General features: G+C 41.4%; 4 protein-coding genes across 4 annotated transcripts; 2 read left to right on the forward strand and 2 right to left on the reverse strand.

The window, feature by feature from the left end:
* Positions 1-890: 890 nt before the first annotated feature.
* casp8ap2 (caspase 8 associated protein 2) lies at positions 891-20,613 on the reverse strand. Its single transcript, XM_014409319.4, has 10 exons — positions 20,322-20,613; positions 19,262-19,333; positions 15,275-15,349; positions 15,078-15,178; positions 9,236-9,310; positions 8,549-8,664; positions 6,099-8,395; positions 3,016-5,665; positions 1,877-1,976; positions 891-1,789 (listed from the first exon to the last, which is right to left on the reverse strand). Exons 2-10 carry the CDS (start codon positions 19,293-19,295, stop codon positions 1,736-1,738), a joined length of 5,502 nt encoding a protein of 1,833 aa, XP_014264805.2. The 5' UTR covers positions 19,296-19,333; positions 20,322-20,613; the 3' UTR covers positions 891-1,735.
* A 34-nt stretch (positions 20,614-20,647) lies between these two features.
* mdn1 (midasin AAA ATPase 1) lies at positions 20,648-81,192 on the forward strand. The gene is made up of 102 exons (XM_014409316.4): positions 20,648-20,979; positions 21,176-21,402; positions 21,569-21,793; positions 22,628-22,735; positions 23,033-23,225; positions 23,298-23,507; positions 23,897-24,028; positions 24,419-24,522; positions 24,739-24,853; positions 25,516-25,694; positions 26,679-26,760; positions 27,505-27,600; positions 27,744-27,856; positions 29,288-29,436; positions 29,595-29,655; positions 32,855-33,066; positions 33,158-33,261; positions 33,344-33,488; positions 33,585-33,681; positions 33,924-34,037; positions 34,457-34,604; positions 34,765-34,872; positions 35,399-35,550; positions 36,222-36,400; positions 37,306-37,514; positions 37,706-37,852; positions 37,937-38,078; positions 38,153-38,287; positions 39,145-39,283; positions 40,257-40,389; positions 40,780-40,910; positions 42,658-42,796; positions 43,232-43,346; positions 43,807-44,067; positions 44,153-44,350; positions 45,561-45,769; positions 45,847-45,969; positions 46,100-46,297; positions 46,767-46,874; positions 49,216-49,404; positions 49,986-50,075; positions 50,170-50,433; positions 50,522-50,786; positions 50,924-51,083; positions 51,236-51,352; positions 51,604-51,812; positions 51,898-52,046; positions 52,928-53,127; positions 53,205-53,428; positions 53,613-53,726; positions 53,932-54,061; positions 54,199-54,305; positions 54,383-54,516; positions 54,634-54,800; positions 54,914-55,034; positions 55,164-55,377; positions 55,849-56,089; positions 56,187-56,310; positions 56,528-56,692; positions 56,783-56,997; positions 57,079-57,466; positions 57,790-57,902; positions 58,337-59,009; positions 59,148-59,309; positions 59,524-59,809; positions 59,891-60,129; positions 60,299-60,394; positions 64,924-65,018; positions 65,140-65,264; positions 65,564-65,716; positions 65,904-66,013; positions 66,130-66,203; positions 66,661-66,844; positions 66,931-67,078; positions 68,488-68,634; positions 68,732-68,858; positions 69,260-69,365; positions 69,491-69,606; positions 69,814-70,218; positions 70,306-70,532; positions 70,617-70,754; positions 71,261-71,451; positions 71,637-71,798; positions 71,880-72,014; positions 72,100-72,235; positions 72,339-72,517; positions 72,672-72,803; positions 72,982-73,135; positions 73,350-73,648; positions 73,744-73,899; positions 75,111-75,212; positions 75,295-75,493; positions 75,600-75,770; positions 75,876-76,033; positions 76,334-76,429; positions 76,859-76,974; positions 77,102-77,276; positions 77,475-77,548; positions 77,705-77,819; positions 79,037-79,103; positions 79,957-80,099; positions 80,182-81,192. The coding sequence occupies exons 1-102, from the start codon at positions 20,884-20,886 to the stop codon at positions 80,365-80,367; spliced, it is 16,593 nt and encodes a 5,530-aa protein (XP_014264802.3). The 5' UTR covers positions 20,648-20,883; the 3' UTR covers positions 80,368-81,192.
* LOC112430891 (ATP-dependent RNA helicase DDX54-like) lies at positions 77,702-99,244 on the reverse strand. Its single transcript, XM_076874297.1, has 6 exons — positions 99,088-99,244; positions 98,411-98,559; positions 98,207-98,320; positions 97,629-98,117; positions 96,728-96,868; positions 77,702-77,841 (listed from the first exon to the last, which is right to left on the reverse strand). The coding sequence occupies exons 1-4, from the start codon at positions 99,136-99,138 to the stop codon at positions 97,823-97,825; spliced, it is 609 nt and encodes a 202-aa protein (XP_076730412.1). The 5' UTR covers positions 99,139-99,244; the 3' UTR covers positions 77,702-77,841; positions 96,728-96,868; positions 97,629-97,822.
* On the forward strand, positions 82,642-85,222 carry lyrm2 (LYR motif containing 2). Its single transcript, XM_004564712.4, has 3 exons — positions 82,642-82,761; positions 84,630-84,770; positions 84,951-85,222. The coding sequence occupies exons 1-3, from the start codon at positions 82,717-82,719 to the stop codon at positions 85,029-85,031; spliced, it is 267 nt and encodes an 88-aa protein (XP_004564769.1). The 5' UTR covers positions 82,642-82,716; the 3' UTR covers positions 85,032-85,222.
* Positions 99,245-115,550: the final 16,306 nt, after the last annotated feature.

The following is a 115,550-nucleotide window of genomic DNA, read 5'->3' on the forward strand; positions in this document are numbered from 1 at the left end:
CGCACTCTTGTTACAGTTGATGATGAAATCTAAACTAAATAGGCTGCATATCAGAACATGGATATTTTTTTCCACTTTCTTTCTGCTAGAAGCACATGCAATCAAATCAGCTGAACATGTGAACACTCTATTATAAAGGGGGTCAGGGGACCCTGTGTCCTTGAAATGATTGATCGGTCTTAGACCAATGTGGTGGAAGTGGAGCTTCAATGATTGAGTGCACCAGAAGGCACCCCCATAGTGAGGTCTGAAAGAGAACCAGGGCTTAAAGTGAGATTTGGCAGGTTGGTGAACAATAAATGCTGGTGTAGCAGAGAAGCAAAGTAAATGACTCAATAAGAAAGATGCTGTACTGTGATTTCTACACAAAATATCCAGCTAGTTCTTTATGGTTTGTCCACACATGATGTTTTGAAATACATGTATCACCATTTTCTCTTTTATAAAACAATTGAAAATGTGCAAAATATGGGGTGACATTGTTTTCTCTGCAGTATCACCTGGAAGCAGAACAGAGGATCATTTGGATAAACCTTTGGAGACATCACTGCAAAACATATTAATCATTCAAGAAAACAAATGAGATGATTACTGCATAGCTTTGACCCATCGTAACCCCTGCACGTAATGACAAAATCCATATTGTTGATTTTATATGCCTTCAAAAATTAGCAAGTTTAATGTGGCTTGTTGTGGTTCAGGAGTTTTAATGAAATGAGGAATGAACCCTCCTTCATTTTCAGTCTGTAACTGAAGATGCTGAACCCACAGTTGGATCATTGCACCCATCAGATTTAAAAAGCACATAGTAATTGGAAAAACAAACAAACACTTGAACGACTGTATTTGATGAATCCAGCTTGTATGTAGAAAAGTGTGGCACCAGTCCATTAAATAAATAAAACTTTTATTTTCAGTAAAGAATTTTTTACAATATGTCATTACATAGTTCTCGTTAGTAACAAGCAAACTTGTCACTGCAGCTCACAGATACGAGGGTTCATTCAGTCATTCTCTCACACACACGCACTCACAAATTAAGAAATGAATGTAATGATGTAATGTCTTTTACTTTGAGTGAGCATGTAAACAAATGTATGAAGCACTCCCTTCCCACACACAAACACATCTATTAAAACAAGATCCAACATTTAACACAAAATTTAACACTGACTCCAAGTCAAAAGACTAAAACTATGAGCCCTGTAGATCAAGGTTTAATGGCAGGTCATGTGTTAACCTCTAAACTAAGAATCTGACTCAATATGTAAAATATAGTGAGCATACTTGTTTTGGAACCTGAAATCTTCTCATTATGAGGGTAGTTTCCCCCAAATGCTTGGAGAAAAACTAATTTACGGACGTGGGAACTGATATTATGACTCATTAACTGTTTTGAGATCTGCAATGTCTGCAAAAGTCGAGATAGGAAGGTAAAAAAGGTGGAATCCTGTGGCCCACATCACGTCCTTCTGTGATGATCCTGTGTGGCTTGCTAAAAATCTCAAACGTTTTGAATTCCTTTCTCAACAGCAAGAGCAGGTACAGTTCTGCATCTGTAACACAATATCCTTAGAGACAGTTATGAATTCCCAGCCTTTGACTCAAACCAAGCTCCAGATTTTGACAGATACAGCACTCTGTGTGGTGATCAAGTCATCATATCACCTTAATTATTGGCACATGTATGAATATGCTCCAAAATAAGAACCATATACACAAATATTCAGAGGCATCAGGTGTCCATCTTCTTAAAAAGCTTCATGAGCTGATAAAATCTGTGAGCAATCTGGGGAAAACAAACAGTTAACAGTTACTGGATGCTTACACTAAACAAAAGTAAAGAAAAAGAAAGAAAGAAACAAGATTTATCTACCTGGCCTGAAGGCTTGTTAAGTTTCTCTGACAAAGCAGAGAAAGTCTCGCGTGAAGCGCCTTTTGTCTTCATGTCCATGAGAATAGCTCGATCTTCATCTCTGAAGGAGATGAAAGATACTGAGTAGTCTATTTAATTAGCTAAACTTCTTACACAGTAACAATACAAATAATCATTAGTGGCAGCCCTATAATGTAGAATGAAACATTAAAAATACATTCAGTGAGACTATTCTGATTAGATGAGCATAAACTACCAGATCAAAATCTCTTCTTTGATAACAAGGCTGAATTTTGGCAACACTTATACAAGGTACACAGACACAATACATTCAGATAACTGCAAATTTGCCACCACAATGAGTTAAACAACCCAAAAATGTAATATTTATTAATGTCCACAGGTTCTAGCCCTCAGATAGTTATTGATCCCAAGGAGCCTTATCTGTGTATTAAAATTACTTTGATTATTATATTGTTAGTTTCATCAATTAATTTTTAACTTCTAAACATGGGGGACAGTGTGCAAAACTAGTTTCAACTCCCCCCAAAATACAGACATATTTAACAAAGCTCTTGTAGTGAATGGACCAGCACTCATACAGAGCCCTTTGAATCTTAGCACTCAAAGGACTTCCTATGTTTATACAGTGTACAGCAGTAAAAGCCAAACTGACAGCCACTTGAACAGCACATGTACTAGAGCTGTAACCTCAGCTGGTTCGTTGACGTGCTCATTCAAGGAGAGAGAAAATGTTTCATCAATAGGCTGCAAGTGTCAGAGCTAACTTATTTAATGTTTAGACGGAGTTGACTTCAAACCAGCTGACACCATTTCAGTGTGGCTTTATTTTGTCTAACATTTCCACAGCTTAACAACCAGCAAGCCATATTAATCTATATCAGCTTTGTTAGAAAGATGACGTTAGACCAGTATGGCCAGGGATTACAGATATGCAGTGTCTATAAGTTGCAATGTTGAGTCTGCGAGGAGGCCAACAGGTCCATCACAGGTCAACTTCTATTTGACATTTTCTGCTGAAATATTGTGAAACCAATACTGACTATATGCAACTAGTATTCATTCTTCTATTCAGACACTCCTTGGAAAGAGAGAACACGATGCACTTTACTACTGACCTAGTCCAGGCCATCACCACCTCGCCTTTCTTCCTGATGACATTCTTGGCAGACAGACTGCTGGGAGACAGACAGCCCATAGATGATTTGGAATCTTCATCTGCTTCCTTGGAAGGAAGCACGACTTCTGGACTCTTTTTTTCCTTCCTCAACCTCTTCGCTTTTGATTTGTCCTGGTGCTTCTTTCGTTTTCTGCCTTTGTCGGGTGAACTGCTCGTGTCCTCTGCTATCACGAGGCTTCTCTCTGACTCAGATATGTCCACATCATTGTTCTTCGAGTCTGACACGTGTGAAGACAATTTTCGGCTCCTCTGATTTGTATAAGAGCTTTCAGTAGTTTGACAGTTATTTGACACAGCACATTTAGAGGGAATGAGTTTATTCTGAGACTTGTTTGAGACAGTTTTTGAAGGGCTTATGTTAACATTAACAACTGTGTTTTCAGAAACATTGTTCAAACACTTATCTGAAGGAGAACCGTCAGACCGATTTTTCAGGGTCTCTTTGGAAAAAGTGTGTCGAGTTAGCATGTCATCTGGCTGATTGTTTAATAGTGTTAAGTCTTTACCTTCAGTGAGACAGACACTGGATTCAGTACCAGCTGGACACAAAACAGAGCTTTCAGCAACGTTAGAGAAACTGCCCGCCAAAGAGACAGCTTTCTCAAACTTTTCTGCAACACCAGCTTCACTATCCTGAGCTGCAGTGTTATCTTCTATGTGCTGCTCCTCTGTTAGTGTTTCACGTAAGCTCTCATTAGCAGTTAGAGTTCTATCTGCTTCTGGATTCGCCTGCCGAATCTTCACAATGAAATGATCGTTGGACTTTTCCATCACTAGCGCCTGCATCGCCATGTCGGGCTTAAACACAAAAGACGTGGCAGGTGTTTCTGAGGCCAAACTGCTGCCAGAGCCACAGCTGGAATTATCAGTGTCAAGAGCCAGGTGTATGTCATGCTCTGTGGCATCCTCCCCGTCCAGCAGAGCATCCTCGCATATGTGGGCGCTGATGACGTTCTCTGGCGTGGACGTGACATACATACTTGAGGCGGATGGCTGTAGGAAGCTGAGGTGACTGTCAGATTTCAGAGGTGATGGAATGGTGAGAGACACGGCCAAATCTTCAGCTAGAAGTGAATATGACTTCTGTGAGGCCAAGTTGGCCTGCAACAGTGCTCGATTTTGCGATGGAACTTCTAACAGACAATTTTCATCAAGTAAAGCCGGGTTCAGTGTGGTCTGATCTTTTGAGCAAGAGGAGGATATTTTGCGAGGTGAAATACTAGACCAGGTGGCAAAAAGTTTAGAAGGGGTATCAAATTTAGCTGGGGAAAGCAGCTTAGATCGATACTCAAATTTTGATGGTGTGATGATGCTTATGTTTCTTTCTCCATCTTTCCTTGGAGTACTGAGGGACCAGGCAGTGTTTTCTCCAGCGATACCACTGCTTTCTAACAAGTCAGAACCTTGCAGAAGACACTTGAAAATTTCACCCATTTGAGAGTCTCTGACCAGATTGAATGTTAAACTGGAAGCTTGTTGCTCAGTGAGTAGCTCAAAGTCAGTTCTGTCAAGCAAAGAGCCATTCTGAGTGACCACCAAAGAAGGTATATTATTTTTTTCAGGAGTTGCAGGTGGATTTTTAGGAAGAAGGAACTCTGCTTGTGTATTTGGGGAGTTCAGTGGATGCGACTCAGACCCGTGTGTGATTCTGATGTCCTTGCCTCTGCTTCCAAGGCCCTTTTTGTAAGACACCACAGCACAGGATTTGGCCTGATTCAGGCTGGTGGAAGCCGGCTGTGCTTGGTTCGACTCATATGATGCCTTTCTCATGGGAGGCTGTTGAGATACATTTTCACCGTCACTGTCCTCTGGCAGAGGTCTTGAGGCTTTGCAAAAGCTCTTCAACGTTGTGTGAATATCCACAAACAAGTAGTCAACTTGGACATTTACAAAGTCCCACAGCTTTTGCTTCAAATCCACTGCTTGTTGTTCAAATATTCGTTTCACAATGCCATTATTTGACACTTTGCCAAACACAGATTCAATGAGTTTCTTCAGTCTGGACTTGAGCTCCCCTGGTTGATCACATATCTTACCAAAATGAGCACCATCCACAAACTCTAAAAAGGACCTTTGGAAATTATCCATCATTCCATAGAAACTCTTCCTGGGAAAAGTTTTATGAAGCTTCATGTACTTTTTCCGGATCTCGGCACGGACTAACTTAAACGTCTCCATTATTTCTTCGATGGTACAAAAAGAAGCTTTACTTGCTGCGGGACAAACTGTTTTAAAACGACTTTTTGGACTTTGTGTCGTTACGCCTGAAATTTCACGACTTTCTTCAGAAGCAGCCCGTCTCTCTGCAAGCTTCTTCTTTAAAACAGAGTTAGGACTTGACTTATTTCTGACTGGCTGTGCTAGTTTTGCCCTCTTTGTTGTAGTAGTGGGTGAACTTGCCGCCGTCTCATCACTTTCACTTAAAATTTCTCCTTCCTCCAGATCTGTGTCTGAACGACTTGAATTCAAGTCAGACACTTTATCCACCGAATTTACCACGTCTCGCTTTGCAGGAGAACCTGGATATTTGTTCTCCTTATTTACATCCAACTTCTCCGAGTTGGCATCAACAGCTGTACTGGAAAAATCTGCACAGGAAAGAAATAGATAACAGTCAGATAGAAGAGTCAAACAAATGTATAAGATGGTACATTTTTGTATTTTTTGCCAGAGCTAATTTTAAACCCAACTCAGAACAGTAACAAAGATCCACTGGGGATGTCAAAAGCACTACTGTAACGTAACAGGTAATGCTAATTAAGGTAAAGTCCAAACATGTATTTTATAAAGGAGAAATGAGGTGTTCAATTTCTTAAAATACATTGTGCTGATGCAGCTGTGACAGAGGACAGGCACATAAAAGACACAGTGAGATGAGAAATGAGATGAAATTAGCAGTTAGTAAAGAGAAGGCTTATAGTAAAGCTTGTAAGCAGTATCCTTGGCAAGATGGAAAGCATTCAATGGAAAACTTGCCAGTTTTGAAATATAGATTACTAGACTTGAAAGGAGGATAACTACCTTTTTGAAGGCTCTTTACATGACCAGGCTTGCTATGCACATGGAGAAGACATCTCTTGATTACCCGTACTGGACTCCTCAAAGGACTGATGGCATCTGGGATTCTCTTCAGATTATTCAGTGTGCGCATCATAGAGTCCTCATCATGTAGTAATAGCACAGAGCTTGAAGGCTTCAAATGGTTTTCCTGTCCATTTCTAGGGCTGCAGCTCTTGCTGGGTGTGGTGGTCATGTCACTGTAAATTTTTAGTAGGGTCTTCTCCTCTGTTGTGCTGCTAACTTTGGACACTCCGATACAGTTAGTTGAAGAGCTCGGCTCAATTGCGCTAGCGCTACTGTCTCCAGTGTCTTCATTTGTCTGTGTTAAAACGTAAATAGCCTCTTTCAAACTCAATCCTTCTTGTGGAAGGGACTCCAGGCTGATTGTGCTGGACACTGTATCTGCATCTTTACGACAGTCTTGCTTTTCACAATTCCCTTTCAGATGAATTGGAGTAGAAGAAGCAGGAGAACCTTGCTGACAGACCTGAGACTTGATAGCCGGGGAAGTCTGACACACAGGATTAGTTTCGTCAGTCATATCTGTTTTCTTTGGCTGTGATGAATCGGCATCTTCTGCACGTGATTCCAAAGAGGCATTCTGCTGTACTGCAGCTTCAAGATGCTCCACAGTGGACTCCACAGTAATCTCAGCACATGAATCGGCAGTATTTTCGCAGTAAGCTTTTTGTAGGTCATAGCTTGGAATTTGTTTAGAAATCCTTCCTGGCTTGTCAACTGGATTTATGGGGTCTCTGGCCTCCGCCATTCTACATTCAGCTGCCTTACTGTCTGAGACTAGCTTCATATTTTCTTCATTATTTTTTGACACGTCTGGTGCTTTTGCATAACTATTCCCTGGTGATTTTGCTGCAAGGTGTGCACTCACTTGCTTTGCTGTAATATCCAAGGGTTGGCTGTTAGTTGAGGTAGTTTGGACTGAATTGTCAGCTACGGCAGTTTTATTACAGACTGTGTCTTTTTCCTGAATACCTTCCACATCTGATGCCTCAAGTGTCCTCTCACAACTCAAAACTTTGTGGTTCTTCAGAGACTGCTCTGTAATATCTCTCAACTCTCCTTCTAATTCAATGTTTTCTATGTCATCAATGACACACATGTCTTCCATGTTAGGCTGCAAATTATCTTCCTTTGAGCCCTTTTCAACATCCTTTCCCACTGGTACAGGATCTTTCAGGCTCCCACCAAAAGGTAATACTGGCTTCTTAATTGGTGAAAGGGTTAAATTCAATGTTTCCATAAAGCACAGTTTCCTGTTTGGACTAGTTTCCTCAGAGTTTTTCTTGCTTATATTGGTTTCTTCAGGTGATGTTTTAAAGACCGTGTTAGTCTTTGCGCATCTGTCCTTGTCACTTTTACTTGATTCTTTGGTTCTCAGCTTCTCACATTTTCTGCTTGTGTGGGACTGACTGTCATTGATATGATTTTTTCTTACTTCATCTTTATATTGCCTTTCCCCTTTCCATTGATGATCTCTCTGTCTAGCCCCTTCCCTCTCTTTGGAGGAATCTCTGTATCGTATAACATGTTGATCTACAGAAGACTTTTTCCAGTCCTTTGAGTTGTAACTTCTGGAAGAGCTGCAAGTAGTCTTGATTTTTTCAAGCTCTCGGCTGTAGCTCTCTTTTGAGCTGTGAGATGCACTGTGTTTAGGGTCCAATGCAGCCGTTTTAGCTTTATCGTGTCTCCTGCCATCTTTTTTGTCATCCGAAGCTGTAGTTTGCAAAATCGTGGGTGAGGATTTAACCTCATCTGATCTGCAGTGCCCATCGTGCGAGTAGCTTTTTCTTTGACATGACTTTGAATCACACCTTTGTACCAAGTCTTTGTCTGCTCTGTGAAATCTGTCATTGTTAGCATCTGAAACACTTCTATGTCTCCTATGTATTGATTCAGAATGTTGACTGGGATGTCTGTGCTCTCTGTGACTGGATTTGTGTTTATCTGACTCCGTCTGTTTGTCAGTTATTTCACCGTCTCGTTTTGAATGGCTATGACAAGATGCTTTTGATGCTCTGGGCAAACTATGACTTTCTTTCCTCATGGACTGACGTGCATCTCTTGGAGGCTGGTCTACGCTGGGAGGTGGAAAATTACTGGATGGCGGTAGTGGTGGAGAAGGAGGCGGACGGGATGGTGGAGAAACCAGCCTACTGGTGGAGCTGTGACTGGAGAGATTTGGATCCCGCACATTTTGTATGGAAGATGGATAATGATGATACTGCCCTCTCTCAGACCTGCAAAACCCAACAATTAAAACATTGCTGTTTCAGTATAGCCAATAATTGATGTCACACCTTGCTACGTGTCTTATGATATTGCCCTTATGCATAACGTTAACCAGTATTCAGTGTAACCTAACGGAGAAGGACGAAAAAGAACCAACGTACCTCTGACTCAGCCTCTGAATCTCTGCGTCTTTTCGTATCACCTCCTTTCTAGCCGTTTGTAAAAGTGTAGAGATGTTTTTTTTGAGAGAGTAGTTCTCCTTTCTCAAACCTGTATTCTATATTCAAACAGAAGGCACACAAAATGTTAGTGGTAAAATGAATTCGTATAACCAAACCATGCAGTTCAATAATGTAGACCCATTCCACCTACAGAAAACACAGTCTTTCTTAAAACAAAACTGTCTTAGTGAAGATAGTAGTGTTTATGGTAACTTTGTTCTAAGTTTCTTGAAGACAGACATTTCATCTCTCATCTGCAGAAAGTTCTCAGATGAAAGGTAAAGAAATTCAGTCCCTTTCTTTCCAAGCTCCTTAGATTACCATGACCTGGAGGACCTGTAGGACTGAGAACCTACACAGACCCTACTGGCTCCTCCAATAAAAAAAAAAAAAAAAAAAAAAATCATGGAACAGATGTTTTTTTTGGTTTGGGTGAAAACATACATACAACACACACATTTGCTTTGTTTTCTACAAAGGTGATTGAGGCTAATCCGATTCTTCAGAAGATTTTTTCCAAAACGATAAATGAAAGCTGGCCGAGTAAAATATATTCTCATGAAACAACCTACTCTCTATTTAACCCCCCCCCCCAAAAAAAATAAAAACAAAAATAAAAACCCACACCTGTAATTCCAACTGCTCCAGTCTCCTGCGCAACTCTTTAATATGGTTTTGGGCTGTCCTGAACCCAGACTTCAGCTGCAGAGACACAAAAACAAAAGGCCTATGAAACAGCTGGCATGATGACTTCTGGCAAACGTTCAACGTCCTGTGATATCCAAGTGCTATTCTCTGCTTACACAAAAATGGCAATCATGATCCCAAATATTGAGCAAGGGTCACCTTTGCTGAAATATGAAGCGTCTCAGCTTATCTGCTTGTAATCGACTCAATCATTAAGCAGTCCATCAGTTCACTTCATTGATTCTTTTTGGAATTTGCTTGATTTATACAGAAATAATCAGATCTAGAGTACTAATTTAATATTTATTGTAACTGACAAAGGACTTATTTTTAGCAGTGTGGTTCTAATTTCATAGACTAACCCATATTCACCTACCAATAACAAGGTTTCTACACTTTGTAGAACATCATGATAATATAAAGACTAGAGATGGACCGATCCGATATACAGTACCAGTATTGGTCCGATCCTGACCTAAATTACTGGTTCAGATATCGGGGAGAAATAAAAAAAAATGTAATTCGATCTATTAAATATCACAAAAGCACCTCAAAAAACTTGCGACATGGCATAATCCAGCTCATGACCTTAGCATGAGAGGGAAACACGAAGATGAAACCAGGAGATGTCATTACTGAATCATCTGAGCTGAACAGGTGATGGAGAAACAGATTTACCTTTTAGGTGACATGAATGAGTTGAAGGGAAGTTATGAACTGTTTCTGAGAGACAAATAACACCAGGATCCTTTTCTATTGAGCTAACAGCTGGTAACTGTGAAGGGGCGGGTCTAGCAAAGTTTTGCCAGGGGGCCAGGTAGGGCATTAACAGGGAAAGGGGGACACAAAGTAATACTTTTCTTTCTTATTCTCGTTTAAAATGTCTAGCTTTCAATAAATAATTATCTGAATCTTACAACCAAAGTGGTTATCTTATGTGCAATGTATAGAAATAATACATATATACCAACAAGACAGTGTACATCACTCTCACAACAGCGTTTGTTTTCATTCAAAGGCTTTATGGCTTTTTCTAGAATACCTGGTGGGCCGGTCTCTAGTCCCAGTCCAGCCCTGATCTTGATAAAAGATGAGTATCATGAAACCGTGTTTGCATTTATTTGCACTGCTTTCCACTCTGGATGTCCATTTAAGTTAAGCTTTAAGTATAAAATTGTCCATTATACAACTTGGAGGGTTTTCTTTTAAGTTGTTGAATATAAACATTATTTTGTGCTGATATTGCACTTCTTTTCTGCATGAACCTGCATTTTAAAATACTTTTTGAATATTACTTAAATATTTAGATTTAAAATTTGGCTAAAAGTTTAAATAAAAAGCTCAGTATTGCTGAACTGCAAAATATTTTGGGTGAAGTGTATTTTTTGCATACAAGTATAATAGAATAGCTTTAGTGTTTTGTTTTGTTTTTTTAAACTTGAGCATAAACTTATACAAAATGTGGCAAGACATTTAAAAAACAGTTTTATTGATTATAAAAAACTGTATCAGATTCATATCGGTATTGGCAAATATCCAAATTTATATCCGTATTGGACATTAAAAGGTGGTATTGTGCCATCTCTAATAAAGACTGAAACACAGCAGTAGGGCTGGGCCATATTATACCGCTCACGGTAATACCGGTATAATGTTAGGCAACGATAGGAAAATGAAATATCGCGATAGAATATGAGTAAAACGCGCATGCGCAGTGCCTTTGTTTTCATACGCACATGGCCGATTGTTGAGTGAAACAGATGAACCAGAATTGGTTTGTAAAAATAGTGCAACTTCAGTGATGTGGAACTGGTTTGGTGTTTGTCCGTCAAATACACGACAAAGCACATTTTTTTGCAGAACATGCAAGCGGCCGTCGTTATTGTCGTATTTGTCGGACTAAGATGCTCTTAAATCTGGGAGTAATCTGGGTCCTAAACCCCCCTCTTCAGGTCAAACGAACACTGCAGCATCACTGAGAGTTAAAAACTGTCTAAATTCTTTCATCTTTAATAAAACGATCAGCATTGCTGCTTTACCAGGTGTAACTATGAAGTTTAACTTCCAGGCATCCATGAAAACAAAATGTATTACATTTAACGGAGTTAGAAGTTAGCAGGGAGCTAGCGGAAGTTAGCTCGCTAGTTTCGCTAGTTACCTAAGCATGATATTGCATGTTCTGACTGAGAGATTTCTGGGAAAAAAAAAATCACTTCCTGCTATCACTTCCAACATAAATGAAGACAGGAAACTAAACAGCAGTGACGTTTGTAGGGTTACTGAAGTTGGGCTAGCTGGTATATAATGATGTGCTACGTGATCGCTAGCGACACAGCTATGTTAGCATAACATAAATAGTGAAGCTGGAGGACGAACACTAACACTTTTCCACTTATAAAAGTTAACGTGAAGGTTCCTCATGGTTAGAGACAAATGCAATCGCATGGCAGGATGCTGTAAACGGACCAAACTTCAGTCAGGAGAACAACTGAGATAATCCATCCACAATACGAGGTTAGTCATTAATATACTGCAACAACATGGGAATAGAGCAGCTGCCAGAGAATTTAACATTAATGAATCAATGGTACAGAAGTGGAGGAAGCAAGAAGAATGAGTTTAATAAAGTTTGATTTATCTGACTGCTTTGTTTCGCTTAATGTGCCTTATAATCCTGTGCACCTTATGGTCCGAAAAATACGTACTGCACACTGCAGTTTAATGTTGCAAAGCACCTCTTTTTAACTTCAGTGGATATTATACATGGTTATGCTCAGGATATGTCAGCCCATTTCTTTTTTTTTTTTTTTCTTTTTTTTTTTTTTTTTGGCCTGTCCCGTTTGGCTCTTTTGCCCTCAGAATTGTTGTCTAAAGGCAAAGAAAGATGCCCAACGGATTTACTTTACCAAACTGACCATCCCAGCCTTGCCGTAATGGTCCATTTGATTCACCTTTTATTGTTTATTTTATTTTCACTTACTGAATACGGGACAGACTTGACTGGGGGAAAGAAGGGGAGAAAGAAAGAGGGAAAGAGAAACAGCTGAGAAGAGGGACGGGGGAGAAGGGCAAAAGACAAAAACCAACAGAACGGGCAGAGAAAAAAAAAATGCATATATCAATCACCTGGATCACCTGCTGAGAAAGAAAAAAGAAAGCAAGCAGAAGAGAACAAGAGTAATAGAATAAACAACATCACAATGATATATGGGAATATGACAGTAAATACTAAATATTAAACATTATTGTGCAGCACATAAGATCAACAGAACACAGTGTGCTTTGAGGTAGGAGCCAAAAAGGGTGTAGTTTATGGGTGTGATCACCCGTGTATACACCTGTGAGCATGGACGCGCTTGTTTTTTGTTTTTTTAAAAGGTTCCTTCATGTAATAATCTGCTAGAGGGTGTGGGGGGGCCACAGCCCCGTCCTCCAGGGCTTGAAGCAGGTGTGGAGGAGATCAAAACTCCAGACATCCAGAGGCCCCCAGAACACAAGAGACCAAGGAAGACCAACAGAGGGGCAGCCACGCCACTGTCCCAGAAAGAGCTGAGGAGAGTCCCAGATGAGGGCTCACTCAGCAGCCGCGGAGCAGAAGCCAGGGGGAGTTGCAGTGACGCGCCCGTGAGCTCCGCCGGCAGCCAGCTGCGCCTGAGTGACCGAGCCCCAGGCCGAGAGGCCGGGGGCACCCCACCTCCGAAGTGGCCCGAGCGAGCCCCAGGCTCCAGGCCCCGATAAGCGGCCGCCAAGGAGTGAGCCGGTGTGTACCTGGACGCCCATCCCCGGACACAAAGAACCACCAACGCACCGATGTCTGAGGGGGTCCGCCACTGGCAGGGGAAGTGGTGGTAGGGGGAGATAGGCCTCCAAACCTTGGAGGGCCTGAGATGTCCCCAGAGAGGTGGCGCCTGACACCCAACCTGACATATAGACACAGACATACAGGCACACACAGATACAAACATCCATTCCCACCCTCATGCTCTCATATGCACTTACTCCACACTCAACCAACGTGGAGACAGACATAAAGAGACGTTGTACACACGATCACACTCCCCAAGCGTACTCTACAAACCGGGTCTAGGTGCCCCCGCCCCTGGAGGGGGGAACTGCACCCAGACCCAGGTGGTGTTTCCCTTTTCCCTGCGGTGGGGGGAGGCAGACCGCCCCGACTCCGCAGCAGCAGGAAGGCTCCACACTCCAGACCGCAGTCGGACGGCCAACTCCTCCTCCTAGCCCCCCTGCTCCAGCAGGTCGCAGAGAACGGGGGTGAGAGAAGACTCCAAACCTCCCTCCACCCGCTCATTGTAATGTTGATGCATGTGTGTTCTAAGGTGCATTTAAAAATGTCAGCCCATTTCTACTGGAAATGCCTTTTGGTTAAACTCTCAGCAAGGAATTTGCATTTGCACTGTTAAATTTTTATAAAGCTTTAATGTAAATAAAAACCAGCTTCTTGTTTAAGTGAAAATAAATGGAAGGTTGTCTTTTTGCGCTAGTAATGTTGTGGAGTTGTATTTTGTCTCGCATCAATTATATCGTCAGTTATATCGTTATCGCAAATTTTCAAATATATATCGTGATAAATATTTTTGGCCATATCGCCCTGCTCTACACAGCAGCAGAGTCAAGCTCACTCCCCCAAAAAAACAAAAACAGCTTATCAGTGCCTCACAGCTAATTATCAGTACAAAAAATTCCCATGTTAAAAAATAAATACCGTAATTGTCGGGCTATAAGCCGCTACTTTTTGCACAAGCTTTGAACCCTGCGGCTTTTAGTCAGGTGCGGCTTTTCTATGGATTGTCCATGATTTTTGTCATATCGTAAGGCTATTTGTTTTGTTTGTTCCGCTGTTGTACGGCACTACGTTGCCTGGCGGCAGGGCATGTGATCAGACACCAGTTTTGGGGTTCAAGAGTGGTATGTTGGTCACGTGTCCATCCGCCAGGCAACATAGTGCTGTACAAGTAGCGCGAAAAACAAACTTCAAAGTAGCGCTACGCGTTCAGCGGGAGGCGTGGATGACGAGCGGCGATAAACTTGCGAAAAGCAAGTTATGCTCAACTCCACCGGTGGAATCTGACAGCGTGGAAAAGTGTGAAAACATCCACGCTCACCAACGGATTTCGAAGGGCTGGACTGCTGCATGATGGAGAGGAGGACACCGCCACGGCCCTTCAGAGGGTGTTCGATTTCTTTGGTTTTGAAAGTGACAACGAATGAAAGAAGCTGAGAGTGGATGACGAAGCCACCCTGAGCCTGTTTGTATCCGACACTGGAGGAGAGGACTTTGGTGGTTTTAGTGCGCAGGAAGAAGAGAAAGATGGTGAATGACTGACTTTTCTTCTTGTTAAAGCCGTGTCACTGCACCTGAGCCTAAAAGGTAGTCTGAATCTATTTTTCTGGTGTGCTGTAGGTTATTGTTATGTACTACATTTGTTACTCATTTATGAAGCACAGTACATGTTTCGTACTTGTAATTACCGCTACTTGTACATATACCTAAAAAGTTATGCAAATATGTACCCATAACTTGTTTTTAAAAATATTAATAAAAGTGATGTCTCCAAACAGTCATCTCTTTCCTGACAATTCCCTTTGTGCATATTCTCTTACATATGATAAGTCAACATTGAAACACCTGCGGCTTTTGGTCAGGTGCGGCTAATGTATGTACAAAACAGGATTTTCCCCTGATTTTAGCTTGTGCGGCTAATATTCAGGTGCGCTTTGTAGTCCGGGAAATACGGTAATTCCCAAATGAGCAATTGCTTACCTCAGCGTATGATGACTCTCTGTTCTGCTGTTCCTCTGTCACAATTTCTTCATACAAATCCATTGACTCTTTCAACTGAGAACCAACAAAAGGTGGCTCCTCTGTAAAAAAAGAAAAAAAGTGCTCAGACTACGACAGCAAGAGTAGTGGTAATATGCATCCGATCAAAGTGAAACCATTTCAGAAAGGGCTTTTACCTGCACTTCTGTTAAAACCGATGTCCAGACCATCGTATATATCCACAGACTCCTCGCTTACTTCAGATACCAAGACTGTAGATATTATACATATATATCAGTATACATCAGTAGTTAGAGAGCTTCTACACATAAGTCTTAAGTCATGATTATGGTAGCGTCCGAAAATCTTACATTCATGTAAATTATGTTTTCTAAGGAATGTTTTTATGTACATACTAGGGGTGGGTTTTTATAATCGATTCATCGATTAAAATCGATTCTGGCTTGGATAACGTAAAATCGATTCATTAAAATCCTGAATCGATTTTTTAATATAAATTTATTTTGCCCAAAATGCCAGAATCTCTGGTGACATCTCACAAAATTTCAAGAACCACCAAACAGTTAAGACAGTAAATGAGAGCAGGTACACGGATTCTGCACATAGACTTAAACACACAGCGCGACCCGCGGATCAGAATCAGTTAGATGTCGCCTTTCTCACAGTCAGGGCTGAAAGCCGACAGCTTGCTGATTCTGATGTGTCGGCGGTCCGCGCTTTGTGTTCACGCCCTTTATGCGCCGATTCTAAAGCTGTTAGTTTTATCTCTCTCCAAACAATATTGACCGAACCAGCAGCAAAAGAAGATCCAAACGCTTCACATAAAATCGTCATGAATTCACTCTGACTTTTACTGTTTTGCTTCCACCGCGATGCACAGCTCTCTCTCTCTCTCTCTCTCTGTACTTCAAGAACAGTTTCCCTTTCTTCATTATTCGCTTGCTTGTTACGCACAAGTCTACTGTTGTTTACAGGCTGTCGGCCGCTGTTTTTTTCCCTTTTACATTCTTCCGAAAAGAAAACCTCATTTCTGCTGTTCAATACTGAACAAATTTAAACTTTTTAAAATTATTCAAAATGCAAAAACGCTTAACCGTGTCTCTAATAAAACCGCTGTAACTTCAGAGGTAATGTTCATATGCTGATTAATGGTTTTCTTTCGTTTTTGATGTACTGCAGAATATTTTTATAAATCCCAGGCCAGGAAAATCACCTTCATGTTTTTCTGTGTTTTATCTTCAGCTACTTTGACACAAAGGCATCTGCTGTGACGCTTACACCTGTGATAAAGTCTTGCATGTGTCAGCTTCCTTTTTATTGATACAAAAATATGTAAATGTACTGATCTGAATTATAATATTTCTGACTGTCAAAATTTCCCAGCTTTAATTCGATTTGATTCGATTTAAATCGAATCGTGGATCGAATCGATTCGGGACCTTGTGAATCGGAATTGAATCGATTCTAGAAATCAGTGACGATACCCAGCCCTAGTACATACATAAATAAAACAGTGGATAATAAGCAGACTGGTTTTATTCAAATTATAAACTTTCAAACTGAAACAGATTAAGAGCCGTGAGAAAGTAGTAGAATTACGTGTCCAACTAATGAGACAAATGAAGTACAAGAACTTAACTCAAATAATCATTTTGTTTTACTTTACATTTTAAAACCACCAAGAGCATCTGGTTTTTGTGTGACTGGCTGGTATGTAAAATTGTAGCAGTCTGGCAAGTAATGATGACGCTTGTCCATTTAAGACTTCCACAAACTTTGAAACAGTCTGAGTATTGTTGTCACATTTGGTGCTTCCACTTAAAAGGCAAGCTGCAGCATTGCAAGCATGCAATGGAAGTCATATTAAAGTGAACATGAAACACTTCATGTATAAAGGCTAATTTACATCACGGAGACCTCCTCTTAAAAACTGGCATAGATGTAGCTCTGTCTGTGAAGCTGGATTTAAGAAATAAGTGCTAAGAGTTCTACGTTTTTAGAAGATGTTTAGCGCCAGCTTGTGCCAGTACAGAATTTGACATCACCGGGTTGGTTGGTTGTGGTCAATAGACTCACATGGTTGGGTGGCTCTTTACAGCCAACCTTTTGAGAAAAAAACTGACATGTCACACTCCTTGTTGGTCTGGTGACTCAAGTAGGCTCTCCTCCACATAGCTCCTCATGTATAAAGTGCTTAACAAACCCTAAAATTACAGCTAACAGGTGGATTTTCCCGTTTCAGAGCAGCTAAAAAAACAACAACAAATAACCACTGAATGCTTAAGAGATAGACAGTGAAACATGACAGTAGAGCTGGGCGATATGAGATTTTTTCATATCACGATATGTTTTTTTCATTTCAGGCGATAACGATATCTATCACGATATAAGCCAAATAACTATATTTGTAAGATTTAAATGTGCCGTTGCTCACAAGTAAAATGTGAAATAATCAGCAGCTTGTTTTTATTTAAATATTTATTTCCCATAATAAGTTCAACAGGGTAGATGTACTTAAGGAACATGAGACTTTTTCAGATAAATAAAGGCAAATATTGCAAACTACACAAAAGGCAGCCGCTAAAGCGTTTAGGTTTCAAAATAGAACAAACGAAACAGACTACTAAATTGTCAATTCCACTTAGAAACAAAATATTAATTCTAAAAATAAATCTTAGTTTGTGTTACAGAAGAACAGACAAAACTGACTAACTTTTGTCAATATCAAATAAACTGAGAACTAAAAGGAAATTCTCAATCTCTTCTTGTTGTATAGCTTAGCTTTTCAAACAGTTTTAACAGTTACTTTAGTCTGACAAAAGCCAAATGACGAATTAGCGCTTCCAGTCAGAGACTGAGGCTACGTCCACACGTACACGGGTATTTTTGAAAACTGAGATTTTCCGTTTTCGTTTTAAAAAATAATCCCGTCCACACATAAAGGGAGAAATGAAGGAAAACGCTGCTATGAACATGCCAAAGCAGCAGGTGGCGCTCGATTCCTAACCGTGCAGAAATATTGGCCAATCAGAAGTCTAGAAGCCTTGGTGGGAAAAAGTAAACAAAGCTGGGGCATAGAAGCAGAACCGAGTCGTATGTGTGGAGGGACAGTAACTGTGTGTATATGTAAGCATTTAAACACTGCAGGGAGTAGAATTAACAGTATTGTAGAAATTCATTTCACCGAAACAATAACGTGGCGCACAGTGTGACGCATGCACCAGTTCATTGTATTTCCAGACTTGCTTTCGGCACAATTTACAGTGCACGCTACTCTGTTTTTTGTCAGACTTGAAATAGCCGAAATACCTTCACACTACGGAACTTCTATGGCTCTTCCGTTCGACAATCTCTCCGGCGTTGGAACCATTATCTGTTTTCTCTTCGGTCACGCTCGGTTGATTTTTCTAGTCGGCACACTCATTTCCTCCATTACCCGCTGGCTGCTTCCCAAACAAACACACGTGCGGCTTGGCACTTGTGCTGTACGTTACAAGTCACGCGACGTGACGCTGCGGCTGTGATTGGTTCGGCTCTGCGCTACTTAATTTGGATTGGCTGATCTTTTTTTTTTTTTTTTTTTTTTTTTTTTTTTAAGAGGACAAGAGCGGCGAGGTCTATCGCGATAGCTTAATTTCTCTATCGAGTAAAAGTTATATCGCGATACATATCGTTATCGTTCTATCGCCCAGCTCTACATGACAGTATATCCTTTGTTTTGACATAAACACACTGTTGCAGCCAGAAGCAGCACAAAAGTGACCGCCTTAAACTGAGTTTTAGTCTTAGTGTTGTTTTCTTCTGAGTTATTGGGTCTGGTATTAGTTAGCTAACATAAACTAATGTAAGTCTATTGACTGCAGCCAACCAAACACCAGTCCAAAGAAGAAAAAAAGCATGAAATTAATAACTAAAAGCATGCATGTTTACAACCTGAACTTTCAACTAATGTTTTTAATGCCGAGCACTGACAGTGTATGGAGGCCCAAACAATAATTTAAGGTTATGGAAGATAGGACATTCAGCTTCCAAGGTCTGTTAATGACCAACAAAAATCAGTCTTAATCAATTTTAATAGAGTATCTACAAATGTGGGATTGAATTCGTTTTCATTCAATTTTTGATGAGTAATTCCAAGTTCTTAAGTAGCAATGTATACTTACGACCAGATGCATGGCTGGTGTCAACGTTCTCCATCCTGTCAAAGATCCCTGTGGCAGTTTCTTAAGGACTACCTGATGTCAAAGCCAAAGGGAAATTGATGGTTGTTATTGTCCAAGCCAAAACAAAAGATTGATGCAAAAGTTGCTTTAAAAAAAAAATCTTAAAAGTCTGCTCTACAAGTTTCCATAAATTACTGTTACTTTGGGCAAAAAAGTCCAATAATAGTAATAGGCCCTTTTACTCAATCAATGTTTGCAGGAGAGCAATACTGTTTATTTTGGTAAGATGATTATTTTTAACAACACTTTTTCATTGTTCAAATATTTCTTATAAAACTACTTTTATGAATAATAACATATATGCAGATCCACATCAGAAATGGGTGAAGTGCTGGGCAAAAAACAAGTCGCCAATTAAAGATCGATAGACAACCAGATAAATAAATAGATACACAGCTGAATTTTCCCAGAGATCGACTGTGACATACACCTAATGGTATACACAATTCCAGAGATAATGTCGGTTGACAGACGGTTGATATATTGGACAAATGTGGACTAATGGCGGTAACATGTTGCGCTAGCTAGAGCCCGTCCTACTGCTCAAAGACACCAAAGAACAAAGCCAAGCAGAATGATAATCTCATAACCTTTCAGGTTAAAACAAACGATCAAACTGTGGGCCCGAGTTAATTTCGTTGAATAAATATAACACTGTCTTTTTGACTCTTTTGTTCCTAGCCTTGTTACCTTTGACCCGAATTAAACTAACACAAACACAAAAGACAAGGATGGCAAACAAACATCTCCTTTCACAACGTTTTTATCTTGTCAGACATTTCACGACACATTTTACCTCTTAAAGCCAAGTGATGGACTGCTTATTTATTTTGTTTTTTACATTTCTGGACATTACTTCAAACAAATAAAGCGACTCGGGACTGTCTGCTTAACTAACCCGGAGGAAACAAGAAAGTTGGTCAGCAAAAGAAGTGACTTAAAATTAGCCTGCAGAACATTAGAGTAACGTGGCTGTGATTTAGTCGTCTTACTAACTTACTTGCGTATTGTTGTGCCCTCCTGTTGTTTACAGCTGTAAAGCCGCGCCAAGACTTCTTTGCACAGGAAGTACCATTTTCCCGCGGTCTGTCACTGCAGCCTGCGCACTCCTCCTCTCCGCTAGCAAAAATATTCTTCAACACTTAGGTAGATTTGCGACACTGTCGCTCACTGCCTTCGCGAGCAACTAACATGCTCCTGCCGCCGAGTCAGAAAGAAAATGAAATCCGTTAAAGACAGAATTAACGCTCCACTCAAGCCCAAATTGTTGCTTCACTCCCGGAAAAATGGACAGCCAGGCCAGGGTCGTGTCATCACCACGCGACATAAGGACAGAAAACGGAAGCAGTGTGGGAGGGGGAGGTAACGAAGTTGACCCGGAAGGAGTCTGGCTTCACTCACATGTGGATGGCGTTTTAACGCCAGAGAACGTGTTTGTGTATTGAGATATACACGCGAGTGATGAACCTCTCAGTTTTCTTCAGTAGCAGGGAAACATTATCGCCAACACATCCCAGAGGCTGGTGTTTGCTGTAGCCCTCCACGAAAAGACATTTGAGAAGATGGAGAATTTAGTACTGAGTCTGTCATCACTAGGCACCATAGCGAGACATATTGACAAAAGTCACAGCCAGCTGAGCCAGTACCTAGCAAAGCAGGTAAGATTTGTTATTTCCTGAGCATATTATGATGGAAATAATGTGTTTATGTTCACATTGAGACTCTGCATCGTTAACCTTTCCTTTACGTGTTAGCGATCACGACCCTGTAGATTACGTTCAGGCTCGGTAACCCACAGGATTTAATTATTTTGGGTTGATAGTAAAACGTGTGGCCCACGTGATGTCTCCTCAGATATGGAGCCAGCAGGACAGGCAGTGTATTCTGGATTGTTTGGCTCAGCTGCTGCTAGAAAAGGATTATACTCTACTGATTGCACGGCACTTGCGTCCTCTGACACTGGACCTGTTGGAGCGCAATGCTGAGAGGGTGAAAGCTGGAGGCAGCATCAACCATGACCTCCATGAGCGCCTGTGTGTGGCCCTCAGCAAGCTTCTCAGCATCAGTCCTGACGCACAAACGTAAGTGTTCTGAGAAAACTACTGGTGCTGACGTTTGTCTTATTAAATCCTGTGCTCATTAACCCAGTGCAGACCTAGAGACTCTTGATCTTCATTTGTGCTGTGACACTCTTACACAGTAAAGTAAACAGTGTATCCTGACTAACTCTCAGCACCTCTCCTCAAGGTTTGGTGCAAGGTACTTCGACAATGCCCCTCCGGTGTTTCAGAGGCTCTTCTTCACCAGTGAAGAGTCATCAGCTGTGCAGTATGGCCCCAGAAGGATGAAGCTGCGTGACCTAATGGGTGCCACTTTGCGTTTCCTCCAGAGTGATTGTGCCAAGTTCCGAATGCTCTGGGACTGGAGCCCCTGCATGTCCCTTCTCCTCACCAGTGATGTCATGGTGCGATGGTATGTGCCTGCGTCATGTTTAGACCTAGATATCATTAGATATAGATATTGGATTTTCAATATGGGGAAAAGCGTCCTGGAAAAAAACAAAAACGGGAAGCTTTTTTTAAGGAAATAAAGGTGGAGCCTTCTCCTGTCAGGACTGACTCGGCTGCACGCTCAGGTTGGTGGAGAAGAGCACTCTTTAGCTGGCTACTCCATCTGGCTTAGTTGTTTCAAAAGCTTTTGCTACAACGTAAAGTCATTAATAAATCATAATAAACAAAATCAACTAGTTGCAATACTTGCACATATTTAGTCACAGCTAGTGTTAAGTTCAAAAAGTTGACTTCAGATGTATTAAATTGATTTGAGTGCATAATGCTAAAGCATGGAGCCTGTCTTGATATAAGATATAAGTCATTCCACTCTCAATCCAAAATCCTGAGCCAGTATTCCAAATGAAAGCATTACTGGATGGACAAAAGATGCAAAACGAGAGAAAGAATGTTACCTTCTACATGTTAGCGTTTACCAAAGATATTATATTTGGATAGAAGCCCTTTGTAATCATCACAAATTGGTTAGTATCTATAATTTAATTGCATATTTTGTCATAGCAATTAACGTAGGATTATATTTACTTGAAGATTTAATCACAAAATGCTGTTAGACAAAGCCAAAAGTATGCTATCAGCACATTAGTGTTGCTATTCGAATCACTTTCTGGTTTAACTGCTCAAAATATTAACCAGTAATTTATAGCCAATGCTATTATATTTAACAGTCAACATTTATTCTTTGTTTTGTACTTGACCTGCAAATTACAGTTAATGTCACTTGTCACTCTAACAGGTACACCGCCCACTGTTTAGCATTGGTCTCTCATATGACTGATAACCAGAAAACCATCTTCCTGAGGAAGGTGCTGACGAGTGATGAGATCCTACACATGAAAATGAAGTATGTACCGTGTGTTTGGTGTTGACACTTGACCCAGCCATTCGCATTTGCAGTCTAAATGTGTTATTGTAATGGGATGCTACTGTTACATACACACAAACACATATACTTGTATTATATAAATACATTTCACAATAAACAAAAATATAGGACACAGCCTTATAGTGTCATTGCTGTTATTTCTTTATTTTTTCCACATATTTATGCACATGTCTGAACTTATTTTATCAACAACAGTCATGAATTGTAAATCTGATATTGTGGCGCTACATGCCTTTACCATTGATGCTTCTTTAGGGGTTTGGAAGAAACTCAGCAGCTGGAGTTTGAGAAGGCCCTGGTTTTAGCCAATCAGGGCTATGTGACGTGGTGCCAAGAGAAGGCCAACAAGTTTACTAGAGGCCAGGTGGTATCAGAGGACTTGTCGCAGAATGTAGTGGCAGTCTGTGGTGTTGTGCTACCCAGGATAGTTCCTAGGCAGCCTGAACAGGTAGGTAATCTCTGCGATATATCTGTCTCTGCTTTTTTTTTTTTTTTTCCTAATATTGGTTTCTACTTGTAGATTAATCAAAAGGATCTGGTGTTGGTTGACTCAACCTGCCGCAATCTGAGACGACTGGCATTGGCCGTGGCCTCCCAGAAACCTGTACTGCTCGAGGGTCCTATTGGATGCGGTAAAACTGCTTTGGTAGAGTTTATGGCTGCTGTCACCGGACATGCCAAAACTACGGAGATCCTCAAGGTGCAGCTTGGGGATCAAACTGACAGCAAGGTGAGAGACATAAAAGGAAAAAACATGTTGTTTCTTATGGTTCTATAGGAAGTGATGAAGCATTATATTTGACATTTAATATATAAAACAAACATTTTACAAACTGTCAGAATTGTAGGATTTGCAGGTTTGCACCCATATGTACTCAAATCAGAACGTCCTGGCCACTGTTGATGTAATATTCACAATATTTTGTTGATGTTGTGTTTTGTTTTGGTTTTTTTTGATGATATTTTGTTGAAGCACCTTGTTGTTGTGATTTGGCACTGTATAAATAAAATTGAATTGAAGGTGTTTCTTCTAGTTTCACAAACTTTTTTTTGAGTTTTCTAATAACTCATTTAGTCTGAAGGCTGAACATTTCAAAATGTCCTTGTTTTATATCACAGGTGCTCCTGGGAATGTACCGTTGCACTGATATACCAGGGAAGTTTATATGGCAGCCTGGAACACTAACACAAGCCGTGTCTTCAGGCCAGTGGATCCTCTTGGAGGACATTGACCATGCTCCTCTGGATGTGGTGAGTAAATACCCTACCTTTTTAAATATGAATGAATTGAAAACTATGGACTGGTATTTATAAAGCATCCAAACAAAGTTCTCAAGATTACAAGTCCCATTTTACATTGGTAGTGTGTTTCATTCTGGCCCAGCATCCATGGGCAGTTGAGGATCACCTATTAACCTAACATGCATGTCTTTGGATTATGGGAGGAAGCTAGAGTACTCAGAGAAAAGCCACGCAGGAAAACATGCAAACTCTACATAGAAATTCTCTAGTCGGGGGTTTGAGCCATCAAGTTGTTGCTGTCAAGATGACACTGCTAACCGTTACACCACTGAGTTGTCACTGGCAAGGAAAAAACTAGCCCTAAAAAAGTTCTTTTTTTTTTTTTCCCCTCTCTCTCAGATATCTGCGCTCCTCCCTTTGATGGAGAATAAAAAGCTGATGATTCCGGGGCGAGAGGACTGCATTGATGTTGCGCCTGGATTCCAATTTTTTGCAACCAGAAGGTCAGACTACAGCGATTTGTTAAGGGATATGAAATTCTGATATGACTACTGAACCTGTCACATGTGCTTTGTGACGCTGGGATGTGTAATCCTATGTACGGTTAATCATTTCAAACTGTATGTACAATTGAGATGTACTAAAGAGTAATGCATGTTTCAATGAACACTGGCCTGTCAGATTTTAGTAGCAAGTAACTTGTGTTTTGTGGACTGTAGGATGTATTGTAGTGGTGGAAGCTGGCACAGACCCCAGAACTCCCATGCAGTGCTGTTGGACAAGTACTGGACGAAGCTGCAAATGGGCAACATGACACGAGAAGAGCTGAAGAAGGTGATTGGGAGGGTTTTCATGTTTAACTTCACTGTGGTTTCAACAGTAGATTCCCTTTTTTTTTGCAAAAATATGTGCCTGTATTCTAAAACAAGACATTAGCTTTAGTGTTACAATTAGTGTTTTATTTAACCAGTAAGGGAACTCCTCCTCTCCTTGTATAATGGTCCATCCCTTGGTATCTCCTTCACGCTCATGAAACCGTACTTGTTCTTAAAAGGACTTGCTGTGTCTAGAAGACGCACACAACTTTTTTTGATTGGATAGAGGGATGTCTTTAAAAATGTTTAATTAAAAACACCTAGCACCTTACCAAGGAGGAATTCAAGCAAGTTAAATCAGGCAGCAGCAAGCATCGTTTTTTTCCTTTTACTTATGAAGTTGCATGATATTCGGACACATGGAAGTCATAGGAGTCAAAGCCTGTATATTTTCATCGATTTGGATATTTAGAAACTTTGAGATGATCTTTTCTGCTGCAGTTAGGGACAAACTTAAGATTTCTGGTCAGCAAGTCAAAAATGATGTTTTTGCTACAGGGTTTTAATCCGTTTTTTTGCAGTATAAAAATCCTAAATCTTTTTTTTTTTTCTCCATCGTGCATTCCTGCTGTAAGTTCTGTTGTATCTGTTTCAAGCTGATCCTATCCCTCGTGTATGTAGGTGCTCATTAGTAGATATCCGAGGCTGTCTGTGGTGTCAGACCATCTCCTGGAAATCTTCTGCCAGCTGACTGGGGAGAGACACTCTGAGCTGGACACAAACAGCCCTCCAATGCCTGACAACAGCCAGCAGCACAACTCTGACGACAAAAGCACACAGCTGAGGGCGCTTTCACTGAGGTGAGCCCCAGCTTGCTGCTCTCTCTTCTCCTTTTTCCTTTGTCTAACATTTAAATTCTAATCAACACATCAAATTGACCTGTGGCACTAAAAACATCAAATTCCACTGAATTTTATCCGCTGGTGACTAAGGCTGCCAGTTTTAATAACATCTATTATTAATTAAAGTACGCCGGTTGTTTAACATACTTAAAGGTACACAAACCAACTCACCCCAACCCGACAGCTGAAACAAAAAACTAGATGTTTCAATGATTGCAGCGCATCAAAACTGATTCTGGAACAGACAAAGCAGGCTAACATTAAGGTTCTGCAGTGGACTTCCCAAAGCCCCCAGTGTCTGTTGAAGGTGACATTTAACCAAATGTTAGTGGGTTATACTTCTGACCCAGTATGTTATACTTTTGACCATGTGTAGATCAGAGAAAATCAAAAATAAATGTAAACCTGTGCCACCCAGTTGTTGTTGTTGTTGTTGTTGTTTTTTGTTTTAAATCATTAAAGATCAATCACTGCATATAGGATCATGGGGTTTTGATATACGTTGTTTCTTGAACATCTGGCCTATAATCCACAAAAGCTGTATTGTCATCGCAGCCATTTGGGGCATACGCAGAACCATGACCATGGAATTTATGGTCTTAAATCTATCACATTATCCCCTCCATCCAGTCTGCAGTTCAGTCTTCATGTGATGAACTGGTTTTCAATAAACTCTTTGCTGCGATCCATAGTTTACTGATTAAAATGTCCTTAGAGCAGGAAACTGGAATCACAGATTAATCAGGTCACATCAGTGCATTTAAGTAAAAGCGGACTCACTAAAGTGCTCATTGAAATTTCTGTGTTCTTTCCACGTTCTTTTAGTTTGGTAGATGGGTGAAAATTTGTGATCCCGTGTCTGTTGTGACAACCAAAATCAGGTTAGAAAGATAAGAAGTCTAAAAAATATGTTCTGGATACTTCTCCATTATCACTCTACAGGGACCTGCTGAAATGGTGTGAGCGAATCAGCGTCAACTTTGACTGCACCTCGTCAGCTACAGCACAACATGTCTTCCGAGAGGTCAGTGAATTCAATTTATGAAAATGATCACATATGGATGTTTCATTCATACACATGCCAGACGATATTACCATAGAAACCAATACACGGTTGTAACCTCCAAGACTCATCCACGTATTTCAGAGCCAGCCTTGAAACACCTTCTATTTATTTATTTATTTTTTATTTATTTTTTTTATGCAGTGACTATGAAAATGAGAATATATCATTTACTGTGTAGTAACTGAATCGTAGGATGTTGTTCGCAATAGACATTTTGGATAGTTTCGGCATGAAAGGGACACATGAGATGAACAAGAGTACTGGTGATCTTCCTACTCTGGCAGGACAAAATTGTCCCTGTTCCATAGCTATGTAGTTAGTTGTTTCTCTAACTGCTTGGCTAAAATCATAGGAACACAGTTAACTAGATCACTAACTACATGCGACATACGGTGGTGTGAAAACGTATTTGCCCCCTTCCTAATTTCCTCTTTCTTTTTTCTTTTTTTTTATATGTTTGTAACACTGAGATGTTTTAGATCACGAAACAAATTTTGATATTAGAAAAAGATAAGGCAAGTAAATGTCTAAATGAGGGTGTTTTATCATTAAGGGGAAAAAAAGAAGAAAGAAACCTGTGTGGCCCTGTGTGGAAAAGGATTGCACCACCTTGTTTAATAATGAATTGGCTGTGATTAACCACATTTTTTATAAAGCGCTACTCTGTGAATTGAGTCATTTTCTGGTCTTTGTCTCCCTCAGGCTCTCGACTGCTTCACAGCCATGCTGTCTCATCCCGAAAGTAGACTGCGAATGGCTGAGATCATTGGAAGCAAACTGAACATCTCCAGAGAGAAGGTATTTGAGTGAACAGTTTTATGGTAAATGAAAGCAGTTTGAAGCATATGTTTCGGATTTGGATAGAGGACCATTCTGATGCCACTGAAATCCAATTTAACTGTAATCTTGGTTTTTAATTTGTGGCATCTGCTTTTTTCCAGGCCCAGCACTTCTGTCAGATGTATCAGCCTGGCATCTTGCTAACTGAGCTGGAGGCCTCAGTGGGCAGAGTGACTCTGATTCGGAAACAGACTGAAGCAGTTCAGCTGAGTGTGTAAGTGGGACATCCTACTCTGGCAAATCCTTTCTATGTTTCCACGATATAAAGTGCTGTGACAAAGTATTTACCTTTTCTGATTTATTTTTGTCATGTTTCAGGTCATTAAACTGACTTTAATATTAGATGTAGATGACTTCTAAAAACAGCAAGATGCTGTATGTAAATGATGATTTTATTTATCAAAGGAAAAAAAATGCTTGTTATTCATTCGTTCCTACTCAGATTGGCTGGATGCGACTTTGACTTGTTTTCCATTACGATCGAGTACCACCTAATGTGTGTGGGGTGGTTATAGCAACATGGTCAAGTGTCCTGTGATGTAATTAGTCTGCGACTTGAACGCCATGACAAAGGTGGACTTCCAGGTGATGTTATACCTGCTCGGTCTGTGACTTTCTGTGAAACTTGGGGACCACGGCGATTTCCCTGTTGCCAGGTTTCAAAAGTGGCGGTTTTGATTTTCATGAAGGAGATGCTTTCATGACTCATCAAGTGACTAGCTAATCCACTGATGTGATCATCCGAGGTTGCTCGGGGCCCCATTGGGATACGTACTAAAAAAGCTACCACCTAAGGGAAAACCGTGGTGAGCGACCAGAGTAGGTACAAATGGAAAAGTGACTGTAATCTCTCCAGGGTGTCTTGAGACTGGTCCGGGGGGACATGTCTAGAACACCTCACCTAGAAGGCACCCAGGAGCCATCCTTGTCAGATGCCCGAACTACCTCACCTGGCTCCTTTCGATGTGGATCAGCAGCTGCTCTACTCTGAGCCCCTCCTGGATGGCTGAGCTTCTCACCCTCAAAACTCAAAATTCCCACCGCTTGTACCACGGTGTTTTGGTTGCTACCCAGAGCTTAAGATCATAGGTGAAGGCAGGAACATAGATCGACCGGTAAATTGAGAGCTTTTTGATTTAGATTTTTTTTTAAAATTCGCCTCTCTTTTCACCATAATGGACCGGTACAGGGTCCACATCACTGCAACCGCTGCATCAATCCATCTGTCAATCTCCCGCTCCCCTCACTCGTAAACAAGACCCAGAGATACTTAAACTCCACTGCATCAAGTGGAGGGGAGTTTAATTCATCCCTCATCCATAGTGGGTGATGCACCCTTTTCTGGCTGAGGACCATGGCCTCAGACTTGGAAGTGCTATTCACATTTCTGCCACTTCACACTCAAGCTGGAGGCCACCACCGTGAAGCCAGCACAACCACATCATCTGCGAAAAGTAGACACCCAAGTCGGCAATGCAAACCAGGCTCTTGCAACAGTTATATAAGGGCCGAATGCAAAAGTGTAATATTTTTGCATCCACGTGTTTATGTGGGTGAACATTAACTTCAATGTTGACACAAAAAGTGTTTTTGTTGTTTTTCTGCAATGTGCAAATATTAACTGTTAATGTGTTGTTTTAAACAGGGAGAACCACACATTTGCTGCTACACGACCATCTGCCGTGCTACTTGAACAACTGGCAGTGTGTGTGGCCAAGGGAGAGCCGGTTCTTCTGGTGGGGGAGACTGGAACTGGAAAGACCTCTACTGTACAACAACTAGCTAGAATCACAGGTGAGCTCAGGTTTGCGCAAAGATAAAACTTGGCTGTGGCTCACTGGTGGTTTGAACCCTCCCTCCCCCTGTCACTATGTCTTTAAACTCCAATTATCTCCATAAAGCTCTGTGAACGGTTCATCCTATTTGAAATATTTCCTATTTGTTCAATCCAGGACACAGGCTGCGGGTTGTGAACATGAACCAGCAGAGTGATACCGCAGATCTGCTTGGAGGGTGAGTCACACAGCAACTGTGCATTAATTGCATAAAAATAATACTCTGTCACTAAAACTATATAGATAAGAACAGCAGTCAAGTGTTTGTGACAACTGGCAATGAGTCATTCACATTGTGGGAGCGACCGTGGCTCAGGGGGTTGGGAAGCTCATCTGTAACTGGAAGGTTGCCGGTTCGATCCCCCTGCTCTCTCTGTCCTGGTCATTGTGTCCTTGGGCAAGACACTTTACCCTACCACCTGCTGTTGTTGGCCAGAGGGGCCGATGGCGCGATATGGCAGCCTCGCTTCTGTCAGTCTACCCCAGGGCAGCTGTGGCTACAACTGTAGCTTGCCTCCACCAGTGAGTGAATGAATAGTGGAATTGTAAAGCGCTTTGGGTGCCTAGAAACGCGCTATATAAATGCAATCCATTATTATTATTATTATTGTTATTGTTATTGTTATTGTTATTGTTATTATTATTATTATTATTATTGTTATTGCTTGGATAGCTCATTTCCCCTTCGTAAATGAAATCGTAATTTAAGAATGCAATATTTGTATTTACTCAGGTTATCGTTCTCTAATATTACATTTTTTTGAAGCTATGAAACATCCAAGTATTACAAATATGCTAAAAAAAAGTCACGAAGTGGACAAATGTTTTATCATAGCAATGTAAATAGCTGCAATTCACAACAACAGTCATCTGATTAAGTCCCTCCAGTAGTTTTTCTACTGATCCATGAAGACTACTGATAGTGTCTTTGCATTATGTATGATGAAGAGTAACCGGCTCTTGACTGGAGTTGTAGAGGCATCTCAAAGTCTATTAATGCACACCCTACAGTGTGTCCTAGATACATCATCAGTGATATAATGGGTTGTCACTGGGTCTTTCAGGACTTTCATGTTTATACATCCTCACCCTGATGACCTAGCTAGCGTGGTTAGTCCCCAGCTTGTGTCTAAATAAATTGTGTTGTCCATGGGTCCTGCCTTTTCACACATATCTTGATGGCCTCTCAGGTATATTGGTGATGTGCAAGATGGCTCTCTTGCTGTGCAGTCTGCTGATCTCAAGTAACTTGACGACCTAGTAGATAGACTGGCTAGCAAAACCTTGACAGCTGACATCAATGGAGTAGCTCCTCATACTTGGCCCTCTTCCTCTCAAATACCTCTCCAATGCATTCTTCTAAGGGTACAGTCAGTTCCAGCAGGGCCACCTGCCTCGATATGTCAGGCCTGGTTGTCACAACTACTGTGTCAGGGAATTCGAGCTGTCTCCTTAGGTTAGCCTTCCAACTGCCAGGCCTGAGCTGTTGTCAGAAGTCCTCTTGTATCCTGTTTCTTTTTTCTCTAGCCTTGACAAAAACAATAGTGCTTTGTTGCCTAGTGTAACCTGTTGAGAGATCTGCTGATATCTTCTGTAATAACTCAGCACCTAGTCAGGGTGCCACTAATAACATCCTTCTCCCAGAGCTAACAGCTTAACACACATGCTAATAATTTTCAGTTCTCTGCCAGGCCCCAGGAGGAAAGGTTGGTTAGGTTTGGGAGGGCATCGTTCACTGACTGAACCTTGATTTGATTTGACCTTCCAATAGTCCTGAACACAAGATGTTCTGGTCTATTGCCTGCGCCCATCTAGTCCATATTCCTTGCTTTTCATCCCAACCATCCTGCATCCTTCTCCCCCCATGCTTGGATTTCTTTCTGGGCTAACTGACATGTTGAGTTCTTGGGGTGCTGCCAGGTCCTGCCCATCCTACTGCAACTGTCCCCACCAGCTGTCTGTGTCACAGCCACTTGTCCACCTGATCAACACCCTCCTGAGCCCTCCACCTCCAGCTTTTCCTCACCTCTATGCTAGCCAAAGAGACTCTCTCTACAGCAACAGCACTTGCCTGAATATCCATGAATTCCTTCGAAAGGCTGCTTGCAGTGTTAGACTGCAGGAAAAAACCCAACCCACCTGTGCAGGATCTTGATAATCTTCTCAAAGGCCCCCACCACAATGATGGGACATGGTAAACCACCTGCTGATACATCCAGGCCTTTCCTCTTAATTGGCTTCCCAGGTATTGATTGAATTTGGACTTCTCCTAGTGCATATGTTGCCCTTCTACACAACTAGAGATCAGAACCTGGTTGTCATAAAGTCCATCTATACCCAGTTGATCAGGTGTTTGAGACCTTGATGGATCTATTTTATCCCAGGAGTCAATATTGTGATCACTGTCAGATTGTCCATGAAAGCCCTCATTGGGGGCCCAAAATGGGGCCAAGCATATTCATGGTCAAAATAAACAAAATCTCTGAGAGGGTACACCCAATGATTATTCCCTAATCTAGCCCATAGAAAGCAGATGTTACTGGTCCAGCCGTCTTTACTGTAACTGAAGCAGCTGTAATAGTCCAAAATTTGGTTTCTGATCTTGTCTTGAATATGTGTTGAACGAGTGTGCTTTCCACCAGTTTGTGTGAGACTGTCCCATGAGCATTGGCAAGGTCAAATCGCAGAACTGCAAGGTCAGCATTTCCCTCCTGGATAAGCTAAATGACATTTCCTGTCTGATCGATGATCTAATACCCATGGAGCGCTGAAGCAGTGTCGATATATGGATTGCTTAAAAGGGATTCTATGTATCTGGCAACAAAGCTAAAGTATATCTTCCCCTCAAAGTCGAGGAGTGAGGCGATTCCAAATTGTTCAGTGACATCTTCTTCATATTTCCACTGCTGTGCAACTTTTCCTATCCTCCAGCTAACCTTGATGGAGTCTGGGCCACTTGATGTAGACAATGTAGGAGACTCCACTTGGACCTGGTGCTGAGGTACTTCTACTTGCCTTGACAACCTGCTTGACCTCTCTCAGGTTTGGCTTCTTGAAGTGGAATGTCACTATGGGTTATTGCAGGTTATCAAGGAAAAAACTGGATGGACCAGAGCTTAAATCAGTGTCATATTCTCAATACGAATGGATACATCAATCTTTTAGTTGTAGCAAAGAACAAAACCCAAATTGTGAAAATAAAAAAATAAATCTTTTCCACTGGTTTTAAGTCATTCTTTTGGTAACACTTTGGTGCCAAACTCTATTAAGTAGTAAAAAAAACCAAAACGTCCCAGTAATTTCTTTTGATGATTTCTTCTTAGCTTAAACTTTTTTCCTTTTTTTTTTTCTTTTTTTTTTCTTCTTTTAAATAACAGGTACAAGCCAGTGGACATAAAGCAGATCCTGCTCCCTCTGCGTGAGGCCTTCGAGGACCTGTTCTCCCAGACCTACTCGAGAAAGCAGAACCTGACCTTCCTCGGTCACGTGCAAACCTGCTTCAGAGGCAAGCGTTGGCAGGATCTGCTTAAACTCATGGACCACGTCTGCAAGTCTGCTCTCACTAAGGAGCTGCAAGAGAAATCAGATGGTAGTGCTCCAGAATTACTAGATGGTTACACCGGCTGTGTTAGAGTAAAACACTGACGTTTTCCTGCGTGTGCGTGTTTGTGTCCGTGCAGCTGCTTTGTTGCAGGAGCAGTGGGAGGCACTGGCTTCAAAACTTAATCAGACCCAGCAGCAGATTAGGGCCTGTGAGACAGCCATGGTCTTTGCCTTTGTGGAGGTAAAGACTTAAAAAAATAACCACACATATGTTCGGGGATCAGAGCGTGGTAACCCTTACCTGTGTGTGTTTTGCTTTATAGGGAACATTAGCTCAGGCAGTGAAGAAGGGCCACTGGATCCTGCTGGATGAGATCAACTTGGCAGCAGCAGAGACCCTCGAGTGTCTGAGTGGACTTCTTGAGGGCAACACCAGATCTCTAGTACTGCTGGATCGTGGAGACACCGGTGAGGACTGCCATTACCTTGCCCCCTTTTGAAAGCCTTCATTAAATACTTCCAAAGTTAGAACTCTGTAATTTTTTGTTTGTTTTTTTTGAGTAGAGCCCCTAGTACGCCACCCAGACTTCCGGCTTTTTGCCTGTATGAACCCAGCTACTGATGTTGGGAAGAGGAACCTGCCTCTGGGCCTCAGAAACAGGTGAGACTATGCAGCGCTGCAGACTACGCAAGAAGCTTTATGCCACAGGCATAATGCTCGACTGATCGAAAAGTATTTGTTTTTATATATTATATGTATATTTCTATACAAATATTTTTAAATCTAAGTAAGCATGTGTATGTTTTTGATCAAATGTTCTATTTTCCTTCCTTTATTATACAAGAATTAATTCCAAAATGGGAACAATGCTTCATTTCTAAACCTCTGTATGTTTCGCTTAGGTTTACTGAGCTGTATGTGGAGGAGCTGGAGAATGAAGCTGACCTGAGGATCCTGATTTCAGATTACCTCAAGTGCTTAAATCCACATCGAAGTGTCATCAGTGGCATTATAAGGTTGGCTCTTATAAATGCTTGAACTTTTAAAAGATCGTTTTTTTAAAGACGTTGCTGAACGAGTGTATTTCTTTTGTACACCATCCAACAATATACCTTCTTTGTTGATGCTATATGCAGCCTGATGCATTGTAGACTCGAATAGGTAGAGCGTAGTTTCAAGAGCGTGTTTGCCTTTTGTGTTTTTGATGCAGTCATCAAACAAACATCCTTACTCATTTTGGGTTAGTTAATTGCATCATAATCAAACTGCCATAGATGCTTGCGTTACAAGCTTGCTGTTACATTTTATTGTTGTTTTTTCACCCTCGGCTTCTGACACTTTTAGCTTTAGGATAGGATATATATGTAAGTGTGTGTGAGCTGTAGGTTTACACTACCTTTTGAATGGCTTATTTGTCAAATGTATTTCTTTGCAGCTTTTATCTGACAGTACGAAAGGAAGCAAGCTCACGTCTGGTGGATGGAAGGGGCCACAGACCCCACTACAGTCTGCGGACTCTGTGCAGGGCCCTGAAGTATGTGGCGCTAAACCCCTGTAACAACGTGCAGCGCTCACTTTATGAGGTGGGAACCAGATCTCTTATTTATAAGTAGTCATATTGAGAATGGTCAGTTTTGTTTAATGCCCTGTGTTTTTTAATCATTATTGTTATTATTTTAGTATTTGAAGGTTTGATGTTTTTGTACTTGTTATACCTGTTCTTCAACTGCGTCTTGTGTGCAGGGGTTCTGCCTGAGCTTCCTCACTCAGCTGGACAGAAGCTCCCACCCTGTGGTCCAGAAACTGGTGTGTCAGCACATCCTGATGGGAAACACAAAGTGTCTGAAACAAGTAAGATCTTATCAGAGGTGCTTTAAAAAAATGATGAGAAAACCCCAAAAAGTGTGTGTGTATGCATAAAACAATCTTAGATGAAGATACCACAAACCAAAGACGTTATCACTTTCAACACACTTCATATGTGCTCTTTCTCTTTTCTAATAAGCTTTCAATGTGAAAAATGTTTCATTTTTCAGCATGAGCTAAAATGGATTTTAAAGTTCTGAAAAGTGACTTGTTGTAGCTCAGGAGGTAGAGCAGACCATCTACTAAGTAGAAGCTTTGTGATTCGATCCCTAATACAAGACGTGCATGCCAAATATCTTTGGGCAAGATATGAACGTGTGAATGTTAGATAGATGTAGCACTCAAAGCAAAAAGTGCTTGTGTGAATGGCTGAATGAGGCAAGTTGTATAAAACACTTTGAGTGCTCAGAGTAGAAACGTGCTATCATTTACCAGTTTAGGGCGAAGTGATACGGAGGCATAATTATATGCAACCTTTCTGTAAAATGTTTGTGCACTGTGTTTCCTACAGTCCATCCCGGCACCCTCAGGCCGACCCTGTGTTGAAATGGAAGGCTATTGGGTTTCCCAGGGGGAGATGGAACCAGGTCTCGACCCCAGCTACATTCTCACTCCCTCAGTCAAGCTGAACCTTCGCGACCTTGCCAGAGTGGTGTCTGCAGGGTGAGCTATCACCCAATCTGACCCCTTGTACAATGTTCCCCCCTGAATCAATGGTTTCATCTATAAATCTCTAGATATTCATGTTGACAGAGCTAATTCAGGCCCTTCAGTAAATGATGCACCAGAGTGCATCAGGACAAATCTGTGGTTGGACTGAATTGCCCTGCAGTCAGTGGCCTACCAAACAGGAGGCTTTGATGTTTTTATAACAGTGGAAAGAAAGAGCTGTGATTCAGCCATCAGCTTTCCTGTGTTTCTCCAAAGCGATACATTTGTCTATTCCTTTCTGCTCCTACGCAACATTAACATGCCAGACTTAAATGTGAATGGTGAGGACATCACTTCTTACTTTTAGAATTTTGGGACCAGTGCATATCACAACTATAAAGATTTTTGAGTTGAAAATCATACCAGTTTGTTACAGGCTTTAAATGTGAACAATATGTGTGCAACAGGAGGCGGCCAGTAGTTGGTAGTGTTGCCTCACAGCACAAAGTTCCTGAGTCTGACTCCATCTTCTTCAATGTATTCTGTTGTCACAAACAGAAAAGGTTCAAAGCATTTTGTTTGGTTTTGTTTATAACTCAGAGGTCCTTCACCACTTAGCTGCTCTTAAGGTTAATTTCATACAGTCAGGAAATAACGTCACGAATGTTGCTTTGGCTTTACAGGACTCACCCAGTGCTGATCCAGGGAGAGACATCTGTGGGGAAGACCAGTTTGATCAGGTGGCTCGCTGCTGCCACCGGGAACCAGTGTGTGAGAATCAACAACCATGAGCACACCGATGTCCAGGAGTACATTGGCTGTTACTCATCAGATGACCGGGGCAAGCTGGTGTTTAAAGAGGGTATGAGCATTTAAAATAGTGTTACAAGACTCCTGGGGCTTTTCTCTAGGGAATCAGCTTTTTCATGCTCCCCGTGCCTGCATGGTTTTTGTCTAGTTACTCAAGCTTCCTCGTGCAGTCCAAACATATGCATGTAGGGTTAAATGGGGATTCTTAATTGGCTGAGAATATGGGACAGAAGGAGCTTAAAGTGAGCAGAATAAATCACTGTATAGTTAAATGCGACTTGTAATGGTCAGTAAGACTAGGAAAGATAAACGCCTATCGACTCTGTTCCCTGTCCCAATGGCAGTGTTTTGTGCAAAGAAAAATAAGAAGCTGCATTATGTTGTCCTGTAAAGAGCACAGCAATGAAGAGCGAAGCAGTCATGTGACTTGCAAAAGAGGAAAAAAAATCAATGCATTGAAAACTTGAAAGGTTTTCTCTGTATGTAAATACCCAGTTTTTTAAGTAAGGCTTAATAAAATGAAGTGTGAACGAAAAACAAACAACATTTAGTTTCATAATTTAAAACTATATTTATTGTAAAATGGAAGAAAGGTAACAGATGTTGAAATTGAGACATTTATATACTTCGTCATTTTGAATCTGATGGAAGCAACATGTAAAAGGGAAAAAAACTGAAACGAGGTAACAAAAGACTGTAAATTTGTGCAACACGTGTGAGGTTGGACTGTATCCAGAGGCTTACTATAGATCTTCCCTCAAGACCTCCTCTGAAAAAGCTGAATAATGTAAATAAAAATCAAGACTTTCTATTTCACAAAGCATCCAAACCATTTGGGGAAACTGTCAGAGAATAAAAATTGCTAATAAATGAGAATCACAGTTAATTACCTTAACTGCTAATGTGAAGTAGCTCGGCCCCAGTCCACATGGCTAATTTTATTTGTCTTTGATTAAGGCGTTCTTATTGATGCTATGAGGAAAGGCTACTGGATCATCCTAGATGAGCTGAACCTGGCCCCCACTGATGTTCTGGAGGCCCTCAACAGATTGTTGGACGACAACAGAGAACTCTTTATGGCTGAAACTCAGGAAGTCATCAGTGCTCACCCCAGGTTCATGCTGTTTGCTACCCAGAATCCCCCTGGTCTCTACGGTGGTAGAAAGGTATAGCATTCCTTTAGCTTAGGAAGATGGATAAAGTAGCTGTGAAGTGAAATATTATTTGGATAGAAATCATGAAGATTTTACATGATCATAAAGGTACGGACAGGCCTTTTTATGAAAACACACACAAAAAAGTTGGCAGAACGTGTGTATTCATCATACATATATATATTCTATGCAACACTATCTAGGTGCTCTCCAGGGCTTTTAGGAATCGCTTTGTGGAGCTACACTTTGATGAGCTTCCCAGTGCAGAGCTGGAGATCATCCTTCATCAGAGGTGCAGCCTTCCCCCATCTTACTGCACCAAGCTAGTGAAAGTCATGCAAGACCTTCAGGTAAGTGTTGCACTGTCTCTCGCATCTACTCGTATCTTTCTATTACTTGCCTGTTCTCGTTGATCCTGACTAATTGTTCTACAGTCCTTGCGCAAAGGATCCTCAGTGTTTGCAGGCAAACAGGGCTTCATCACCCTTAGAGATCTTTTCCGTTGGGCGGACCGCTACAGGCTGGAGGAACAGGCAGAGGCCTCTCGGGACTGGCTGCAGCATTTAGCAGATGATGGTGAGGCTCATTAAACAACCCATTAAATCACTTCCACACAGAGACCCTAAATTGAAATTTTCACTCCCCGACAGGGTATATGCTTCTGGCAGGACGTGTGAGAAAACCTGAAGAAGAGGTCATCATCCTGTCCATCCTGGAGAAGCACTTCAAACGAACGGTGAACCCGGAATATCTGTTCTCTCAGAAACAGGTTGCCAGCCAGTTCAGTGAGTCACGTATTGCATGACATTTTCATCACCAATGATGATACTTTCTGTTAAGAGATGTACTCTAAAACACTGGTCCCCAACCCCCGGGCCTCGGACCGGTACCGGTCCGTGAGTCGTTTGGAGAGTTGAGGCTCAGGTGTGAAATGTATGGTTTTCAGGGTTTTTATCGGTTTTCAGCGTTATTTTGTTATCGTTTTTATCGTTAACTCGGTTTTCCTGGGTCTTATATCAGAATCAGAATCAGAATACTTTATTGATCCCTGGGGGAAATTATTTTTTGTTACAGTGCTCCATTATAAACCAACATTAAGACAAGACAGACAATACACTAACTAAGAATAGTACAATATATATATCATTATAAGACTATACTGACTACTAAGTACAATTTTCCATTGACACTTTCCTTACTTTGCACTAGTATTTAGTGAGTGTTTAGTCTGCTTACATTACTTTAATGATAGCAGCACTCAAGTTGCATGCACTTTCTCTCAGGTTTCAATGTTAACTGTTAACATTTTAGTTGACATGGAATACTTAACATTGCTGATTTTATCTGTTTGTAAAAACAATGGCAGGTGTCACTGTAATATACACTTGCTTAAAATCTGCAGCATCTGCTTCATGCACTGACATTTAGAATTCAGATACAGTGAACAGAGTTAAGTATGATGTTGAAAGCCTGTAACCAGTATTGTGTACATGGGCGGAGTACATGGGTAGCGCCAAATCACAGCGACCGCTGCCTTGAGGCGACTACTGTTGTACTGTGCTTATTATATTAGAACACAAAAAAGTCGTTTTAACTAAGCTCGTGATCAACACAGTGTCGTGTTGTTTGATGATCTCAACAGGTCCCTTCATCGACAGCATTGCTGGAGTCCCAGAGGAGTTCCGACATGTGGTGTGGACACAGGACATGAGGAGACTGGCTGTGCTCCTCGGTCGAGCGCTGCGATTTGGCGAGTCTGTCCTGCTTGTAGGAAACACGGGGTAATATTAAGATATTATTCTTAATATCTGGGAAGTAATGAAATACTTTAACTCTAATTGAGTATAATTTTTAGGTATCTGTACTAGAGTATTTTTTTTTCTGACAACCTTTTACTTTTACACTCTATATTTTTAACTTCCTAGGACCTGGCGTCCACATATGTGGACATCACATTTTGGGTTGTCTAGACCAAAATACTAAACTCTCAGGAGGTTAAATAAATATCTGAACTTTCTACTCAAATTTTCAAAACAGACTTGTTATATTCGCTTGAACAAATTTGAGGGGACTTGTTATTTCACATCCCTATGGGCCTAATACACGAAAGATGATCCTATTTTCATATTGCGAAGTGTGGTGTATAACAACCAAAGGTAGACTAATCGTGTTATTTAAAAGACTCTACTGTGATGGATTCAAAGTACAGACTAGTGTGTGGCTGTGGGGCCCATGGTCATAATTTGATATCAGGTGTAGCAGAGGTGACGATGCTTTGATTAATTCACTGAATTCAACCTTCATACAAACTTTATAGTCTATAATATAAAGAAACATAAACAGTGTACTCATAGTGTAGAGGATTGTGATTCTTTTCCCCATGCTGAGCCACTAGAACCGGTTTTAGGGTTCTCGCATATGCTTTCCATTAGATGATATACCGACATACCAGGTAGTTTTTGAACTCCAAGTAAATTGAGTCAGTTTGAAAGTGCAACTCCAGTCAGTCTCTGTTCCTACACTTAAGTGCTTTCTATCTTACATTCACACACATTCATCCACTGAACACATTGGGGAGCATCTTGGGGGTTCAGGATCTTGATTGATCAGCTCTAACTCCTGAGCTATAGCAACCCCATAATGTACAGATTTGTGAGAGTCATGTCTTCATGTTTACTGTGCATATACGTTTTTTTTTTTATACATAAATGTCTAATGTCATGTGTTTTGTATGTGCTCCTGCTCCTTCACCAGATGTGGAAAGACCACCATCTGTCAGCTGTTTGCTGCTTTGGCTGGACAGAAGTTCTTTTCAGTCAACTGTCACCTCCACATGGAGACATCTGATTTCCTGGGAGGACTCCGGCCTGTCAGACATACACATCAGGTAGTGATAAGTCCTCACTGGGACCGCTAGTGATATTCAAAATGTGGAGGAAAATATGTTCTCCACAGTACTGAAAGTTGTTCATCTGAATCTGTTGTTCATCTCATTCAAAAAGTGGAAAGATTCTTGCCCCCATCATGTCAACTGGGGTGGGGTGGGCGGGTTAGTTAGTTAACTTAGAAAGTTAACTATATATATATATATATATATATATATATATATATATATATATATATATTATTATACATCTGTGATGCATTTCTGTAAATTCTTATTATTAAATTGGACTTGTGTTGATGTTGATACATTATAAAGAAAATCCTGGTTAGTAGTGTAGAAGCACAAACTTCTAAACTAAACTAAACTAAATATCTGTGCATGTCTGTGTAGAATGACGGGGAGGACGGCAGACTGTTTGAGTGGCATGATGGGCCCTTGGTACAAGCCATGAAGGAGGGAGGTGTCTTCCTCATGGATGAAATCTCATTGGCAGACGACTCTGTCCTAGAGAGACTCAACAGGTACCCACACAAAATATACATGTTCCATATCTACACTTATCTTGAGGGTCAACAACCCTGCAGCTTAAGAAAGTAAAATAAAAGAAGAAAACTGTTTAGATGCTTTAGAAAACAGAAAAACTGTACAGTAGTATTTTGCAGTATTTTGTTCTGAATGTTATACATGCTGCAAATTGAAGTTTACCTAGTAATCAGTATTTTTTTTTTCTGCCACTGAAAAGTTGCTATATAGGAGGCTGTTTGTACTTAACACATTAACTTAAACAATTAAACAAAAAACCTTATCAAGTGGCCCAAAATGCTTTGTGAAAATTAGAGTTAGCAAGATCATAACAGAATAAATATGTCTTTATTATACTGATAGAATAGTGATATGTTGGGATCTTGGGTATTTTCACAAATAGCATTAACATTATATCTTAATCAGAATCAGCAATTAAGATACAACAGAGCAGCATGACGTTGAAGATAAGGACAGGGCATAAGCAGGCAATAAGAGTGAGATAAATACACACAGAATATACAGTATATACACAGTTTTAAAATTACATAGTTTTAAAATTAAAGTGACTGAAAGGTGAATAAATAACTGTAATGTGACTAAAAGTGAATAAAGTGTCGGTAGTATAAGAAGAGTGTAGTTTATGTTTCTGGTGTGGGAAATGATCTTATCGGCTGGAGTTAAAAAGCAGAGTGGCTTTGGGGACAAAGGTGGCTCTCCTCCTCTCAGTCCTGCAGGAAATGCAGTGGAGGGGAGCCATTGAAATGCGGGGTGAAGAATATGAGAGGGGTCGTTGATGATTTTGGCTGCCTGTCTAAGGGCCTGTTGGCTGAAAACCTGTGCCAGCGTTCTGACAGGCAGGCCAATGATTTTAGAGCACACTGATGCAGTCTGTTCCTGTTCTGAAGGCTGAGGGAGTGGAACCAGCAGGTGATGGAGAAGGCCATGATGCTTTCCAGGAAGGCATAGTAAAAAGTCATCATGATGGGTGTGCTGACTCCAAAGGAGTTGAGTTTCCTAAGGAGGTATAGCTGTTGGTGGCACCTCCTGAGAATCTCCTCTGTGTTAGCAGAGAATTTCAGGAGGTTGTCAAAGATGGTTCCCAGGTATTTGTACTCCTCAACTACCCCCACTGGTTTCCCGTGGATGGTGGTGGTGACTGAAGCAGCCAGATCCCTCTGCCTACTGGAGAAGGTCACCACCATCTCTTTGGTTTTGCTCACGTTCAGTTTAAGTTTGGAGCTGTCACACCACTCTACAAACTCCTGAAGAGTGGCCCCGTGGTGTTGTGAGGGGCCTGACAGCAGTGACAGGAGAACTGTGTCGTCAGCATATTTCACCAGGTGACAGTTGGGCTGTGTGGATCTGCAGTCATCGCTGTAGAGGATGAAGAGCAGGGGGAGAGCACACAGCCCTGGGGGGAGCCAGTGGAGGTGGAACAGAAACCGAAAGAGAGTTGTTGACCCAAGCTTTCTGAGTCCTGTTGGTCAAAAAGTCTTAAGTTAACATTGTTAACATACAACCTTAAGTTGTATTTGCACTCGATTGCTTGTAGTTGTAGCGTTCACTTGTTTGGTACTTAAGAAAAGTTATGTCTTGATGCACGCTCAGTCATCCAGGTAAGGAAATGCACAGAATTGACTTTTTGGAATGTGAAAAGTTCCTCTGAGCGTAAACTTGCCAACATTTAATTTTAAAAACACTGCACAAGCTTTGACCTTTGATAGTGTGTTTGTTTGCCACCAGTGTTCTGGAGACGGAGAAGTCCCTTGTATTGGCAGAGAAGGGCAGCGGAGATCGTGGTGACGTGGAGCTGATAAAAGCAGCTGCAAATTTCCGTCTGGTCGCCACCATGAACCCTGGAGGAGACTTTGGCAAGAAAGAGGTGATGAAATGATGCAAAATGGTACAAGCTACTGTTTTTCCTGTAGGGAAGTTTTTGTTAGACTTTGATGCTGCACAAAATAGCTGCTTCCACATTTATAATAGAACAAAAACAAAGAAGACACAAACGCATCACGTGAACTGTTGCAAGTCACAGCCCCAGAAAACACGCATTGAACATTTTAAACCTACCACACATATTTTATGCAGCATTACACTGCAAAAAATATCTGAATATTGCAGAAATTAGACCTGTTGTACAGATCTGTCACAAACATTAAACTTTGCCTTTTATTGTACATTGCACATATTATACCTAGAGTGGCTGGTGAAACACAAAGTCATGATGATGGACTTATTTATGTGCTGAAGGTGTGAGATGGAACTTTACATAGGTGTTATCTGATTATACTTGTGCATGTATGTTTCTTCACAGCTCTCTCCAGCCTTAAGAAATCGTTTCACAGAGATCTGGTGCCCTCAGACCAACAATCGCAGTGACCTGGTTAAGATCATCCAACACAACTTGCGCTCAGGCCTCTCTCTTGATGGTAACCCATTTACAGTTCACCGGGTTTAAAATGACCAAGTGCATAGTTTAAAAAGCGTTTGACTTTTATGTTATGAACCATGTATGATGTTTTTTAGTTAACTTCAGTTTTATTCTTCTGGTTTGTCTCCACAATTCCACATTGTTTCCAGCAGTAGCAGGCAGTCATTTTAAAAAAGACAGCTCTAATACACACTTTGTTGAGCAGTATAACAGGTGTAGTTAGAGCCTCAAGTCTAGAACATGGGAGACTATTTAGCATTTAAAGAGATGCACGTTTCTCAGAAGTTTGAGAATAAAGAAAAGCTAAAATCCAGAGTGAATATCGAGTTGTGTAGCAGATGTGGAATTTCCATAGTGTACTGTTGCCACTGAGTTCTCATTAGAGGTTATGTTAAAGAAGGTGATAATTAAAATGACTGATTTCAAGCAGGTGAATATAACTTTTTAATTGAACACAGGTGGGGATGTTGCAGAGCTAATGCTGGACTTCATCGAGTGGCTCACACAGCAGGACTTTGGCCGCCGCTGCATCCTGAGTGTTAGAGACATTCTTTCATGGGTCAACTTCCTCAATGCTGTGTGCGAGCGGGATGAAGATAGCTTCATGACCATGGGAGCTATTGAAGACGAAGATGAAGCCGAGTGGGACCTGCGTCTGGACACTGTTACCGCCTTCATCCACGCTGCTTGTCTCGTTTATATCGATGGCATTGGCTCAGGTGAGCTGACGGCTTATGTTTAAATTCTGCTGAAAGTTTGGCACTGAAAGAAATTGTTGGTAGATCCATTCTGGCTTCTTTGCAGGGACCACAGCCTCCTGTGCAGACGGTGTCCTCCTTGCTCGTCGTCTGTGCTTGAGCTTCCTGCAGCAGAGACTAAGCAAGATGACCAAGCTGGACCAGGATGTAATGGATGCCCTGAGAGTGTATGACAGCAATTTGCCACGGGAGCCTCAGTGGGGAGAAGATTTCTTTGGCATTGATCCCTTCTACATCGCATTAGGTATACATTTAGTGATTCCTTAATGTACTATTAAGGAATCACTGGGCTAGAATAGCCTGGACATATCCACACCATTTTTTAATTTTATTAATCATTAACAGTGTTGGGAAAAGTGTGTCATCTAATTCAAGCTGAGTTTTTAGTGCAATAAAGTTCAGTACAATGTGATGCAGTAGCTCTATGTCCTCCCATAGCGGGCTAGTTGCCGCTCTAGAACAGCTGCTTTATTCCGAGATGTGGATCCTGTTCTGCACCACTTCTACAAAGACTTTCTTTACATGAAACTACACATGCTCATGTATACTACCGGTCAAAAGTTTTAGAACACCCCATTTTTCCTGTTTTTTTTTGTTGTTTTTTTTATTGAAAATGATGCCGCTTTGATGTCTCACTGCACTCTGAAATGAAAGCATCGTACAAATAAGTGATTGGAGGAATCAATTTATAGACCAAAATGTATTCTAAACTTTTGACTCGTCAAAGTAACCACCTTTGGCAGATATAACAGCTGAAAGCATTCTTTCTACAATAAAAACCAGTAGAAGTTCTTCCCATATCTGTTGCAGAAGTTCCCATAAATGTGTGGCACTTGTAGGTTTCTTTGCTTTCACTCTTCTGTCCAGTTCATCTCAAACCATCTCCATGGGGTTTAAGTCTGGAGACTGTGCTGGTCACTCCATGTTTTCAAGCTTACCATCTTGTTCTTTTTCCTGAGGCAGTTCTGGCATAGCTTGGACAATGCAAGCTGTTAACTCCCAGAAACTTGATTCAGTTATGTCTTTGGGTCTGTCAAACCTCCTCCTATCAGAGTTTGTTTTTGAGTGCCTTTTAATGGTGAAGGAAACTGTACTCACTGACACCTTGACTTTGTTTGCAGTTTCTCTGTAGGAAACACCTACATTTATAAGTGTTATGATGGACTGTCTGTCTTCCATTTTTGTATCATTCTGAAATGTACATCATGTTACACTTTTGGGTATCCTTACCTCTTTATTTAACCTCTGGCAGTTAGTTCACCACTTACCTTTGTACCATTTCAAGCTATTCATTTGACTTGAATGACTTGAATTGTAATAAATAACTAGAATAACTTTTTGACCGATAGTGTACAGTGGACCTGTCTTCCATGATAACACACATACAACTCTTTAAGTGCTTGTGATGAGTTCACTGATGTTTGCGTAATGTCTTATAATGCCTTTGTTTCCAGGGCCTCACACCGAGAGCCGTAACCTGTCAAACTACGCCATTGCAGCAGGCACCACTGCAGTGAATGCTCAGAGGATTCTGCGGGCACTGAAGCTGCAGAGGCCTGTGCTCCTCGAGGGCTCACCTGGCGTGGGAAAAACCAGCCTGGTGGCTGCACTAGCAAAAGCTTCTGGAAACCATCTGGTCAGAATCAACCTGTCGGAGCAAACGGTAAATTGACATGCTCAGCACTGTGCTCTGAACTTGACTGTAAAGCCTCTGGTAATGATGACATACACTCTCTGCAGGATGTCACCGATTTATTTGGGACAGATCTCCCAGTGGAGGGTGGGAAGGGAGGAGAGTTTGCGTGGCGCGATGGCCCCCTTTTAGCTGCTTTGAAGGCAGGGCACTGGGTGGTACTGGACGAGGTAGGGATCACTCTTTTAACACTCTTGCAGTTTTGTACACTGATTTTATAGTTTTGCTCTAACATTTTTTCAAACTCCAAACAATCTGATTAGACTGATCAGCTGTATTACTGGTGTTTTTCCATCATAGTTGAACTTGGCCTCTCAGTCAGTGCTGGAAGGTCTTAATGCCTGCTTTGATCACCGAGCAGAGATCTACATTCCAGAACTGGCCATGAGCTTTCAGGTACAGCATGACAAGACGAAGATCTTTGGATGCCAGAACCCTTTCACTCAAGGTGGGGGGCGTAAGGGGCTGCCCAAATCCTTCCTCAACAGATTCACTCAGGTAAGACCTGATTAAGGGTTTTTGCTTTTTTATTTTATTTTTTTTATTTTCATAGAAAAGCTTTTATGTGCGGTAGAATAGTCTTAATAGACAGTTATTTAGTTGACCAGATCCACTTAAAAATTAAGAGTAAGATTTTTATAATGTGCTTGTTGCAGGGGATAAAAGAAGACTTGGTGTGTCAGGTTTCAGCTATTTTTGTTTTTTTTATTTGTGAATAATTTCAGTCACTGTGATTGCTTATCACACCATAAACATGTGAAAACTACAGTGGTGACATCTGTGCCTGTTCAGAAAAGTTGTGTAGTTGTGCAAAAACAATGTAGGCAGTTTTTGTAAAACACTCCATTTCTACAAAGTAACCTTAAAATGACCTCTGAACTATGATGGATCAGCCAGATGAGCTACTCCATCATTCATATTCTGGTTGCTGTTTTTCATGAACTCTTATCTGGCCCTGTCTTCCCAGGTTTTTGTGGACCAGCTTACCAGCAAGGACATGGAGTTCATAGGAGACTTGATTTTTCCCAGTATCGACAAGGAAATTGTTATCAAAATGGTCGAATTCAGTAACAGGGTATGTGTGATGGACCGAGCAGTGAAGGAAACTTAGGCACAGGTTAAAGTCCAAAAAATGCTTTTTTTATTTAACCCAAAAAACATAATTGGTTAACTCATGCAAAAAGAATCAAAATCTTGGGCCCATAAAAGAGGTCAAACTAACAAAACTCTACTCAAAGTTGACAACACAACCGATAACACAAACAAACTGACCTAACTTAACGAGACAAAGGGGAAACTTAAATAGTGGCTGATCAGCCCACAAAAACAGGAGAAGGGGTAAAACACACAAAACCTAACTAAACCAAACATAATGAACTCTAATTCCCCCCCCCCCCCCGGTCCTGAATTATGGCGTGAACCAATTTGTAGCCTTCCTTTAAACCTCGCTCCACCCCTTTTCCACCTCTTGGCTCCTTAATCAAGGGACTGGAACAGCTGCAACTAAGGTAACTCAGAAAACAAAAGATTAATCATACATAACAGTGTAAACTAAAATGTGCGCACTTATTTTAGAATGCAGTGTTATGTGGATATGTGAATGAATTCTAAACCAAAACCAGTTATTTATTGTCCTGTAAATAAATTCCTATATTTAAAGAAAGAAATGTGAATGCAATGTTACTTATAAGCCTCTACACTAACATGGTGGGTATTACCACTGTGTGGCTGTAAGTGCAGCCATCACAGTATGCTTTTCTCTTTTCCTTTATTTTGTTGGTTTCTGTTAGGTTTTCCGCACATTTATTATATCTACTTACTTCAATGATGCTAGAACATGGTTGGACTCATTTTGCCTCCAAAACTAGATTCATTTTTGTGTGGCATAGATTTAAAAAGGTGCTGGAAACATTCCTTAGAGTTTCCGGTCCATATTGGTATAATAGCATCACACAGTTGGTTGTTATTTGTCGGTTGCACATCCATGAAGCGAATCTGCCGTTCCCCCACATCCCAAAGATGCTGTATTGGATTGACAGTGTAGCCTATTTGAGCACAGCAAACTCGTTCTCATGGTCAAACAATTAGTTTGTAGTGATTTGAGCTTTGCAACTTGATGTGTTACTTTGCTAGAAGCAACCTTTAGAATATGTGTCCACTGTGGACAGAGACGATTGTCTCTTTCATCAACAACAGTCAGGTAGGCTTGGCATGTGAACAATGGTCAGTTGGTACTAAAGCACCCAAAGTGTAGGTCAAGAAATATCTCCATGCTGTTACCCTGCCACCAGCAGGGTGCCATTGATAAGCTAGCATGGATCCATGCTTATATTTTGTCTATGCCAAAATCCATCAGTGCATTTCTTCAGGCTTTAAGGGAAAAGTGGGCTAATTGCTTGCTAAAAGACATGATGACCTAATGAGAGTTTGCTCAAATGAACCTGATCTGTTCTGGTGAAACCAGGATTGCACTGTCTGGCAGTAATTTCCTGTGTGCTTTCTTTTTAGAGGACACCCTGCAGTAAGTGTCACCACATCAATATGTTCCCTCCATCCAGTCCGCTTTACTGAGTGCTCAGGGTTCCAGGCTTGTGTGGAGGTTTACATTTCAACAGAATTATCTAAAGCATACCGCCATGAAAACCTAGGCAAACTGATCTGCTGAATTCTTTTCTGAATTGGATGTTGTCGTCCAGTTTTGAGAATTTCAAACTCCAAAACCATTTTTGTCTCTGTGAAATATCAAATCACATAAACAAGCCTCCTGTTATGTTAGAGTTATATGACATGGATCTCTCACAGTGATGAGTGTTAGGTATAATGCATCACCAGACCAGAGAAAACGCCATCCATGATGGACTGAAAATCACATTTTACACCTTGGTCACCAGATGCTAGTGTGGGTTGCGTCTTTCAGTTTATTACTCTTCATCATAGCGCCAGGTTGGAAAGCATGTAAAGCTGGTTTTTTGGTTCCATAAAGGTAGCGTGTTCACTGTCCACTCCACTCCAGGGGTGCCCGTCTGCCAGCAGTGAGCTCTATTGCCAGATAGAGGCATTGTCCAAAGTATGGGTCTTCACCAGATGCTTACGTCAACTTGGCAGTGGCTAAACCGCTCACTCCTACATGAGATTGATCCCTTTTAACAACCAAGTAAACTCTTTAAAGAGTGTGCTGTTGCTGGGTCTTGTCATCAATATTTACACACTGACAGTCCATGGATAGTGCACCCAATTCACATTGGGTGATTCCAGGTCATTTACCATTTATCATTTAACCTCATTATTTAAACTTTGGCTATTTTTAATGCACAAAAGCATTAATGTATGTGCACTGTATGTAACAAAATATAAAGAAAAGACTAAAGGATACTTTTTTATTTTAATGCATTTTTTTTAATGTGTTCTCTCCACAGCTTGTCCAGGAAGTGTGTAAAGACAGACATTGGGGTCAGAGAGGAAGTCCCTGGGAGTTCAACCTGCGTGACTTGTTCCGTTGGTGTCAACTTATGCAGGCTGACCAAGCACCTGGATTTTTTAACCCAGGCCAGCATGTGGCATTGGTGTATGCTGACAGAATGAGAACAGAGTCTGATAAAGCTCAGGTAAACTGTTTTACCAGCTTTTTCATAGCCTGCTAAGTATGTGAATGACGTACAGTTTAAGTGCTCTTTCCTTATCACATATGTAGTCAATTTAGAATCTCATATCTTCAGACGAGGAAGAAAACTCCATTGTCATAAGCCAAGTGTACTGAAACTGTAACTTTGGACTTTTCAATCTGTTAAATGTGGTGTTCTACAAGGGTTTGTGTTTAGCCCACTACAAGTTTGAATTTCCTCTTATTGAAATATCTCGATATCCTACGGACTAACAGTTTGACTTCCTATAAGGAGAGAAAAGAACATTAAATCGCAACGAATAGCACTATTGGAATACCTCCACTGTGATTTTATCAGAAGCTTAAAACCAAGTTGGCTGGCTTGGTGATATTCATGTCAGGAGGGGCTAGGACTGTTCTCCAATATGGCAGGACTTTCACTGCAAAAACCTCTTATCAGAAGCATGTTGGAAACTGTGCTGCTGGTGGCTGAACTGAATTGTGTTCAGTTATTAGGTACTGGGAGTCAGTTATACTTTAGTTCATGACCAGTGGCAATACTGAACCTCCTCCCGTGCCGTATAGGTGCTGTCTGTGTTCAGGAAGGTGTTTGGGGAGGACTTTGAGCCTTACTGCGGCCCCAGAGAGTTCCACATCACTCCATTCAACCTACAGGTTTGTTGATTTGTCAAAACAATAAAACTTGTTTTGTTTTATTTCATTTCAAATCATAGTTTGCAAATTACCCTCCAATCATTTGCTGTTGCAGGTGGGCTACTCTGTGCTGCATCGCAGTGGTGGAGCCAATGTGGCTCCAGACACACCGCTGTCCATCACACATCAGTGCTTAAGGCCTCTGGAGTCCCTGATGAAGTGTGTGGAGATGGGCTGGATGACCATACTGGTCGGCCCCACAGCAAGTGGAAAGACCAGCCTGGTGAGACTGCTCTCTCTACTGACTGGACATCGCCTCAGAATCATGGCCATGAACAGTGCCATGGACACCACAGAGCTACTGGGAGGCTTTGAGCAGGTGACACTGAGAACTCAGGTCTTTGTTTATAACCTGAAAATAGCAGACCACGTCATCCTGCGGTCTTTCCCTTTTTTCCTCATTGCAGGTGGATATCATGCGCCCGTGGCAGCAAGTTCTGGAGAGTGTAGATTACATAGTTGCCATGGTAATAAGGCGTGGATTGATGTCACTTGATGGTGGCATCCAGGACACAGAGTTCTTGCTGCAGACATGGGGCCTGTTCTGCCATTGGCTGAAGCAGGAAGGACTGCAAAGAACTGGAGGAACAATCAACTCTGAGGCACTGAACAAGCTGGAGGTTATCATCCTCCTGCTGCAGAAACTCAACACCAAGCTCAAAGTGTTCACTGGTAACAACCAATTATTGAGTACAGACAAAATATAAAGGGAACAGTTTCAAGTGTCTTGTTTTGTTTTGTTTTTTGGTTGTTGTTTTTTTGCTGGTCAAGTATGTAAAATATTATAACATTACATGTATTGTCCTCAGACATGTCTAAGCTTCAGATGGACTTTACGCTGCTGAAGGAGCGTCTGGCTCAGCTGGAGGACGGCTGGACAAACGGAGGTTTTGAGTGGTTGGATGGTATGCTCGTCCAGGCCCTTCAGTCTGGCGACTGGTTGCTTATGGACAACGTCAACTTCTGCAAGTGAGAAATGTTAGCTTATGTGTAACTGTGTTCTCCCTCATCTTAAACATGTTTTACTTGTGAAATGTGAAGCAAGAACTGTAGTTGTATAAAAGTCAGCCGTGACACGAACACTATAACCAACTGCACTGATTGTGCATTTATGTAATTAGTGCCTCAGTGCTGGATCGCCTCAATGCTCTGCTGGAGCCTGGTGGATCACTCATCATCAACGAACGTGGTGTCATAGATGGGAGCACTCCCAAAATCACCCCACACCCTAACTTCAGGTAGTATAAAAAAGTACAACTATCACTGGTTTGTTGCATTCACTAATGTCAGTCTGCCCCAGGGCAGCAGTGGCTACAACTGTAGCTTGCCTCCACCAGTGAGTGAATGGGTGGATGACTGGGTGTGTAAAGCGCTTTGGGGTCCTTAGGGGGGACTAGTAAAAGCGCTATACAAATACAGGCCATTTACCATTCATCAACAGTTCTTAGATGTGTGTTTTGTGTTTTTGTTTGTTTGTTTTTCTTCCCAGGTTGTTCCTGACCATGGATCCTGTGCACGGGGAGCTCTCCAGAGCTATGAGGAACAGAGGGGTGGAGATTTACATTCCAGGGGAACACGAAGCTGTGTGCTGGGACACACTAGACCTAAAGATTTTGCTTCACACTGCTGGGGTGACCGGGGACTGTGTGTGTGATCTGCTGATTGAAATACATAAGGCCGTTAAATCTGCTATCTGGGGTAAGTGCTAACAGCATAAGAATAAATAAATAAGCCCTCGGTTTGTCTGTAGCAGTTATCAAAGCATTTGGCCTCTGCCTGTTAGACTCCCCAGCCTCATCAGTGGCTTCTCTTCTTCATGCTGCCACTCTGCTGAGCTGCCAGCTACAGAGAGGTGTGGATTTGCCTAGCGCCTTGCAGCATGCCTGTGGGGAGGCCTACTCTTTCTGTCAGCACAATTCTGCCAACCAGAAGGTATTTTTTTGTTATGTTTTTTTTCAAGATATATCTCTTTATCGATCTCTCCATATTGTATAGGAATCCATATCTATCTACCTTTTCTATATCTAGATAGATAGATAGATAGATAGATAGAAGCTCTCCATGCAGGTGAAACAAACCATCCTTAAGCTGAGAAAAGAAAAATGCAAAATTGCTACAATATTAGGAGTGGCAAAATCTGCGGTTTGGTACATCCTGAGAAAGAAAGCACTGGTGAACTCCATGGGAGACAACAGTGGTGGATGATCGCAGAATCATTTCCATGGTGAAGAGAAACCCGTTCTCAACAGGCAACAACAACCAAGCAAATGAACAAATACTCTCCAGGAGGTAGACGTATCAATATCCAAGTCTACCCTAAAAGAAGACTGCATGAAAGTAAATACAGAGGGCTCACTGCAAGATACAAGCCACTTGATTGGTCACTAGATTGGACTTTTGCTTTTAAAAAAAAAAAAGCTGGCATAGTTCTGGAAAAACATTCATTGGACAGATGAAACCAAGATTAACCTCTACCAGAATGATGGAAAGAAAAAAGTATGGAGAAGGTAGAACAGCCCGTATCACATCATCTGTAAAACATGGCAGAGCCAGTGTGATGACTTGGGCATGCATGGCTGCCAGCAACACTGGGAGACTAGTGATTAGAACAAAAGTAGCCCGATGAATTCTGAGGTGTTCAGAGACATACTGTCTGTTCAGATCCAGCTAAATGCAGTCAAGGGTGGACACCACCACCCTTCAACAACCCTGATAGGCCACTGAAAATCAGGGGAAACTCTGGATAACCTGAAATATTTGAAATGGTCAGCCTTCATAAAGGATGAATAAACATGAGTACATTTTCTTCCTAGAAAGCCCAGCAGGTGATTGAGCAGCACTTGAGCATCCTGGACACAGAAGAATGGGGCTGTGGGTTGCTGTGTGCTGGAGTCTGGCCTGACAGCTTCCCCTCTGCCCTCCTCTCTACAGAGGATTCCTGCTTCTCTACTGTTATCAGAGATGGACAGGTCCTCTTATTTTGTCTGAACACACTCAGCCTCCAAGGCAAACGGTAAATCAATTAGTCACGCCAGCTAAATCATACATTTTCTCATTAAAGAAGTGATTACATAAGTTTTATTTCTGCAGGAGCCAGCCTCTGAGTCTGAGTGACCTACAGAGGGTATTGCAGAACAGCGGTGTCCATGAAGGCCTGGTGTTCTCTGAAGCAGTGGGGGGTTTGGAGGATGGAAATGCTCTGAGGCTGATCCCCACGGCAGTGAGACTGCTCACAGAGAGAGCCTCTCACGGAGACTGGATCATGCGCAGCAGCTGGCTGTCACACTTGGGAAAGAGCCACAAATATGCTCCTGGTTTGTTACAGTGCAAACAAACTACACTACACACAACAACCCAAACATTTAGACTACAGCAAAGGTGCTTTATTCTTCGAAACAAAGTTAATGTCAAAAAGTCAAATTAAATTGTTTTGCAAATCGATGGCAGGGCTATTCAGTGCTGCAGATCCCCTGATAATGTGATGGTTTACTCTTACAGATGCCGCGCTGGTCCAGGTGGAAGCAGGAAACAGGGCTTTAAAGGCTGTGTTTGGTAGCAAGCTTGCCGCTAAGGGCAAGTCACTAGCAGAATTACTCCAGCCCCACAGCACAGGTAAACAGTTTTCTTGTTCTTCGGTGAAAGAAAAGTGAAATCTATTCGCACACTAGAATATTGAAGTTTTAATAAAAGTTTTTTTGTTTATTTGTTTTTTAATTTACTGCCTGTTTCTGCTACTAGATGACTTTAGGAAAACTTCAAGAAAACTGAATGTATCTATCAGTAAATGATAACATCTAAACAAATGTTGTGTTGCCAGATGAATACAGGATTTTGGTGGATATGCGGTGGAATAAGCAATACTTGGACATTTTGGCCAACAAGTGCAACTTTGAGGATGAAGAAAGATACACGGAGTTCCTAGAGGCACTAAACGCAGTTGCCAACAGGTGGGACTAATTGTTATCTATTCTCTTAATTCCGAGTCTTATATCAAGTTATGCAGATCTGCTGTTGTTACAGGAAAAATTTTTCCTGTAACAGCTGTGTTAACAAATGGACTGCTAATGAGCGGTTTGTGTGTTAGGATCGTTCTGATGATGGACAGAGAAGAGAGGTCTGTTGTATGCACTTGCGCTGTCAACCTGTCTGGTCCGAATTCTGTACTGCAAATAGCCACGGCCTTCAGTAAAGGTATGCACTTTGGTTTTTATATTAGAATATAATTTAGTGCTTCTAAAAGTTAACAAATACCCAAATCCTCCTCACAGGGACTGTGGATATTGGTCACCTGCCACACCCTGTGCTGATGCACCTGCAAACCTTCTTTGAGTTGTGGGGCTACTTCATCCTGCAGGCTGTTCAGACCGGACAACCTTACATCTCAGACCACATTATGTTTGAGGTTAGAACGCTATCTGACTCTTTAATCTACTCTTTTGTCTTTCTTCTTTTATTTAAATAAAACCTTAAAATTTGACAAGAATGGTCTCCAACTGCAACACTGTCATTGTGCGTTTAGATTCTGCAGCTGCTACAGTGGCTCGATCGATTCTGGGATGTGTGCAGCACACTGACGCCCGACTCTAAGGGCATCTCTGTGCTGTCTCTGCACTGGCAGTGGGTCCAGAAACACCTCATCCTCCGACTGCCACAGCTTCTCCTGGGAGACGCTGATGTCACGTTTGAGTAAATCCCTTTCTTGCAAATACTTGTATCATTTATACAAGTATTTTGTATTTGTATATGTATTTTTATTTAGTCTGAAGTACTTTCTTCTGAAATTGTTGTTCTAAAAATAGAGGTCACCAGGAGCTGCAGGCCACCTCAACAGCCATCCAGACTGTTCTGTCCGCCCCAGTGTCTGTAGCTACAGCTCTGAAGGGCATTCAGAAAACCCTGGGGAAAACTCTTCCTTTTAAGGTCTGGATATAATTCATCAGCTAGGTCTAATAATAAAGTAATATAAAAGCCAGTTTAAGTACCATCTGTCACTCACTCTTTTATGTTCTTATATTTATGAGATGAAACTATATCCATCTGTCTTTTCAGCTGGAGTCAGTAGTTAAGTGTGCATCTCAGCTCAGGCTCCTGAGTAAAGCCCTGGATGTGAGTGATCTAAAACTGGACAACAACATGATTCATTCGAAGCAAGAGCTGGTTCGACTTCAGGGTGCTGGACTCGGACTGGACATCAAAGAAAGTCTCCTGGAAGCCTGGGGCCTCATTCTCTTAGCAAACAACCAGTTGGACCCTCAAAAGTCAGGTGAGCTTGAGTTGCAGAAAAGCTTTTGCCATAAAATGTGATTGTTGGATATTTATGGGACTCAGAATAAGATTCTTATATACTTTCAATATATAAAAACAGTGACTGTGATTACATCACAGATATATCGTCAGAATCAGAATACAATCTGTACAGCCTCCATGTTTCTGGAGCTCCGTTGATGATGGCTTTGTTTCTGTGTGCTTAACTCACATGCTCGGCTTACTGAATTTACTTTGATCATCTGTGCTGAAACAGGAAAGTTCAGTTGCCATCTCGGAGTTGATCTTGAACTTTATTTTTAGAGTCAGATTTTGTTGAACATGTTTTCTGGAATCTAGAGAGTTGCTTCAAGATTCTCAACTAAATACAATATAAATCTTTTAGAAATACCATTTGGTATTAAAACATTCAGGAGCATGAATGTGAAACATTACATGATGGCATGCGTCCCATATGTCTTCCCATAAGGGGTGATGGAGAGGTTGGTGTCGAGTGTGGAGCAGCAGGAGTGTTGCATGACCTCCAGAGGGCTCTTGGAAGTCTGTTCCATGTCGGAGCATGACGAGTCCACAGACGGAGTCCCTTTGTCCGTAGAGGAGTTGCAGCAGCTCAGCCGCAGGGCCCAGCTCTGGCCCCTGATGGAGGAACTTGCCGTCCTAAATCAGCTACGACTTAGCACAGACTTGCTGCATCTAGCTCTTTCTCCTAGGTAAGGCTCATCTTTGTCGTGTAATCAAAAATAGAAAAGCACCTGTTCTGGATGTTGTTGATGGACTGTATACTGAACTCCTCATGTTGACCTGCAGTGACCAGGAGGCCGAGGACTGCATACGTCGCGACCTCTCCAGACATCTTCGTTACTGCCTCCAGTCCACCCCGATGAATGTCAGACAGCTGCAGCCACTGTGGTTCCTGCTCAGTAGTGACCGGGTCAGTAGTTATGAGTTTGACCACATATAAAATGTTGATATTCGGCTAAAAGAGTTTGTTACATCACAACTGTTCAACTTATATCTGGTTGAAACATTAAGAACCAATTGCTGAGAACAGTTTTACTCACATTTCTCACACGGGACATTTCATGTCCAGAAGTTAGCCTTTCAAACGAAAATCCCCATTTAAAGCTGAAATATGTGTTATCTTCCAGCCAGCTGAGGAGCTGCCGTTTGTTTGGTGTGAGCTCCTGTCGGAGGCTCTATCCTCCCTGTGGACCTGCAGCATAACCTCAAACCCAGAACACTGGCTTAAATGGGACCCTCTACATCCTGAGACCCAGGCGGATCCAAAGCAGCACCAAGGAACAGATAACCTGGTAACATCTATTAATATCTCCAAACTCGCTGTTCCACAAACACTGCTGGTTTTCAGCTTGTTTAATACATTTATGCAATATGGTTTCCAGGGTCCAGCTCTGCTGAGCAAAGCAGTGCGGTCCCATTGCGTACTGGAAGTGCTCAGCTGTAGTAAGACGGGTGGTTCATGGGAACCTTCAGGAGAGGCTTTTCTCTCCCTCTCCAATGTCAGACTTGGGGATTGGAAAGGGAGGATTCAGCAGCTGCAGGATCTTTCTGCTGTGCTCTGGGACAACATGAGCATCCGTGCGCTGGCTGATTTCAGGTATAATGGAACATTAAATGTCCTTAACCAGCAATTTTTATTTTGGGCTTTGCTGATGACAGTTGCATTATCTCTCCTCAGGGGTACTGACTTTAGGCTCCAAGGTGCAGTCCTGCGTCGGCAACTTCAAAGCATGGCTGACGTGCTGCCTCCCACCTTGCAGGAAGGCTACATGGAGAGCTGTGAGAGCCTGGTGGAAGACCCTGACCCTCTTATTGCTGCCCAGGAGATCCAGACGGTCTTTAGAGACTTCCTACCTCCTAAACTACTCCCTGATGGCCTGGTGGAAGCCTGCCTTACCTGCTTGCAGCAATATGTCCAGAGCAAAGTCCAAGGCTCCAATTCACTGGCTCGCTCTGGAGTGTTCTGGGTCAACATGGGCTTGCTGCAGATCAAAGTGTGGACACCGCAGACCATCTTTGACCCAGCTGTAAAGAGAGCCTACAAACTGAACTATGCTCAGCAGGAGGTCTGTAGTACTCTCCTGACAAAGGTGTAAAGTGTTTGTAACTGAGTCAGTATAAATACACACAACCATTGGCTTCATGTGAATGTAACAGTAGTGTTCATTGTAAGTAATTTTCTTTAAAAAGGTAACCTTTTCTTTTCAGACTGCTTTAGAAGAAAACATGAGGTCTTCTGGTTTGAACAATAAACTCCAAGTTCACTATAAGATCATGTTCAAACATGTTATTTTCTGATGAGGTTTTTTTTTAGAGGATGGAATGTGGTGGATGAAGAGTACTTTCTACAATAAAACACTCAAAAGTACTCTGTTTTTGTCTGTCGCAGTTGGCTCTGCTTCAGGAAGAATGGAAAGGGCGGAGCCTGTGGTCTCAGCTGATGACCGGAGCAGAACTGGAGGAGAGCAGCACAACTGATGGCTTCCAGCATCCTCGAATCAGGTAAGAGTTGGATGCTGATCTCTCAGCATGTCACGGTTGCATCAAAGTCACAGGGAAAATCAGAACTACTCCCATTCCTCTCTGAAGATTTTACTGTGGGAATGGAGTTGATATAATTGGTCATTGTGCATTAATTTGATTCTGTTTTTTTTTAGTTTTTTTTTTAATTCTAGCGGCAGTGACGCATTTAGAAATACTAGTAATTCTGTGGGGTTCTCAAACTTTAAGTTGTAGTTAAGCAAATTTAAGGACTCTTGAGCCAAATGTTTACTGTGCGTTTGGATGAAATGACAACCAGCCGCTGTTAAGAAGATTAACTTTTAAAAGCAAACAAAGGCTGTCATTTTGAAAGAGTCATTAATACCACCATAAAAGGTCTTTGAGAAGCAATGCAATGAGCTCTAGGTTATACTGCCTGATGTTTGCTTTACTAGGTATCTATGGATCCGCATGCAGCAGGTGAAGGAGCAGATAGCTGAGCTTTCCAGGAAGCAGGCTTGTCGTCCTCATGAGCCTCAGTATGGTCAGTTGTACCAGGAGCTCCAGCACTACCTGTGCAGCATTGGTCAGACATCAGCCATACAGGACCTGCTGTCCCAGCTGCTCAATACGCTGGAGGGCTCCTCGGCTTCAAAATCCAAGTCAGCAGTCCAGGCCGTCCTGAAGGAGGAGGCTGTTTGGCAGAACTCCCAGCAGCGTTTCTGCCAGAGGTTGCTGGAGGACTATCCCCTTTATCCTGATGTTGTTGGGCCAGTGAGGACGGGTATCCTTCAGCTCCGGTACGGTATGAGGCTGGTAGCCTCCCAGGTGGCTGCCTTGCTAAATCCTGTACCTGGTTTGCCAAGGCTGGTGTCTTGCCTTCTGGCTTTCCCATTCCTGTCCCCGAGCCTGCCGTCGTACCTGGTCCGGGCAGACTTTCTGTGTTCCAGGGTTTGTATGGACACTCTGCGCAGCCTGGTGAAACTTCTGCCCCAGCAGGACACTGCATGTGTGATGCCTCAGTCCTGCACTCTGCTACTCAGTGCTCTGCTTTATGTCCAGTGTCACACCTTGTCAACGGGAGAGTTCAGCCACGAGGCACGCAGCATCTTCAGACACATCTGTCAGGTCAGGATTTTAAGACTTTTCACTGGGAGAGATGTCATCCTAATGACTTTAAATAAATCTAAATAGTTTTCTGTTCCAAACTGTTAAATCCTGCAAAATCTGCTCTTCCTTTGCTCCTTCTATTGTCATTCTTTACAGGCTTTGGTGAATGAGTGGGATGAGCGAGAGAGGCGAAGGAAAGAGCATGAAGAAATGGAGGCCAGTCTTTACCGCAGCCGTAACCGACTGCACGGCTCAGGACTGACTGAGGATGAACAGGAGGAGCGAGACTTCAGACGACAGTTTCCTCAGTTCAACAAGGTACTGCAGTACAGCTGTTGTACAGCAAATAATGACCCATCAATTCTCTGATTATCCGATCCTAACGTTAACCATCATATCTCATATTGGATCATATGGTGACGATCTAGTACAATCATTTTTATATTTTAAGGCCAAATGAAATAAAAGCTGTTTGCATGTGGAAAGCATAAATATCCACTTGAAGCTCAATTCCTGTCGATATTGAATCCAGGACTTTGCAGACATCGTGTCTGAGCCAAGTTTAGAAGGAGCAGCTGGCACAAGTCTAGAAGGGCTCGAAGACAAAACCCCCGAAGAGTCTTTTGAGATGAAGGCGTTCTCTCCCGCTACCCTGAATACAGTGATCCAGGTTCATCAGCGCCTGTGTCTGGGATATGCTCAATCGCTTTGGTACAAGAGCACAGCACCAGCCAATCACAGTAAAGAACACATCAAAGCCCTGCTTTCGTCTTATCAGATTGCTTCTCCAGTGATGTCACACTTCTATCACCTCATTGGTTAGTAACTTTGCCTGTATGCATCCTTTTCTTGTAACAAAGTTCCAGTGTACTTGTATAAACCTCTGTTTCCCCCTTCAGACTCTGACCTGGACCAGCAGCTGACAGGCAGTGAACTGCTGCTCTCTGCCATCCTCCAGAACACTGTGCAGGGCTCTGGTGGTGGCGAGGGTCTGGCCATCACCCCTGATGGACCCTATGACTTCTACCAGCACCCTAACATGAGCGAGGCCTCTCTCTGTCTCCCTGTGTTGGAACAGTTGAGTGTGGCAGTGAAGCAGAGACTAGAGGACTGGCCTGGACACCCTGCCCTCGAACAGGTAAGTTTGCCATAAGTGGTTTCGATACAGCATTTTTGCATAATTGTGATTCAAATAAATACATATTCATTAATTCAGCTTTCACAGGGACAGTGTAAAGAATCCCAACAGTTACACTTTGTTCTGTTTTTCTGACATATATTCCTGTATGTGTATGTGGTGTTTTCAGCTGAATGTGGTGATGGAGAGAATCAAGGCTTTCAATCTGGCCAGCCCGGTGGCTAAGTTTCTGAACGGCCTAGAGATCCTGCTCAGCAAAGCACAGGTGACTTCTGTCAGGAAGAGATCTCCTGAATCACGCACCGTCAGTACCAAGAAGTGTTGATTTTCTGTAAAAGAAATGAGTGACAGTGTGCCTCATGTACAAATCTCTGCGTAAACTCATGCATGCATATATATATATATATTTTTTTTTTTTTTTTATTTAAAAACAAAAAAACACCCAGCACGCCCCTGCGGGCGGTTTATCCTTCAAGCTCGGGTCCTCTACCAGAGGCCTGGGAGCTTGAGGGTCCTGCGCAGTATCTTAGCTGTTCCCAGGACTGCGCTCTTCTGGACAGAGATCTCCGATGTTATTCCCGGGATCTGCTGGAGCCACTCGCCTAGCTTGGGAGTCACCGCACCTAGTGCTCCGATTACCACGGAGACCACCGTTACCTTCACCCTCCACATCCTCTCGAGCTCTTCTCTGAGCCCTTGGTATTTCTCCAGCTTCTCGTGTTCCTTCTTCCTGATATTGCTGTCATTCGGAACCGCTACATCGATCACTACGGCCGTCTTCTTCTGTTTGTCTACCACCACTATGTCCGGTTGGTTAGCCACCACCATTTTGTCCATCTGTATCTGGAAGTCCCACAGGATCTTAGCTCGGTCATTCTCCACCACCCTTGGGGGCATCTCCCATTTTGACCTCGGGACTTCCAGGTTATACTCGGCACAGATGTTCCTGTACACTATGCCGGCCACTTGGTTATGGCGTTCCATGTATGCCTTGCCTGCTAGCATCTTGCACCCTGCTGTTATGTGCTGGATTGTCTCTGGGGCATCTTTACACAGCCTGCACCTGGGGTCTTGCCTGGTGTGATAGACCCCAGCCTCTATGGATCTTGTACTCAGAGCTTGTTCTTGTGCTGCCATGATTAGTGCCTCTGTGCTGTCTTTCAGTCCAGCTTTGTCCAGCCACTGGTAGGATTTCTGGATATCAGCCACCTCCTCTATCTGCCGGTGGTACATACCGTGCAGGGGCCTGTCCTTCCATGATGGTTCCTCGTTTCCCTCCTCTTTCTTGGGTTTCTGCTGCCTGAGGTATTCACTGAGCACTCGGTCAGTTGGGGCCATCTTCCCAATGTATTCTTGGATGTTCGTTGTCTCATCCTGGACTGTGGTGCTGACACTCACCAGTCCCCGGCCCCCTTCCTTCCGCTTAGCGTACAGCCTCAGGGTGCTGGACTTGGGGTGAAACCCTCCATGCATGGTAAGGAGCTTTCTTGTCTTTATGTCAGTGGCTTCTATCTCCTCCTTTGGCCAGCCTATTACCCCAGCAGGGTACCTGATCACGGGCAGGGCGTACGTGTTGATGGCCCGGATCTTGTTCTTACCATTCAGCTGACTCCTCAGGACTTGCCTGACCCTCTGCAGGTACTTGGTGGTTGCAGCCTTTCTAGCGGCCTCTTCATGGTTTCCATTCGCCTGCAGGATCCCCAAGTACTTGTAACTGTCCTCTATGTCTGCAATGTTGCCTTCTGGTAGTTCAATCCCCTCAGTTCTGACTACCTTCCCTCTCTTTGTTACCATCCGACTACACTTCTCCAGTCCGAACGACATTCCAATGTCATTGCTGTATAGCCTGGTAGTGTGGATCAGTGAATCGATGTCTCGTTCACTCTTTGCATACAGCTTGATGTCATCCATGTACAGGAGGTGGCTGACAACTGCTCCGTTCCGTAGTCGGTATCCGTAGCCAGTCTTGTTAATGATCTCACTAAGGGGGTTCAGGCCTATGCAGAACAGCAGTGGGGACAGAGCATCTCCTTGGTAGATCCCGCACTTGATGGTGACTTGTGCTATGGGCTTGGAGTTGGCCTCTAGTGTTGTACGCCACATCCCCATTGAGTTCCTGATGAAGGCTCTTAGGGTCCCATTGATCTTGTACAATTCTAGGCATTCCAGTATCCAGCTGTGGGGCATTGAGTCATAGGCCTTCTTGTAATCAATCCAGGCAGTGCACAGGTTGGTCAGTCTGGTCTTGCAGTCTCGGCTGGTTGTTCTGTCTACCAGTAGCTGGTGTTTTGCGCCTCTGGTATTCTTGCCAATTCCTTTCTGTGTCCCGCTCATGTATTGACCCATGTGCCTGTTCATCTTAGCCGATATGATGCCTGACAGGAGCTTCCATGTAGTACTGAGGCAGGTTATTGGTCGGTAGTTGGAGGGGACCGGTCCCTTCTTGGGGTCCTTGGGGATCAGGACCGTCCGGCCTTCAGTTAGCCATTCCGGGTGTCTCTCGTTAACTAGCAGCTGGTTCATTTGTGCTGCCAGACGCTCGTGGAGTGCAGTCAGCTTCTTCAGCCAGTAGGCGTGAACCATGTCGGGCCCTGGTGCTGTCCAACTCTTCATACTGGAGACCCTTTCTTGGATATCTGCCACTGTGATGGTTACTGGACCCTGTTCAGGGAGGTCGCTGTGGTCTGCCCTCAGATCCTCTAGCCACTGAGCATTGCCGTTATGGGTTGCATCCTTCTCCCATATGCTCTTCCAGTATTGCTCCGTCTCCAGCCTTGGTGGTGCTGTTCTCTTATTGTTCCCTTGCCACTGAGAGTACACCTTTGCTGGTTCTGTGGAGAACAGCTGGTTTATTCTCCTGCCTTCTATCTCTCTGGTGTACCTCCTCAAGCGGCTGGCCAAGGCTGTGAGTCTTTGCTTGGCAGTTTCCAAGGCCTCAGGTATGGACAGCTTGCTGTATTTCTTAGGCACCTTATTTGTCGCACCTTGCTGCAACTCCGTTAGTTGGCTAACCTCCCTCCGTGCTACTTTGATCTTGCCCTCTAGCCTCCTTATCCATGGAGGGTACTGCCCCTTGTCGCTGTTCAACTTGTAGCCAAGCATCTCACTGATCACTGCTGCCGTATTGTAGATCAGCTTGTTAGTGTCGGTAATCGTGGTTGTAGGTATTGCCCGTAGTGCTGCATTAACATCATCTAGCAGACCTTCTGAGGGTACTTCACGTAATCTTGGTAACCGGCTACGGGGGATCCAGGTTTCAAGCTTGACCATGATCCTATTTTTCAGGTCAGTTCCTCTCGCACTCAACAATCCTTCTCCTATCGCACTTGGGGCTATGTACCCAATCTCGGGTGGGGGTGATGATATCGCCACCCTGACCTGGCGTCCTGGCTCCTCCTTGCCGTAGCATTTGTGTTGTACCTCGTCAATCTCTAGCTGTGAGAGCAGTCCCTTCTTTCGAATGTTGGAACACTGAGCTACTAGTTGTTTCGCCGTCATTGTGGATGTTGGGTATCGAAGAATCCATAGGTCCCTCATCCTATTCATGTAGCCCCTTCCGCCGGGGTTACTTGGGTAGTAGCATTCCAACAGAGAGAGAGAGAGAGAGATAGATAGATAGATATAGATATCTCTATATATATATCTATATCTATATATCTCTATATATATATATCTCTATATATATATCTATATCTATATATCTCTATATCTCTATATATATATATCTCTATCTATATATCTCTATCTATATATCTCTATCTATATATATATATATATATATATATATATATATATATATATATATATATATATATATATATATATATATATATATATATATATATATATATATATATATATATATATATATATATATCTATATCTATATATATATATATATCTATATATATATATATATATCTATATATATATATATATATATATATATATATATATATATATATCTATATATATATCTATATATATATATATATATATATATATATATATATATATATATATATATATATATATATATATCTATCTATCTATCTATCTATCTATATATATATATATATATATATATATATATATATCTATCTATATATACAGGACACAACAGGAGATAAGATGTACCACAACGTAAGGAGTGCTCTGACACGTTGATAAATATGTTTTTTTCCTTTCTCGCAGTCGATTAGATGAGATGATAAGGCTGTATGAAAAAATGTTCCTATTAAGTTTTGAACTGGACTGTCAGTAGCTTTTGGTAGTAGCTCATCTCGAGAGAGAGAGAGAGAGAGAGGGAGAGAGAGAGAGAGATATATATATATATATATATATATATGTGTTTAGTGTTGTTGTTTTTTTTCTTTTAAAGTGATTTCTGTGTATATATATATATATATATATATATATATATATATATATATATATATATATATCGAGAGAGAGGCTGAGAGGTAGCGCTGGCAGCCACCAGTATTTTTGATATTGCAGTGAATTTCTTTTTATAACTGCTCTTTGTCACCCACCATTTTTTTTTTTTTTTTTAATTATTTTTCTTACGGTCTGATGACCTTTCATTTTTACCCCTCTGTCTGTCAGCACATTTCATTTGTAACTTGACACAGCCGCTCCTTTTTTTTTTTTTGTAAACATATAGCAATAATTTTGCTACATACTTTAGTAAACGAGGCCCATCAATAGCAGACATTGGGTCATCCAAATGAGCCTATTGTACAGGGCTCATCTATTTCTGTTTTCTTTGATTTTCCTTGCTCCCCTCATTAGGACTGGGAGAATAACGCCAGCCGTTCAGTGTCTCTGCGGAAGGAACTGGAACCCGTCACACAGCTCATTATTCAGTGGCGCAAGCTGGAGCTCAGGTAAGACAAAGATGAATAAATCCATTCACTTGTTACTTTTTGGATATAAACCAATCACTAACTAGCTCATAAATTAAGCACTGTGATAAGGAGCTTTTTAACTCTGGTTTTTGTGTTGTAGTTGTTGGTCGCGCAGTCTTGACAATGCAATGAAGCGTCACACAGAGAAGTCCACCAAACACTGGTTCTCTGTCTACCAGCTGCTGGAGCGATACCTAGAGGAACAGAGGACGGAGACTTGTACAGGTACAAGCTAACAAATCTGTGTGTGCTGACTCAGTGTGGTGGTCTTATTAAAGGTGTTAATTAATTAAAAATTAATATAATAAAATAAAAATAAATCTTCTGGGGGGGGTGAATATCAGATTAAAGGTGTAAATTTTATCAGCTGAAGGGAAGCGAGGATCTATCTCTGCTTCTCTGTCTGTATTTCTGTGAGATGCAAACTGCAGAAAATACTGGTGCATTTAACTTCAAACTTTCAAATTTAAAGCACAAGGAAATAAAGGATGCCAAGAGATATTTATTATTGTCTTCCTCTCCAGCTGAAGGGGTAGAACACCTTTCCCTGTCTTCAGTGTCCTCCACCCTTCAGGCCTTTCTGGAGGGCTCCACCCTGGGGGAGTTCCACACTCGTCTGAACATGTTGCTCACATTCCACTGCCACCTCCTGCTGGTCCCCCCGCAGTCCGGGCAAGGTCAGCTATCACTGCTGTTTCCTGTACACTACACATTCAGACCTGCTTACTGGACCAGCACTGAAACGGCCTTTTGCTGAAATTTCGAAATCACACATTTCACATCACCGTGGACTTTGTTTTTATCTCAGGTGTCATTTAACATGTACTTGAGTTTATTCTGACACAGTACTGCTTGCTTTTACAGAGCCTTTGTCCAGTCTTCTCTGGAACCTGTACAAATACTACAATCAGTTTTCTCAAGGCATTCAAACCAAAATTACTCAACACAGGCAGACCATTGAAAAGGACCTCAAGGTATATCCCTATAAATCTTATCAAACTCTTAACACTTATTCAAACTTGCCTCTGAATCTCTGAACTTCACTGCAAAGTTTTCTGTCATTGTCTTACATATGAATTTGTATTCTTAGGACTTTGTCAAGATCTGCAAATGGAATGATGTCAATTTTTGGTCCATCAAACAGTCAGTGGAGAAGACCCATCGGTATGTGGCCGGCATTTGTTTCACAGTTAGCTTCCAGGTTCAGGTGTCTAGTTTCAGTTTCATTTTTACTGTTTAAATAATAGCTTCCAAGAAGTTGGAAGGTTCAGTATTCCAGTAGACACAACAATGTGAATTGATTCGTGTGGACATCCTAAATCAGTATGAACAAGAGTCGCCTCATCTGGCTGTTAAGCAGTGTTATCTAGATTAATAAAACTAAACACATTTGATACATATTTTTATTACAGTTTTTTAAGTTTTTTTTTTTTTTTAAGTGCAAATGTTAGTGGGGTCTTATTTATTTGGTTGACTAAAATGTTTGTTGCACCAGATTTTAATTTTAGTTTTAGTTGACCACAATGATCTTGACCTGTAGCAAGTCAAGATAGTTGAGCCTCAGCCAAGTGTAACAATATATAAATGACTGCTTTAATGGTAATCACCTTATGATTTTCAGTACACTCTTCAAGTTTATCAAGCAGTTTGAAGAGGCTTTGAATGGTCCGAGTATTCCTGCTCTGGTGGAGCAGGGAAGCGGCGCGAGCTTGGACAGTGTGGACGCTAACCCACAGGAAATGCCCATCCACAGAGTTCACCAGTTGCTAAAGAGCACCCTGCCTTTAAAGTGCAGGATTCTACAGGTACAGATCTCACAGAACACACAGTGTCTTTAATTTTCTCTTTCAACATTTTTTTTTAATCACTCAACTATGTTTTTATATTTTAGACTGATGGAGAAGAAGAAGAAGGATTCAAAGCTTCTTCTCTACAAATATCTCTGCCTGTACTGTCCAGGAAGATGAAGAAGATGTGCATCCAGCTGCTGAAGAAAAACCCTGTCCCTGAGCTGGCTGAAGACTTGGACTGCTTCACTGGTGAGAAAGCTACTGCTGGATAGTTAAAATCACAGTTGAAATAATTCAGTTATGTTGTTGGACTCGACACCATCCTGTGACTGTCCTGACATTAGAGTATAGATTACTGAAGCCTACTACTGCAGGCTACAACTGCAGTCATGTAAGCACTCTATGAAGTCCTTTGAAAAACGACAAAAAAGTACATCTAATTGGATAAATTGTGGAAACACCTTAAGCAGCAAGAACCTTGACGAGTAGCCGTTTTCAGTTGGACTACTATTCTCTCAAAATGTTGTGGAGGAATTTTGGTGCAGTTCATCAAGGTTGGTGGGTTTATTTATGCACAGCTGTCTTAAGGATTGAAGTCTGGATTTTAACTAAACCAACAACCACCAGAATCATTATTCTGTAGATTGGTGCTGTGCTTGGAGTCACTGTTATGTTGCATGGCTCGGATACGTTTAGTTTTCACCAAACATGGTTTGGCAACTTTGCAGAGATGAGCCGTGCTTACATATTATTTCTTCCAAGCAACTTATACGATTCCCTTCTTGTTGTGTTTTTTTTATTTTTTTATTGTTTGTTTTGTTTTGGGGTTTTTTGTAGGCACTTTTATACTCTAATAGTGTCTTCATTTCATTGTCCTTCCCTTGTCTGGCAACCCCCAACCTTCCGATTAGTACATTAGCTCTGCGTTCTGAGTTACAGCCACCACATTGACCTCGGGATCTTAGGATGTTGTTTTCTGGGGAAAAATATGACATTGTGTTAACATACACCTGAATATTCTTGTAAATGCCTGAGTGCTTCACATGCTCCATATTTTTGTTTTGTTACACACTTATTCCAAAATGGATTAAATTCATTATTGATCTCTAAAATTCAGTACACAATACCTCATAATAACAAAGTGGGGAAAAGATTAGCTTGAAATTAGTGAGGATAAAAGATACCTCAGGCAGCAGAAGAGGAGCAGTCAGGAACCATCATGGAAGGTCAGGCTTCAGCACCGCACGCACCACCATTAGAACAGAAAGGCTAGAATGAACTTTGTTAAAAAAAAAAAATTAAAAAACGTCTAAAAAACATTGATTGGACAGATGAAACCAAGATTAACCTCTACTAGAATGATGGCAAGAAAAATGTATGGAGAAGGCATGGAGCAGCTCATGATCTAAAGCACACCACATCATCTGTAAAACACGGCAGAGACAGTGTGATGGCTTGGACGTGCATGGCTGCCAGTGACAGTGGAACACTAGTGTTTATTGATGATGTGACAGAAAAAGCCAAACAAATGCTGAGGTGTTCAGACATACTGTCTGCTCAAATCCAGCTAAATGGACTGTGTGTGTGTGAACCTTTATTTATATATACTGTAAATGTAAAAAAAAAAAAAAAATCTTTATAAATATTTTTTCTTTCAGGCGAGGTCATCAGCAACTTGCGGGACCTGCAGAGCCTCACAATAAACACATCAGCAGATAAAGACAAGCAGAAAGCTGAGATAAAGCACATCCTACAGCAGAAACAGAGGGCATTGTCTGACCTGTTCAAGATGCTCACAGAAATAGGTCGGTTCCCCACACTGACTTACATTTTCAATTAACTTCTATACTTTTTTTTTTTTAAATAGAATTAATTTTTTTTTCTGTATGATTGGCTTTTAAGGTCTGTCGTACCGCAAAGGCCTAATATGGAACAGGACAGCATATGCAGAGAAGGCTCTGTACATGCAGCCGCTGGAGATGACGACCGCTCTCTCAGCTGTCAAGACTCAGGAGAATGCAGAGAGCATGTAATTACAACTTATTTACAGAGGCCTTGTTCTGAATCAGTGCCTCGTGCGCTGCATGAGGGTTAATCTTTCTGTCATGCAACAGTGCTTTTATTTTGAAGTTCTTAAAACAAACACAGAAGTAAGCCACAATATTAATGTAGATTTTAATATTTCAGTAGTTACCTCAACATTAAACGAATTACACTCCAACACTCAAGAACAGATGTAATCGTGAAGTGTGTGGATGGATTCTATCAAACAAGCAACACATGTAGCTAGCTATTGCTTTACAGAACAGATGGCCAGTGACATACTGCACAATGAAGAGATTAAAAGGCCAACTACAGCGTCGCCTGTAATTGTGTGGACATGCTCTGGTTTTGCAGTGAGGCACTGTTTTCTCTTTTTTCCTATTGTAGGTTGTTTGCTGAGTTGCTGACAGCATGGGACGGCTGTCAGAAGTACTTCTATCAGTCTTGGGCCAGGAACACTGCCCTGCAGACTGCTTTGCAGCACGCTGCTAAGGTGCGACATGCACAACTTACACTTGTACCTATGAACTAGATGAAAATCAAGCATCACAATGAGGAACTTAAAGTTTAGCATGTGTTATCTTCATTGTGATGCATGTGTGTCAATGTTTGCTGTAGGAGCTGGGTCTGGGGAATGTAGAGCGATGCAGGGGTTTCTCCTCTCACCTCTTCAAGCTGCTCCTCAAACAGAGGCGACGGCTGGCCAAACTCATTGAACAATGGGTCCATCTCAGGTCAGTACGCTAGTATAACATTATATGTCAAAGTGTAGGTTTGCTTTTAGAAGTAAAGGCTGCTGTGGCACAGGTGCATCACAGGCTATTCAGTCAGAACACCATTACTATTTCTTTTTAGATTTATGTTTTATATCAAACTAAAAAAATAAGATGTTGCCATGGAAACTTTGCAGCATCTAACTTAATTGTTATCACTTCACCCAGGAGGCTAACTGACAATGTCCAGGGCATCAAGGCCTACCTACAAAGCCAGAGTGAGGAGCCAGGCTGCACCCTCCCACCCCAAGCCTCTCTCCAGGACTGGGTGAAGAGGGGCCAAGCGCTCGCAGCCCAGTGTAATACCCTTTTGCAGCAGCTGGCCTGGTTGCTGCACTGCTGCCCCGAAGACCTTCAGAAGGAGGAGGTGAGCAGCTGCAAGCAGCACACCCTGAGGTGTCCATCCCCACTGGCAGCGCAGCGACAACCCCCTGGCTGCTTGATGAGGAGGGGTGACGCTGCATGGTGCCAACTACATCAGCGTGTCACTACAATGCTGGAGCAGACGCAGAGCCTGAAGGTGGAGCTGGACTGTGCAGCACAGCCAATCTCTGATGGTGTTCTTCATACATGGTAAGACATTATTGTCTGGCGTTTTTCAAGTCTAACATTACAGCAACAAATACAAAACGGTTGCAACAGCACTGCTGTTTCCCACAGGAACTACTTTACCGAATGCTGTTCGGCCTTCAACCGTCTGGGAGCTATAGGGGCTCAGATGCCCATTGTGGAGCAGATCTTCACCTCAGATGTGTGTGTCGGCACTCCAGACAACCAACCAGCTGTAATCCAGAGTCTCCAGTATGTGAGAGGACAGGTGGAGGCCACCGTCACAGAATTCACCACGTGGAGGATTCATGTGCTCTCCCTGGGACACGATGACACAGGTCAAAGCACTGAGCAGCTGCACGAATAACTAACAGTGTTTCAGATGGGTCAGCAGTTCATGTTTTATTTTATTTCCCTTACAGATCACCAGCAAACCTTCTGTACGGAGTTCTCTGCTGAGCTTGAAGCAAACATCAACACATTGTTGTGTTCTGTCCAGACACTCGTGAAGAAACGGGAGAGAGTACAACAAAGGGAGCAGCATGGAGACACCAAGAGAGGTCAGAAGGTTGCATTCAAACCAGCAGTGGTAACCTAGGACCTGGTAAAATGTTGGATTGGTAGTCAGAAAGCATTATATTAGTTTAGTGCTTGACCCTAAAAGTAATGGGGTGCCTAACTGGATACTTACTGTAGATGTCATTAATCTTGGCCTCGTGTGACATAATAGTTGAGCAATGTGAGAATGAATTCAAATTTGTTTATATTTGTTTTTAAATGTATTTTTTAATGGACACTTGCTGGAATAATATAAACATGTTTATGTACATTTTTCAATATTAGAGCCCCGACTTGTGTTCAAGAGAGTGAGGTGGAGATGAGGGATGAGAGAGCAGTGGTGGATGGGGCAGTTATTCTAAGTGGTTTTAATTTATCCTGAGAATAAAATCCTTAGTAGGTCTTACAACCATGCCATTGGCATATGGCTGTTTCCAGCCAGTTCAAATGTATATACAGTGTTCATAATGCAATGATGGTTACCTCTTCCGTTTATGTATTATCTCAGAGGGTGCCAAAGAGGACAAGGAGGAGCCTCTGGAGGACCTGCTAAAGCCTGGTCACCTGACTCGCCTGCTGGAGGAGGAACTGGAGGCTGAGGTGGAGGCTCTGCGTGTGGGAGATGTTAGTACTGGGCTGGAGAGGCTTCTGTGCCACCTAAAGACACAAAGGGACTCCTCTCAGCCGCCACACTTCCAGGTACCAAGAACATCTGGAACTGTTCAGAGATGTGCTTTCAAAGTATAAGTTCATTATAGGTTAAATGAATTAAATATTAACCTGTGAATGGAAGTCTGAGTGCACTCAAATCTGTTTAGGTGCAATGAAAGGGCTTTTTTGTCTTCAGAATCTCTTCACCTTAACATGTTTCTGCTGACTTTTAGGAGGTAAACAGGGCGTGCAGGATGCTGGTTCGTCTGGAGCCTCTACTAGGAATTTACTCTGACCTTGTATGCTACTACCTGGCTGTGTCACTGGGAGCACATAGAAGCACAGGCAAACTTCTGTCTGTACTGGCCAGCATCTTCACTGAACTCGCTCAGAAGGTACTCACATGGTCCTATTTAAGAAATAATAATGCCATCAGTGTAATTTTAACTAAGCAGTTGATGTGGTGTCCCCTTCAGGGTTTCTGCCTGCCTCAGGAGCTTATGGCTGGAGATGGAGAAGGAGCAGAACAGTTTCACGATTATGAAGGTGGTGGTATAGGAGAGGGAAAGGGCACGAAAGATGTCAGCGACAAGATCGAGAATGAAGATCAGGTGATGAAAATACTGGCATCTAAGTAGTGTGAACTGTATGACTGTTTACTTTGACTCAAGTCTTCCTGCCCTTTGCTTCCTTTAGCTGGAGGACACCTTCAAGGAGGGGGAAGAAAAGACTGAACAGCATGAGAAAGAGGATATTAAGTCAGAAGACAATGCCGTTGAGATGTCAGAGGACTTTGATGGCCAGATGTGCGACGCTGATGAGAAAGAACCAGGTCAGTTAAGCTGGATAGCAGAGGAATCCCAAGCTGGTTCTATACAAGATAATTGGTAACCATGATTGAATTTTTTCTCTGCATTTCTTTGCTTGATCTGAAGGTGACGACGAGGAATCAGATAAAGAGGACGACGAAGAACTGGACAAAAAAATGGGTGACCTGGGTGAAGGCCAGACAGATACACTGGATGAAAAAATGTGGGGAGATGATGATGATGATGATGAGGGGGAGGAGGAAGGAAGTGACAAGGAGGAGGAGTCTGGTCAGGGCATGGATCAGGTATCTCCACAACATTAACACAATTTAAAAAGTACATATGACAGAGCAGTTTGCATCCAATCTTAAACCTTCATTTATATAAAGCAGCCACCAGAAAGCTTTAGTTAAAGTTTTCTCTGTGTAACATCATGAATGGTCATATGTTTTTTTTCAGGGTGAGTCTGAGTTGGTTGCCAAAGATGACAACCTGGATGCAGCAGACCCCAAAAAAGATCACAAGAACCAGGATGAAGACCAACAGATGGACGAAGAGGAGAAAGACATGATCAATGAACAAGGAGATGAGGTTTTTCTTCTCACCTAACTCCCATGATTTCCATTTTAATACGTGTCAAAAGTAAAATCGGTAATAGACAACAAACAGTCGTTAGGGCTTTGAACTGCAAATGTCGGTGTGAGCGAAGAACAGGATTTGCATGGATGGACAAGTGTGTCATGCTCTGTGTTTCTGTTATTTGTCCCAGAGAGAGTTTGATGAAAATGAAGTAGACCCCTACCAAGGTCAACAAGACAAGAGACCTGAGCCCGAGGCCATGGATCTGCCTGAGGAACTCGATCTGGACCAGGGTGACAAGGATGGAGAGGATAATGATGATGGAGATGAGGGTGAAGGTGAAGGTGAAGCCTGCTGCTTAAATTATAGCTTTACTAACACAGTCGAGAAACACGCATGCTTTATTATCAGTGATGTCTTATGTGATGCTCAATTTTGGCTTTAGACTGGGTCATTGTAAGCAAGTAAGTGTAGTAAGTGTATTTGTAAAGAGCTTTTCACAGATGTAAAAGTCACAAATTGCTGAAAATGAATGATTCAATTTTTTTCCTTTTTCAGAGGATAATCCATTTAACATCGATGACAGAGGGATGGAAGCAGATCAGGATGAGGAGGAGGATGGTGAGAAAGATGGAGGAGAAAACGAGCAAGGAGCAGAGGAGCTGGACAAGGACCAAAATGGAGAAGAAAACAATGGGGAGCCTGAAACTGCAGAGGAGAAGGAGGGAGGAGAGGAAGCAGAAAAGGATGATTCGGCTGATAAAGATGAAGAAGAGAAGGACGAGGAAAGGGAGCGGGAGTCAGGAAGAGACGAGGACACGAAGACTTCATCAAATGAAAAAGGGCATGAGCCAAAGGTGTGCATGTTCAAAATAAGTACACCAATGCATGGCGTGAGCAACGGTATTGACTGATGTGACCTTTTTTTTTTTTTTTTTAAATGCGTATATAGGAGGAGGAGGAAGGTGGTGGTGAAGATGAGGAGCTACCCGAGTGCGCTGAGAGGAAATGGCACGACACCGACGGTCAGACAGGAGAGGACAACATTCAAAGCGACACTGCTGTGGAGCTGGCAGGAGAAGCCTCGGAGAGAGACGAGGCCAAAGAGGTAACATTCAAATCTACACTGTGCTCCAGATACTCTGTGTGGGCTCGAAGTGACTCTGATTGATTATGAAGTGATTCACAGCGGAGTCTCCCGTGATCAGGAGCATATTTGATGGCCGCATATGACTGAATATCCTGATGCCTAGCCTATGTGAATTGTGAGTTAAATGACAGAGCGCTTTGTGTGTGACAGTTCTGAATGTGTACTTTTTTCCTTCAATACACAAAGAGTACAGAATAGGACAGAGTGTGACGATCTGTCTTTCTTCTGAATGAGAAAGTGGGAAGAGTGAAAGCACTGGTGAGACTCCCTTCTTTCTGATTGGTTGTTTGTGTGACAGAGAAGCTGTTACACAAACAAGTTGTCCACCCTTGAAGGGCCTTCTTGTGTGCCACAGTGCAGCTTGAGAGCCACACAAATGCTGACGTATTGTATTTTATAATATGTTCTGTGTGGAGCACAAGTTTTTCTTTTGTTACTCCAAAACACAATGCAGTGTCTGGGGATTCTTGATAGTACTTGGAGAGTCTCGTCTCTCCAGTCTAGAGGAGAGGGGGACTGAGAGAGGCCTGATGACCTGGGAACCTCAGGAGCCTTTGAACCATGAGGTAGGAGAGAGAGCTGACAGGGAATACTGGAGGCGTGCTAGGTTGAACACTTCTTTTTTCCTTCCCTGGGATGCGACGGCTCGTTCTTTGCAATAGTCACTGCAAGGGCCTCTGGGTTTTCTACCTCAACTTACCTGGCAGACTGTGGTCCTGGTCTTGTCTGCATCTTGGTCTCTCACACACTGCCTGACCTCACAGCAGCTGCTGTTGCTGCAAAGCCCACTCCTGGCACCTGGTGGGGTTGTGGGTAAGGGCATTTTGAAAGCTTCTCCCTCTCCATGGCTGCGCTGAAGAGGTCCAAATTTCTCTTTCTAGATATAGAATATAGATCCTAGATGTAGAGTTTTACTTGCACTTGTGAAAAACATTATTAACTGCTAATGGTTTCAGAAATTGTCCTGAAGGTGTATAGATGAAAAAGTGTCACTGTTTTGTATAGCAATTTACAGTAGATGATGGCATCCAAAAAAATTGCTTGGTTACTTTCACAGAGCGGTGAAGCCCTCCACACCAAACTTTAGCTGGGTTTGGTTTTTGTACACATGTATAAAATATGTCTGCCATGATTTTTGTATCTATATTTATGCTATTATGGTTTTACAGGAGCATGGCAGTGGAGCAGCTGACGCCAGCCAGTCTGAGGGCCACCAGTCAAAGCTGACAGCAACAATGGCTTCACACAGACAAACTCAGAGTCAGACTCAGGTGTGGCAAAATTCTCTGCCTCACCGCTGCTGTTCGGTGTCCCTTTATTCCTCTTAATTAAGTTTTTTTTTTTCCTTTCCAGAGCTTGAAGAGGAAACCTGGCCAAGCAGATAGTGAACGCTCTATAGGCGACTACAACAAGCCAGTCAACAAGCGCCTGCGCACAGTCGAAAGAAGCAAAGAGAGCCTCGAGAACAACAGGCAGAGCGACACCCAGCAGGTGTCAGACCTGTACGAGCACATTAAGCACGGAGACCAGAACTATGACACTCAGACATATGGTAGGTGATCACCTGGAAGCTGAGTCTGTGATGGTTTGGCTGGAGTTTAAACTAAGCTTTTCAAAGCAAGTACATAACTGTTGTTTGTTGGTGTGACTGCACCTAGATGTGGCCAGTGCAGAGCAGGAGAGCACAGCAGGGCCTCGGGGCCAGGATGAAGATGACAAAGAAGAGGATTTGTCCATGGAGACAGAGGACCAGGAGGTTGATCTGCAAGCGGCTGAGGTCCAGGAGCTGAAGCCTGAACAGCTGGACTCCTCAAAGGCTTCCCAGACAGGTGTCAAATTCTCTTCTTCTCCTGCTCGTTTTTTTTTTTTCATTTCAACAATTTTTAAACTTCTCAGATGTGAAGCATCTCTTGACTAGTGTTGTTGTACTGCAGGTGTAGACCCTGGAGAGATGGAGGTCCAGAGGCAGGGAGAGGAGCAGGAGGACGAGAGGTGGAAAGAAAAACAACAAGCCGAAGAAGAAGAGCGAGCAAGCAGAAGCACAGACTCTACAATTCATGTTGTTCCTGAGCTGCTTCTGGACTCTGCGCAGGTACACAGTACGCTCTAAGGAGTTGCTGTCAAGTGTTGTAGAAGTGAACGTATTTGAAATTACTGTTAATTATTGATTATTGTTACATATAACTGAGTAATGTGGACAAAGAGATGATTTACAGTGATGTAAATAAGTGTAGGCCACATTACACTTGTGATTTTCGTACACTGACTGCCATAAAGAGTTAATTACATTTAAAAAAGTCACAAAGCCTTCAGTTCCACATCAGTTCATATCAGTTTAATGTTACACACGTGAAGACAACTCTGTATGTCTGTGTGTGCGCTTATGTGCCAGGAGAAAGCACAGAGGAGAGACCCAGAAGAAACAAGGAGGGAGATGGAGCTGCAGCTGGAGGCCTGGCACAAACTGGCCCCGGGGACTCAGGAGGAGGTGAGGGTGACCCGGGAGACTCAACCAAACATGTTCAACTGTGGCTGTCACCTAGGAAAGTGTGACTTGCACTGCTATTCTTCAGTTAACTGAAGAAGAGACTTGAGAAGTTTTGTCTTTTATACGTTTTTGTTGCATTTGTTGAAGAATGCTGACACAAACACACTGCAGATTCAAATATGTTTAAATAAAGGAAATCTGAATAAAAATGCTGTCCTTGTGAACATAACAAGGATCATGTGAAAGATGGGAATATATTTGATGTATTTTCTAAAACACAAAGCTTCACTCAGGAGACGGTGGAATAGTTAAATGTGTCCCATTTGTGTTTTATATAATAAAAAAAAAAGAAAAGCGTCTCAGAGTGATGGCTTACAGGAAAAACGTGGTTCTTTCCTGTGATTAACTGCAACTGTCGCTGTGTTTCAGGAGACTGTAGCGGCTTCCATGTGGCAGCAGTACCAAACTCTGACCTCGGCTCTCTCTCAGCAGCTGTGCGAGCAGCTCCGACTCATCTTGGAGCCCACACAGGCCGCCAAACTAAAGTCAGTAAAGCACACAGGAAATCTTGATTCTCTCTGCTGTGGTGAAACTGGTCCACTGTTAATGTGAGCTGATGCTGTGTGTGTGTATCAACTGTATATTTGTGTCTTTATATGTGCGTGTCCTCAGGGGTGATTACCGAACAGGAAAGCGTCTGAACATGAGGAAGGTGATCCCTTATATCGCCAGTCAGTTTCGCAAAGACAAGATCTGGTTAAGGCGGACGAAGCCCAGCAAGAGAGAGTACCAGATCTGCCTGGCTGTGGACGACTCCTCCAGCATGGTGGACAACCACTCTAAACAGGTTCGAGGCTCCAGTTACAATCAGATACCGATCAGAAACGATCAGTAATAGTAACGGTGTATTTAGTGCTTATTATTAACTGATGGTTTTTCATGTGCCATTTCCCTATAATGCCCAACTTTTGCTTCCCATATCTTATCTAAAGTTTGCATTAATTAAAACTTGCATGTGTGTTTGTGTGTCTGCGTCCATGCACAGCTGGCATTTGAATCCCTGGCAGTGATTATCAATGCCCTCACTCTGCTGGAGGTAGGCCAGGTGTCTGTCTGTAGGTAAGAGCTTCATCTTTCTGTATGTTGTGATTTAATTTTAATAGCTGTGTGATATGATCTAAAACCAAAAAAACGAACCAGCGTGAATATGGCTTCATGTACTGTACAGTTGTGATGTCATCATTAAAATAAATGAACTTTTGCTCTTGTATGCAGCTTTGGGGAGCAGGTGCAGCTGCTGCATCCCTTCCAGCATCAGTTTAATGACGAGTCTGGGGCTCGGATTCTCAGGCTCTGTCAGTTCCAGCAGAAGAAGACCAGAATAGCACAGGTGGGAATCCTCCTCCAGCTATCTGAATCATCACACAAAAGAACAAATAATTATACTTTAAAAATCTTTTCAATGCTTATATGAGGAAAGTAAGACACAGTAATGCAATATGATAACAGAAAGCTACAGAGAGCCAGTTCATCTAACAATAAATAGAATGGTACAGAGTTCAGTTCAGTTAAATTCTGTTTTATTTATATAACACCAAATCACAACAACAGTCACCTCAAGCCACTTTATATTGTAAAGTGGACCCTACAATCATACATACAGAAAAAACCCGAACAATCATATGACCCGTATGAACAAGCACTTTGGCAACAGTGGGAAGAAATCTCTGACACAACCAGGCTCAGAGAGAAGTCTGCTGTGGCCGACACGCTGTGGAGGAGAGCCAGAGATGAATAATAACGAATGAACAAATGCAAAGTGCTGTATAAACACATGGAGAGTGAAGAAGACCCCAGCAGCATAACTGAGGAAAGGTTCAGGGTCACCAGGAAAAGTGTGTTTTCTCCTAAGTCCAAAGACATGCATGTTCGGTTAATTTGTTATTCTAAATTGGAAATGGTTGTGAAGTCTTGTAGCCTAACACACTTTAAGTAGTCAGTCTGCCCTTGCACCTCTAAAGCACTCAAATCTAAATGTCAGTCCAGTCCAGCAGTTTATGAGGCAAACTCAAAAGGAAACAAAGGCTGGTTTCTTTAAGAGCAAGAATATAAAATAGATAAGACAGAACTGATTGTACTGTGGAAACTTCTCTGTATATTAGAGTGAGTAGAAGTATTTGAGGGGTTTTTTTCTGCTTGCCTGCATTTTGGTGTAAATGTCAAAGGAAACTTCTTTAGCAAAGGCTAACGATTTCATTCGGAGCGACATGATCTCAGAGCAGCAGCTCTTCCCATGGGTGTGGTGCTGCTCTAGAACAAGAATCACAAAGTAACATGGCTCTGAATTACAGTCATATACAGCTGGGATGATAGAAATGTAATATTTATTTACAGGCATATAAATATTATGTTTGCATTACATTACTGATGACTGGTACAAAGTCAGCGACTTGCCTTCAGTGAGCTATTATAATGTGTGCGTGATCATCGGCACGCCCCTGAGCACAGCTCTGAATGTGCTCATACTGTAGCTTCTGCTTAAACATGATGACATGTGCTGAACATGTTGCTGTGCTGCTGCATTCATTCTCTCTCTGTCATTTACAGTTTTTGGAGACCTCAGTTAAAATGTTTCTGGCAGCACGGCAGCAGATTCCAGGATCTATGAACTCAGGTGACTCCTCATTCTGCTCCTCAGCTTACTGGACCTCACACTAGATCAAACACCTGAGAAAACAAAAAGGTTGCAGGCAGTATGCAGATTAGAATATATAATGAACCCTAACAGTCATGGGATTGTCACATGAATGTGACACGTGAAGTGTTTATATTGTACAAGTATGTATACAACCAAATGTGTTAAATGTTTTATAGTTTTGTTCATTTTTTATTATCAATATCCATGCCTAATGCACCTAACAGCCAGCTGCAGTTACTGTGTACGAGCGCTTGAAAACAAAAGTTCTACTGTCCTGCTGAGTAGGTGTGATCCAGTTCACATTTAGGTTCTCTGAGATTCAACCAATTAGAAGAGCAATAGGAAGTAGTTTAGCCACTTAGTTCAGTATTGAGATGCTCTGTTGTGGGCTTAAAGGACTATTACGTGCAGGACTGTGGCCTCTGTGGAGGCCATGAGTGTGCAGCTGTCATAAAATACTCACTGTAGTCCTACATGAGCAGCATTTTTTTAAATAAACATTCTTGAGGTTTTCATGTGGAGCCTCTGATTACACGTGACCAACAATTCCCCCCCCTTTAAAGCTGAAATTTTGATCATCATTATATTATATTAACCAGTGGTACCCAGAGAAAACTGTAACTTCTACATAAGGATAGTTCAGCTTCTCTGAATGAGTCTCAGGTGGAATTTGTGTCAATGAAGAAGAACGTCTGATAGACAGATGCTGTTTGTTCTCTTTAGACAAAGAGGTGGAGTTTGTCATAGTCATGAACTAAAGAGGAGCCTGTGGCTCATTCATACTCACCAGATGTCCAGTCTTAAACTGATCTGTGATATCCCTCCATAGAGACAGCCCAGCTGCTTGTGATCGTGTCTGATGGTCGGGGGCTCTTCCTGGAGGGAAAGGAGCGGGTAATGGCCGCTGTGCGTGCAGCACGCAGCGCTGGTATCTTCATCATCTTCATGGTGCTGGACAATCCGAACTCCCGGGTACGAGACCAGAATGTGATTGTTGGGTATTTTCCAAAGTTTAAGTCTCAAATCGTAACTAAACCTCGATACTGTGCTGCAGGATTCCATTCTAGACATCAAGGTGCCCATCTTCAAAGGGCCAGGAGAGCTGCCAGAGATCCACTCCTACATGGATGAGTTTCCCTTTCCCTTCTACGTGATCCTGCGAGACATCAACGCCTTGCCAGCAACACTCAGCGACGCACTCAGGCAGTGGTTTGAACTTGTTACTGTGGCTGAGCAGTAGGCTGATGAGGAGCCATCTTTTTACAGGAAAGAGGGAAATGGGCAGCAGCCACCGCAAAATGCCAGTCTGCTGCTAGCCTGTCAGAGATCAGAGACTGAGCTGTAAATGTGCCTTTATTTTCTTATTATTACTGTAGGTTCTAGTCGAGTTGGATAGCAAGTGTTGCTGTTTTGTCTGCATCAGGGGAATTTGGTGTCTTTTGTCATGTAACAAAGGATTGCTTTAACTTGCACGTCTGAAATTAAATAACAGAAACAAAAATGTGATTTCCATGTGCGTGAAATACCGTAGTTAAGCATCAGTAAATACCTCTGTCCCTGTATGATAGCCCTGTTTTACATTTGTTTGAATGTTTAGTCAGTGTTATGAAGATCAAAGAATTATCTTCACCCTGAGCACAACAGCAGGACTGAGCTTTGTATAATAGAAGCCTTTTTCAAGGCTAAACTGAACAGTAGCATGCTGGAGCTGATATTAAAGGAACTCAAACATGTGCCTTGGAAAGAACAGCACTGCATCTCATGTCACACCTCAAGTAGCAGGTGACAGATCAGGATTTTTACTAGTTTGTTTCAGTCATGTACTGTGAAGCACAGCAGCTGCAGAGTCCGCTTTTTATAAAGGCCTCTGGGAGAACCCATCTTTGTGCTTTAGAAACACTTCAGTTGTGTTCATCTTCCCTTTGTAGTGTGACACAGCTGACTGTCTGTGGAAACATGTTCATGATGTGTACTGAAATGTGTGTTCTTTAATGTGGACATACATGTATACATATTTAACGAGTTAATTGCATCTGTCTATTAAATCATGAGATGAACAAAATCCCACTGTCTGTGACTCACTTGTTTTAAAAGCCACAGAGAAGAGAGCCACCCAAACCTTGAACCTCGTTTTAACAGAGATGCAGCAGTCGAAGAATCCTGAGCTATGGGAGAATTCCACAAATCAAAGATGATGGAAGACTGTTGATTTTATATGTGGAGCAGTTCTTCAAAAAAGAAAAATCCCCAAATATGTTGTTCTAACCTCCTAGGACCTGGCGTCCAAATATGTGGACATCACATTTTGGGTTATTTAGACCAAAATACTCAATGTTGCTCTACAAGGGCCTGATATCCACTTACAAGGACATTATACTGCTACATTTCTATCGAAATTTTAAACGAATATCCTCATATGTGGCTCTCATTTTTCTTAGAAACAAAAATCAGGTAAAACAATAAATCTGGAAGCCGGAGTACCCAGATTTATAAATCTGGTAATTCTTTGTTTTTACATTCCCAATATTCCCAATTAAAAATGCATTCCGTGGAAGAGTTCGGGTCTTAGGAGGTTAAGATTGCTATCACGGCCCACGTCACCCCTACTATATTGACGTGAAGAAGTACAATGCAATTTGGCCCTTGAAGTTACATTTTTCTTTTAGGGAGCTTTGTTTGTTGTTGAGTGCAATATTAAAATAAGTTCTTTAAAAAGCAAAAATTATTTAATATGAAGGCAATATGAGCAGAGAGTACAAACAAGCTGATGGAACAAGTTGTTGGCACATTTCTGGGAAACCTCACAAAAATGGTACAAGCAAAACTGTCAAGAGCATCTCTGCACTGAGTAATGCACACCATCTTTTGCATTACTTTTTGCCTTAAGTACTGTTTAGAAGTCTGGGGAAATACATACTTCAACCTTTATGTAAACTTTATGTAAACTTCAGAAAAGAACAATTGAAATAATTAAGCAGGCTTTACAGCCCACACACTAACACTATTTTTGTAGTCAAAAATCTTGAAATCTTAAATTCAAGAACAGTTAATGTGTTAAACAGTTAATCTTAAAATTAATCTTAAAATATAAAGCACACAAATTATGTATAATGATAGTAAAGTAATATGTTGCCAGGAAGTGTATTGACACGGAAGGGGGCGATAATCTAATGACATTTTGTATTTCCGTTTATTAAAACTGTGGATGGACCCGTTCAACCATTATTCAGTTAAAAAAAACAAACTGGAACGTGCTTTTGGAAGAACATGAAATTGATGACTAGTAGTATGTGTAATTATTATATATTTCAACATATTGGTCATATTTCATCTGGTCATATTTCAGTTTTTTTCCTCTCTCTGTGGGGCAAGTGGGGGTAATGATAAACATAGTAAATCGATTGTGTGTGTGTATTAATTCGTTTGCAACTCCGAAATAAAGGGTCACCATCAAATGCCACAAAAATAAAACTTAGCACTTTCTGTCGGTACTGGTTCTTGTTATGTCCTCCGCTCCACCAGGGGGCGAGAAACAGTGAGGCGCTATTAGCGTCATTTCAACATCCGCCTGTGAAAGTGCCGAGTAAATATGACCGTTTCACGGTTGCCGTCTGCTGCGCTTTCTTTAAAGCAGGTAAATATATATATATATATATATATGATATGAAATATCTACAGCAGTGTTAGGTGTAAAATCTAAAAAAGTTGAGTAGCTAACAGACTAGCTTTATTAGTTCTCTGTACCCTACTACTAGCTAGTCCCAATGTACGCCCGTCACCTCCTAGTAAACATGGTGAAAAAGAACGTCATGTTCTGGCCCAAAGTGTTCAGGGTACCCCGGCAAAAAGGAAAGTCGACATTTATGCCTTCTGTTTAGAAACCTTTTCACCTTTTATTTTGAAACTGTTTTTCAGCCGCTGCAAGACATCGTGAAAAAACAACAGTCATTAAAGGTCCAAATCTTTGCTGGGATAGCATACTGTGACATCAGTGGCCTTTTCTGAAGAGTTGTACAAAAATAACCCCAGTTCTTAGTGTTTTGTTTAGTTTTTCCTTCTTGAAGAAAAAGTTATCGAACTTTGGAATAAACACACACAGTATCAGACACTGGACAGACCATTAAGTAGGGGTGGGGGGAAAAATCGATACTGTGTAGTATCGTGATATTTTGTTACAAAAAAGGTTTTTGTGCTCTGACTTCAGAGCATGTTGATCAGCTCCTTTTTCTGAGCAAGAATCCTGACATTCCTTCACTGTCCAAATGTGTTTAACTTTTTTTTGGCAGCAATAAACATGACAGTTTATTTATTTTAATTTAAGACATGTTTTATTTTAATTAAGTTTAAAACTTTTTTATTTAATGTAAAATTATATTTTGTTTTAATTTACTTTCAAATTCTTCAGTTGCTGAAGGGGCTGCATAGTTTTCTTAAATTGCATAGTTCAGAATAGCTATAATTGTACCAGATGGTTGCATTCAGTTAAGTTGGACTAGACTGTAGTACAACAATAAAAATGACTGAAATGAGAGAAAGACTGAGTGCGAGACTTTGATATTAGATAAAATGAATATTGATAAAGTTTACCTTTATGTACAGAATCTGAATATCGCAAAATATTTTTAAAAATTGCAATAATATCGTATCGTGTGTTAAGTATTGTGATAATATCGTATCGTGGGATGTATGGTGATTCCCACCTCTACCATTAAGGAATACAGACATTGTCAAAACAAATGAAACGAGTAGATGGCAAGATATTTTTGTGAGAAAGAGCTGACCAATAAAATAAGAGCACAAAGTCATCTATCTAAATTATACCAAATGTTGAGATTATATAGTCTTCTTAGTTGGGCGACCGTGGCTCAGGGGGTTGGGAATTGCATCTGTAACCGGAAGGTCGCCGGTTCGATCCCTGGGCTCTCTGTCCTGGTCGTTGTGTCCCTGGGCAAGACACTTTACCCTACTTGCCTACTGGTGTTGGCCAGAGGGGCCGATGGCGCGATATGGCAGCCTCGCTTCTGTCAGTCTGCCCCAGGGCAGCTGTGGCTGCAACCGTAGCTTGCCTCCACCAGTGTGTGAATGTGAGAGTGAATGAATAGTGGTATTGTAAAGCGCTTTGGGTGCCTTGAAAAGCGCTATATAAATCCAATCCATTATTAGTTTAAATAGTATTTAGGAGTTCTGTAAAAACAATGTAGAAATGAAAATATTTACTCAATAGAAAATTACAAATGTCCTCTTCTTTCTATGTGTCGCAGAACAACAATTTAAAAATTTTGTGGTTACTTAGTGCAGGGATGTTGTTTTTAAGTATGTTGTTTCATACTTAGGTTAGAAGAGTCTCTAAGGAATCTGTGCATATTATCAGAGCAATACTGCATGTTTTTAAATAAGTTTCAAACATTATTAACAGTGGCACTAAAAGCATTAAGCCAGATTTGGTCCTAGCACAACCGCATATATTAAACTGTGTGCCCTAATAGCATACGTTTGGCTAAGTTTTTACACAGGCAGAATGTGTTGGGGATCTACAGAAACATACTGAGGACCATACGACGGGTGCCAGATGAGGCAGATAGGAAGTTCTTGAGAGACTGGGCCAGAGAGGAATTCCATAGGAACAAGAATGTCACACATGAGGTACACAGTTGTTGTTTTTTTCACTTTTGTTTTACCAGGTCCACTAAAAGTCATTGTGTCATCAGATCAGAAGTTAGATATAGGTAAAAGAAAATAAACACTTAGCAGCATCTCAGTTTTTCCCCTCTTGGACTAAATGTTCAAACTGTGTTATTTAATGTGTCTGTCTGGTCAGTTCAGGATGCAATCCGTATGATGATCACACAAGCTTCCAATCACCTGGCGGAGCTGCAGAAGTCTCTGGCGTTGGCCCACAGTTAATGACTGCAAGCTGCTGGAGTTCCTGTTTTGTACTCTATTTGACTGGTTTTTAGTGAGGAATAATATTTGGTGTGGGAATGTGGGAATCGAGACCACCTGAGAGTCTGATTGAACCCATCTGCCACGTGTGTATATTGGCACTGTTTATACTGTACATGTGTTAAATAAAGAATAATGTATGAAATGACAAACACCTTGATTCTTTTTTAATGCATTTTTTCTGGTATCAAATAGAGTAACAGCAACTGTAGTGATACAGCAGACAGTAATACTGCAACATGGCAACGTGTCCTTACGGGGACACTCGGAGCGATGTGGGGTTTTGACTTACTGTAGGGTCTTTACCTTACAATGACGGAACAGTTATTGTGATTTGGTGGTATAGAAAAACATGATATTCCTGGATTTTACCACAAAGAGCAAGCATGTATTGCTTTGCATCTTTCCTTATAGTATACACTCACTGTACACAGGAACCCAGGAGAGGACAGTCTTAAAGAGGGTTTTGGATTTTTTTTTTTCAAAGTCAGCTGGTATCTTTAAAGATTTTAATGTTCCAAAAGATGTAAGCATCTGCAGACCAGAGAACCTCTCAAATTCAGAAACCTTTGATTTTCTGTACAACAAAGTTCGTTCACTTCTTTCTGGGGTAAATCATGATGATTTGAGCTATGTCCCTAACCTGCTCTGGAGCAGATTAGTGTCACAGAACCTTCAACCTTTATGTAACAGTAAAGCCACTATGATCTTCTCATCATCCTGATATGGCACGCACTGCACTGTCGCCTCACAGTCCTGAGTTCGATTCCACCATCTGCGTTTGCATGTTATCCCCGTGTTTCTGTGGGTTCTCTCTGGGTACTCCGGCTTCCTCCCACAAACCTGAGACATGCAATTAGTGGGGTTACGTTGACTAATGATTCTAAATTGCCCATCGGTCTGAATGTAAGTGCAAATGGTTGTCTGTCTGTGTTAGCCCTGCGATAGACTGGCGATCCTGCCTCTTGCCCTATGACAGCTGGGATAGGCTCCAGCCCCCCCACAGCCTTGATAAGGAACATATGAATGGAACACATTTTTAACAGCGCTTATTCTGGCATTTAAATGAAGTCATAAAAAGTAACAGTAAGAATATATAGACATATTTAGAAAGTGCACCTACTCTTCAAATCGGTGTCAGCACATCCATCAACCCCCTCCATACTATACTAGGCACATTGCCTCTGTCACTATTTCCAGTTAATGTGTGTACCTGCTGCTGATTTCTAAATCAGCAGCAGGTGTTAAGCAGTCAACTTCACATTTTTGTGAACTGCTTGGTGATATCAGAATTAAAATGCTAGCTTGCAATTTATGCCACTGAAATACACAGGTAAGAGTTCAGTCAGAATGTGTGTTTTTTTTATTATTATTATTTTAACTTTGTTAAATAACCATTCACAGAGTCTGTTGCCATAATAAGATGACCTGAGAACAGGGGCAATTCTAGGATCAGAGCTTTGGGGGTGCTGAGCACCCAGAGAGCTGCCCAGCCAAGCAAGATAAACTTTACACGTCACGATGAGACTTCTTCCCTGTCTCTTTCAGTCCCCGCATCCTTAAATGTCTCCAGTTGTCCCAAGTTCTCTATGACTGTCTCCTTGGTGCATTTAAACACCTGGGCCCTATTTCAGGAAGCCGGTTTAGTGCAAACTCTGAGTAAGTATACCCTGAGTTAACGAAAACTCTGGGTTCTCGGTTTCACAAAGCGAGTTTAGATTAATTCTGAGCGAGTTACTATGACAACACACTCCGTGAAGCTAACCTGCCCCCTAGCAGGTTTACTTCAACTAACCCTGACGTTCTCCGCCTCTTTGTCAGAAACCTGACTGTAGGAAGTGTCAGACATGGCGTGCTCCTTCCTTGAAGAGCCAGTAGATGTTGAAGCCCAAATTCTCCGCAGAGCTCTCCGCCGGGAGAGAGTGATTAGAGCGCGTTCAGACATTTTATCATTTCCTGATGATTTCCTGTGTGAACGTTACCGTTTTTCAGCACAATCTATAATTTATTTGAAGAACATCCTCAGGCCTAATATTGCTCATGTGACACATCGCGGACATGCTCTCAGTTCTGTACATATTATTTGTATCGCACTTCGCTTTTTTGCAAACGGGAGCTTTCTGTATAATATTGGTGACGCTGAGCACGTTTCCAAGGCTACCGTCTGTCGGGCAGTCAGGAATGTTACAGTTGCACTGAAACGTCTCCTGTACTCGTCTGTGGTGTTCCCCGGTCATAGACCCACAAGATTTATCAAAGAGGGATTCCACAAAATTGCAGGTATCAGGATGAACGAAACTTAATTCATGATGTGGTGATACTTGAACTACTACTTAAATTTTACATTTATTCTCACGGTTCCCAGGCGTGATTGGCTGTATAGATGGCACTCACATTCCAATCATTGCTCCTTCAGTAAATGAAGGAGACTATGTGAACAGGAAGTCTTTCCACAGCATTAATGTGCAGGTACATAGTTCCCTGTAGCATTTCAAACTAACAAATTATTTCATTATAGTAATGGATGCTAATTTGTGTTCTCTGCACTGTGAAGATCATATGTGATGCTGCCAACATTATCACAAATGTGGAAGCCAACTGCTCAGCCTCTGTGAGTGGTGGTGGTGGAGGACCCCCACCTGTTTTTCGGACCTCCGCTTTTTTTCTGTTGGCCATAACGGGTCACATTTGAGCATACAGAGTAAGCAAATATGTACTTGTAATGTGCTCAGATAATTTCAATAAGTGCTTACAGAAAGAAAATTAATGTAGCCTCTAACTGCAATTGATTTACAAACAGACCAAGCACTATGGCTCATAATACAATTACACCTTACCTGTTTGGACTATATTTTTATATTTCATTTTTACTTGCTGCCAGGAATGTTTGGGGCCTGTTGGGTTGCACCTGCGCTCACAACACATCACAAAATCAAATGTATAAAATAAAAAATAAAATATAATAGAATAACGTGTTAAATGGGTGGAAATCCCTAGATCAATGTTTAAATTAACACTCACGATTCTTAAATTCATCAAGTCTCTCCGTGCCTGGGTCCTCGTCACAAAACATGACAATGAATGACGCCAATAGTGAGTAAAAAGTAAACAGTATAATACAGATACATAAAAAAAACACTCCCAAAACAGAATAAATTATTACAAAATATTAATAAAAAACTATAAAGATGGAGGCAACTTTGCCTGTGGTAGAATGTATATAATGTATGAAAAAAAACTTTACTGCACATACTAATTTTATTAATTTAATAATACTAATTTTGTGTTGTAAGATTTATGAGTTTCATACATTCATAGTGGTCCTTGGGAGAGCTTGACATTTTTCTCAGGTGGTACACACTGTAAAAAGTTTGAGAAACACTGATAAGTGTATGTGTGCTTTTGGAAAACATTTAAAGCTGCAGTACAGAATCTTTGAAACCAGCTTAAAACATTTTTAGAATATAAACAGTGCACTCTGCTTCTCTTTACAGCTCCTCACTCCACCAGGGCTGTTTGGCTCTTTCTGATAGTGCTCAAATGTGATGTACGTACTGCGGCAGTCATACAGACAACTGGACGGTCCAAAAGTTGGCCTACCTATTACTGGCTGAGGTTTTAGTAAAGTTGTGGCTGAACCACATAAAAATATATCATTAATTTTAATCTCCCCAATCAATGATAATGTTATGTTGGAATGTTGTTAAAGAGGGTCAGAAATGTTTCAACCCAGTTTGTTTTGCAGATTCTGTATATCAGCTTTAATATCGGGAGAACACAACTTCCAGATTGTGTGAGTAAAATCAGGTTTTTTTTCTCTTTGTCAGTTTAACAGTTGCTGTTGTGCCTGTCACTGTTCCCTGTCTGTTTTCTTACCTGGTTCTTCCTGACCTTGTACTTTCTCCTCATATTACCCTCTTTGGACTGACAATCATACACAAATAGATTCAATTAGATGAAAAATTATGGTCAAATGTCGCTGATTTTACTACAGAGCAGGACGGATTGTAGGGTAGCAAACATCGATGGAAAGGTTTTCGAGACTGCAGATTATCTGGGTGTAATGTTTTTCAGCTAAAAAGAAACATGGCCTGATGCCTACCTAACTATATAAAGAGTAACTGAAGGTTAAATGCAACTAATATGTCTTGTTTTAAGCCAGACACTTACACCTCCGCTCCGCTGCCTCTTAGCCACCATCAGTCTGGCAGCAAGGGTGCTAGAGAGCTGGAAAGTTGTTTTTTTTGTTTTTTTTGTTTTTTTGTTTTTTTTTTTTTGGGGGGGGGGGGGGGGGGGGGTTGTATACTTTTGTCGTTAAAATGTTACGTCTCAACCAAGTACTGTATTGTCAAAAAAAAGTAAGAAATCTTTGAGGGTGCTTTGATTCATTTTGGGGGTGCTTCTCTCTTTATCTCTTCACTTATGTGGTGATTTTAAAAGGTGTGTGCAAACCTTTAACTGTTATTGAGTTTCTTGCATCACAGCTGAGGCTTTCAATCACTGTTTCCACACAAAGTTTGCTTAAATTTGTTGAAATTTTGAGACAAGTGCACAAAAGAAAATAAAAATACATGTGCACAGTGTTGGGTAAGTTACTTTAAATTAGTAACTTAGTTACATTAGTAGTTATTTCTATCAAAGGTTACTCGTTCCTTTCTCGTTACTTGTAGTAACTAGTTACTTTAACTAACTTTGGTTTTACTCAGAATTCTCTTATGAATGTGTTGCTTCCCTAACTGGATACCAGCAAGGATGCCAGTCTTTTATCTTGTTTACATGTTAGCACTATCCTGCCACAAGTGCACTGTGCCACCTAATGGCCTGAACGTAAAATGGCAGTGTAGTAGTGCGAGTGCAAGTTAATGATGAAATGAATGAAACTAAATTAGAAATTAACAATGTTTGTTTTATGTGTCACTTTTTATCTGTCTGTTTTAATCTATTTATATTGTTTCAAACCTCTATAAATGCAAACACATCATTTTGGGGTTGATGCAGCAGTGTTATAAATCACAAATCATTGTACGTAGTATCACTAGGAAGAAGCAGTGGATCACAAAACACCACATACAGTGTGTTAAAACTTTTGAAAAGTATATTTATTTTTGCCATTGAAATGGGTAGAAACTTTACTTTTAGCAGTGCCAACATTAAACTGTGGCTCAGACCATTTAGGAGCTGTAGGTATCAAAAAATGCAGTGCAAAAATGGTTCAACATAAACACAGTGAGGTTTGTCCATTCTTTGTAAACCTAACTGAAAACAGCTGAACTGCACCAACTGGAGACCTCATGTTCAGTAATGATGGGCAAACTTAAAAGTATTTTCAGCCTCACAAAGAAAAATAAAATAAACTGGAAAAATTTGCATTTCCTGCGAAAATGCAGTGTGGATGCTTTAAAGCTGAAGCTGTCTGCAAAAACTAGCTGAAAAAGCTGAAAAGTTGCAGAAATTGTAAAAACTTTGAAGAAGCAAAGGAACTTGGCTAATATTGAATAACTTAGCAGAACTGCAATATCTTAGAGTAAACATAATACTTGGCAGAATGTCTGTGAAGGTTCTCAGTCATCCAGGTCATCGTAGTCAAAGGAGCTTGGAAAGAAAAGCGTCTGGACTTCTTTAAGTTGCTTGAAGACGTTTCACCTCCCTCGCTGGTGTCTGGTGACCAGACACCAGCGAGGGAGGACAGACGCAACAACATTGTCATCCCCTATGTAGCCGGTGTATCAGAGAAACTCAGGAGAGTTTTCTCCAAGCATGACATCCCAGTGTATTTCAGACCCAGCAACACACTCAGACAGAAACTGGTTCACCCGAAAGACAAAACGCCAAAACACAAACTTAACAATGTGGTGTATGCTGTACAGTGCAGCGAGGAATGCTCAGACCTCTACATTGGAGAGACCAAACAGCCACTTCATAAGCTCATGGCACAACACAGAAGAGCCACCTCCACAGGACAAGACTCAGCTGTCCATCTGCATCTAAAGGATAAAGGTCACTCTTTCGAGGATGCCAATGTTCACATTTTGGACAGAGAGGACAGATGGTTTGAAAGAGGAGTGAAAGAAGCCATCTATGTCCACTGTGAGCGACCATCTTTGAACAGAGGCGGGGGTTTACGACACCAACTCTCTGCCATCTATAATCCAGTTTTGAGATCCCTTCCCAGACGCCTTAACGCCCACTCACATCCTGGGCCATCTGACCTCAGTAATTCGCATGACAAGGTGGGGCTAGGTTTCACAATGAACACACCCGAAACTCTGGCTGATTGGGACCCACGCCCAGTTTCACACCTTGGCTCAGGCGATTAGAGGATCATCAGGGGGTCCTTTTGTCCCTCTGTGGGGGGTCACTACCACTAGGTTTATATCTGGGACTCTCCACCATTTGACCTTAGAACTGAAGAAGCTTCTCGGATGAGAGGTGAAACGTCTTCAAGCAACTTAAAGAAGTCCAGACGCTTTTCTTTCCAAGCTCCTTTGACTACTTGGCAGAAGTACAATAGCATAGGAGAACTTAGCAGAAATATTGTAACTTACCAGAAACACGATAACTTCTCAAAAATACAAGAATTTAGGAGAAATAGTATAAGATAACAGAAAGAATATATTTAGCCAAAAATACTTAAACATTACAGAAACACTATGATTTAGAAAAATAGTACAACATAGCAGAAATACTGTGATTTACCAGAGACACTGTGATGAACTATGAATATTGTCATTTTAAATTAATACTATGTTTTAGCACAAATACTTAAAGCATCCACACAATAATAAGTATTTTCAGAATCAGAATCAGAATACTTTATTGATCCCTGGGGGAAATTATTTTTTGTTACAGTGCTCCATTATAAACCAACATAAACCAACATTAAGACAAAACAGACAATACGCTAACTAAGAATAGTACAATATATACATATATATACATACATAAGTCACTAAATAGCTGGAAAAGAAACGTGTAGTTGTAGCAGCAAACAGTGTGTTAAGTGGATGCGTTGTACAGGGAGATGGCCACAGGCAGGAAATACTTCCTGTGTCGTTCAGTGGTGCTTTTCGGTAATCTCAGTCTCTCACTGAACGAGCTCCTGTGACTGACCAGCATGTCATGGAGTGGGTGGGAGGTGTTATCCAACATTGTCTTTATCTTGGACAGCATCCGCCTCTCCGACACCACCTTGAGGGAGTCCAGCTCCATCCCCACAACATTACTGGCCTTACGGATTAGTTTATTAAGTCTGTTGGCATCTGCGACCCTCAGCCTGCTCCCCCAGCATGCGACAGCATAGAGGATCGCACTGGCCACAACAGACTCATAGAAAATCCTCAGCATTTTCTGGCAGATGCTGAAGGACCTCAGTCGCCTCAAAAAATAGAGACGACTCTGGCCCTTCCTGTAAAGTGTTGTGGTGTTTTTAGCCCAGTCCAGTTTATTGTCAATGTGTACTCCAAGGTATTTATAGTCCTCCACAATGTCAACACTGACCCCCTGAATTGAAACAGGGGTCAAGTGTTTCCTGGTCTTCCTGAAGTCCACGATCAGTTCCTTGGTCTTTGCCACGTTGAGCTGCAGATGATTCTGCTCACACCACGTGACAAAGGAGTCGACCACAGCCCGGTACTCTGTCTCATCATCCCTGCTGATGCATCCAACCACCGCAGAGTCATCAGAAAACTTCTGAAGATGGCAGGTCTCTGTGCAGTGGCTGAAGTCTGTGGTGTAGAGGGTGAAGAGGAAGGGGGAGAGGGCAGTCCCCTGTGGTGCCCCTGTGTTGCTGATCACCTTGTCAGACACACACTGTCCGAGACGTACATATTGTGGTCTTCCTGTCAGGTAATCAACAATCCAGGACACCAGAGAAGCATCCACCTGCATCGCTGCTAACTTATCACCCAGGAGGGTCGGCCTGATGGTATTGAAAGCACTAGAAAAGTCAAAAAACATGACCCTCACAGTGCTCGCCGGCTGGTCCAGATGGGTGTAGACACGATTGAGCAGGTAGATGATGGCATCCTCAGTTCCAAGACGAGGCTGATAAGCGAACTGAAGGGGATCCAGGTGTGGTCTTACTATGGGTCGCAGCTGGTCCAGGATGAGCCTTTCCAGGGTCTTCATGATGTGGGAGGTCAGTGCCACGGGCCTGTAATCCGGGGGGCCACTGGGACGTGGTGTCTTTGGTACAGGGACGAGGCATGATGTCTTCCACATCACTGGGACCCTCTGCAGACTCAGACTCAGCATAAACAGTTTATGAAAGACTCCACACAGCTGGGGGGCACAGGTCTTGAGGACGTCAATAGTCAATATTTAACCAAAATAATATTTCCTCCAGTCAGGCCATGTAGATCAATAAAATATGATGATAGATTAAGTGCTTCAGTGGTCTAAAATTCTAGCCTACGTCACAGCGTCACGTGCGCTTTTTACGTCCACCATGGAAACTGCAGTCGTGGTGCTTTCGGTTGTACTCAGAACTCGGAAATTCTGCCTTCCGAGTAGGAAGATGTAGGTAACTCCAGACTGCAGATGAGCTGCATATGTGTTTAGTAGTAATTTGTTTTTATAGAGGGCTAGCAAAACAACCGTTTTCGAGGGCGTCGCCATATTGGAGTCCCGACTTCTCTGACGAGGCTAACCAGAACGCCGTTTACTCGAGTGTGACATCATTCCCTGGTCCGTGTCCGATTTCCGAGGTAAGTCGAACGTAACACACGAAGTAACGACCCTATCTAATTCCCAGTAATGATAAACGTGTTCTTGATTTTGGCATAATAACTAGTTACCGTGCTCGTTACCACAATAATAACGTAGTTACTGTAACGCGTTACTTAATAACGCGTTAGTCCCTACACTGGCAACGGGTAATCATTATAAAATATGTATATTTTTTTGGAAATGGTGCAGACCTTTTGTGCTCAAAGCTTATGAGGGTACCATTGTCACTGACCACATTTGGTTTACTGTCTTAGACCAGGAACTTGAAGTTGTCCATGGTTTCCAGATCAGGTCTGATAGGAGTCAGTCAAAAATAACCACACAGGTTCAAAATGGGTTAAAAATAATGTTTTAAATATGCCAAAAAATGTTACAAAGCACTGCAGCAGGTTTTTTAAATCAGCAGGAGAACCTAATTCACACGATGGTCTTTAAAGACAATTAGTGCGGATTTTTATGCTTGCACACAATTTTACTGTGAGGAGGGAGACACCCAAAAAAGACTGAATCTTAATAGTAAAAATCTTTTGCGAATAATGAATTTCTTGGAAAATATCAAATATGAAAGTTATTATTGGCTCTGGGTTTCTGCTCATTTACACCTTCCACAGAAGGTTGTAGAAAAGGAAACACTTAGATGAGAGCCCCACTGCTTCAAAATTGGCCAAATGACCTTCAGGAAGCTCAGCATAAACACCACAGAGATTATGCATTAATATCCAGAATAGTAATATCTCAAACATATTTTTAGATTGAGTACAAGCATTTGGCAGAATATGGGAGCAAATGCTCACAGTCGGGATGATGTTTACAGTTTGAACTAGAAATCTCATCTGTTTTATTTATTCATATTGACTCCATCTCTCGCGCTCAGGCTAAGGTTTATTTCAGTTATTGGAAATGTATTATCATTAAGAAAATGATGTTTACAAGCTTCAAATTAAGCATGCGACACATTAAAGTGGCTCTCTGCAGCCTGGAGGACCAACATTTTACAACAGCAGATGGACACTGATCCTCATCTGCAACCTTGAGGTGAACATAAGCAGGCTCATAATGAGAGAACTGCTGATTTAAACTGAAAATTAGCTGAGTAAACATGCGCAACAGAAAATACAGCAGATACATGGAGTCATTCAGGAGAAATGATCAGGGCGAAGAATGTGAGGTCAAGCTTTTGGCCCTCGTTCTCACTGTGAAGGCAAAATCTAAAGGAGTCTTTTGTTTTCCCCTCCTCTACCTTCCAACAGGCACAGAGTTTTATCTGCAGCAGCACGAAGGATGCAGGATGCGGGCACCGATGCAACACTAAACTGGATGCAGTGAAGGAAACAGGTGGCTCTCTATACACTGATAGAGAAGTCTTTGTGGTTTATGTCATCCACTGAGGGAGTTTAGAAGGAAAGCCCAGGAGCAGCGGTTTCCAATTTGGGAGTCCCAACAGCTCTGAGGCATAGCTGATCTTCAGGTATTAAAAAGTCCTTCAAATGAAACTATTTCAGAATAGAAAAAAGATTGAACTTGAAGGGAGTCAGAAAGCCATGACTTCATTTTAAGGAGTCATAAGGGTTTGATTTGGAAACATAAATTGGCACTAATTGCAGTTGTACACAGTGTATCCCAACTATAACTGCAGTGATCCCACACTAACCTGATAAGATCAGCATTTGCTGCATACCTTATCAAAAAGTAGCCTTCATTTCCTTTTAATATCATACACCATCAGCCAATTGATGTGTTTTTAAAATGAACATGTAGTATATGGTTTTTTAGTATTCACTATGACACAAAAAGGAAAATTATCCTAATTTTTTTTTATGAATATTTGAAGCAGGAAAAGCAAAAAATATCAAAGCTTACAGGAGGATGAGAAAAGGCAAAACTTCACCCACTCTTTTGCTCAACCTGTGGTGAGCTGAAAACATGAAGCTGCTCCTTCCATGCTACAGAAATATCCTGTCCTTCCAAACATGTCCTCACAAAGACAGAAGCACATGAATACACCCACAAATTCACAAAAGAGCACGCACACTCTCGCAGACACAGCCTCACTCTGCCATTTCAATCATCCCACTGTAATAAAACTGTACAGCAGGTGCCATCGTATCACATTGCAGTGATATTGCCTGCAATGTCTCCCTAGGATGAAGCTACATAAAGAAGCAGTGTTTGTTCTCCACAACCAACAAACCGGCAAAATAGTGAGAACTCAAATTCAGGAATCAGCTTCAAAATATCTATAGTGGCGAACCTTAACATCACTTTTGGGTGTTATTCTGTAAAATTCTACAATAAGGCAGTAGAAAATAAATCTTCAAGTTTTTACTGAGAATACAGAATAATACAGATTTATGGGACTAACAGTGTTGGATTATCCTTTAAACCGGCTGCTTAGTTTAGCCAGCTTAGGTAATGATCTCAAAATAAATATTCAGAGCTCCAGCTCTTTTCTAAACTGGTAACTGTAGTGCTTTGGGATGATTCCAAACATGATGCCAATTAGTTCACAAATCATACCAAGCTTCAAAGATATGATCTGTTTGTATTGTGCAGCTCATAAAGGGAATCAGATGCTTAAAGAAGGAAAAAGGCAAATAAGATAATTTAAAGTACTTCATGCATATTATTAACTCTACAATATATGCAGCAGAGGATGGAGAGCAACATTTGCTTTAGTTTAGCCTTAATTATAGGAGAAGTATGAGCGTGCATGCTGAAGAAATCAGCCCTTGAATGCTGTATTTTGACCTCAGTTAAACATTTGAAAAGTTTTGTTTTGTTTTATTTTAAGACCTTCTGAAGTGCTCAAAGCGTCTCTGTTGTAGTTCCCGCCAAAGAAGGTGACACCTGATTCTTGTCATAATGTCACGCATATACTGTAATTAAAGCTGTGAAAGATTTGCAGAAAACGTATGTAGCCAGTGTGTTACCTCTGTGTCCGCATCGGTGGCTTTCAGCTCAAACTCAGTGATGGTCTTTCCCCCACCCTCCTGCACCCTCATGCCAGGGACCTGAAGAAGAGGCAGGGAGTTGTCCACAGGCTTGACAGTGATGTAGAAAGTCTGAGCAACCTGAAGACAAAGAACAATAATAAGATGATGAAACAACCTATGAGCAATACACATATGTGTAACCAAAACTACCTTCTGCCAGCAACTTCCTACTTTTCACTGAGAACTTTCTCAACAATTGAGCAAATAGAAAAGTCTCATTGTGATGAAAAAGTTTAACCCCAAAGGGCTACACAACTTCACCAAGCACCACAGTGGCCACAAAGCTTCCACACATTGCAGTCAGCCAGGCGTGAAGGTCAGATGACCTTTTTTACATGTTTACTCGAGTCCTTGTGATCCTCATTAGTTTGAATTAGCAAGGCAGATTTATGCATGAGATGACGGGACAGGAAGCTGCTACTTTCCCACTGTTATAAAAGCTGTAGAGTTTGTTAGTTTTTTTGCATTTCTTTAATGCCTTTCAATTTAATGACACCGTTAAGGTTTTTTTTTAATTAAGCTAAGTGTTTAAGTGATCAGAAAACATTTCTCTTTCTGGTTTTCTTTCTTAATTCCTGTCAACAGCTTCTGCACCATTTAAGGTTGTTCCCTGCACTTTAAAGATTAAAGGTCCCTCTTTGGACACACAAGGACTGTTGACTTATGTCTTGGCCAAAATGGGAAGTTATTTTTAAAACCCAATTAGTCTTTAGGAGGAACAAATAATATTTCAGAGCTTCTGTTGTAGTCAGTAGATATCTGCATCAAGACCTCCTTCATGAATGAATTTTAAAACATGTTAAGCTACCAGGTATCGTAAAAATCTTCTGCCATTCACCTCATTTGTCCCGTCGGACACGGTGAAGGAGAACCAGTCGGCATGTTTCTCTTCTTCACTGATGTCGACGTACCTGATGCTGCATGATGCCAGGTCAGCCTGCGTGAAGGTGCTGATCCTAGTGCCTAAAGAGACAAAAGAGAGAAAAGTAGTCGTTGAGCCCAAAACCTCCATTATGTTTGTTATTTGATCTTTCATATGAGATCTTTCATATGAGATGGTTTTACACTGCTAAAAAATAGGTTATGCTTGATGTTGCGGGTTGGACATGTTGTCAAGTGATACAACATCTTCACAGTACAGCTTAATATTGTCATAGGAGTAGAGAAGAGGGTCATTGAGAGCAGCACACAGAGAAGCTTTTTGTTGGAAGGATACAAGTTCTTCCTGTTCTTCTTGTTACTGATAACCTGACCGCTGTCTGTTTTGATCTTCTTCTTCTGGTCTTCTTTTCCCGTTTCTCTCACAAAACGCTTCCTCTTACGGTCCCTAAAAAAAGAAGGGGGAAAAAAGACTTTAAATTATAGTTTGAAATGACCATTTGGTGGATACTGAGTCAAACATAGGGAAATTTGTACCATTTCATCATTTTCTTCTGCTGGTTAAGGCGATCGCCTTCATCTCCCATGAGATCAAGGACAGCTGAAGAGGCCTGCTGTTCAAAAGCACTGCCCTCTCCACCGAGACTCAACCTGTCGACGCATAACACAGGACAAAACAGCATAAAACACAAAGCCATTCACATTTTTTAAAGAAACAGATGCAACAGTTTAATGCCTCACCCTCTCTCAGAGTCAAAGTCTTTAGGTCTGTAAGGGATATAATACTCTTCATCTTTGCCTGACTGCCTCTTTTTCTTGGTCTTTGGTCGCTCTTCGCCATCTTCCTGCTGACCTCTTCTTTTACCACCTACCACTTCTGAAAACACCCCCTGGTGGAAATAGAAAGAATTACATGGTACAAAGTGACAAAGCATGATACAGAGATCCTACTATCTTCCTCTTCTAGTTTGTATACAACATCATCTACATCAAAACTGCACTTTATTTTGCTTCTTCTTCATCAGACAGCACAAACAACTTTCTCATTTTGACTCAAATATTGGTTTTGAATGAAAATGATGAAACAATCCTGGGTGTTTATTCAACTTGTGAGCAGGTTTTCTAATCCACCGTACTATTATTATTGACACTAGTACATGTTCGTGCTGCTGGCAAACTAATACACTCAAGAACATATAGCAAAGCAAAAAAGTGAAAAGTAGGTCTTGCCTACATAAATAAACATAAGACAGTTGTGAAACTTTGACATAGTAACATCTGCAGTAATATTTACACCTGTGATGACATCTCACCAGCATTAGCTTTATTTTGAAACCAAGATTGTTTACACAGACTTTGTAATTGCAGAGAAATGCTCCATTTATTTTGGTCATTTCATTTTTGAGCAGGAAGCTCACCTTTCTTGTTATAGCCTTTAGACGAATAGAGAGTTTTCCAATTAAATACATATTCTTTAAATAATGTTCCCTCTTATAAAAAGTAGGATAATTTAAAAAAAAATTTTAAAAAATGTATTATACCTCTATTACTTAGAAAAAAAACTGTTTTTTTTCTGTTGTCTGTTATATAACGTTAGTGATGCTCGTTTCAATTCATTTCTTAATCAGCTAAACAGGTCAGTTAAGAAACAGTCAAATATTAAGTTAAATTTGAAAACGGTTTAAAAAAAAATATCCCCATTCCAAAATGTCACATGACAATCTCATTGGCTCACGGAGTTATGATGTCACTACACGATCCTTTGAAGTTTTTCCTTAAACAGGGGTGACACACAGCAGTTTTTTAGTTCGTGTCTTCGCAGCATTTGTGTTTGCAGCCTTCACACGTTCACCACAGAAACTTTTGGAAACCTTTTCAGAGTTGTCGTGTACAACCTTCAACATGTATCCAACAAGACACCAACCAAGGCAAAAAGATTACGCCGCTTCTCCTTCCTGTCGTGGCCGGCCAATTTCCCCAAATGACCTCTTAGCCGTCCAAAGGGCATTACATGACAGTAAGAAGGAAAACTACCATCTCCAGAATAAAATTCAACAGATTGAAGAAGAGAAACTTCAACTGGAGGAGAAGTGTAGACAGATGGAAGCGCAAAATAAGAACCTGGAAGAAAGACAAAAACGCCAGCCCGACATAAATATTATTAATGAGGGTTGGGGAATCAAGTTTGGACAAGCCCGAGAGCAGATTGTCTTCCTAATTAAGGAAAACAAGCAAAAGAGCGTGGAACTAAAGGAGATGTCCAACCAGCTTAAAGACAGCAAAGCTACTGTTGAGAAGACAGAATGGGATCTCCAATATATGGACCAAATGAATCGGCTGCTCCAAACAAACTTCGATGAAGCTGTGAAAAAAAATGAAGAAATCCTCCAACAGAAGGAAGAACAGGAGAAAAAGCAAAGAGACATGGAGCACAAACTCAAAGTCACGGAGGAAAAATACAGAATGCTGAAAGAGAAGGTGGATGATACTCTGCGCCAAAATAAAGACCTTCTTCACGAGAAAAAGCAACTAGAAGGGGAAAAAGAAAAACTGGACAAACAATGCTCGCACATGCAGAAAAGGATGGAGCAAATGGCGAGAAACAACTCCGAGCTCACTAAGGGGATATTGTTGGAATACAACAACTTGAAGCGCAAACACACTGAAATGCAGGCGCAAAAGCAAGAACAAGACAACATACATGACGACCTGCAGCGTACGCTCCAAGATATCCACAAAAGAAATGAGGAGCTACAAGACATGTACAAAGAAGTACAACAAAGAAACGCAGACATGCACAAGGACAAGATAATGCAGGAGGAAACATCCAAAGAGCTCAGGGAAAAGCTTGAAGAAAAACAAGCAACGTTGGAAGAGGTGGAGAAAACGTGCAAGAAGCTTGAGAAACAAAACAAAGAAACCATCGATGAGTTGAGAACCCTCATCCTGGAAAAAAAAGCTCTTGTAGAAAACTGCATGAAAAAGAAGAACAAACGCTTCCGCTGGCCCTGGAGGAGGAACTCTACTGCTTCCTCAGCAGGTGTAGCCTCGTCTTGCTCCACCTCTGTTCACCTCCCCAACCAGTCCCGGCAGTTGACTGTCCCCTCCTGAGCCTGGTTCTGCCGGAGGTTTCTGCCCGTTTAAAGGCAGTTTTTCCTCCCCACTGTCGCCTAGTGCGTGCTCAGAGGGGATTGTTGGGGTTTTCTCTCCTCTACCTTGTTTCATTATTTACTTAACTTTTTGTGCTTGCTTCATTTTACCTTGTTTCATTATTTACTTGTTAACGTTTTGTTCTTACTTCATTTTACCTTGTTTCATTATTTACTTGTTAACGTTTTGTTCTTACTTCATTTTACCTTGTTTCATTATTTACTTGTTGACGTTTTGTTCTTACTTCATTTTACCTTGTTTCATTATTTACTTGTTAACGTTTTGTTCTTACTTCATTTTACCTTGTTTCATTATTTACTTGTTTAACTTTTTCTTTTTCAACTTATTCATAAAACAATAAACCAATTGAATTTATCCTTTGAGTATTTTTCATCTTTTCATCTATAACTTTTTCAAACATTCATATCTGTCGTTTATCTTCTTCTTGAAACCTCATAAATGGTGAAGGAAAAATCCTGGAACATGGTTTGAAACACTGAAATTGTTTCAGCTGAAACCGGCAAAGTCATACGTGTGTGTGTGTGTGTGTGTGTGTGTGTGTGTGTGTGTGTGTGTGTGTGTGTTACTCTGTACATGAAACAACTTTGTAGAAAACCATTTTCCTGTCGAAACATTAGCAAACACAAACAAAGTGTTATTAACAAACGAATTACTAATATCCCTCTCTATGATAGTGATTTATTTTCTTACGGGATTAAAACTGTAAATTTTACCAAACTAAAGAAAGTAATACAAAGTAATAAAACTTTTTATCATTTAGTTAAGATCCAACATCCATTCTTTTCATAGTTGGTTGCTACCACCAGAGGGCGACATGGAGTACTTTTACCCATGTAGAGAAACATAAACGCTCATATATTACACACGCACCAACATTTTACTGTCTATTACTACATCAGTCTGTTTACATTAAACTGATATTGATAAATAAACTCACAAATATAGCTTCATGAATTTGGTAACGTCCTGTAAGTCATATCGTCAAATGCTTTTGTTCCAAAATAAAAAGGCTGTTGAATAATGATTGGTGTGGTTTTTACAGGTGAATGAGCAGCAGAATAACTACAGAGAATCTGTGAATACATGAATGACCTTTTGTAATATGCCTTTAGCCTATTAGTGCCCTGAAAGAGTGGAGATTTTACCTATTTTAGCAAAATGATCTACAAACTGTATGGGTGAATATAGGAGCTTGTTAACAGGTTAGCATGTCCAACTAACAGACAGGAAAATGAGCTATGTATTTTTTAGATATCATGTTATCAGCTGACCACTGAAAGCTCTTTCTGCATATATCTTCTACACGTTCTGTCTCTTGTCACGTGTGTGTTTATATTTAAATCATGTATGTTGATTATTTAAATATGCTTTTTCATTCATTTTTAAAAAATGTCAACAGCTGTCGTTTACAGATTCATTGTTTACTATATGCTATATATATATATGAACATGAACAAAACTGAAAACACTGGGTCACCGACCCAGGAACCCTGACAATATGTATTTTACCTGGTTAATGTGTGTGGCGGGGCGTGGTCTGCAGCGCCGCTACAGGGGAGGCGGACGCACCTGAGCGGCACCCGCGATCACGCCTCGGCGCCTTAACGTCTGTGCTCTCTATGCTGTTGTGTTGGTATGTGTCGGGCTGTGAGCTTTAACACCGGCTGTATGCATACAGCAACCGTGTGTGAAAAGTGGTCAATAAAGAGAAGCTGTAAAGCGTGTTCATGGAAACATCGTTGGGTCTGCCGTGATATGTTTACAATGGGACTTCTGCTCCTGAATCTCTGCACACAGCGTCTGCAAATCGGAGCTGCATGAAGTCACTTTCATCTTTACGCAGGACTGTAAGCTGTCATCTGTGAGGCGTGAGCGGTGTTTGTTTTTAACATAGTTCACGGTGGAGCTGCTGACATAATGTGGATCCGAAGATTGATAATTAGCCTACCTGGGGTTGAAAGTCTCGATAAATGCACGGCGTTTCGGCGGGTATATCGGCTTCCGCAAGTGTGACGCTTATTTTGAGCGTTCAAAAACTAATAGAATATAATTTTATATTTATATTTCAATATCACAGTAATCTTCCAATTTAGAACTACAAGTTAAAAAAGAACTAACATAAATAAAATACACTTCAGCTAATTACTTAAAAAAATAATTTATTTTCCCAAACCACGCAGAGCCGCACTAAAAGGACTAAAGAGCCGCAGGTTGCTGACCCCTGCACTAACCTATTCAGCTGCTTGTGAATGCAAATATCTAATCAGCCAATCACATGCCAGAAAAAAAAAAGGGTGATTTAAGTGACTTTGAAGGCAGCATTGCTGTTGGTGACAGATGGGCTGTTTTACGTTTTTCAGACACTCCTGATCTTCTCAAATTTTCTCAGGAATTTACAGAGAACAGTCCAAACTGAAAAGCGAAATAAACATTTCCCTGGGTAAAAATGCCTTGTTGATTGCAGAAGTCAGAGGGGCGTGGCCATGCTGAAGGCAAGAGGAATTCTAAGCCAGTTTCTCAACCCAGCCCATCTGATATCAGTAACCACAACACATTCAAAGTCAATTAAAAGTCGCCTTTCTTGCCCGTTCCGATGCTCGCTTTCAACTTTGAAATGAGACCACTTGGACAACAGTAATGATAAATAATTGCAAATAGAGCACGTTTACAGAATTTAATGTCATTTTTATAGAGCACCTCTTATTTTAAGAAAAGATGGGCGAGACGATTTTTGAAACTAACTGCAAATTAAGCACACAATATTTAATATCTGTATTTTACCATTTTGATAAGACATATTTCAGTACTCCAAAACACTTTTATTAGACTGCCAACATGCTTACAAGTAGTAAATCCAGGTTAGTGGATCATAATTAAACATAACTCTGTGGCAAACGCAGAGTTCAGCAGGCCATCAAGGTAGAAGTGACGTGCATTTCTGCAGTGTAAAGATTCACAAATGATTTTCTCCTTAATCTACAGTCACACAAAGCGCCAGGAAAATCTTTGGTGATGTTCTCAGATGATTCTGACGCTTATCACCCAGTTCCTCGTGATGTCCTCCACACCATCAACCCTCTGTCCTCCTCCCAGTTTCTTCCTCAGCTTGCCTTTCTTATGGCCACCCCTTCCAAAACCTGACTTTTTAACTTCTCCGAGCCACTTTTTGTTCTTGGAGCGGAGCTTCCTCATCCCCCCGCCCTGCAGGAACTGGTGCTTCTGCTTTTTCTTGCGCTGCTTCATGATCTGATCCTTTGTTTTCAGCTCCGAGCGTGCTTTGTGGTCACCGGAGCTCTGTACGTTTGGACCTCGTCGGCCACGGCCACAACCTGGGAGAGGCACGACACAACAAAGAGGTTGGAGGTTATAGCTCGCAAGGCTGGAAGAGGGACTTGAAGTATTTACCTTTAGAGTTGAGTTAAAACATGGTGGCTGATGGTCTATATTTAACATGTTTGTGCTATTCATTTTGATGCCTTCCTACCTCTTGCTGGCTTCCTGCCTCCTCCGCCTGTTTCTCCATCTGATCCAGATCCTGTATCATCAATCTTGTATTTTTTCCTTCACTCCTCATAACTGACATGTCAGAGCGTTCTCACTCCCGAGGCGTAACATGTCGACGTTTTGTCACGTCCCGCGGCGTTCCTGAGGAACGCGAAAGGAGACCTTCGGCGTTCTTATGGTACGCGGCGGGTTATGGCTGGGATCCAGTGCAATGACGCTTCCGCGGTAATAGATGTTCCAGCCCTGTATTCCAGCCCTAAACCTAACCTTATCCCTAGCCCTGACCATAACCTTATTCCTGACCTTAACCAGGACTTTAATGATGTTAAATAGCGTGTTTCTAAGCGATTTGAAGAATAAGAGCGAACATGTGTAGGTGCAGTCCAGACGGTTCTTATATTTCCTCTTTTTCCGAGGTCGTCATTTAGGAACGTGGTGGGTAACCGAAAACGTAATATGGTGACGATTTGTCACCTAGCGTAAAATGTTACGCTTTGGGAGTGAGAACGGGTTGCAGATAACACAAAGTTGGTTATACTTAAGGGATATAAATCTGTCCAATTAAGAAGCAGAAACCACTGTGAGTCCATTTCAACCTCGTTAGTTTAATATTAAAGCGACAGCAGGTGCAAAACTATTAAACTTTAAAACAGGGAATGGCTTGGCAGACCATTGCTCTCTCCTGATCCCTCCTGACGGATTTTGACGGACGTTAAACTAAAGATAGCTGTCTTAAAAACAAGAACCAGATTTTTTTTCTGCTTTCCAGGAGTTCTGTTATCCTCGCTTATTGTGGATGCAAAGACCTGATACAGCCGTTTGTAAGACAACACATTTATGGTTATTCCTGACATACAAAGTGTGCAACAGACACATTACATAGTTATCTATGTTGTGCATTAATGAGGAAAAGACTTAGACTTAGAGCTTTTTATTGTCATTGTGCAGTTTCTTGTACAGCGAAATTGGGTAGCTTGACCACAAAGGTGCAAAAGTAAGAAGAAGAGAAACCAATATACAACAAAGGGGGGGGGATAAATAAATAAAATAAAATAAAAAGCAATGTATATGTGTACGAAATATTGAAACAGAAACATTGTGGGTCTGTATACAAGGGCAATTATATAATGTAATAAATAAATAAGGATGGAAGGGCTATGGTCATTTAGGGTGGAGATGGTAGTTCTACTGCGACCAAGATATTGCACATGAGCCAAAATATTTTGCACAGAACATGGAAAGACTGAGATATTGGACAGAACTTCTTCTGAATTTCCACTTTCATTGATTTCCAGCTGTGATATTTCATTTTCCAACATTTGCACATCGAAAAGTTTAACAAACCCATAATACTATCATATAAATTGCAATATTAAACAAAACAAGGAGTCAAACAGAAAAACAAACAAAAAATGGTTTTAAATCCTGATTTGTATCAGCTACTAGTTTGTTCCTTTCAGATTAATCAAAGTTTCTTTTAGTTGTTGTTCTAACTGTCTGGTCAATACAATCGATAGAACTCCACTCAGTTCTATCAATTTAATTTAGCCTGATTCAGTCCACCCAAGGCTTTCACTCACTGTATGCGCAAACTGTCTGGTTATGATACCCAGTAACACTTCAACGAGTTAGCAAAACAACTCAAACAAAAGTAATTTGTCTTGAAAGGTGCTATATAAATAAAATTGTACTTTTACTTACTTTCATTACTCACTTTTTATGTTATTGCAATAACACTTTTTTTTTTTTTACAAAAATAACAGGGGTTGAAACTTTATTGGTAATTTTCCAAACCAAAAAATTATCCTCATTCAAAAGTCATGTAAGAACCTCACTGGCTTACGGAATGTTGATGTTATTTTAAAAAATACATACAAAAATATGACCTCATTCAAGAATGTCATGTGACAACTAGGGATGATGGCACCGGTTCTGTCATAAACGGTAGTAACCAGACCGAAAAGCAGCGCACATTTCGGTGCTTTTTTTTTCCTGAGCTGTGATACACTTTAGATTCTAGCCAATCATTTTACGTTTCCGAGGATAGTAGGCGGGTCCAGGTACATACGTTCTTTTAGAGCAGAGCTACAGATTAAAAATGCCCAAGGCAAAGCGGTCAAAAGTCTGGCTGTACTTCACAGCAAAATATGCAAACTCAGCAGCCTGCAACAAGTGCTTTAAGCTGATACTGTGATACTGTCAAAGGAGGTAACACCTCAAATCCGATGAAACACCTGGCGACGCATAGCGGGTTTTTTTTAAAAAGCCAAGAAATGCGCCATATTTGATAGCTTGCTGCGAGACCTCACACCGTGCACATCTACTGCGGGTGGGTTGCCTGTTATCGGACCCGGAGTTAGCAACATCCCCCAAAAATCCGAAGAGGAGAGTCCTGGCCCCTAGCCCTGCCAGTGTAGCAGAAATGATGAGGATGGCAGCAGCAGCCGTTCTTCTCTGCGTGAGTAGCTTAATGTTGTTCGTATGTGATTTACGTTGAGTAGGCTAACCACGTTATTACATTAATGCATGTAAGGTGAACTAGCAAACATCATCATAGCTACATGCGACTGTCTTCTTGTTTGATGGCAGATGCTCCCTTCACCCTGGCCAAAAAGGCTAAAATGACCAAAGAAAAAGTGGAAAACAGTTAAACATGAGAGGTTTTTGGACAAAGTTTGTTTTTTCCATTGTTTAAGCACTGCTTCCAGCCAAGAATGTTACCATATATGCCCCATAGCTGCAGAAAAGGCTAACATTGTTATCTTTTTACAAAAAAAACCATCTGAACATGAGGTTTTTGGACCAATTTTGTGTTCTCCATTCTTTAAGCACTGGTTTGAGCACCGTTTAAGCACCGGCACCGTTTCAAAAGTACCGGTTTGGCACCGGTATCGGATAAAACCTAAATGATACCCATCCCTAGTGACAACCTTATTGGCTTATGGAATTCTGATGTCACAATCTTCTAAAGCTTTGATCCTTTGAAGCTTTGATCCTCATGAATCCTTAAGTAGGGGTGAGGATGTACAACTTTTAGTCCGTTATTTGCAGCACTTATGTTAGCAGCATTCGAACGTTCACCAGTAAAGCATTTTGAAACATTTGGATCCTTTTCATACTCACGGTATACAGACTCCAACATGTCTCAGAAAAATCAAGAAAGACAAGAAGTTGACCCCAGCTCTATTCCATGGTATGAGTCCCTAGACCCTTATGTCAGCTCTCTTCCTTGGGACGAACAAGTAGATAGAATTAGAGGAAAAGCGATTGGAAGAAATTGAGAATAAAAATCTCATGAACAGAGAGAAGATTAAGATCCTGACGGAAGAAAATGAGAGCAAGAGAGCTGAATTAGAAAAATTATCCTACCAACTTCAAGAAAAAGAAGGTATTATTGAGGAGAAACAATGGGCTCTCCAAGATAAGAATCAGGAGCTCCAAGAAAAGCTTGATGAAGCTCTGGAAAAAATTAAAGATCTGCTCCAAAAGGAGAAAAAAGAGAGCATAAAAGAGAAAAATATGGTCAAGAAGAATCAGGAGCTCCAAGAAAAGATTGATGAAGCTCTGGAAAAAAATAAAGATATCATCCAAAAGGAGAAAAAAGAGAGCATAAAACAGGAAAACATGGTCAAGAAGAATCAGGAGCTCCAAGAAAAGCTTGACGAAGCTCTGGAAAAACTTAAAGAAATCCACCAAGAAGAGAAACAACAGGCCGAGCAGAGAGACTTGCAGAGCAAACTCCAAGGCATGGAGGAAAAAAAAAAAGCGCTGCAGGTAAAGTATAATACAACTCTGCACAAAAATCAACAGTTGCTTCAAGACAAGAAGCAAATGGAAATGAAGCAAAAAGAAATAGACTCCGAGCTTGAAGAGATGGAGGAAAAACACAGATTGCTCCAAATCAGGCTTGATAAAACGGTGCAGAGAAATAAAGAGTTCATTCAAGAGAGAGAGCAACAAGAAATGCTTGAGAAAGAAACGGACTCCAAGCTTGAAGTCTTGGAGGAAAAACTGAAAATGCTCCAAATAACTCTTGAGGAAACACTGCTCAAAAATAAAGAGATGCTTTACGAGAAAGACCAACAGAAAATACATCAGGAAGAAATGGATTGCAAGCTGAGGAACATCGAGAAACAAAAGGAAGGCTTGCAAGCAATGCTTGATGAAGCTCTGGAAAGAAATAAAGAGTTCCTTCATGAGAGAGAGCAACAAGAAAAGCTCGAGAAAGAAACGGACTGCAAGTTTGAAGTCTTGGAGGAAAAATACAAAATGCTCCAAATAACTCTTAAGGAAACAATGCTCAAAAATAAAAAGTTGCTTCACGAGAAAGACCAACAGAAAATACATCAGGAAGAAATGGATTGCAAGCTAAGGAACATCGAGAAACACAACGAAGGCTTGCAAATAATACTTGATGAAGCTCTGGAAAGAAATAAAGAGTTCCTCCAAGACAAGAAACAACAGGCCGAGCAGAGAGACTTGCAGAGCAAACTCCAAGCCATGGAGGAAAAATACAAAGCGCTGCAGGTGAAGCATGACAAAACTCTCCACAAAAATCAACAGTTGCTTCACAACAAGAAATGAAACAGAAAGAAATGGACTCCAAGCTTGACGAGATGGAGGAAAAACACAGATTGCTCCAAATCAGGCTTGATAAAAAAGTGCACGGAAATAAAAAGTTCATTCAAGAGAGAGAGCAACAAGAAAAGCTTGAGAAAGAAACAGACTGCAAGTTTGAAGTCTTGGAGGAAAAATACAAAATGCTCCAAATAACTCTTGAGGAAACACTGCTCAAAAATAAAGAGTTGCTTCATGAGAAAGACCAACAGAAAATACATCAGGAAGAAATGGATTGCAAGCTAAGGAACATTGAGAAACACAACGAAGGCTTGCAAGTAATACTTGATGAAGCTCTGGAAAGAAATAAAGAGTTCCTCCAAGACAAGAAACAACAGGCCGAGCAGAGAGACCTGCAGAGCAAACTCCAAGCCATGGATGCTGCAGGTGAAGCATGACAAAACTCTCCACAAAAATCAACAGTTGCTTCACGACAAGAAGCAAATGGAAATGAAACAGAAAGAACAGAACGGAAATAAAGAGCTGCTTCAAGAAAAAGACCAACAGAAAATACAACAGGAAGAAGAAAAACTTATTCTTCAGAGGAAAAATCAAGAACTCCAAGAATTGTATAATGAAACGAGGTACAAAAACACTGAAATCCAGGCACAAAAGCAAGAACAACAGAAGAAGAAAAGAAGAAAAAACGCTTCCACCTGATCTAACCTTGTCTTTTTCCACCTCTATTCCATCTTAATTTTCCCCCGTCCCCTCCCTCCTTTTTCTTTTTTCACGCTCACCCCCCGACCAGTCCCGGCAGTTGACTGCCCCCTCCTGAGCCTGGTTCTGCCATTTTATTTGTTCTTGTTTCTAATGTCTCTGTAAAGCACTTTGAATCACCTTGTTGTTGAATTGTGCTATACAAATAAACTTGCCTTGCCTTGCCTTGCCTTGCCTTCTGCCATAAGTTTCTCATTTAGGTTTCTTTCACTTTAAAAGGAGATTTTCCTATCCACTGTCGCCTGGTGCTTGCTCAGAGGGGATTGTTGGGGTTTTCTCTCCTCTCTCTCTTTCCTTCTTTCTATCCCTCTTTTTCCCCCTTCTACCTTTTCGTTTACCCAATAAACACAATTGGCCACATTTTACATGTGTTTGAAAAATGTCTTCATTCAACAATAATTCATCTTAGGTATAAAAACAAGAAATGGGTAACTTGTATCCCAGAAGGAATTAATACTAGATGGGTAGAGACAGGTTTTAAAGACTAGAAATGAAAACATGTGAGTCTTATAATCTAAGCTCGTTTCACCAATAGGTGATGTTACATTTTAAATTAGGCACTTCATTACAGGACTGTCATTGTACCGAGGTACATTAAATAACATGAAAATGGATTTCTCATGCCGCAGGTGACCTTGCCGCGAAGGTATTAACCTGTTGAATAATTTAGCTCTGTAATAGCAAAGTTATTTCTCACCACAGAGGGGAGGGAGTTTCATAAAGTCCAAAAAAAATTAAAACTGGTAAACATTACACAAGGAAGGCAATAACTCATTCAACATGCCAATAGGGATCGGTACCGGTATCCGGTGCCACTATGGCAAAAACGGTAGTAACGAGACCGAAAAGCAGCGCACATTTCGGTGCTTTTTTTTTCCTGAGATGTCATACACTTTGGATTCTAGCCCTTCATTTTACGTTTTCAAGGATAGTAGGCGGGCCCAGGTATGTACTACTTTTAGAGCAGAGCTACAAATAGCAGAAAATCCCACATTTTGTTTAAACATGGGCTGAATGCTATGCAGGGTAATATCTGAGCTCATGTCGTGGTACAAAACACCACAAAAATCGTTCCTATTTTCACACGTGAAGTCAAAACTATCTAGGAAGTTGAGTATATTGGATGTTTAATGGTAGAAACAGACTTTTTAGACTTCTAGAGACTGACTGATGTTAGTTTAAATCAAATCTGAATCCAATGTGCTTATCTGTCTAGTTGTGGTCTGCACAGATGTCAGGTTTTTAAAAATAATTAAAGGGCGACAGTGTGATGTTTTGTATTTATTTATTTCCTTTGTTTTTCCTTAAAGAAATTTGTATTGAAATAAAAACAAGAGCAAGGGCTTTTATTTTGTCCTGATGAAATCCACTTTACTATACTTGACATTCTTTTTCATTTATACAGATATGCAGATATACTACATGTGTAACATTCATTTCATTGTTTAAATGTTTAATAATAAAGTACATGAATAACTTGAGCTTATTATATATTATAGTAAAGTAAATTTCCTATTAACTAGGCAGGTCATTCTCTTTCTCTTGACAACGTTGTCTTTAAATATCTTTAAATAAATGTCTTTAAATAAATATATAATTCCCTATATTCCTATCTATTCCAAACAACAGTAGTAAGTAACAAAGTTTCAAATTTGTCTTTCACTTTGACTTTTAATCTATTAACCATGAACAAGAGGTCAGAGGTCAAATGTGGTACGATACCTTAAATCTTTCTATGATACTTTCTGTATGTGGACCAGAGATGGGGAACACCGCATAGTCTGATTACTTTTTTCAAGTAACGAGTAAAGTAAGGGATTACTATTGCAAAAAAGGTAATTAGATTACTGTTACTGTCCTGTAAGCACGCTGCAGTACTGTGGTACTAATCCGCCGTGATTTCGTTTGCGCGAGTGTCTCGTTACAATGATGTAAGCGAGTGCGGCGTTCGTGGCAACAGCTGTGAGCAGATCAAAAATGGATAATATAACGAGTGCGGGAGAGAGTATGACCGTGCAGCGTTTAGAGCGTGGAAGTACTGACCTTACTTTGAGTTTGATTCTGTAAAAAGTGACAAAAACATTAGCATCTGCTGTACACTGTGTGGGAAGAAAACTTCTTTTTACAGCGGAAAAACGCCTAAACTTCCAAGCAAGCACCGGGTACGCAGCCACGGGAATGCGAAATTCACAGAGAAACTCCAAGATTCTTCCACTGACATGCGGCACACCTGCACCAGGGCAAACCTCCGCCTGCCCCACTCCTGTTAAGCAGGGGAAAACAGGACCGCTGAGTGTTTGATTTTATTTATTTTCTGCTGTGTTTTACATGCATTTATTTGAAAGACTGAGTGTAAACACAAAAAACAATTTTTATTTTATGTGCTGGAATGTGCAGAAAATAGGTTTAAACAAATTTCTTCCAGTCAGAGAATGTTGCATATAATTTAATTTTTGCTTGATGCATAAAGTTAAAAGATTAAAACTAACTAGAAAGCGAAAATTTCAGAAGAAATTTTAAGTGTGCCTATGCCGCCGCTAATCAGTGTAGTTTGCCATTCAAACGGCTACAGAGAGCAAAACTCAGCAGAGCAGCCATTCTCCACCATGAACTATGGTAAAAACAAACACCGCTCGCGCCTCACAGATGACAGCTTACAGTTTTGTGTAAAGATGAGGTGACTTCGTACAGCCCCGATTTGCAGACGCTGTGCGCAGAGGTTCATGAGCAGACCCGACAATGTTTGCATGAACACGCTTTGAAGCATTACGTTATGGACCACTTTTCACACATAGTTGCTGTACCCACACAGCTGGCTGTAGCTTTTCATCTCACAGCCCGACACATACAAAAAAAAAAAACCAGCCGAGAGAGCACAGACTTTACGCCTGAGAGGCGTGATTGCAGATGCCGCTGAGGTGGGTCCACCTCACGGTGGTAGCCGGCTAGCAGCAGCATCGTGAGAAAACTGTTGCTAATATGGGATGTTTTGACAAAACGAGCAGATTTTTGACGTTTACACACCTACATTCTCGCCTGAAAATATCTTAAAAGTTTATTTTGTGACCTAGAAACACGAATAAGAGGAATATATTAAACGAAGTGGCAGCTGCCATTGTTTGACTCGGTAGAGGCGTGCTATGAATTGTGGGATATGGAGTGTTCCACCAAGCATACACCCTTGCGGTTACCGACTTCCAGGCCATACTCAGCACAGATGTTCTTGTATATTAGGCCGGCCACTTGGTTGTGGAGTTTCCTGCCTGCTAGCATCTTTCACCCAACCTTTACGTGCTGGATTTTCTCAGGGGCATCTTTACACAGCCTGCACCTGGGGTCTTGCCTGGTGTGATAGACCCCAGCCTCGATGGATCTGTGCTCAGAGCTTTTCTGTGTCTTCTCCACACTTTGACACTACAATCCAGCTGCTAAAGGCAGAATCTGTATTCATTGCTAAAATTTCTCCTCACGCTCATGCTTAGTGCACCTGTCGCTGACGTCGGTGCTTATGGGCTTGATGGACTGTCTGGACAGAGCACCATTGGCAAAATCATCCTGCAAACTTTGACTGCAAATCTGTAGCAGACCGCTTATGGTTTCTAAATGCAGTCAGTGAGCGGAAACTGTCTTCTTGTGATGCCAAGTTTGAAGTTGCCCTATGGCACGGGCTCTATCCACATCAGTTAAATGTAGCGTGCTTGGCGCATGTGATCGCTGCACCAGGGTCCGTGCTCACAGGAGATACTAAGTAGGCACCAATCAGGCACTGGATTGTAAGCACCTGGGGTACCTGAAGCTAAAAACAAGAGTCAATAGCAGAATAAGCTGTTTAGCACTGGCAAAGAAGATCTGATAAATTTTTTATGGGCATAATCCACATACTCACCTATGCTGCTCAACGCATGAATACATTTTCCTTACAAACATGGCCCCATTTAAGGGCAAATAAACAGACTTTCTGTTAGAGTCAAATTGTTAAATGTTGCCATTCTTGTACTTAAATCTGTAAGTCTTAGTTCAAACTGTATGATCAAAGACATTCCTTTGTTTCTGACCCCCTCCCCAGCCTGTTGAAAGGTGGGGGAGGCTGTAGTGTTTTATTAAAGGCACATCCCAGGTGAAGGTTCTGTTTTCTTGTTTAGTAAATTTTCTGCTTTCATGACCCTTTTGGTGAACAGGAGGTCACACAAATGCACCCCCCCCCCCCCCCACACACACACACACACAGTGTGTGTTTTATAACCATAGGGTTTTTTTTATTTTTATAATGGGTATTTGTGTAAATTGTGTGTCACAGAAATAAAAGGCTGATTGTTCTTTGAAGTGGTCTGACACCGAGGACAGAAGGGCTGCTCTGAGATCCTTCCTTTGCTAGCATGTGAAAAACCGGTTGAGCTGTTCGTCTTGCTTCGTTAACGGGAATAAGTCTCTAAACCAGCGGGGCCTGTGGAAGCGCAGACCTAACACTTTCCAATAGCACAAGTTTTTTTGCCAAGAAGAAGTGCGACAGCAAAGAACTGATTGCCCAAATATAAGTTTCCTTACTTTTTCTATGAAGTTTATATGTTTGTAAAAATAAAGTAAACCATCTGCTCTAAACAGGTTTACATAGACTCAAGATTCCTTTTATCATTTTCTTGAAAATGTGTTTTTGGGGTGTTTTGCAAAACTGTAAGTTTCCTCAGTCACACACTTTTTTTCCTTCAGTTAAAAAAACTTGCAGATCTGGCATATTGATCTATCACAGGTTTGATAGCTTATCTCTGGACAGTCAGCTTAAAGAAGAATTTGCAAAGTTCATTGTATTTATTTAAGATAATTTTTGACAGCCACAGCTGTGGCACATAAATTATTTTTATAAGACATTTATCACAGACTACAGACTGACAGAATTACAAGAAACACCTTTTAGTTATCGTCCTTTTTAGTCGTCTGAAAATTTCATATAAAAGCATACGTTTATCTGTTTTAAAGACACAGATAATTTAAGACACAATTACACAAGTAGATATTTCAAGAAGACAGTGTAAACAAACATTTAGGGCAGGGGTAGGCAACTCCAGGCCTCGAGTGTTGGTGTCCTGGAGGTTTTAGATGTGTCCATGATCCATCACAGCTGATTTAATGGGCTAAATGACTCCTCAGCATTTCTTGAAGTTCTCCAGAGGCCTGGTAATGAACTAATCATTTGATTCAGGTGTGTTAACCCAGGGTGCGATCTAAAACCTGCAGGACACCGGCACTCGAGGCCTGGAGTTGCCTACCCCTGATTTAGGGGCTGTGGTTTCACATGTTGCTCCACCTATCATGCGTTAGAGTCACCTTCCAGTAAGTTTCCAGGTCACTTACCCAGTATATGTACTCGGACTAGCACCAGTATGTTTGAGACTCATACAACCAAAAACTGTCTCCTGTTTATTGTGTGAATGCCTCAAGAGATCCTGTTTCTCTTTAAACTTTATTCTACCTTATTCTAGTTGCTCCGACCTTTGCTGGTTAACTACTCGCTCAGTTTTCAGCTGATTTCCACCATTTAAACTTTAATCTGTTCTGCTCCCTATGCTAATGCCAGCTATATCTTTTGGTGCTCATACCTTTCATACTTTTTGAGATATTAAGCTTTTTATGCCATTTTTTGGCAAATCCCACTTATGACAAAAAAATATTTCAGTAAACAGTTCAACTTTTTTTTTTAACTCTTTTCAACACAAATTTCAGCTTTTTCACCTCTTTTCAGCAGAATTTTCCATTTTTCAATACTTTTCAGCACAAATTCCAGCTTCTTTCGCTGTTTTCACTGCAAACTTCAGCTTCTTTACCTCTTTTCAGCAGAAATTCTGCTAATTCACGTCTTTTCAGCAGAATTTCT

The sequence above is a fragment of the Maylandia zebra genome, linkage group LG15, assembly GCF_041146795.1.
Source record: "Maylandia zebra isolate NMK-2024a linkage group LG15, Mzebra_GT3a, whole genome shotgun sequence".
In the NCBI taxonomy this organism is placed as follows: domain Eukaryota; kingdom Metazoa; phylum Chordata; class Actinopteri; order Cichliformes; family Cichlidae; genus Maylandia; species Maylandia zebra.

Bases quoted from the DNA above. Each gene is read 5' to 3' on its own strand.
- lyrm2 (XM_004564712.4), top strand. From the start codon at position 82,717: ATGACCGTTTCACGGTTGCCGTCTGCTGCGCTTTCTTTAAAGCAG. The intron at 82,762-84,629 runs GTAAATATATAT...CGTTTGGCTAAG, and splicing joins CTGCGCTTTCTTTAAAGCAG to TTTTTACACAGGCAGAATGT. The intron at 84,771-84,950 runs GTACACAGTTGT...TGGTCAGTTCAG, and splicing joins ACAAGAATGTCACACATGAG to GATGCAATCCGTATGATGAT.
- LOC112430891 (XM_076874297.1), bottom strand. From the start codon at position 99,138: ATGTATTTAATTGGAAAACTCTCTATTCGTCTAAAGGCTATAACAAGA. The intron at 98,560-99,087 runs GTGAGCTTCCTG...TATTTCCACCAG, and splicing joins TAAAGGCTATAACAAGAAAG to GGGGTGTTTTCAGAAGTGGT. The intron at 98,321-98,410 runs GTGAGGCATTAA...ATGCGTCGACAG, and splicing joins GACTTTGACTCTGAGAGAGG to GTTGAGTCTCGGTGGAGAGG.
- mdn1 (XM_014409316.4), top strand. From the start codon at position 20,884: ATGGAGAATTTAGTACTGAGTCTGTCATCACTAGGCACCATAGCGAGA. The intron at 72,236-72,338 runs GTCAGTTAAGCT...CTTGATCTGAAG, and splicing joins CGCTGATGAGAAAGAACCAG to GTGACGACGAGGAATCAGAT. The intron at 76,034-76,333 runs GTACACAGTACG...CTTATGTGCCAG, and splicing joins TGCTTCTGGACTCTGCGCAG to GAGAAAGCACAGAGGAGAGA.
- casp8ap2 (XM_014409319.4), bottom strand. From the start codon at position 19,295: ATGGAGAACGTTGACACCAGCCATGCATCTGGTC. The intron at 15,350-19,261 runs GTAAGTATACAT...TAATATCTACAG, and splicing joins CACCAGCCATGCATCTGGTC to TCTTGGTATCTGAAGTAAGC. The intron at 15,179-15,274 runs GTAAAAGCCCTT...CTTTTTTTACAG, and splicing joins CGGTTTTAACAGAAGTGCAG to AGGAGCCACCTTTTGTTGGT.